We start from the raw sequence: 122,428 nt of genomic DNA, 5'->3' as shown, positions 1-122,428 counted from the left end.
TGTTTTCCCCAAAGACCGTTCCCAGTTGTTAAGATAAGAGGCACCAGATGTTAATGTAACTTGCTTTGTTCACCTTCTCAGTAAACCCAGGAGTAGGCATTGTTACCTCACCTTACGTAGGAGAAAACTGAGACTAAGAGAAGGAAAGAAATTGCTTAATTAAACAGCTAGCAAGTAATAGAGTGGACTTGGCCAATAGACTTGGCTCTGGGATGCCAGGCTGTGGGCTGTGTGTGGCTGAAGAAGGCCAATGACGTTTCTTAGGTGGTCTGCATGGTTCTAGGGCTTGACAGTTCTTATTTAAGCCAGAAGTTCTCCTCATTTTACAGATATAGAAAATGAGCATCTCAGTGATTAAAAAAGGACAAAATTACACCATTTTCAACAACACAAACTCACCTTGAGAGTAGGTATTATGCTAAGCGAAATAAGTCAGATGGAGAATGAATGACAATTACCAAGACAATTACCGTATTTCACTCAAATGGTGGAAGATAAACAAACAAACAAATACGTACATATGGAGAACAGATTGGGGGTTAGCAGAGGGGAAGGGGGCAGGGGGAGGGTGAAGGGAGTAAGGGGACACATCTGTGCAGTGACAGATGGAAACTAGACTTTGGGGGTGTTGATGCAAATAATCCATAACCAATCTATAAATCAAAATTGGAGTGAGTTTATTATGAGCCAGATTTGAGGACCATATAGCCTGGGCCTTCCTTCCCCAAGGAAGGAAGGGCACCAAAGAAGTGGGGTGTACAGAGTGGTCATACACCATCTTGGAACAAAGAGCATACTTCACGTATGATAGGAATATCCCTTTTACAAGTGTCACGAGATGTTTAGCTGGTACAGGATTTCACACAGCAATTGATGAACACAGCAGGTAGCAGGTCTGTGGCCTCGAGCTGGGTGGTCACAGCAGGTCAGCAATCAATCCCTAGGCTAGAGAGAGATGCTTATCCTTAAGGAAATGCCGATGTGGGGGAAGTCACATCCTTCTTTCTCTTAAAGGGCTTTGTTCTTGTCTTTGGGACATAGTAAATACTTAAAGCAGACGTACAATGCATGCTCAATGGCCACATCAGGCTCTTTTGGAAAAACAAGGTCAGGCTGAATTAGTTTTACACCAAATGGCTTCCTCATATGCTCCAATATATCCTATTGCTTGCCATTTATTTATCAGGGGTGAACACAATGCAGTCTCTACAGAAGTCAAAATATAATGATGTACACCTGAAATTTATATAATGTTATAAATCAACATGACCTCAATAACATAATTAATTGATTGATGGATTTAAAAAAGAAAATGAGCATCAGAGACAGAGAAGCAGCTTGCCTGCAGTTAGCGGTGTGCCAGGCCACTCTCCCCCGCCCGGGGAGTCTCTCCACTTGTGGGCAGAAGCCTGGAAACCTGGGTCTCAGCTCCTGCCCTGCTGCTGGTCACTGTGGCCTTGGATCCGTCCCTTCCCAGGGCTGAACAGAAGGGGTTGGATGGAGCAGTTCCTCCCAATGCAGACGTTTAGGAGGCTGGAATTCTACTTCCATCTGCCCTGCCGATGCTTCTATAGCTATCTCATTGGGGCAGGACCCAGAGAGGCTCCTCCGGCCCCTGCAGGCTCTGTGAGTCTGTTTTGAGCCCAGTCTGCAGGCTCCTGTGGGACTTTGTAGGACAGGAGACTGTATGCCCTGTCACGCTTCGCCACGTCTCCTCCCACCACAGCCTCACCTGCAGCCAGCCGCCGTAGAACTATGGTGCCCTGAAATTGCTTCACAAATAACCAAGAGGGCTGAGTTCCTGAGGAAAGAAAAAATCGGATAATGAAGCCAATCGAAAACTCCTTTCTTCTTCTGGTCTTGGAGAGTAGCACGAATTCAAAGCTTCAGGACGGCCCCTGCCGGGCTTCCCAGCACCTCTCCCACCTTTCAACAGCCAGAGAGCACTTTGTCCCAGGGTGACCAGCTCGTCCCAGTTTTCCTGGGACTGTCTCGGTTTTAAAATTGTAAATCCAGCATTCCAAGACCCTTCTCAGTCCTAAGCAAACTGGGACAGTTGGTTGCCCCACTCTCACTGCACTTTTAATTGTTTCTGCCTTTGAAATTGCTTGGTGATTAAGAATTCAGGCAGTGGAGTCAGGTAGACCAGGGTTAAGTCCTGCTTCTGCCCCTTACCAGCTGAGCAGCATCGGGAAAGTAATTTTTCCTCCCACAGTCTTAGTTTCCTTGGCTGTACCATGGAGACAATAAAATCATTTTGCTTCAAAGGTTGTTGTGAAGATTGAGATAATGTTAGTACTGTCTAGTCCCTCAGGTCACAGAGATGGCACGGATCCAGCCTCACGAGTGGGGATGGAAATAGATTTTAGCTCTCTGAAACATGACGTGTGAAGATTCTGATGGAGGCTGGTACTGAGTGTCCCCGGGGGCATAGGGAAGGGCTGATTAAGTCTGCCCAGGCTAACAGGAGACACTTGAGGGATGAAAAGCCATTCGCATGGGGCCTTGATGGATGAGTAGGAGTTATTCAAGGGGAGAATGGGGAAGAACATTCTTGGCAAAGGAAACAGGCTGGGGAAGTGTGTGTCTGGTCAAATTTAGCTGAGCTGGAATTACTTTTTCTGGAATTTCCTCTGGGTTAGACTTGGGCCTCAGAGAAATCTGCATGAGGTCTGGAAAGTGGAAGTGAACCCAGCAGGTGGTTATACTCAGTCAGTAGAGACACTGTTGCAGCTCACGCTTGTGGGCATATATCTACTGGCTCTTTTTTTTCTTTTTCTTTTTTGTTTCTTTTGGTGTGATGTAGCAGCCGGGCCCACACCTGCTCCAGTTCCCGCTCCTTTCTCCTTCAGTTTCTTCATCACTTAGGTCAATTTCTTTAACAAAGCCTCCAGCTTCTCCTGCAGGTCAACTGCGTGATGGAAGCTAGAGGCTCGGACACAACGGGAGACTGGTGTGGGTTCTAGTTTGTTCTTGGGGGGGAGTCCAGCTTGCCCTTGCTCTCCACAACTCCTGACCATTGTCCTTCTCAATTGCCTGCCCTGCTGGCCTCAGACCCGGCACTAGATGCAGAGGCCACAGCGGTGCATTAACCGTTTATGCAGCTGTTATGCTCCTATAATTGCATAAAGTCAACTCCCTATAATTTATCCCGATTCTCTATCACTCCTACTGGTTCTGCTTTGCCAAAGGAACCCTGACTGATACACCAAGTCCTGTGTGACTGGAGGCTGGAGAGCTGAGAACGTGGGGGTGTGTGATGGGAGTGAAGATAAAGAGGTGGGCTGGGGCCCTGTGACCTGAAAGTCACCAGGGTCTGGCCACGGTGCTTGCAATTTATCCTGCTGTTAATGAGGAGCCATTGACGGTATGTGAGCAGGGAAGTGACGTGGCCAGATCCCACATGTTCTTTCCCTCCTTAACATTCTCGATTCCTATAATTTTGTGTTTTTTATGAGCCAAGCCCCAGGCTGGGTCCTGGGAGGGATACAGAGAGGGTCAGACATGGATCCCACCCCTCATAGGCTCACAGGCACGTAGGAGTTAAGCCTCTTACGTGAAGAAGGAACTCTGAGGCAGAGAGTGGTCAGAACCACAGGAGAAGAGCTGGCAAAATCATGTATTTCCTCAGCTAGAATATGACTTTCTTAAACCGCATTTCTGCTGCATTTCCCCTTCCCAAGGCTGAGCATAGAGCAGTTGCTTCTTGGATTGACTTGAAAATGCTAATCCCTCTTTATCAGAAGGAGACGAAAAACTTTAGGGACTTATACTAAACAAACAGAAGTTTCAAAAATGGTTTTTTCCCTCTTATCTTCATTTACCTAAAACTGTGAGTGGCTCTGGTTATCAGCAGGGAATAAGACAGGGAGACTGTCATCCCCGTGTCCTGGGGGTCCTGGCTGGTCAGAGTTGGGATTCAGACACCCTTGTACACGTGCCCAGTTAGGCGACATCCTCCACCTAGCCTCAGACTATTTGTACCCACTGATTTACACGGGGCTGAGGTGCTACCTGGGAGGGAAACCTGGGTCCACGATCAAGGTTCAGACATATACAGGTATGTGTGGCAGAGTGGGGTGGAGGAGGAGAGAGGGACCTACTGGCAAGTCACTCAAGGGTTTCTTCCAGAGGGCAAGGGATCAGGTGTGGCCCAGCAGACTCAGCCACAAGGCCAGGGAGGGGGACCCAGGGGAGTAGTGCTGCTGTTGGAACCTGCCCTCATCCTGGTGGTCCTCATGGGAACTGCAGGAGCTGCCTCACTAAACTGTCTAACACATAAGGACCCAAGCCGCCTTGATGTGGGGCTCCGAGACAGTATGTAGCCCAGAGAGGTGGGAGCCTTCTCTTTCGTAGCCGCATGACAAGCCATGGCAGCGCTGCAAGTTCTACGAGTGTAGGGGGCAGTGCTCCAGGCTGAATCTTGACGGCAGAACCTTGGAGAGGCAGAGGGACGGCTGTATCAGATGATATCTCCTGCTCAGCTAGCAGCAAGGCTGCCATTGGCATCAGTCACTTTCTGTCTCTGAGAGCCTTGGCCGTGGCTGTGACATGGAGTGGCAGCCAGGACTGACTCGTGAGTGATGGTGTCACACCCCTTGGGACTGGAGTTCCTGTGTCAACAGTGGAAGGTTTCCAACTTGTAGAACTGGAGGTTAACTATTAGTGGGGCAGTATCCATATCCACCATTGACAAGACCTGGGAACACTGGGTATCAGTAAAATAAGGATGGAGCTGGTAAAAGGATACCAATCGGGTGGGTAGAGAACTGGAAGTCTTGTCTTGTGTGGAGGGAGGATGTAGAATTTGGTGGATATAGGTGGGGTGGGGGTGGGATGCGATGCTGGGGGTGGGAGAGAACTGTTACTCTCTTCTGTAAGGCTATCATGGTGCAGAAGATGCAGACACAGCACCCGGGCAGTGGGGAGGAATCGAGACCCATAGGAGAAAGCCATGGAACTTCAACCCAAGAAAGAACTTTCTAGAACTGAGCCCTTCAGGAAATAGTGAGCACCTGGCCCCACGGGATTCTAGTGGAGGTGGGATACTAAATGGTGGGGATGCTGAGGACCAGCGGACTCCAGGCTCTGGGTCTCATGAACCAGTACAATTAAATTAAAAAAAAATTATTCTGGGTATCAACATAAGCTTAACACCAAACGAAGGAGGAAGAACATACTCGTAGCCTTTCCCCAGAGAGGATTTATCAATCACATTCCAAGGAGAAAAAAAAAAACAACTCGAAGATTATATCGCAATTTATGTATCCAGTTTCTGTTCACATGATGGACTATTACAAAACCAGGAACAGGAAGGTAGTAGGACTGGAAACAACAGCGTGGATGAACCTTAGACACATCACATCAAGAGGAAAAGACAAATCACAGAAGGCATACAACTCGATACCATGTATATACGGGTCTCAAAATTAAGCAAAACCGAAGAATATATTGTTTAGGGTGGACACATCTGTGCTAAAACTAGTTTTGAAAACCAAGAGAATCAGAAACACCGTTTGGTGGTGGTTAGAGCTGGGGGGAGACAAGGGGGTGGGATGGGGGGCACACAGGTGGCTTTGACTGCACTGGTGACTTCTAGGGTCTAATGCACGTGGTTGAAGCGCAGATGTTGGCTTTGTTATAAGGCTTCATGACTTCATAGTGTGACATATATTTTTGTCCGTATATCATATGTAATACAAATTCAGAAAAGCAAAGGATATATGCAGAATATACCAAAAGGTATACGTATTTTTTGTCGTTGTTGTTGATGATAAATTGTATTTTTGTTGAAACTATTTGGAGTCATGAGGACATACCGTTTGGTTGATCCATCCACACCCTGTTAACTGGCAAGATCAAGAGCCTGTCAGATCACTGAACAGAGTTGGGGCACGTGAGTGCAGCTGTTTAACCACAACTTTCTCCGTATAAGCTAACCAATTTGTTTAGAGCTAGACCTTGTAGCCTTGATCTCATTAGCATCACACTTTAGATACCATTGAACTACTAAAAATTGACAAAAATGTATACATATTTTTAAATCTATTTCTTTTTGTAATTTCATGGTTATGTAATTGTTTTCTACGCAGAATTCTTTCCAGTTGGGCGTCTACATTGACGGTGACCAGGAGTGAAGGCTGTATGTCCAACTTGTTCCAGAACTTCCACTTTCGTCAGTTGTTTTCATCAATCCAGTGTCACATGGGGGTGTTGGTGACATTTTGCTCACTTGTGAAAACCCAGGAAGTTGAGGAACAGTAGCTCCGGCTGGCAGGGCTGGAGGAAGTGGGCAGCAGGACTGGCTGAGAACGCTGTGGAAAGTGAAAATGTGGACGCAATTTAGAATTTGGAAACTATGGCGGTAGGAGGGAAGAGAGCAGTGTGAAGAGTGGCGAGGGGAGGGATTGCTGTAAATGGCCTTTGAGGAAGTGAGTCCCTTCGGTCTTGCTTAAGTGTACAGTTCAGTGGCTTTAGTACATTCACATTGTTCTGCAACCATCATCACCATCCACCTCCAGAACTTTCTCATCATCCCAAACCAAACCTCTGTACCCATTAAATAATGACTCCCCATTCTCCCCACCTATCATCCCTGATTACCACCATTCTCCTTTCTGTCTCTATGAACTTGACCAATCTAGGTACCTCATATAAGTGGAATCCTACAATATTTGTCCTCTGTGTCTAGCTTCTTTCACTTAACTGCTTTAGGGTGTTGGAGGAATAATTGAAAACGTGTGTCTGTGACAACTCCAGCCGGAGGTCAGCCCGTAGTACATGGGGTCGGGTGGGGTGGGGTTGGGGGTGATCCACCATCCAAGCCCCAGGAAGGGAAGCAGCTTGCCCGGGTCACATAGCTGCCCAGGGATGAGGTCAGGACTCCAGATCGTCCTGTCTCAAAGCAGGCCATGTGGCTTATAACAAAACCAGGAAGGTCTCATGCATTCAGTACCATTGCCTGATAATCTGCCATTAGGACTTCATTATTCTAGGTCTCAATGGGTTTTTGATTCCCAACCTGTTCACACGTCTGTCTCTCCTCCTGCCCATAAGCTCCTCAAATGCTAGGGCCCTCACTTATTGATCACTGTACCCCTCGAATCTTCAGGGCAACGCCGTGATCAACACCCAGCAGCACTCGCCAGGTGGACGGTGCCCTAACAGAATGCACATACTCCTGCGATGTGCCTATGTCCATCCGGGGCCCCGGGAGCAATGTCTCTTCAAGACCAGAGGCCTCGTTCCCCAATCCTGCCTCTGCCTGGGCTAGAGACGCACATGCCTACAGCCGAGGCTGGCCTGGACTGGCGAATCCAGCACTTTTGTGACCACTGCACCAGAATTGTCGGGGCCCTTGTGTGTCAGTTGCCTACTGCTGTTAAAACAATTACTAGACACTTAGTAGCTTAAGACACACACATTTATTATCTTCTCGTTCTGAGATCTGAACCCTGACACGGTTCTCACTGGGCTAAAATCAAGGTGTCAGCAGGGCTGTGTTGCTCTCCGGAGGTGCTGATTCCAGTTCTAGAGGCTGCCGGCATCCCTTGGCTTGTGGTCTCTTTTCATCCTCAAAGCCAGTGATGAGGAGTCGAGTCCTTGCATTGCATCACCCCAACCTCTGCTTCCTTTTTCATCTCCTCTTCTGCCTCCCTCCATTTTCTGCTTTTAAAGACTCTTGTCTTGGGCTCGCTCGGATAATCTAGACTTTAAAATTTTATTTTTAAGGTCAGCTGATTAGCAACCATAATTCCATCTACCACTTCACCTCCCTTTGCCACGTAACGTAACGTATTCACAGGCTCTGGGGATTAGGACCTGGATGTCTTTGACCCTATTTGCCATGCAAATTCCTGGGCTCCACTGCAGACATTGGAGGAATCACTATCTGTGGCTTAGGAGGCTGCATTTTACACCTGGCCAGTGGGAAGGCAGGAGGTGGGGACTGGGAGAAAGCAGGGCTAGGGGAGCTGATGTGGTTTTTCTGGTCAGCGCTCCACAGACCTATTTGCTTCCAAAGGCCCTCCTTCCCCTGCAGCCTCAGCAGCTGTGTCCTCTTCCTCCTGCTCAGAGAAACCAGAAACCCCAGAGCAGGGGTGGGCCACACGGCTGGTGAATTTAAAACCCAGGTCTGAAGTGTGTATGTACGTTTTTTATTTGGGAGGTAGGGAGTGGGGAGACAGACAGGATGCCCAAGAGGAGAACCCCAGGCTTCTCTGGGGGCCTCTCCTGACTCTCAGAAACGTGTCTGTCTGTTCCATGGCACGTGCCACCTTGGTCACCTTCAGGCTGTTGATGAGACTCAGGTCATCGATGCAGCTTATGGTGGCAACAGTCATTTCTAGGTGTGTCTCTTTGAGATCCTAAAATGCCTGCATTCTGAGTCACTTAGGGATGGTGAGGAGAGCATGTAGGGAACTTGCTGGAGCACACAGAGGAGTCCCAGTGGGAAAGGGAATGTTGCAACCAGGTAGACATTCTCTTGGCATGAGAAGAATTGGAAGATGAGACTCTGATAATCTAAATGAGGAGGTCCCTGCCCCAAACCCTTGGGCCTCCACTGCTCTCAGCATAGCAGTAAGTTTGGGTCCCCCCCCACCTCCTGGCCATGTCCCACCCTGCTCTCCCCCTGCTTGTCTTCTAACCCATCTCATCGGCTTCCTTTGAGTGCCACATCCATCTTTCCTACCCACCGCAGGCCTTCACACTTGCTGTACCTTCATTTCTTAACACTTTTCCCTCTCTCATCCCCTTGTGACTTTCTACTCATCCTTCAGAAGCCAGCTCTGTCATCGTGTCCTCAGGAAAGGCTTCTCTGTCCTCCCTACACATCTAGATCTCCCCCATCCACAGCCCTCAGGGGCACTCTGCACCCTCCCTCATGCCCTGTCCATTCCTGCTGCAGGTGCAGAGGCTCACCTGGCTGGGGAAGGGCCTTGCCCTGATGCTTAGCAGGGGATCTGGAATCAGTATGGGAGGGGAGCAGAACAGGTGCTCCCTCCTTGGGGCCAGAGCCGTGGAGTTTTCCTCCAGACGCTCAGCGTCAGGGCGTGCAGACCAGCTTTAACTGAGCTCCTATGAACTCACCCCTTCAGTTTCCCACAAAGGAAGCAGAAATAAGTGGGTGGGTTAGAACTGTTGAGAGGCTGCCGGGGGCCCTAGTGGCCCCCGTCGAGGTGAAAGGGGAACAGACCAATCTTACAAATCACAGGCATTTCTTGCCTTGGGGAAGGGAAACAAACCCAGGGCTGCCAGGCTCCCTGCACATGCAGGTGCCCAGGTGCATACATCCTCACAGCACACACCAAGAGGAGAGCTCGTGTGCCACCCTTGCAGACAAGCTCACAAACGCACACATGCACCTACTTACTCATGCTCAACCACGAAGCCACACACACTGAAAAAGGCACTCACGTTTCAAAAGCACCCACACCTATCGGTGTGAACACACATTTACAACACACATCCAGACACCAGTATGCACCCAGGCGTCACTCTAACCACAAGGCACAGTCAAACAGGTACATTCAGCTGAACATAGAGGAATGCACACAACCACATATGTGCATAACCATACAGATTCACTAAGGCATATGGACATACACTCTCATACATAGTCATTCAATTATCAGATACTGATGGAACACCTAATATGTGCCAGGCGCTATCTAAGTGTGCAGATACATAGATACACAGACACACATTCGAAGATATCTGCACACACATGGATGCACACTCAAGCATATACACAGTCACAAAGACAGACACATATGCACAAACTCACACACGTGGAGACAACAAATACACAAAACCGCCCTCCAGGCACACACCCAGTTTGGATTTTTTTCCCCCAGCTTTATTGAGATCTAATTGACCACACACAGTTTGATTTCTCAGTGAGTGAAAATGACAGGGGGATGTTGTTTCTAGAGAGGACTTGCCTTGGTGGTCTCTTCCTGCAGCCCCCTCCCACATCCTTTCTCTCTTTCCTGCTCTCCCCTCCCTTTTATCCTCTCCTCTTCCCTCGTCTTCTGTCTGTCTCCTATCTTTCTCAGGGGATGGGTGGCTACATTTGATAAACGAAAAGCAGTAGGATATATCAGAGTATATGAGGAAGCCATTTAGTGTAAAACTAATTTGGCCTGACTCAGTTTTTCCAGAAGGGACTGAAGTGGCCTGTCGAGCATGCATTGTACATCTGCTTTAAACATTTACTATGTCCCAAAGACAAGAATGATGCCCTTAAAGATAGGGATGTAACTTCCCCCCATATCTGCATTTCTTTAAGGATAAGCATTTCTTCCTGGGAATTAAGGATTAATTACCAACGTGCTGTGCTCACCTGTGACCACTGACCTGCTGTGCCAGCTAAGCATCTCGTGACAGTAGTAAAAGAGATATTCTTGTTGTATGTGATGTATGCCCTTTGTTCCAAGATGGTGTATAACCACTCTGTACACCCCACTTCTGTGGTGCCTGTCCTGCCTTGGAGAAGGCAGGCCCTGAGCTGTAGTTCTCAGACCTGGCTTCTAATAAACTCACCCCAATTTTGATTTATAGATTGATTATGGATTATTTGCTCTGACACATTTATAAGAAATTCAACTTGAAAATCTTATGGGCCTGGACTTCTTTCTTTCCTCGCATTTTTCCAACCTTTTTTCTTTTGTTCAGATTAATCTGACTGCCTTTAGCTGAGGGTGGGGCCAGACACTAAGGCCCTCCTGGAAAAAAGAGTGAAATCTGTCCTGGAACCCTAAGTTTGAAGAATTTGATTGGAAAGTTAGAGGGACAAGGAACGGGTCTGGTCTTTGGTCACAAAGCACGCCCCTTACCCCAACTATCAGGGCCAATCCTTTCACCTTAGGAAGAAAGGATTGAAGCAGAGGGAAGAGGCAGAAACTTGCTTGAGTAAGGCTTGTACCCAGGTGTCTATCTATCCTGTTCTGGGCAATCTTCCCCACACCAGCCACATGGGGCTGGATGATGAAGATGATGGTGGTGATGGTGATAGTGGTGATGATGATGACTGTGTATGATGAAGATGGCAATGATGTTGGTGATGATGATGATGGCAATGATGATGGCGGTGATGATGATGATAGTGATGGTGATGATAATGATGATTATGGTAGTGGTAGTGGTGGTGGTGATGATGGTGATGGTGATGATGACGATGGTGATGATGATAACAGCAATGGCAATGATGATGATGGTGGTGCTGGTGATGATACTGATGATGATGGTATTGGTGGTAGTGATGAGGGTCTCAGCTCACATATAGTGCCTACTTCATGCCAAGTTCTGTTCTAAACTCTTTCATTAATTATTACTCTCATTTTTCAGATGAGGCAGCTGAGGCACAGAGAGGTGACATCACTTGCTCAAGATCACATAACTGGTAATAACACCTGGGAAACTCAGAGAAGACATTGCCCTGACTCATAGATGCCCCATAAGCAGGAGGCCAGAGCAGAGAGGGCCTGGGGAGACCCTTCCATTCTGCTGGGTCACTATATAGATAGGGCATCTGGATCCCAGGGGAAGGGACTTGCTCAGGTCACACAGCAAGATGGGGCAGAGTCTACCAGGGAGAGCTCCAATGCCAACACTCAATCAAGCCAGGGCTCTCCAAGCCAGAAGGGGATGTCGATAAGTTTGGCTTGGCTGGGCTGAGGAGGTGGAGTCAGTCAGAGAATTAACATGAAATGTTACTTGCCAAGCTTATAGCATAAAGTTGGGCACTCAGTAGGGACACAAGTAGTGCTGGTTCTCCTGTCCTAGAGGAGAGACTGGGACCACGGGCTGCAGAAAGAGGTCAATATGCTGTTAACTTGCAAACTGCCCATCCACTGCACACGAGGCATGTGAACTGGTATCCCTGGCATAGAGTCTTGCATATAGTGGGCGCTCGATGAATTGTGCCCACTTTACAGAGGGTAAAACGCATAGTTATAGTCAACAATAGGATGAACAAAAGCATTGCTGTCCTCTAGAAATGATCCATGGTCAAGGAAGCAGTTCAGTTTTGTCCAGGACCCCAGCACATGCAAGGTACAGTGTGCCATAGTGAGTATTCAAAATGGAGATTGTCCGCCCCCCTTCCATGCAAAGAGAGGCGCAGGACTGGATTCTTGGGTACCAGAAGTTGGTTGTTGCCCTCAATTATGATTTGGGATAACCCAAGAATGCCCATCCCTCCCTTATATCTTCCCAATTGCGTTTTTCAACTCCTGCCATGCCACCATTTGAGATTCATTCCTCAGTGTCCTGATAATAATCTTAGCAAACATGTGCTCCCAGGTGCCTCATACACCTCATCTCACTGGCTTCTGTGAGGTAGGAGTCCTCTTTACACTAACAAAGAGACTGAGGTTCTCAGAATCTTGCCCAAAGACCCCAACTAGTAATGGTCAAGCCAAAATGAGGACCCACCTTTGTTAGAAATCAGGACCTTCTCTCTTTTCTAGGACTGCCACTGATAACTCAGGGTCCTCCAGGCTGTGACTTCTGCCTCCAGAAATGGGGTGGTATGTGACCTTCATGTGGAACACCTCCAGGAAGTCAGGTGTGTGAGCCTAGGGCTACGAGGGGCGGGAAGATAGAAGGTGAAGCCCCAGAGTGTGGGGGGGACTATGAGGCTGCGCTATGGGAGACATAGAGACCCAGGCACACAGCCCCAGAGCACCGACCTCTCGAAAGGGTTTTGAAGCAGAAAAACAAACCAGGCTCTCAGCTCATGTATTTTTGACAGCTCCATAGATGGTAAGTCAGGACTAATGGAAATATATTTTAATAGACTTTCTTCATTTTGCGTGTGTGTGTGTGTGTGTGTGTGTGTGTGAGAAAGATCAGCCCTGAGCTATCATCCATGCCAATTCTCCTCTTTTTTGCTGAGGAAGACTGGCCCTGGGCTAACATCTGTGCCCATCTTCCTCCACTTTATATGGGATGCTGCCACAGCATGGCCTGACAAGTGGTGCCTCCCGTGCGTGCCCAGGATCCGAACCCGGGCCGCCAGCAGCAAAGTGCGCGCACTCTACCACTACGCCATGGGGCCAGCCCCTAGACTTTCTTAGTTAAAGAAGGTGTTTTGTTTTGTTTTGTTTTTAATAAAAATTATCTGAGAAGTGCCTGCTTACAAAAAGTAGAGAAGTGACTAGGTGGGGGAAGCATCTCAGGCACAGGGAACAGCAGGTGCAAAGGCCCTGGTTTGGACTGTGCTTGACCTGGGTGAGGAACAGCACCACGGGGCCCAGGGAGCAGGGAAGAGTGGGAGGGGGTGAGGGACCAGGAAGCCAGGTTCTGCCTGGGCTGAGATCTGCAGGGTGAGGAGGGGTTAACTAGGTGCAGAGGGAATAGCATGATTGGGGGGACCCCATTCCTGCTGAGTTTAGTGACTGAAGAATTCAGAGAATCTCTTTATATAACTGATGCTGGGAGCTGACATTTATTTGGTGCCTTATTGTATTTTAGAGTCCCTTTTGCAAGAACACAGGTTACCACATGTTTGATCTTTACAAATCCCTGGGAGGAAAAACAGTTATCCCCATTTTATAGATAAGATAATGGAGGCTCAGAGAGGTCAAGTGATTTTTTTCCCTCAAGGTCATAAAGCTTGCGGAATTGTAGGGACAGAACTTGGACCCAGGCTAATCCCAGGCTTGTTCTATGACAAATTTTACTTCTAATGCCCAGAAGATAGCATTTGAACTTTTGAGAAGACCCAGTACATTGGCCTTTTTTGGTTGTGTTTTTATTTACGTACTTAATTTTAAAAATAGATAAGATAGGCGCCAACTCGTGGGGTAGTGGGTGAGTTCGGGCACTCTGCTTCAGTGGCCCAGGGTTCTCAGGCTCGAGTTCCGGGCGTGGACCTACGCACCGCTCAACACACCATGCTGTGGCAGCATCCCACGTACAAAATAGAGGAAGATGGGTACAGATGTTAGCTCAGAGCCCATCTTCCTCAGCAAAAAGAGGATGATTGGCAACAGATGTTAGCTCAGGGCCAATCTTCCTCACTGAAAAAAAATAGATAAGATATGCTTATAGAACAATAATCCAAAAGTATAAAAGGGTTTACAGGGAAAGTTTCCTGCCCACCCTTCTCCTCCATTCAAGTGGATTATCTCTATGACCTTTTGTTAAGGCTGGAAGGAGTACACTTTTAAAACTGGTAGAATATAACTTTCTAAGTTTTGATTGCGTAGGTAAAATTTTATTTCAGCTGCTAGAATTCTTTGGCCCAGGGAGCACTGACAGTTTTAAAAAATGAACCCAAGAGCATTAAAATACTTGGCTTTCTCCATTTCTGCCTTTCAAAATTAGATATATGTAAATGCCAGAGATGGAATTTAATATCATTAGAAAACAAATGACTTCCAAGTACAAAACTGAGTAAAAAGATAGGATATTTCCTTCCCTGGAAATGATGATTTTTAACAGCATTTCCTTGGTTCAGGAAAGGACAGAGAAGTTGATGAGCCTCTAAGGAGCCAAGTCAGGTTCCTGTCTCCTGGGCTTGTCAATTCCTCCCATCTTATTTATTGTCAAGCTGGAAGGAAAGCAATTATTTGATGCCAGTCCCAAGTCAGAAAGCCTTTCCTTCCTTCCTCCCTCCCTCCCTTCCATCCTTTCTCTCACTCTCTCCCTCCATTATTTCCTTCCCTCGTGACTTCCTGTTTCAGTGGGGACTGTGATAGCAGGGGTGGGAGTAATCCCTTCAGATACAACCTCTATAATGCCACCCCCCTTCCCGGGGATCCTCCAGAGGCTCCCTTCTATGGAAAGGATAAACTGTGAATCCCTGGTCTTTCCCTTCAGAACCTCTCTGCTATGACTCCTCAAGCTTGGCCCCTTGAGCCCTGGGACTGATGGCCCCGTGCCCTCCTGCGTGGACCTTGCTTGTCGGCTCCTCTGTGCCTTTGCACATGTGGCTCTCCCTGCCTGCTGCCTCCTCCCAGGTGCTCTCTCCTCCTCCCCACTTCCCCAAAGACTCAGCTCGTACTTTCACCTTCTGCTTTTCCTAACCCTACCACTTGCGGTAGCTGGACCCCTATGGACCTGGGAGTTTCCCTACCTGTCTGGGGCTGACGAGCACTTGAGAGAGTTGGGAATGAAACCCAGCTCTGAAAATTCCTAGTTTGTCATTTTGAAGAAGTCACTCCCCCACCTGAATCTCATTTCCTCATCTGTACACTGACGGTTCCATTGGCCGTCTCACGGAGCTCCAGGGCTGTGCGTTTTCTGGTTCTGGGGAGGTGTCACATTTCCGTCATCTGGTATTTCTGTGGGAAAGGCTCATCAAACTCCGGGATCCTTGCCGCCCCCCTATCAAGCCTACCTTTGTTGACATTTCTCTTCCCCACCAAGGCCTCAAGGAGGCCAGTTTCCCGGCCAAGAATCTTCTGGATTCGCATTCCAAACCCTGCCTGTCAGAGGGCACCTCACCTCAGTGTTTCTGACAGGGAGGATCTGAGGAGGTAAGGGTAAGAGAGGAGAATGGGGTCAGAGGATGCAGGCTGGCTCATCGTCTAGATGAGGCAGGCACATAAAGAATCTCATTACGTGTTCTTCATCCATCTATGTACCCATTTCTCCATGTCACTTATGTGCCAGGGATGTGCTGGGAATGCAATGTGACAGGACAGACGTGGCCATTGACTTACAGGGCATGCTGCTAACCAAAAGTTATGTCCATATGGTTATGATAAGTGCCATGAAAGGGACATACAGAGACCTTGCCCCAGTGACATTTCATCAAGGACTTTAGTCAGGTGTGAAAATGAAAGAATAATGCTTGTCTTTTCCTGTTTATTTGCAGGAGTTCCTTGTACATTCTGGACACCAACCCTTTGTTAGTTATCTAAGTTGCAAATATCTTCTCCACTTGCTGGTTTGTCATTAATTTGTTGTGATATCTTCTCTGTATGTTTTACATTTTAATGTAGTCAAATTTATCCATGTTTTTCTTTATGCTCAGTGCCGTGTGTTGTGTGTTTAAATAAACCCTTACGTCTTTTGAGGTAATAATGATATTTTCCTCTAAAAGTTTTAAAGTTTCTCTTTTCCTTTAGGTCATTTACCCATCTATTATGTGGTGGGTCTGTGTGGAATCTAATTTTATTTTACTTTTTGTGTGGATAGCCAATTGCCCAGAAACACTTTTTAAAATCATGGTAAAATTCACATAACATAAAATTCACATTTAAAATGGTTAAGCCATTTTTAAGTGCACAGTTCAGTGGCATTTGGTACCTTCACAGTGTCATGCAACCGTCACCACTGTCTAGTTTCAGAGCATTATTCATTACCCCAAAAGGAAACCATGTACCCATTAGTCAATCCCATTCCTCCCTCCCAGCCCCTGGCAACCACTTTTCTGTTTTGTCTTTATGAGTTTGCTTATTTTGGATATTTCATATAAATTGAATCATACAATGTAAGGCCTTTTGTTTCTGGTTTCTTTCACTTAGCATAAAGTTTTGAAGGTTCACCCACGTTCTAGCATGAATCGGTATTTCTTTCCTTTTTATGCCAAATAATATTCCATTGTATGGATATACCACATTTTGTTTATCCATTCATCAGTTGATGGACATTTGGGTTGTTTCCACTTTTTTGCTATTGTAAATAGTGATGCTAGGAACATTCCTATACACGTTTTTGTTTGCACACCTGTTTTCAATTCTTTCAGGTCCAGCAATACTCTCTGAACAGTCTGTTCTCTCCCCCACTGATCTGCAGTTCTACCCCTGCCTGACGCTGAGTTTCCACACATGTGTGGGTCTCTTTCTAGGCTCATTATTCTGTTCCATTGGCCTAGCAATCCACGCCTGCACCAACACTACACTGCGTTCATTGTTAGAGCTTCATGGTACGTCTTGATACCTGGTTGAGCAACTAAAACTCGCCCCTCGCTGCTTTGTCAATACTGTCTTGATTAAATTTGGCCCTTTGCTCTTCCGTATGAATTTTAGGAGCAGCTCATCAAGTGCCACAAAAACTCTGTTGGGCTTTATTTTGAACTTATTGGTTGATTTGAGGAGAAGCGCTCTCTTTATAATATTGAAGCTTTCCAGCACGAACTGGGTTTTTTTCCTCCCACCTCGAGACTTCTGCATATGACTGCGTGGGTCACTCTCTCTCAACTCTTCACCTAGGAACTCCTCCTTCTCCCAGTCTCAGGGTCCTCTGCACCCTGTATTTCTCCCGCAGAGCCCTGATCACACGGTCCTGAAATAACTAATTGGCTGGTTCATGGTTTAATGTCTGGGCTGCAGACTCCTCCAGGGCTATGATGCTGTCTTGCCTGTTTGCCTTGGTGTCCTCAGCTGAAAGAACAGGGGCTGACAAATAGTAGGCTCCCAATAAACATTTGTTAAAAGAATGAAGGACATACAGGGAGGAAGGTCTTGCAGCCCGGAAGCACTTTGGCCAGACCTAGGGAGATGGGGGACAAAGTAACTTTTTGTGTGTGTGAGAAAGATCAGCCCTGAGATAACTTCCGACGCCAATCCTCCTCTTTTTGCTGAGGAAGACTGGCCCTGGGCTAACATCCGTGCCCATCTTCCTTACTTTATATGGGACGCCGCCACAGCATGGCTTGACAAGCGGTGCGTCCGTGTGTGTGCCCGCGATCCGAACCTGTGAACCCCGGGCCACCGCAGCGGAGCGCGCGAACTTAACCACTTCGCCACCAGGCCAGCCCCCGAGCGAAGTAACTTAACTTGCCTGTGCCCCAGCTTTCTGCCCTGGAAAATGGGGAGGTGCTGAGGATTAAATGAGCTTGGGTACGTGTGAAGCACCTGAAGCAAAGCCTGCCAAGTGATCCGAGTTATCTATGTTTACCTGTCCCGCTCTTCCTCTCCATGAATATTCAGCCTCACGCTCCTGCAGGCTCCAAAGCTCTTTCACTAACAGTTATCTTAGTTTTGATTCGACCTCTTCCATGAACTAGTCATCTTATCCCCATTTTGAATATGAGGCAAATGAGTCTCAAAGGTGAAGAATGACTCATCTAAGGCCTTAAACCTAGAACTTCTGACCCAGAACCTTACATATATAATCTTTAAGGTGTTTTCCAGCTGAGACATTCATTCAGTATAATTCCTAGTTAGATTTTGAGAACTATATAGCTCCTCTCAAAACAAAACAAAATCAAAAAACTTCCAGACCCACAGTGTTGACTTAAATTATTTTTATTTTATTGTTACTAAAATAGGTATAAATTGGGCCGGCCCGGTGGCGCTAGCGGTTAAGCTGGCGTGCTCCACTGCGGCGGCCCGGGGTTCGCAGGTTCAGATCCCAGGCGTGCACCGACGCACCGATTGTAAAGCCATGCCCATATAAAGTAGAGGAAGATGGGCACGGATGTTAGCCCAGGGCCAGTCTTCCTCAGCAAAAAGAGGAGGATTGGCAGATGTTAGCTCAGGGCTGATCTTCCTCATAAAAAATAAAATAAAATAAAATAGGTATAAATCTAAAAGTAAGCATGAACTCCTCATGCTCATAGCTCTATAAACCAACTATAAAACTAAAACAAATCTTCTAAGTAAATACAAACGCAACCACAAACCCAATAAAATTCAAATGAACAACATTAAATTAATGTGACTGATGATGTGTTGCTGAAATCAAACCTCTGACCTGGGGTTTAACGGTAGCAGAGTAATGTTTTTACACGTCTTATGTTTCCTGTGTCATCATCTTCTGATTTTGATCATGATGAGCCATCACTTGAGCCACTGTCAGAGTTACTGTCATTGTTTTCTTTAAAAAAAACGCAGGGGCCGGCCGGGTGGCTTAGCGGTTAAGTGTGCGTGCTCTACTACTGGTGGCCCGGGGTTCGGATCCCGGGCGCGCACCGAGGCACCGCTTCTCCGGCCATGCTGAGGCAGCGTCCCACATACAGCAACTAGAAGGATGTGCAACTATGACGTACAACTATCTAATGGGGCTTTGGGGAGAAAAAAGGAGGAGGATTGGCGATAGATGTTAGCTCAGAGCCGGTCTTCCTCAGCAAAAAGAGGAGAATTAGCATGGATGTTAGCTCAGGGCTGATCTTCCTCACAAAATAAAATAAAGTGAAATACTTAAAAAAAAATTTTAAAAACCCAGAAAACAACCAAAACTCCTTATAATCTAGTTTGATGGGCTGAACAATTTAAACAATGCATTGTCCAATGCCATAATGAAAAATGGGAAATAACGCACTTAGTATAACATTGCTCATTGTGTATTTACTGTAATACTTACTACTAATGAACTATTACAAGTGTGTTCACCAAAGACAATAATGGCACAATTTATGTTCTAGCAAAGGGCCCATTGTGCTCATTGCCATGGACCTCCTTGTTCTAGTGGCTTGTTGGCTGATGATTCAATTCTCCCACCATTTTACTCCACTAGACTCATTTGGAAACTTCCTTCTCCCGAGCTTCAAACACCACCTGGCCCGGCCTGCAGCCTCTGGGCATCCTTCAATTATTCAATCAGGCCTCACAATTAAAATTATACCTCAGGCCCACATTCTGTGCCATTTTCATGGTGTCAAATTACAGTTCCAAGGGCCAGCCCCAGTGGCCTAGTGGTTAAGTTCAGTGCACTCCGCCTCGGTGGCCCAGGGTTTGGTCCCGGGGCGCGGACCTACACCACTCTATTAGCAGTTCTGCTGTACTGGTGGTCCGCATACTAAAAAACAGAGGAAGATTGGCACGGATCTTAGCTCAGGGCGAATCTTCCTCAGCAAAAAAAAAAATTACAGTTCCAATGCTTTAAAGTATTTAAGAAGCTAATCTCTAAGTCCCTGAAATTGACGTTCAAGGGCAAATGATCCTGGCAAAAGGAAATTTTATTTCCACTGGCGAAATAGATGGTCCTGTGCCCAAGGGTGGCAGTGCAATGACTGTTGTCATTACCAGTGTGGGACAAGCTACGTGAGGGCAGCCGGATGTGCCTACACCAACTCACCAGAAGTGAACTCCTGGGCGCAGGAGCACAAACTCTGAAACGGAATTTTTTTTTGGTTCCCTTCTAAATAATTCTAGTAGGGAACTCCAGGGGGTGTGTAGAGCCCCATTTGAGAAACTCCGGGCTCAAAGATCACGAAGTCTGTGAACAAGCACGGGCAGGACCTACGCTAGGTGCCCAGTGACTAGCTCCTCACTTCCGGAGCTCAGGACTTGGGGGGCTCGGGCAAAAGAGGCAGGAACCCGCTGGCCTGTCGCTGTCTACATCTGCGTCTTCATTCCCCAGGAAACAAATGGTGGATCAAGACCTCCCAGGCTCTCCACTTCCCGCGTGTCTGGCGGTGCGCCAGGGCACCGAGGCTCCTCCCTGCAGTACAGGGTGACAGACCCTACCCTCCAACCCTCCGGGTCCCCCATCCCCACCCCCACCACGTGCAGGCCCGAGAAGGCAAAGAGGCCCAGTTACCCTCACCAGGGATTTTCTTTTCTTTTTTGCAGCTTTCAGGCTTTTTTCTGCCTCAGTGAAAATGAAACAAACATCCCCTCCTCCTCCCCGCCACCAGACATACACACGCGCACCGGCACTCACGCACTCGCGCCGCCGGCCCCCAGCTGTCTGTGTCCGGGGCGGGACCGCCTTTGCACAAACAGCCGCCGGCCGCGCAGAGCTGGGAGCGCGCCGCCCGCTGTCGAGCGCTCGCTGGCTCCCTCGCGCCCTGCCCGCTGCGCGCTGCCCGCTGCGCGCTGCCCGCTGCCCGCTGCTCGCTGCTCGCTGCCCGGGAGGAGCGCCCGGCGGCCGGCCGGCTGGAGCGCAGGCGGCACACCCGCCCCGGCACGCCCCGCCGGGCTCGGGCGGAGGCGGCGCGGCCACTGTGCGGGCAGCGGAGGGCGCCGCCGGGGCCGGGAGCCGAGGCGCGGTCCAGCCCCGGGCGCGCCCCTGTTCTGCGAATCAGGTGGGTCCCGCGGGGCGCCGCCCGAGTCCCCGGAGGCCGCGAGGAGCCGGGCCCGGCCCCGGGGCTGCGGGCCAGGGGTGGGGGCGGCGAGCGGAGAGGAGCGGTCGATCGCTCCGGCCCTGCCCTGTTTCTGCCCTGCCTGTGTCCCTGCTTTTGTTCTTGTTGCTATGTCTGTGCCCAAAGCCGACCCAGCCCCGGTCCCCATCCTGTCCCTGTCGCTGCCTCTGCCCAGCCTTCCAGACTCGGGCCTGCGGCTGCGGGCCGAGGTCTCCTTCGGGGTCCGCAGGGTAGGGGCGGGAGACCGAAGGCTCAGGGGACACAGGGTAGGACCCACCAGGGAAGTCTCGAAAGGAGTGAGGGGTCTGTCCCCGTCTGTGGGGCAGGACGGAGGAACGGCTCCGGCCCGGGACAAGATGGGAAGAAGATGCCTCTGGGAAGGAGGAGCCCGGGAGGGTGAAGTGAGGGGCGCATGAACCCCTGAGAGCAGGGGCACAGAGAGGGAGCGGTCAGGGAGCTCGGAGAGCGGAGGACCAAGCCAAAAACCCGGCATGGGGAAAGTTGCAGACACTGTAACTTTCGCAGCAAAAAGGCCTGCTGGGTTGGGGTGTTGGGAGGCAAAAGTGTCTCTTCAACTTTTCACTCCACCACGTTCCCACTCGAAAGGGACACCACCGTGTTTGAAAAGGGCAGAGAAACAGCTAAACAGAATGATTGCACAAACTCTTGAAAGGCGTCCAAGAAACAGTCAAGTGGGAAAAAATGTCAGCGCGCGAGGAGAGAAAGCAGAGCGACCTGAGATTCCCTAATCTTCCGGCTGGCCGGCGGGAGGGAGGGGGAAGGCGCAGAGGGTGTCAGCGCCCCTCCGCGCCCCAGGAAGGAACCGAGACCCAGGCGGCTGCCTTCGTGGCTTTGGCTTTGCTTGTCCTTGCGGTCCTCCTGGCTCCTGAGCAGGCCTATCTGCCTCCTTCATCTACCTGGAAATAGGTGTGTCAGGAGGCAGGGGCTGCAGGGGGAGCCCTGGCCTTGCCACCTCCTAGGAGGGAGGCACTTTCCCAGGCGGAGCCTCAGTTTCCACAACTGGGAAATGGGGACCCTGCTCAGTAAGGAGATGCCAAGTGTGGAGGGGCTTGTGTGGGGCGGGGTGTGGCGGGTGGAGGATATGGTTATTCTGTTGCACTTTTGTGCCTTTTCGGTTACACTAAGCACTTTGTCCCTTGTTTGGAGTTATTTCTGAGGGTACCTCTACCAGATGGGGGGCAGGTGCAGATCCCAGATAGTGTTACAAGTAACAGGTGCTCAATGACTAGATAAGGCAGAGCTGAAAGAATCCCTAGGGTCTATCTTGTCCAGGAGATTTCAAACCGTGCCCCTGAGAGGCCTAAGATCCTGCCTCGGGGCTGCCATGGTGGAGGAGGGGAGCCTAGGGGGCAGGACTCTGACCCCTCCCTTCCTTCTTTCAGACCAAACCAGTTCAGATCTGCCTTATCCCTTCTATATATTGGGAAACCCCAGAGCCTGTTTCTGATATCCAGGCTGATCTGGTCATTTTTGGTGGAGAAACTGAGTCAGGTGCGCAAGTTATTTGGGCAAGATCCTCCAGTGGCCAAACCTTACCGGGAAACCTGTCTCCTGAGTCATAGGCCGGGATCCCGGTTCCCTGGCTGTGGTGGCTCTGAGCAGCCATTTCTCTGGCTCTTAGCCCCAGCTCGCTTAGACCTAACTCCAGGGCCCCAGGGCCACCTCCTTACCCTTCCCAGAGAGGAAGCTGGTGAATCTCATCGTGCTCTGAGCTTTTCCAGGCCTTCACTGGGCCCTTCACATGTGAGTTGGTTTCACAGGCTGAGGTCAAAAATAATTAAGTTCCCCAGAAGTAGTCAGCACACTGCCCCTTTCTTAGCCCAGCCCAACAGGGTAGGGTAGGTATCACAAAGCCATTTTATAGTTGAGGAAATGAAGGTTCAGAGAGGCCAGGTAACTCACTCATGGGCTCTCAGCTCTTAAATTACAGCTGGGATTTGAATGCAGCTCTGTCTGGCTCTAAGGTTTGTGCTGTTTCAATTACATCATCTCTCATGATGGCTAGAAAATGGCTAATGGGCAGATGTCATCAAGCTAGGGGCAAGGGTCAGAGGAGAACGGCTGAAAGGGGGCAGCATTAAGCGGGGGACTGGGCATTCATATCAGTGCATCCATGGTATAAATATAATTTTATTTGAAATGAATGTGTTTTCTGCCCTGTATTTTCTTTTTATTTTAGTGTTTATTTTATAGATACTTAAAAATATTTTTTTCTAATTTTTAATTAATGTATAATTTACATACAATAAAATCCACAAATCTTAAGTGTTCAGTTCAACAAGTTTTGACAGTTGTTTACACCTGTATAACCACCACCCAAAATGAGATATAAAATATTTGCATCATCTAGAAGTTCTCATTTCCAATTAATTTTCCTTCCACTCTTCTAAGCAACTATTTTCTGATTTTATCACCATTGATGAATTTTGCCTGCTCTTGGGTTTCACATAAAAGGAATAATACTGTATGTCTCTTTCCTGTATCTTTCATACTGTATGTATCTTTCATGACTGCTTATTTCACTTGACATAGTGTTTTTTAAATTCATCTGTGTTGTTGTGTATATGAGTAGTTTGTTCTTTTTTATTGCTGAGTTGTATTCCATTGTATGGATGGATCACAATTTGTTTATTTTTTCTCCTGTTGATGAACTTTTGGGTTATTTCCAGTTTGGGCTATTATGTCTTATAGAATTCTTTTGTGGACATTTGTTTTTACCTAGGAGTGAAATTGTTGGGTCATGGGGTATACCATTTTACATTCCCAAAGCATTATACGAGACTTAGGATTATTCCACATCTTTGACAATATTTGGTGCTGTCAGTCTTTTTGATTTTAGACATTTTAGTGACCGGGTAGTGGTATCTTATACCTTCTGTTTTTATGATGCAATTTTAAGAGTCATTGGAGAAGACAACATGAGCAGGGGCAGAATGTGGAATAAGATGGTGGTGTGGAGGCCGCTATGAGCCAGGCCTCAAGAGGGAAGGAAGCAAATGTGGTTGGAATTGTGACCTAATTGTGACTATTACCTTCGGGATAGAAATTTCTGAGCTCAGGAGAGCTCTCCATGTACCACCTGAGATTTAAAGACCGAGTACTTGTACTCTGTAAACTAAGCAAGTTCATTCATGCTCATGGCTTTAACTGCTACCTCTGTAACAATCATCTTTATCTCCAGTTCAGATCTCTGTTTTGGGCCCCCATGTTTAACTGCCCGTTCGGCATCTCTTCTTGGATGTCTCAAAGGCACTGTAAACATGACAGGTCCAGAACAAAATTCATGATCTCATCTTGGCTTTCTGTCATGGGTCATTGGATGAATGATGGTGCCACTAGCTGAGAGAATATGTAAAGAGGAATGTTTGAGGTGGAGGGGGAGATAACGAATTTAGTTCCGTGCTAAATGACGTGGAGCGGTCTAGGGAGATAAAGACTGGAAAATGCACTGGGCAATTTGAAGGTTACTGAAATACACTGAGAGCAGTTTTGGGTGGAGTGGAGGGCAGGCAAGCCAGGCTGCTGATAAGTGATAGGGAGAAAAGTGGAGATGGTGAGTACAGTCAACTCTTTCAAGAAGTTTGTTTGAGAAGGTCAGGAGAGAGATTGAGCTATCATTGTAGGAAGACAGGGTGAAGGAAGGGATTTTAGGATGGAAAAGACAAGCGAAATATAGGCTCAGGAGAAGGAGTCAGTCCTGGAGGGGGAAGGGATGGCCAATAGAGCAAGGTGCTAGAGAGGCAGGAGGGAATGAGAAGGGTTGGCTTTGGATGGATGGATGTCCCCACCTCTGGTGGCTGGAGGGGCACAGAGCAGCACACAGGAGGGAGCAAGCCTGGGACAAAGGGCCGGCTGCCCGGAGGGGTGACATTGCAATTGGCAGCGTCTGTGTGCAGAAGAGCAGGTGCCCTCCTCTCTCCTCTCCTCCACCATGAGTCCTCAAGTGGCCGTCCAGCTGTCCCCGAGAGGGACTTGCCTGGCATCTGTTGGAAAGCCAAGACTCTTCTCAAAATCAGGGGCAGGGTTTCCTTTAAGGAATATATGGCTCCTGAAGCAAGGACTGGGTCTGAGTTAGCTCTCAGCTGATGAAATCTATGGTTGTCTCTAAATTGGTATTTTGTATAGTCAATCCTATTTTCATATGTTAGCCAGAGCTGTGCAAAGGAAGAGAGAATTAATCTTCCTATGTGCAAATTTAATTGAGTACTTAGGAATTCATTCCCTGGCATGAAAATACTCAGTAAACGTCTGGGCCTGATGTATTGAATGGCACATGAAAGCTGTACCAGTCAGAAATCATGGTTGCAAGCAACAGCTGGAGTTTCTAGCTCACTGAGGCAAAAAAGGCGTGCATTGGAAGGGATTTTTTGTTGCTCACAGTATCCCTGGGGAGGCTGGAAAACTTAGCTGGCTAGAACCAGTAGAGGTCGGGCAATAGACAACACAGATAGGGTCTCGCACGGGAGCTAATTCTAGCTCTTGTCACCACTAGAGCTGCTCTAACTTTTCACTGACATCTGAACCTTAGTGCCGCTTCTTTCCGATGCAAAGCTACTAACTGGCCAGGCCTGGGTCACGCTTCTGCATTCCAGGTGCATCTGGTTTGTTCTACTCTGGTGACGGGAGGGGGTTCCTGCTGCTAAGATGAGTCCACCAAAGCCACCAGGGATGGGACCTTGTAGTGTCACAGAATCCTGCAGGAGGATTCTCTAAGGAGGGTCACACGGCCACAGCTCAGGAGGGAAAAATCTTCTGGGGAACTCTCAGAGGGGCAGCATGGCCTTGGTCGAGTTATTGAACCTCTGAACTCAGCATTCTCATGTATAAAATGGGTTGGTATGGATTTTAGAGATAATATAAGTGTCTAGTGCCTGGTGTGTGGGACTATTAAATGGCAGCTACTGTTATCGTTATTAGTAGTAGAAGTAATCATCACTTCACTCAGCTGTTACCAGAACAGTTATGTCCTCGAAGGAAGGAAAGTCAATATATGAAAGTCTAAAAGAATTCAGAAGTGACCATACACATTTATAAAGAGAGTCTCTGCAGGATTCCTTTACATTTTTACCTCCTTTAGGATTTAATTTATCAAAAATAAATAAACAAACAAATAAATGAATGAATCACCATCTTAGAGACCCTTGTTGAAGAGAGTAGTACTTTTACAGGAACAGACAGATCTGTTTAAAAATCCCAGACTTGCTTCCTCCTGGTGGAAGCCTTAAAAAAGGAAAAGGAAAGTTCACGCCCACGTGACTGGAGGTGCCACCCCTTCCCTCCCCTCCCCAGGAGAGTTGGACTGCAACAGCACCAACCCTCTGGCCGGAAGAACACGGACTCCCACACAGAGGCCTGGATTAGAGCTGGAGGCCGTGGTGTGCTGGTAATTGTTTCATGATCCACTCTTCAGAGAATGAAAGCCGTGATATACGGTATTTGCCAATTTCTATAGTATAAATATTTCCACTATGATCAGTTTCAAGCTACCACTTGTGGAATTGGGAGCATACTGTTATATAGTATTTTCCACTATGTCTAGGACAATAGATGTAAACAACCTCAAGAGTAGACCAGGAGGTAACACAGTTAGCAAGTGATGGGTTTTGACAATTACCTTTGTTCTGAATATAATTCATTGAGTTGTAAGTTTATATAATTTAATGTAATTATATATATAATGTAATGTAAATTTATATAATTTAATAGTGGCTGTGTTTAACAACTTGCTTGCCAAATTCCTGAAAATTTAACAGTTAGCTCTTGCAAGCCAGCATGAGCCAACTCCAGCCTGCTGCTGGCTAGGGAGGTCCTTGGGGACCCCAGCGAGGGGTCAGTGCAAAGAGGCCACGCCCAAACAGCACCTTCCCCTGACTCCCAGTCACTCTCTAACATGTCAATGTCTTTATTTGCTTAAAACTCTTTTTGTGGGGCCGGCCTAGTGGCGTAGCAGTTAAGTGCGCACGCTCCACTTTGGCGGCCCAGGGTTCCCAGGTTTGGATCCCGGGTGCGCACTGACACGCTGCTTATCAAGCCATGCTGTGGTGGTGTCCCATATAAAGTAGAGGAAGATGGGCACGGATGTTAGACCAGGGCCAATCTTCCTTGGCAAAAAGAGAAGGATTGGCATTGGATGTTAGCTCAGGGCTGATCTTCCTCACACACACACAAAAATTTTGCCACCTGAAATTATGTCCTTAATTAATTATTTGTTAATTATAATTATAACGATTAATTTTATTTGTTTACCAACTAGAACGAAGCTCTGTGAGAACAGAGTACTTATCTATTTGGTTCACCACAGAATCCCCAGTGCTTAGAACACTGCGTGCACATGGTGGGCCCTCAATAACCGTGGATTGATTGGATGAATGGAGGTAGGGCAAGGAGACTTTGAGGGTTCAAATCCTGCCTCTGCTACGAAGTGCATGTTCCTTGAGCCTCTTTCTTCATCTGTAAAAGAAAAAGGTTTGAGCAGACACCCCTAAGGTTCCCTTCAGCGATAAAAGTCTCTATTCCTGATAAAGATATCCGTTGCACACGGCGCAGCCAGAGGTTCTCGACTGAGCGTCTTCTGGGGTAGAAGCTAGTGCACTGCTTCTCAGGATTGTCTGTTTTATTCTTTGCCTCCATGGACAGCCTTGGAACGCTGAGTGTAAAATGGCTTCCCTGAGTGTCCATGACTGGTCCCAGCCCAGGCTTCTGGGCTGTGCTGAGAGAGCGCCAGGCCCACCTTGTTCATTGGCAGCAGATATTTTGAGGCCTGTTGCATTGGCCGCTGGATAAAACGCTCTCAGGTCGGGGAGGGAGGTCTGCCTGGGTGAGTCATTCCAGCAAGATAGGGGCCCGTGACTCCGCCTTGAAAAAAGAGGCCACTGGAGCCAAATGGGGCGACCCCAGGAGGCAGAACAGTGGCCCTACCTCTCTCTTGCGTCATGCTTTACATCTTAGGACAGGGTGGTAGGAGACTAGTGTTTTTTCCTTTCCTCCTTTATGTTTAATCTTCTATGGACTGATACTTTGGTAAGATACCGTAAAAATGAATTACTCTTAATTTCTGGGCCTCCTCATGGAGGAGCAAACAGCATCCATCTGCAGGCCACACTTTGAGAGCCACTGCCCTGGGGGACATTGTCACAGCTTCTTTCATTCTCACAGATGCTGGTGGAAGCAGATCCTTGAGTTTCCTCCCTTGGCAGGTGAGAGCACTGAGGCCGGGGCGGCGTTCTGGACCGTTCCCGTGAGGAGCAGAGGGAGGTGGTGCCACCCACACCTCCATGACCCTGGAGGTGAGAGACCAACAGTCCTGTGAGACGGAGTCGTCCATTCTCCGTTCCTCTCAGGGTGAGATGACTGAGTCCAGCCTCCTCTCTACCCACGAGGGTCAGGGCAGAGGGAGGAACAGACATAAACCCAGGCCTGGCATCTTCTGCTGCATCTCACTGCTCTCTTCTCCAAAGGTCATCCTCTCTAGAGCAAGCTGGGGACAGGCCGGGGACCCTCCCTCTGCTACTGAGTCTGGGGCAGCCAGAGCTCTTCTCTGGTGCCTGGCAACCTGGGGCAGCAGCCAACGCCCAAATCCATCTGCTTTGGGGCAGCATCAGAGGATGTTCTGCCTTTCCCCCTGGAGTTCCCTTTTCCTGCAGTACTTGGCTCAAACTGAGATTCAGATTTGCTTCCTTTGAGGAGTCGGGCTTGGACATGGTCTGCAGAGCCAGCAGAGCTCTCTGGGCTCTGCTTGCCCCTTCTACAGCTGGGCAAATTGGGAAAGGGGCAGATGCAGAAACCAGAGTCGTAATAAAACAACCACGGCTCACATCTACTGGGCATTTACTCACTCCAGACACTGTGCTAGGCGCTTTCCAGAAGGCCTGCCTTTTCATCATCCAGAAACTCCAGTTTTACAAATGAGGAAGCTGAGGCACAGAAAAATTAAGAACTTTCCCAGGGCCACATGGCAAGGGAGAAATTTGGGACTCAGACACAGGCAAGGAGATGGTGCCCTTCATTGGGCACCATACTGCTTTCAGAAAGAAAACATCAGAGCGAGCAGGGAGCTGGCACAGCCTCAAATGCAGCCCCTTCATTCAACAGATGGGGAAACCCAGGCCCAGAGAGGGGTGGGGGCTTCCCTAAGGTGACACAGAGCCTAGCTGGAGCCCAGGAGTCCTGCACTGTCTTGAGGTTTTACCACCTTCAGTCAAGCATCAGAGTAACAGTCACAACTTAATATCCCCCAGACAGCTGATCTGCTAATTCTGTGCTGTAGGGCTCCCTGTGAATACACCATGGTGGGGGTGGCATGGGAGGCCCAGCCAGAGACCAACAGTGTCCTCCACCCACACTGTTTGAGAAAGGTCTTGGGCATGGAGTCCTAGCATTAGCTGGAAAGTTCAAAAACTCTTTGTTTCCCCATCAGCTCACGCTTGTTGCAGAGAAATGAGCTGCTCATCCGCTCCTGGATGCCCCATTTCCTGTTTGTGTGGCTGGGCTGGGGAACGGCTCCTGGTGAAGGGCAAGGGGAGGGTGGAGCCTTCCTTAAGGGAACTGCAATGGTTGGGGTGAAAAGAGCCTAGAAGCTTGTGCCTGCATGCTTCGTTTTGCTGATGGGGAAATTGAGGCCACCAGAATGTAAGAACCTGTCCTAATTCATAGAGCGCACTGGAGTGACAATGGTTTTTGGTTTTGGGTTTCTTTTGAGATGATAAAATCATAGAATACATGAGTTGGCAGAAATCAAATAGGTGCCCCAGCCCACCTCCCTGTGTTGCTTTGATGAGAACCAGAGAACTGGGCAGAGGTGAGGGGATGGGAGGGGACTTGCTTAAGATCATAAAACTGGCTGCTGCTGGCAGAGCCCTGAGAGAACTCACTTTTTTGAATCAACACACAACAAACACTGTTGAATGCGAGCTCTCTGCCAGATGCTGGTTAACACGGAGTTTTCTGTCTGGTGGGGAAGCTCATGTTAATGAGATAATAGCATATGTGTCTAAATAGCGGTCAGCGCCCTAAAGGGAAAGAACAGGATGCTACAAAGGAGAATAAGAGTAACATGGGGAGACGTCCCTTAGGAAGTGACATTGTAGCTGAAACCTAAGGAACAAGGCAGAGGGTGGACGACATGAGGGGTGGAGAAAGGCGTCCCAGGCAGAGGGAAGGGCATGTGCCAAGGTCTTGAGGCAGGAAGTGCCTCACTTTATAGATGAGAAAACTGAAGCCCAGAGATTGGAAATCTATCCCGTTTAGTGCCTCAAAGCATCTTTCTTCTCCGCCGCCTCCCTTTTTTAAAGGAAAGAGGCAGGAGGTAAACAAGTAACTTTAAGGAGTTGGTGACAGGGCTGGGATTACTGGGACGCCCTCCCCCCTGCGTCCCGCCCCCCTCATGCCGAGGGAGTTTTAGAAAACCCTAAAATTGGCTATTAACTGTGTGACCTTGAATAAGATAGCAGCCTTGAGCTCTGTTTCTTCATCTGTAAAATGGAGCCCACCTTCCTGCTCTGTGGATCTCACCCAGATGTCCTGCAAAAGGGCTTTGTGCTCACCAGTCAGTGTGGGAGCTAGAGCCAGGGCAATGCTGGGCTCCCCTCCCAAGCCTTCTCCAGGGCCACCCCTGAGCCCCAGGTCTGAGGGGTCCTGTCTTCACCCAATGGTTTTATTTTAACCCTATAATCCACCAGTCGGCGTTAACTACATTTAGTACCACTGCCCTCCACCGTCCCACCAAGACACACATGAATTGTGAACAGTGAACTTCTACGAAATAAAGCTTGTGGGCACCTACTATGCATCTGACACATTACACAGGCTGCACCATTCACTGTCACCACAGTCCTGCAAGGTGGATGCCCTTCTTCCTTTTGGTTAGATAAGGACACTGAAGGTTAGCTGAGGTCACATAGCCAGCGAGGGGCCACTCTGGGGGTAGCCCCAGCTTCCTCATCCTGGAGGCTACCTTCCTATCCGTCTGCCCTTGATCCAACCTCGAGCAGAGGGACCAGGAGCCAGGAAAGGTGGACTCAGGTGGCCTGGGATGGAGGGCACCCCGGCAGGCAGACACATTGGCTGCCCTTCAAACCAATATTCTTTAAATATTTGGTCAACAGTCACCTGGGGTGGGGGTGCTAGGGGAAATAGATTTGCAGTGAATACAAATGATGGGCCTCTTCTGGATTCTGAATTTGTTCCACACAGACGTTTTCCAGAAGTAGAAGGGATAGAAATTCACTGATAAAGTCACTTTCCCAGCTGCAGGGAGTTAATGTCCTGAAGGAACATTGGCTGTTCCCCACTTTTCTCTAGTGTTCTGAGCCAGACAGCTTCTTGGGAGGCTCATTAGAGGATTTATTTTGGTTCCATTTTTATTTGAAATTTGTTTAAATATAGATGGGAACAACCAGTCTTAAAAAGAGGACCACTCTGCCTGTCATTTGTTTCATCTGAGCAGCTTGGTGTACACTTTAGTTGGCATCCTTGAACTTGGCTCCTTTTATTAATTAAGTAGAGAAAGTATTGCTTACATTTACATAAAAGACAACAATGCATTTCCGGAAAGGGTCACAGAACCACCAGACCTATTTAATTAAATAGCACAGAATTCACCACTATTACCACATGAAACTAGTTCAGGACAGTTTTTCTTTGTAGTTATATATATAGAGAACATAAAATTTACTATTTTAACACTTTTTAAGTATACAATTCAGTAGCATTAAGTACATTCACATTGTCGTGCAACCGTCACCACTGTTCATCTCCACAAGTCTTCCATCATCTCGAATAGAAACTCTGTACCAGTTAAGCAATAACTTTCCATTCCTCTCTCCGCCTAGCCACTGGGGACCTCTATTCCACTTTCTGTCTATGAATTTGACTCCTCTAGGTACCTCATCGAAGTAGAAACGTACAGTATTTGTCCTTTTGTGTCTAGCTTATTTCATTTAGAATAATGTCTTCAAGGTTCCTCCATGTTGAAGCATGTGTCAGAATTGCATTCCTTGTTAAGGCTGAATAACATTCCATTGTATGTATATGCCACATTTTGTTTATCTATTCATCCATCGGTGGACATTTGAGTTGTTTCCACCTTTTTGGTGTTTGTGAATAATGAACTGCTTAGACATTGGTGTACCAATATCTCTTTGAGTCCTTGCTTTCAACTCTTGTGGGTATATACTCAGAAGTAGGATTGCTGGATCATATCGTATTTCTATGTTTAATTTTTTGAGGAATGGCCATATTTGTCCGGTAATTTTGATTTATAAGATCCATAGTTGACAGCAACTAGAAGGATGTGCAACTATGACATACAACTATCTACTGGGGCTTTGGGGAAGAAAAAAAAGGAGGAGGATTGGCAATAGATGTTAGCTCAGAGCCGGTCTTCCTCAGCAAAAAGAGGAGGATTAGCACGGATGTTAGCTCAGGGCTGATCTCCCTCACCAAAAAAAAAAAAAAAAAGATCCATAGTTGAGACCATAGTCTAGGTACAGTTTTGTGTCTGACTTTCTCAATTAATTTTCCATTTTATTAACTATTCTTCAAAAATGTTGTTTTTTAAAGGTTGCATAATATTCCATTGCATTGCTATACCACATTTTTTCCCTTTCACTCCTTGATTTTTGGACCACAGCAAAAGATTTTAAATTATAATGATAAAATAAATAACTTGGTCTGGTAAAAAGCCTCATGCTCTATCCATACTTGTTTGAGAAATAACCAATAAAGATAGCTTGCTGCCTTCAAGGAATTTTTAAATCTCCTCAGGGATGCTTGCGGATCATCCAAATCAGTAGTTTTAAAAGTTCTTTGTAGCCAAGGAAACTTTACTAGAAACAAAATAGCAGATGGAGACACAGTAATATACTAGCAAACAGATAAAAGGAGAGATGATCTGAAGAAGTGTGGCTAGGGGTTCAGAGTCCTGCTCTCTCTGCCTCCCCATCTCCTCTCTGTGGTGTCTGAGGGACTTCAGGGAGATTCTGAGCTTCTCTGGAACACAATTTGAAAACCACCAGGCTGATCCAGCACCTTTATTTTACAAAAGGGTAGACATCTTGAGAGAGGAAGGGACTTGCCTGAGGTCAAGTTCATTTTTGTATTCATTCATTCATTCCTTTTTCTCAACACATGGCAGCTACTGTCTGCATGTCAGAATCACTTAGAGAACTTGGTTAAAATACAGGTCCCAGGACTCTTCCTTCAGGACTCCAAAGCAGTAGGCGTGGGGAGAGACCAGGACCAAAACCCTCAGCTTCACAGTCTACACTGAGCTCTGTGGGATGCTTGCCGTTCCAGCCCCCTGCATTTGCAGATGTTTGTCCTTTGACCCTGGAATGCCCTTCCCCACCCATGGGAGTGCTACTCACCCTCTGAGGCCCAGTTCAAATGTACCCCCTTCCTCTTTGAAGCCTGCCTGCACAGCCCCGTGCAAGATGGCTTTCTCCTTTCTCTGTGGCCCTGGAATACAACATGGGACCTCTATCTCCACCCACACTTACTTCTTTCTGTAGTGTGTAATAGTTGATTGCTTCCAGACCTGGCTCCCCAACTAGAATGTCACATCCTTAGGGAGTTTGTATAATCTCTGCATTTCCCACAGTGCCAGGCATACAGTGGGTGCTTTGCGATTGCTTATTGACTGGACTTGAATCTAGTACAGCCGCTGTATTTGGTGGATAAGAAAACTGAGGCCCAGATAGAGTCAGCAACTTATGGAAGGTCATACAGCCCACTGGGGCAGTGCCAGGACTGGCACCCAGGTGTCCTGAGGCTCAGCCATCGGCACCTGCCAGCTGGCAAGAGGGCAGCTGTCTGGTCTGGGCAGGGAGCATTGGCCCTGGCTGCCTTGTCCCCGAGTCCTACAATAACCCAGGTTTTCTGAAATCCAGAGAGCTCTGTCTGGTTTGTGATTCAGTGGACCTGTTTGGACACCTGGAATTTACCTTATAAAACTTCAGCATATACAGTATAGGGTATTATGTGAGTGCTGCATAGACTGAGCCAGGGCGCAGATGCTAAGAAAGCAAGTCTAGTGGGGGTGGTCAGCCAGTCTGCTCTCTAGGATGCGTAATCTGGGGTGGGGATGGGGGCGTTAGCCAGCAGTATATCCACAGGCAGCTTCTGCAAGCCCTCCTCTTATCCTGATTTGTGATCAACAACTGATGCTTTTCTAATTAGCACACTGGATGCTAAAAGTTGTTTTTTAATTAGGGAAACAAGTGACTTGTTATTATAAGGAATGTTGCACATGGGCTCACACTGCTGAAATCAAAGTATTTATGATATTTATGTATTTATGATGTGTGGATGGGCTAAAGTATTCACTCCCCATTCTTGCATGAAGGTGGTATAGGGTCCCTCACTCTGTACCAGCCAGGAACTCTGGGTTCTGTGGGATAGATGGGGACACAATCCTGCCCCTGGAGTCCTGGCACCTGCTGCCTTCACAGGGGTCCTTAACTTTTCCTGTGCCATGGACTCCTTTTGCATCTGAGGAGGCCTGTAGACTCCTTCTGAGAATGTTGTAAAATGTAAAAAATAAAATGAATAGGATTATAGAGGAAATGAGTCCGATTGAACTATCGTTATTAAAATATTAATATTAGAAGTTGAATTTCAGCTCAAACTGAGCTGTTTCCTCAACTGTAAAATGGGGATGGTTCCAGCACCTACCTCACAGAGTTTAGTGAGAATTGAATAGTGAGGGTAAAGTGCTTAGAACACGGCCTGGCGTGTTGTAAGCATTCAATTAACATTAGCATTTGCTCTGATGATGATGATTATTATTACATAAGGTACAGATTCTTGCTCTTCAGGAGTTCACAATCTGGAATAGGAGATGATATAGATATAGACACAGACATAGACATAGACATAGACATATATGGCAATAATTAAACGTGGAAGTAAAGGTGCAGCAGAGAAGCCTGATAAAGGGCCAAGGGGAGTTCAAAGAGAGTGAAATGGCTCAGGCTGAAAGGGTACCATGTAAAGGCTATGCTTTTGTGCCACCCAGACTTGGATTAGTTCTGGCTCTGACTCTTAGCTGTCTGAGCTTGGGCAAGAGGTATCACCTCTCTGAGCCTCAATTTCCTTCTCTGTAAAATGGGGATAATAGAATCTCCACCTCTTTCCATCCTATCAGCCAGTTAAATCACACGTCCATCACTGCATTTAACCACATCCCCCTCCTTGTCTTTCTGGCCCACCATCCTGACCAGTCAGTCCCTAGCTGCAGATGAATCCAGTGAGTTGCCATCTCTGCCACTGGCCCTGGGCTGGTAAATGGGACTGTGTGGCCGGCTCGGGTACAACCCCAGCAGGGTTGCAGTGCTGCTGTGCATCCTGTGTCCTCATCCCTGGTTAGTGTCTCCCAGTGCTCACGACATCTGCCCCTCACCTGGGTGGCTCTCGAGCTGCTAGCCTCGCTTGCTTTATCAGGTGACCTACCATCCTATTTCATTGGGAAGGGAGGCCATCCAGAACAACAATCTGAACTTCCTTCTCACTCCTTTCAATTTTGGCTGAATGTTCACCCATCTTTGGGACTTAAAGAGAAAAAAATTTCTCCAGGATGTTGGAGAAATGTTCTTGCCTTCGCTTCATTTTCCTTTATTCATGAGGGTTCTCATGGATGAGGAGGGTAAGGGTTTTATAGGGAAGAGGTAGGCTAATACCTAGGGAATATCCTGCTTTGTGTGAGATGCACAGTGTATCAGTCAGGATGGAGTAGGTTATGCTACAGTAACAAAGAACCCCTAAATCTTAGGGGCCAAACACATAAAGATTTTTTTCTTACTTTAATTAATATGAGCATCTTGGGTCAGCTAGGGGCTGTGCTCCTCATTCAAGGAACCAGGCTGGTGGAGCAGTCACCTTCTTGAATGTACTCCATGGCACAGAGAAAGAGACCCCTAGAGGGTCTTGCACTGGCAATTAAACGCTTGGGCTCACTTGTATCTTATGGGTCAGATGGCCCTACCTAACCACAAGGGGAGCAGGAAAAGAAATCCAACCATGAAGGTAGAGAGCCGGAAATATTTGATAGCACAGCATTAATGAGTACCCCAGGTGGGAGATTCCCTTCTATACCTAGCATGCTAGCATCTACTCAGCAAGCTTGTGGGGCACAGGCAGAGCAGCCTGTGGGCTTTCCAGTGTGAGCGTTTAGAAACCACACCTGGAGAGAAAAAACCCCATCTGAGAAAGCCACTTCAGCCCCAAGTGCTAAGCAGAGAGAGGAAAATGTCCCTCTGGGGGAGTGAGAAATGGAAGCTCACTGAAGAATGCAGTAGCTGTGAAGAGGGCAGGTGATGTCTGCAAAGAACTCTGGGTAGTAAACACACGGGAAGGCAGAGGCAATGGGATCCAATCCGAGTTTCCAAACCACATTCTTCATAACAGGCCCGTGTAATGTTTCCTAAGTGGAGCACACGTTTAGGTGTTTTTACCCCAATTCTGAGCTACTTTATGTTTATGCCCCAGAGAGGGATGTGCTTTCTGAATTGGATGTCTCACTTCTCTTCAGTCCACACACGATGCTCACCTTTCCACTGCGGCATTTCTATGCCCACATCAGGAAGCCCGCCATGGCATCCCCAGATCATTCAAGAGCAGTGGGGGTGGGGGAAGGAAGGCACAGTGATGTGGCCATCCCTGGCAGAGGCTTCTGGGGTTTTCTTGGGCACTGATAAGGAAACTCAGGAAGAAGACTGTTGACTGCAGCCCCCAGCTCCTTCCCTAAGCTGATCGATTTCCTGTGCTGTGGTTAAGAGGCGTCTCGTCCTGGAGAGATGCCAGACACTTGGGTACCAGCCCTGGCCTCCTCACTTCATTGCCGAGTGGCCCTGGATAAGTGATTTCTCTTCCTCCGTGCCTTAGTTTTCTCCTCTGTAAAATGAAGCAGCTCGGAAGACTGGGAACATGCTTGAGAGGAGAGGGATCTGGGTAGTGAGGGCATTCCTGTAGCCACACAGGCAAGGTGGCATTGAGATTGCTCTCTGAGTTCTCCAGAAATCCATGGGGCTCAGAGTAAGGGAGTGACTGAATGTTGGGGGCATCTATGTCATTGCTGTCACAGGACATTCACCTCAGTTGCAGAATGCATTTGGTGGCATGATAGTTGGATTCTGGGCTCAGCTTACCACTAGACAGTGAGCTCTGTGAGAGAGAAGCCATATTGGCTAATCCTTCTGGACCTGGTAGCCTGAACAGTGCCTGGCAGATGGTAGGGGCCAATATTGGCACTAAAAAAATATTTACCGTATGAATGAATGAACAAATGAACAGGTAACTCCCTTCGACTTTGAATCAGTGACTTGCAGACTTCCTATGGGGCAGGAGAACATTGGAGAAATTCTTGACTCCACTCAAACCCAGCTTCTAGGACCAGCTGAGTCACCTTGGCCACATCACCAGACTCCTCCTCTGCATGTGGAGAGAGCAGCACCCATCCTGCCTCAGGGGCTGTGGTGGAGGCTCCAGCAGCCAGGAGGATTCGAAAACATCCCCTGCCAAGGAAGGGCTGGTTGTTTTTAGGACACAGGAACATGGTAGACTGTTTGGGGACACAGAGCAGGTGGTGCCAGATCCTGTGAGGTGGAGAGTTCTGGAATAGTCATTATTAGGAATTGAGGAACTGCCACTTATTGAGCACTTGCTCCAATACCAGGATTGATGGTCTAACAGAGATGCATTGTTATGCTCAATTTATGGAGGAGAGAAGCCAAGTCCCAGAAGGCTCAAGTGACTTGCCCAAGGTCACACATTTAGTCAACACCCAGGCCTGCCTCACTCAAATGCAGGCTCTGACCGCTGTGCTATACTGCCTCCTGCCCCTGTGATGGCCCCCGTGATGAGGTGTAAACAGTGCTTGTCTCTTAGGGACCAGTGACAATAAAAGTTGCCTTTTCTTAAGTACCTACTGGGTACCAGGAACCCTACAGATGTTATTGTTCATCCTTCCGACAACCCAAGGAGTAAGGAATTATTATCCCTATTTTACAGATGAATAAACTGAGGCTCAGAGAGTATGAAACGACTTATCCAGGGTCACACAGCATGAAAGTAGGGGGGCTGGGATTTGAACCCAGGCCTGTCTCATTCCAAGAACAGAAGAGAAAGCCATCTCCATGGTGGACTCAATTAAGAGTTTTTTTTTTTTTTTTTTTTAGCTTACGTCTAGGGTTCTTGGAACCTCATCTTTAGAGATGAATTCTTGGAAGGCCTTTCATCCTCTAGTCAACTTATTACAAGAGATCCAGGAAAACCTGGCAGAGGAAAAAAACAAACAAACAAGACAAACTCAGGATTTTCCAGTAAGTTCTTAGACTGAATATCTTCTGGCCTGCACAAAGGAAGCAGGGAGAACTGAGCTGCTCCCAGCACTAAGGAGGACAGGGTGGGCGTGGGGTGGGGGCAGAAATACATCCAGAGGGACTGGGCTTGTACCACCTCTGAGCAGCTGCAGGGAAGACTCTGGATGCCGGAGGGGAGTTTCCTGCAGTGGTAAACACTAGCCCTGAGTCCTAGAGGGTCCAAGCCGGAAGGAATCTTGAAAACAACCTCAGTGAACCCTCTTAATTTCATTGAACCATTTTTACACAGAGTGACCTTAAGATTTATCCTCCAGACCGGCAGACTTTTGTGAGTGAAAGGGGACACTAAGATGTTGACCTGTTAACTGATCCACAACAGGTGTAAATCAGAACTGTCCTAGGGAAAGCAGTGTGTTTGGTCATCCTGATTTTACAGGGCCTTCCCAGAGGGGAGGATGCTGTGAAGAGGCAAAGCACAAATAGCGAAAATAGGAAGATGGTAAAACAAGACAAAAGAACAGGAGATGGGACCCTGAGGTGGAGAAGCAGTGACTTCCGCCAGTGGACACCTATGCAGCCTGGGCTCTGTGCCGGGCCCAGCCCGGGCAGCATGACAGCAGGAGCTGAGGTCTGCAGATAGCATCTGGTATTTGTGGGCACACGTGTCCCTCTCACCAAACTTGGACTTGAAAAGTGCAGAGAGCGAGTGTGATTCATTCTGTGCCTGTCCCAGGCTCAACACCATCCTGGGTCCTGAGTAAATGCCCTCCAAATGTTTCTTGGTGGAATTCATGCCTGTGGGCACGGCTTTCCTGAAGGGTGCCAGGGAAGATGGTGTTTCCCCTGGAGCAGAGAGTCAAGGCCCTGTCTCTGAGGAGCTGTTAGGTTCAATAGGGAAGGCAAGGCTATGTGTACAGGTAGAGCTTATTGGCTGTCATCTTGTCCGTGTTACTTAACCTCTGAGTCTCGGTTTCCATGTCTGGGAAATGGGGAGGATCGTTACTGATGGTAGGAAGGGCTAAATGAGATGGTGTATGTAGGTGAATGGTAGCCTTTATTATTATTCATAACATTCTGGGAAGCAGAGCTCGGTTTCCTACTGAAAAGATGTATGTTAACAATCAGAATAGTCCAGAAAGGAAACAGACTACCCAGGGAGGTGGTGAGTTTTCCATCACTAGAAGGCTTCACGCAGGGGCTGTCTGGCGTGGATGCTGTAAATGAGATGACTACCTTTGGGAGGGAGGCTAGGCTAGTGGGACACTGGGAGAGTTGACAGATAACCACTGGCGTAAAAGCCGGCGAGACTTGAAATCCTGCGCATGAGAGTGACGTATTTATTCTTCTCATGGCCCCGGGAAGACTGTGCCCTCGGCCAGCCAGGGGAGCGCACAGCGGCAACAAGGCTGGGATTGGGAGCTGGCGCCTTGAGAGACGGTATCTGCCTCCGAGAGGGAGAACAGGAAACAGGCGGAGGCCAGCCTGAAAACTTCCACGTTTTCCCACGTGCAACACCTCCTTGCTGGTTCCAGGGCCTCCCATTTTGGCTCAGGAAGGAGAAGGCTTGTTTAGGACTCGACTCTCCGCAGTTCTGATGGCAGCCAGATAAAGCCTGGATTAGGCACACCTGTTGGCTCCTGGCTCCCTCCCCGGAGCACCCTTCCTCCACTTGAAGGCTGTGATCTCCCCTCTGACTCTGGTCTCCGGAGCCTCATCACGTGCCTATGGCTCTGAGAGCACCAACTGCTTCTATGCATGGGGTCTTCACCCAGACTGGCTGGGCATGAGGGGTACTGGGAACCCCCAGAGCTAGGATGCAATGCAGAGTAAGAGCCCAACCTTTCCATCTGACAGAGGGGGGCAGGGGTGGCCTGGAGTTGGAGGCAGAACTAGAAAGAGACCTGTTGGTTGCCACACCTTGCCCAGGCACATGTCCATGACCTTCTCTCTTCTGAAGGCAAGTAGGGCTAGAGGTGGTCATATGAGAGCACTGTGGACGGAGGTGAGCTGAGAGTCTGGACTGGACTTCAAGTGTAGCTTCCCCACTCTGTCTCCAGCCATCATGCTGATGTCTTGGCAGCATTGTGGTCTTCTCCCTGCATTCATGATGTTAAGGACACCCCACTGTGCCCTCAATGCTTCCCCTCCCTCAGCAAACATCAAACCTGACTGCTCTTGCCTGCACGCTGGCAACTCCCAAATCGGGCTCCACCTGGGTTCTCTCTCTAGGACGCCATTGCTGAGCTGGCTCCAGCAGGTTCGTCAAACTCAATGCCTCTAGAACAGAATTCACCAACTCCCCCCACTCCCAACCCCTTACACTTCATTTTTCAGTCAACAGCAACACCATTCACTTCCCTACTTCAACCAGAAACCTGGGGACCAGTCCAGAGCAGAGCTCGGCAAACTTTAGCAGGCATACGATCACCTGGAGACCTCGTGCAGACACGCAGCCTGAGCCCCACGCTGGACATCCCAATTTGTTAGGGCCAATGCTCTGCATTTCCAGCAAGCTCCCAGGTGATGCTGATGCTGCTAGTCATTCATGGTCCACACTTTGTGTAGCACTAGTCTAGACTCATCTCTGTCTCACTCCCTTTATCCCATTGTTTACTATTATTATTGATAGTATTATTGCCATCCATTTTTAAAATAGTTAACATTCATTGGTTAACTATTATATATAGGTGCCAAGAACTGTACTAGGCACGCATTTTAGCCTACAAAGATGTACCGAGTGCCAGGTGCTGTAATAGGTACCTGCACGTTGATGCAAAACATACAAAAGCATCTTCCCACAGAGTTGACATTCTGATAGAGGAAGAAACAACTTTAAAAGATAAATAAGTAAACTACAAAAAGAGAGTAACTTTAAATCCAGGAAGATCTCACCAAGAAGGTGACATTTAAGCAAAGTTTGAAAGAGAATTTATTTCATGTAGCCCAATGTCTCAAGATGCCCCTTACTTCATTTCTCTCAAACTGCTGCTGCTCTCATCTTCCAGCCCACTCCATTGGTTTAGGTCTCCACTCTCACTGGATGTCTGCCAGCAGCCTCCTGGCTGGTCTCCCTGGCTGGAGATTTTCCTTCTCCCACCCACCCTCCCCCTGCAGCTAAATAATTCTTCTACAAAGCAAATCATGTAACTCCCTTTGCCTAATGTCATTCAAGGATTCCCCCAATAACTTCAGGATGAAATGCAGACTCCTCAGCATAGTGGAGATTCCAGGCTCCTGGTGAGAAGATTCTGCACGGCTCTCCAGCTTCTCCGCTTCCCACACGCCCCCACCCACTTCGCCTTCCACACTCCAGCTGCTCTGGATTGGAATTTGTCAACTTCCCTCTTTGTCCCCCAAACTTATCACCAACCCACCCATCCTTATCTCCTTCTCTTTTGCACAAGGGGAAGCACCACCTGCCTGTCTTAGGGGCATCCCCCCATCCTCCCCTGCAGAGGGAAGGACCACCCACCCTCCCCCACAGAGATGCTCTTCAGCACCTGTCCTCTCCCTCCTCTGAATCTTCAAACTCTTTTTCTCCTTGGCTCTGTCTCATCAAGAGTTTCCCACGGTCAGCAGTGTACTCAGGAGTATTTCCCATTTTCTCCCTGGCCTCTTCGGCTGGCCAAAGAGGTCTCTTCAACCCTTCCCAAGGCAAGCTGCTAGAAAGAGGTCCATACACATACTGATGTCACTTCCTCACCTGAGGTTCGCTCCTCGACCCACTGGCACCTCACTCTGTGCTTCCATATGGGTTCTTGATGCCAACTGTCCCGGGGGGCCCCTCATCTCTTCACACCCTGCCCCTCCTGGGGTGATCTCATCCACTGGCATCTCTGTGATGCCCAGAGCTGAGTATTGACAGACCTACAGCATCGCTACTGGACATCCCACAGGCTCCTGAGACGCACATGCACCTAGCACAGAACCTGTCCCAGGGAGGCATTTTTCCTCTTGCTATGTACCTCTTCGCCTCTTCAGTCCCTCTCAGAAAATCCTGGTCAAATAGAGATGCCCTAGGGATTCCATTCACTTCCCTCTTGCTCAGGAACTTCTCTCTCCTCACTTTTGCTTTCAACTCCGCAACCATATCCAGCATTTTGGCCCTCACATGTGGTTCCACTAGAGTTTACAGGTCCCCAACCAAGAGCTATTTGGGTAATTGTCTCTAGTGGGTAGATCTGTGTCTTCCAAAAAAGATGTGTTCAAGTCCTAACCCCCAGTGCCTGTGAATCTGAGCTTTTTTTGGAAATAGATTCTTTGCAGACATAATCAAGTGACAATGAGCTCATACTGTATTTGGGTGCACTCCAGTCCAATGACTGGTGTCTTTATAAGAAGAGGGAAATTTGGACACACACACACATGGAGTAGGGCACTATGATGGTGCAGGCAGAGTTGGGTTATGCTGCCACAAGGAATGCCAAGGGTTGCTGGCAACCACCAGAAGCTAGGAGAGAGGCATGGAATGGCTCCTCCCTCAAAACTGTAAGAAGGAACCAACTCTGCTGACATCTTGACTTCTGACTTCTGGCCTCCAGAACCGTGAGAGAATAAATTTCTGTTGTGTTAAGCCACCCAGTTTGTGGTACTCTGTTACAGTGGCCCTAGCAAGCCAGTACACCCTCTATTTGTCCTTCTGTCCACCTGTGCAGCATTCCTCAGGACCTCCTCTGTACCAGGCCCTGTGGAAGGACCACCAGGGACCTCGAGTTAAATCAGACCTGGCTACTGCCCTTGAGAACTTCACTTGGAGGGCAAGATGGACATGTGCCCAGCTCCCTGTGCTCCAGGCACCATGAAACAAGCCACCACACAGGGACTGTGGGAATCTGGGGAGAGAATCTGTTCTGGCCAGGAAGTGGGTCTCTGAGGAGGTGGCGTTGAGCTCTAGAGGCTGCACATTCATCAGCCAGGTTTGCAGAGCAAGTGAGAACAGGCTCTTTACAGCCACTGAGCCCGCGAGGACCCCTGCCAAGTCCAGGAGCTGTGAGGGATCCTGGGAATGTTCTGCTTCAACATCATCAGTGCCTGCATGGGCGCTGAGGGGCTCAGACAGGGAAAAGGACTTGCCTGAGGCCATGTGGCCTGTGGAACCGTGTCACTGGATTTATAAAGCACTTTGTTGGACTTTCTTTCATCTAGTTGTATTATTAGTGTTGACAATTTTTTTTTTTAACTGCAAACCACCCCTGTTGGCAGGCTCTTTGGATGAGGGAAGAGATGCTTCCTCGGCTGAGCTGGGTGGGAGGGAGGCCCAGGCAGGGCTGCATGTCTCGTTATCTCGAAGTGGCTTAGGTCCTCACCCTGGCCCCTGCAGTGACCCAGGATAGGAGAAAGTTCTCTGTGGCCCTCCCACAGCCCAGTCTCCTCTCTCAGGAAGCTGGTTTCCCCTCTCTTTGTTCAGCTGGGTGTGTCTGTTTCCTTTTTTCTCTCACTGGTAGGCTGGGGGCCTTCTTTGGGAGGGCTCCATGGGGCTCCTGAGTGGGCTGGCGCATCTGTCCATCCTGTCCCCAACTGAAGGCCAGAGCTGGTTGGTTCATCTGATGACCCCACAGGACCTCCTGGGAGCTGGGCCTGAGCAGAAGAGGATTTATAAATCCTGAAGGGTGGAGCTGCCTCACCCTCCCCAGCAGGTTAGTTTTCCAGGGAGAAGCCTGTGAAGGGAGAGAAGGGTGAGGCCTGTACAGACAGGTCCCTGGGAGGCAGGAAAAGCATTGAAAGACCGTTTGTAAAGGTCTAGTCATGTCACCTCCTCCATGAAGCCTTCTGAGAGTTCCCCAGTCAGATTTCTATAGGAGCCCAATTCATGGCTGTATCCACAGGCTCAGGCCTAGGCAGTGGAGCCAGGAAGTACCTCCCACTCCTCAGATGAGAAAACAGAGGCACAGAGAAGGGGACTGGACATGCCTATATCACACAGGCCGGTGATAGCAGAGCAGGAGTTCAAACACAGTACTTTTAGCTTCCAGTACAAAACGATTTCCCCTAAAAGACGATTCATCTACGGCCAACATACGACTCTGTAATCAGACAAATGCTGTTTGGGCACAGCTGTTTTCTTCCTTTTCTTTTGAAAATCTGATTTTGGCAGAAGTTCCCCAGTTTACTGCCCCACCACTCCCTATTACAGTATACCCGGTCAGATTCACACTCTTCCGCTGCCTGATTGGCCCCTGTAGGCTTTCACTCAACATTCATTCAACAAATATCTATTGAGCATCTAACAGGTGCCAGGTACTGGGAAAACCCATGGGCAACCAAGATGGAAGACAAGCCCCCGCTCTGATAGTGTGTGCCTTCTAGTGGCACTTGTTTTCAGCTCCTTGTTCTACAGCTGTTAGCATTTCCAGTTTGGTCCCACTTGTCTACCACCCGTAGTAGAAGAGATTAAGGTGGGATAGAGTCATGGAAAGACCCCAGACTTGTTTTGCATTCCAGGGTTGATGACTCAGACCATACAACTTTGCAAGGGTCTTATCTTCAGTTCCCTTTCTTATTACAGCAGTCTATAATCTTTACCCTACTTCCCCCCTAGGGTTGTGTGAAAGTCAAATGGGGCTTTGTAGATGGCAGTGGGCTCTAAACACGGCATGATTATGACCTCGAGGGATGCTGAGCTTCTCACCTGTTCAGGAAATAGTACTGCTCTGAGGCAGGGGGCTGGCCTACATGGCTTCCCAAGACTCTCTCAGCCCAGGGGAGGGGTGAGAACTTCCAAGGCTCCCCCTGATACCCACTGCCAGACTGTGATAAGAACAACCAGGTGTCTCTTACCTCCATCTAGGGTCATCAGCCTGAGGAAGTGGTGAGAGGCACCCCAGAGGTCAGGAGGAGAGCCAAGACTCCTTGGTTGGGGAAATCTCTCACCCACCTGTGTCAGGGGCTCAAGCCCAGGCTGTCACCTATGGCCAGACCTCACCTCTCGATGGGAGCTCCTCATATCTTCCAAGCTATCAACAAGGCCAGCTTCTTCCTTCTCTAGAAAGAGTCTGACCTACAGCACAAAGAACCGGGGTTAGCCCCAGGGAGGGACTTACTGGTGCGAGGAAGGGTGGCTGAGGCTCAGGATGGAAGCTTGGGGCTAGAGAGGGAGCTGTGTAGCATGGCTTGGGTGGGGTCTGTCCTGGAGTTGGGTGGGACAGAGGCAGATCTCAAGATGGTTTGCTATGTATTGCTTGGAGAGAGTCATCATGATTTCATTTTTCTAGCTCTTCTCAGGGAAATAGACTTACAGCTGCAAACTCTTCTGACTGCAATCATTTATTGGATGGGCTTTCACCAAGATCATTTCAGCTCTGATACTCGCAGGTCTGTGGCAATTCTTATTGGTTATGGAAATGTCATGCCAGAAATCTCCTTTTCCCATCCCTTCCCATACCTGCAGGACTACATGGTTAAAATGTATATGTAGGGGAGGAAGAGATTTCCTCTATCCACTCTAGGTCCTTCTGGCTGGGACGAATTAAGTTGACATGAAACAGAAAAACAGGAAAAAAATCAAACAGAGCTTTATAGCATGTATACCTGGGAGAGACCCAGGGAAAACTGGGTAACTTGCCTAAATGGTGGAGGCTCTCATCTTAAATACCATCTTCAGCTAAAGACAAAAGAGGATGTTGCAGGTAGGGGGAGTCAGTTATGGGAGATTACCAGAAAAGCACACTAAACAAGAGTAAGGTTATTATGCAGATTTAAGTCCTCACCTTCCACATTGATAAGAGTTTCTAGAGATAAGGTCATCCCCCCTTTTTCCTGGTACAGAGAGGGAGATAACTTTACAGATGGAGATTTCCCTTACAAATGTAAATGTCTCTTACAAAGGGTAAATTCCACTTTTCAGAGCTTCTCCCATGTCTGCAGTTTTTAAAAGTAACCAGCCCAAAATAATCCTCATGCTAAAGAGATAAATTTTGGGGTGGCCAACTCTGATCTCCCAAGTCTCGCCTTTGAAACTAAGAAGTTTCACAGTCCTTTGAAACTTTAAGAAGTTTCATAGTCTAGAAGTTGAGTAGTAGATTGTTCCATATCACTGAATACATTTTTTAGTCCTGATAGTAGATCAGTCCAGTTAAATTCATTTCAGGAGGCGGTGATGCAGGTGGGCTCTCAAAGTTAGGCCTATATTGTGGAAGCAAGCAATCACATATTTAATAAGAAGTATTTCTATGGAAACAAAAAGAAAAACAAGGTTAATGGTCAGAGCAATTGCTAAACTGGTTTAAATTATAAACCAGTTTCTGAGTTCAAAGGACAGCCAGTTAAGAAGATTTCTAGATGTCAGTGTCAAAGCATCTTTTGCAGCTTAAAATGTCTCTGATGATGTCATTAAGTGTTCAGGTATCCTTTTGAGTGTTACACAGCAACAGGCATGCTAGCGTGGTGATCTCTCTTAAGTTTATATCAAGTTATTCAGCTTCAGTTTGCAGGGCTTCAGGAACAAGGGTGCTTTCAGTTCCCAATGATTTCGAATAAAAATGATGGAAAAAATTGAAAATGTTAGTTTGGAAATTTGTAGCCAGATATTTCAGGAGACTAGAAGAATTCAGGATCCAGTCCAGTTTACAGGTAGAAAACAAAAACTTCAAAGACAATTAACACAACTAGGATGTAATATCCACAAATGTGTATTATAGTTTTTACTGAAATATAATTTTTCCCTCTAAAATCACCCTCATTTTTACCAAAGATAGCCAAATTAAGACTAACTAGTTTGTAAAAGAAGTCTAGTTTCAATAAATTTGGCCCAATTATTTACATAAGTACAGCAAGAATAGCAACTGATCAAATAGGCTTTTTAAAATCTGCTTTGTTGGATCTTTTTATAAGGAATCTCAGATTGAACTTTAAAGGCCTCTCGAGGCCAGGAAAGCCAAACCAAGGACTTTGTCATCAGACTTGCCTGTAATACCTACAGATTTGGGTAAATTCCTCTCTTCTTTTGAGCTTCCCCAAAATATTAAGGTTCCTTGCACCTGCCAGATAAGTGACCTTCCTTACTTACACAGTAAGGTTGCTGTTTGGAACACTGTAAACAAGGTACCAGGCCAATATTTCCAAGTGGCTTTATTCCATAAAGTCCAATCTTTGTCTCTCAAAAGCTGTCTGATCATGTCTGAGTCCATACATGTTTCTGTCAAATAAGGCATTCCAGTCAAAGCTTTGGTAATATAACCAATGTTTCCAATTGTGTCCTGTTATAAGGAGAACAGATTCTTATCAAACTTATGCAAATAACTATATTGCCATGAAATAAGAATATTCACTTATTAAGAGTTTCCAAATTCTGGAGGGATTGGGTAGAGAGAAAAAGAAAAATGTTTCAATTCTGTTTACAAAAGTATAATTTACCAAACTGCTATAAGTTGTAGTTAGCTTAAGAAAAGAGAGAAAAAGTCTTCTTTAAATCTGAAAAAATTTTTTTTAAATCAGCAATATTTCAAATGAGAAGTCATAAAAATTAAAATCATCCTCATTGGTTCATTCAGTCCTGTGTAATCAATTCTTGATCTAAATCTTCTTTTAACAATTTTAGGGGGCCATCAGTTTCTCTGTTAGAGTTCTGTAATGTCTTACCCAGTTCAGTTTTATAATATGAAAGAAACCTGTATTCCATAGTAAATGTCAGAGTCCTTTCTATGAATCTCTCTGAAGATGAAAACATTTGCAAAGTCATCAGAGTAAAACAATAACTGTCCGTAACTGCCAAAAGACTTAAAAAGGACAATTGACAAAGAAACTTGGTTATTTCTGTGACATACAACACTTTAAGATAATAACTAGAATTATGACTGATAACTAGGACAGATCAGAATTCCAGGAATATTATATAATTTTTAGAATGCTTAGATCAATAACATTTACCCACACAATATCATAGGTCCATATGAAACAATGCTTAGCTATCCATTTAACCATGGTGACAGTTAAAGATTTTCAGGCAAATTCAGAAAATTAAATGGCTGTATGAAAAACCTTAGAACCTGTGATTAAAGACCTGATAAAAACAATATAGGAAATTTACTTTGATAAAACACAAAATCCCTACCCTTCTGGTAGATTACTCAAAGAAGAAAACTTTCATAATCTCTTTACCAAGAGCAGACTAAAAGTTTAAGAAAATTATCCTTTTAAGAGAGAGGGAGAAAAAAAACAAATTCTAATTTTGCACTAGCTTACTTTTGATATTAAAACTTATTTACTTAATTAAGTTCATTTTAATCAAAATGGCCAACTTGACCATGCACAAAACTCTTTTCAGAATTTCTCTTTCATAAACCTTTTAACTTTCTTTTTACATTCAGAATTTGTCCCATGCCTCATTTTTTCTTTCCTCCTAGTACTTTAGGACACATTTCTTTCTTAACAAAACAAACAAAAATATTTCCGTTATTATACCTTCTTTACTAAAAGCATATCTCACTTTCCTTGAATACAAACATATTTTCCTTATTAATTTCTAGTAGCTTTAATCCTATTAGAATTTTTAACCCTTAGAAACCTTAATTTTTAAGTAAAAACTAAGTAAGCAATTATAAACTTTCTTTTACATTAGCATTCTGTGGCTTGACAAATTTATAAACGTTCTTCATAATTTCTGGAATCATTTTTCTTATAATACCATGGTATTTTTCTTATAGTACCATCTTTTAATAAAACACAAAACATGTTTACCAATAGATCCAAAACACCTTTTAGTTTTTCTGTAATAAGAAGCCAAAAGTAGATAAACTTATTTAGTAATGTCTAATATTTTATTTGAAAATGATCTATAAATACTCAATGAATTTTTATCATTTAATTTAACCTATCAAAACTTTAAAGTTTCAAGGAACCAAAGAGATTTTTGAAGCTATTTTAAATACATGTCATAAAATATAATTATTGCTAAAAGTTTATCTATAAACTCTAAATCATTTGTTCCCAACAATTATGTTTATATTACCCAAGAAAACTTCATGAGACATTAGACAAAATCAGCAATTATTTTGTTATTATTTTTGTTAACCAGTTTTGTAATAAAGATAACATCAGATTATTTGACCAATAAATGTAGAATAAAGGCCGCATGTCTGCATCATATCCACTGCTGATAACTCTGAGGACATGCCTATTTTAATCAAACCAACAAACTTAAACAAGCTTTCATTTACCAAAGATTATTTTATATCATGTTAACTTGAAAGACATGTAAGCGCTTACTTTAAGTCAATTAAACAGAGTTCTTAATTTTAGATATACCCTCTGGAGGTAAAATATCACACATGTATAACACACATATAGACACACATAAACACACAGGTAGACACAGACAGAGACATTAAATTTTTGTCATGAATCAGGTGCAATACAAAACACTACTTTCTGAGAAACATTTGCATTTCAAAGAATGGCTCTTACGTGCTAGAGAAGATGGGAGAAGAAAATCTACATCATAAAGACACAGAGAAAGTAGTCAATTTTTCTTCAAGATGGAATTTCTGGGGCATATTTGCTTTATTAGTTTCTAATGCCTCAATCTTTTGTCTCAATCAATAGCTAGAAGCATTTTGAGGAATAGCAGAGGCTTTGGGATTGGCAAAAAACAGGTGACCTTTGAACTGCTTTCTAGAGACATACTCCTGGCCTTGAAGAGATTTGTAATACAAAGATGGTTGCTTCTAGTTCCCCGAAGAACTGGATTACATTTTGAATGACAAAAAGAGGCTGATCCACCCTTCTAGCTACAGTTTTTTTCCAATTGCTTTTTTTTTTTCGTGAGGAAGGCTGGCTCTGAGCTAACATCCATTGCCAATCCTCCTCTTTTTGCTGATGAATATTAGCTCTGGGCTAACATCTGTGCCCATCTTCCTCTATTTTGTCTATGGGATGCCGCCACAGCATGGCTTGATGAGTGGTGTGTTGGTCCATGCCCGGTATCCGAATCCACGAACTCCAGGCTACTGAAGCAGAGCACATGAACTTAACCACTGCGCCACTGAGCCGGCCCCCTCAATTGATTTTTTTTTAATATCAGGGAAAATTTTAAGAGGTGAATCAAAAGATTTTTATGTTCTAAACTTTCAGGACAATGTATCACACCTTTAAAATTCTGCAGAAAGCACTAACAAAGGCCCTTTTTTCTAAGTGTACAATTTAACCCTAGACCAATTTACCTTGGGGGGTTGGAGGAAGCTTTTATTATCTTCTTAGTAGTACCTGATATAAGCCTCTAGTTTTTATCTCATGCAGTGTGGGCTCAGGCAACCATATTGACTCCCCCCCCTTTTTTGAGGAAGATTGGCCCTGTGCTAACGTCTGTTGCCAGTCTTCCCCTTCTTTCTTTTTTCTCCCCAAGGCCCTAGTACATAGTTGTGTATCGTACTTGTAGAGTCCTAGCTCTTCTATATGCGACACCACCTCAGCATGGCTGGACCTGCGGTGAGTAGATCCATGCCCAGGATCCAAACCAGCAAACCCTGGGCCACCGAAGCAGAATGCGTGAACTTAACTGCTATGCCACCAGGCCGGCCTCTGACTTCCCTTTTGTAAGTTTAATTACCATTGTCTTAAGGGCAGATTTATATGTTGTCTTACAATCAGGCAAGGGAAACGTTCCCCAGTGAGACACAATCTCTATCCCTACAATACAATCTATAATAGAATCAGATAGAGATGCAATCACTTCACATACAGCCCATAAATGTATCAGTTTTTCTACAAAATTGCATCTGAATTCCATCAAGTCTCATACCTTTAATCATTGTTTTCATTAGGACTTTATTAATAGGTCTTGGTCTTATAATTTTGGATAGGGGAAGTATTCCCAGTCAGACATTTTAAAACATACTCAGACCAAGCTGATATAACCTTTTTCTATAAAATTAGTGCAGACATTTCAACCTTTATAATGTTATCAACACTTACACTTTTACTTTTTCTCAATTTAATTGTAACCTGAGTTAGAGTCTTAAGCCTAGTTATTATTATTTTTTTGTATTTCCTTTTTTTAATTTGGCCTTTTTATAGGTACCAATACAACAATTATGATGAGAGCTCTCAAAAAATTTTTTTTTCCAATTTAGAAGTTTTTCCAGTTTAAATGATCCATCATCTGGCCACATTGACAAGTAGGATCTTAACAGTGACTCATACCAATAAGCTTAACCATGGATGCAAGAGGCAAAAGAGATCCAGAAGTTCACTCCCAAAAAGTCTAAGAAAGCAAAGGCCATCATTGCACAGCAAGCAACGAAGGTTGAGATGACAAAGGCCCCTTATGAAAGCAATTGGGACCCCTTATGACAAACTCCCCTGAGAGCTGGCACAGCCAGACAAAGAGAGTCCCTTGGAACCCCAGTCTACTTGACTGGCTGCCAAGATGTGTGCCAGTACATGCATCCTCTGGATGGTGGAGACCAGAAAGGTCACAAAGCCAAGCTCTCAAGACAGAACAAGACAAAAGAAAAAAAAATAAAACCTCATTAACAGCTTTAGCTAAACCTTGGGTCTCTTAGAGCCAGAATAATACCTAGGAGGGAGGTGCCACAGGGTTGGGGATCGTGTGTGCTTTTACAGAGTACCTCACCATTGGACGGACATTTCCTTGAAGTTAGTGGGGGACCTGTGTCATCTACCCTGTTCTGTGACCAAGTGATCATTTCACAGGAGACTTCTTGAGGTGGCGAGTGCCCTGATGGCTCTTAACTGCTCGAGCTGCACCCACCAAATTGTAGGCTTTTTGGCTTCCAAGATGCCCTTAGCAACAGCTGTCACCTCATATGCATATTCCCAGACAACAGGCTTATAGAGATGCCTGTGTCTTATGACAAATGACAACAAAGACAGAGACAAGGAAAAATAGTGACTATTTCTGGGAGGATAAGGATCAATTAACCAATGAGTACTCAACCAAATCCTAGAGTCGCTGAGTCCAAAAAGCTAGCTTCACCAATATTTTCTCTTGCTAATCTAAATTTAGAAAAAGAAAATATTCACCACTCTTACTTTCATTGGACCCTACAAGCAGAGATCCGGGAGACTCAAGTGGTAAGAACTCTCACCTCCTGCTGGTTCTTGTCAGGGGTCCAGGATCTCTTGGCTGCTGTAGTCCAGGAGCAAGTGGTGTCTGGCCAGTGAAATTTTATCCCACCCAGGTCACCAAACTGTAGGGGAGGAAGAGATTTCCTCTACCCACTCTAGGTCCTTTTTTGTGTGTGTGTGAGGAAGATCAGCCCTGAGCTAACATCCATGCCAATCCTCCTCTTTTTGCTGAGGAAGACTGGCTCTGAGCTAACATCTATTGCCAATCCTCCTTTTTTTTTTTCCCCCTTTTTCTCCCCAAAGCCCCAGTAGATAGTTGTATGTCATAGTTGCACATCCTTCTAGTTGCTGTATGTGGGATGCCGCCTCAGCATGGCCGGAGAAGCAGTGCATCGGTGCGTGCCCAGGATCCGAACCTGGGCCACCAGCAGTGGAACGTGCGCACTTAACCACTAAGCCATGGGGCCGGCCCTAGGTCCTTCTGGCTGGGCTGAATTAAGTTGACACGAGACAGAATAACAGGAGAAAATCAAACAAAGCTTTATAACATGTATACATGGGAGAAACCCAGGAAAACTGGGTAACTCGCCAAAATGGCAGAGGCTCTCATCTTAAATACCATCTTCAGCTAAAGACAAAGGAGGATGTTGGGGGTAGGGGGAGTCAGTTATGGGAGATTACCAGAAAAGCACACTAAACAAGAGTAAGGTTATTATGCAGATTTAAATCCTCACCTTCCACACTGATAAGAGTTTCTACAGAGAGGGAGATACATTTACAGATGGAGATTTCCCTTACAAATGTAAATGTATCTTACAAAGGGTAAATTCTACTTTTCAGAGCTTCTCCCATGTCTGCAGTTTTTAAACTAAGCAGCCCAAAATAATCCTCATGCCAAAGAGACATATTTTGGGGTGGGCAATTCTGATCCCCCTCATACACTTGATACACAAATGTAAAATTGAGGGAACAGCAACACTGGGTTAATGGAACACCAGAGACTGACAATGATTGAGTACCTCAAGCACTGTGCTGAGTCCTTTTCAAGAAGCATCTCCTTAATTCTTGCAGTAATGGGTAATATATAATGTGCCAGCTACCACCCAACTGCTATTATTCCCATTTTACAGATGTAGAAACAAAGGCACAGAGAAGTTACATAAACTTCCCAGGATTGTACAGCATACGGAGCAGAGCCGGGACTCAAACCCAGGCAGCTCAGCCCCAGAGTGTGTGCTCATAGCCATCGTGCTCTAAGCCCCTCATCCACCCTGAGATGCGGGGATTATGATCATCTCCGGCACACAGAAAACCTAACCAAATTGCTCTATCACGCACAAGCATGAGGAAGAAAGTCTTTTGTGACTGCCCTAAACATATTTAGAATTGAACAGTGACAACCTGCACTCTTTGTGTCTCCAGCGTTCTTTGCCAAGAACACTTAATCCTCACTCCCCACAAAGATAAGCAGAGTGGGCATGTGGACCTTCATGTTTCCCAGCAGACAGTGGTGTGAAGCCAGGGCACCCCATACCTGGGCTGCAGCTGCCTTGGCTGCACCTTCTCTGACTTGGGTGTGGCAGATGGACAGGTACTGAATGATGACTGCTCTCTGATGGGTTGTTAGGGCTGGAAGGGGCTTTAGTGACCATGGAATGATGAGATTAGTCGGCCAGGCTGGGCACCGTGCCAAGCACTTACCTGGGCAACTTCTGGCCTCCTTTGATCAGTGGAGCTCCCTAGCCTGAGGCTCATTTCCTAGGGTTCTCTGCATCTTAATTAGAGAATGACCACAAGTGTGCTCCTTTGTTTTGAGTCTGAGCATGAGAGTGTGTTAAGGAAGGAGGAAGATCATGTTGGATCCTCTGGAAGGTGAATTTTCGGCCTTCCTGGTTTGCATGCTCTCTCAAGCTGCGGTTAACAAGCCTGGGGCCTCTAATGCTGCTGACCTGTAGCATGTCCCCTGGAGGCAGCTAGAGGGGAAGAGTAGCACCAGACTGATGAGCTGGAGACCTTGAGTAAGTCGCTGAGGCTCGCAGAGCCTCCCTCTGTTCCCTGACCACTTTGTGGGTGAGCCCTAGGATCACTGAGATAAAGGAGAGAGGCTGCTTTGTAAACTGTAAAGTGAGAGACCCATGTGACCCGTGATCGGTGCTTGGTTGTCAGAAGGACCAGTTTATCTTAGTCCGGCTCCTTAGCCTCCAGGAGGCTCCAAGCTTCTGTTATCTTTCCCTTCTGCATTGCTCAAAGTCCAGATTCCTCGGTCACTGAGTGTAACAGATCTTCCCTGAGCTCCTTGGGAGGTGCTCCGTGGTGCTTGGTATTGGGGCAGGGACACAAGAGAAGGAAAAAGCAGAGCCTGTCCATGGTCCTGTGGCCCTCAAGCCCGTGTCAGGGGAAGAAAGAATGCCCAAGAGAAGGCAGCTTCCAGCAGGAAGATTTCCGTTCATTTTTGTTCTTAACATACACATGGAAAAGGCACATTTGTGATGGATTTTCACCAAGTGGACACACCTGTGTAACCACTAGCTCAGGAAACAGCAGGACCAGCTCAGGAAACAGTAGGACCAGCCCCCCAGGAGCTCCCCTGGGCCCCTTCCTAGTCTCTCCCACCCCCATCCTGACTTCTAGCACCCCAGATTGGTTTTGCCTGTTTTTGAACTTTAAATAGATGGAAGCATCCAGGGCTTCTTTTGCTCAATATTGTGTGTGTGAGATTCATCCTGTTGATGTTGGTGGCTGTGGTTGGTTCATTCGCCTTGCTTATTTAGCATCCCCTGCTAGAGCCCAACTAATCTGTTCTGACGACGGGCCTTGGGGTCGTTTCCAGGTTTGGGTGCACTATGAACGTTCCAATCCCTGTCTCTTGGTGAGCTTATGTACATGTTCCTTTGACTATAGACCGGGAGTGGAATGACTGGGTCATAAAGTATGCCTTTGTGCAGCTTTAGTACATAGCAGCAGGAAAGACTTAAGCAAGTTGTTAGGCAGGACTTCCAGACTCTAATGATTGTGGTCAACTAGCACGTGCCCCCAGAGGAGGGGGCTGTGAAATTTCCTTTGGAGAACAGGAGGAAGAGGCTGGATTGGGCGTCATTTGCGGGGTGGGGGGCAGTCCTTGGCTCCTTTCTGTCGAGTTTTGGTCCCTCTCCTTAGTCTGGGGTTTCCAGACTGTACTTCTGGAAGGTGTCTGGGGCCACTTGGGGGGGATGGGGTAGGGTCCTTGAGCTTCATTTCCCTGCTTTGGCCAAAGTGCTCTGTGCCTCTCTTCTACACAATGTGGTTCTGAGAATGACCTCATGTGCTTTCTGAAAAAGATTTCGCTGTTTCAACCTTTGAAAATCCACTGCTCGAAGGCCCCTTCCAGCAGGAAAATTCTATTTTGGGAGCAGGAGGCGAGTGTGGGAAGGGTTAAGCATTATTCAGCCAAAGAGCTGGGTTGGCCCTCAATGACCTTTTCAAGATCTCATAGCTTGGTTTGCAATGCGGGAGATCTCATAACATTCTATAAAAATCGCATTCAAACAAAACAACTTCCGAAGCCTAAAGGATATAGAGGAAAGGCTTCACTTTGAGGAACATGTAGGTAGCATTTCAACAAGAGTTGAGGACTCTCTCTACTCTCTCCATTTTTTTTTTACTTCTCTGTTGGCTGTTCCTGGTAGTCGTCACTTGGGATTGTTTGGCTTCAGAACAGTTCCCATTTTTGCCAAGGAGTGGGTGATGTGAGAGGCCTCTGTGTCCCTCTCAAGAGTGGTGGCCTTCCCTCCTCCAACACCAGGCCTAGTTTGGACCTGTAGTTTCGCTTGGCGAGGGAGGCCAGGCCACTCAGGGGCCCAGAGAGAAACGTGTCTGCCTTTGCCTGTAGCTCTGAGTCAACAGGCCTGATAACCAGCTCATATCCTGAGGCCATCAAGGAACAAAGCCCTTGGCTGCTGCGGGATCTGTCTACCCCCCTCTTCCTGAAACAGCTGTTTACTCTTTTGACAGGAGGACTTGGAACGCAGCACCTTCCCTTCCTCCCAGCCCTGCCTGCTTCTGCGGATTGGAGCTCAATAGGACTTTGCTGTTTTGTCTTTTACTCTGAGGGGAGAGAAGCAGACGATGAGGTATGTGAAACGTTGAAATGATTTACTTCTGCATTGTCGGGGTCACGGGGGGAATCGCGAACAGGCTGCGGCGTGCATCCACCCGGGGCAGGCACCTCGCTCTCCCCCTAACCCTGTGCTGGTCCCCTCAGTAGTTCTGGAAGAAGACAAAGTCATTTTCTCCCTGGCATCGGATCTAGAAGTGGGAGCTGGCGGGATCCTGGCTCAGGGACTTCACTGAAAGTTCTGCTTTATTTTGCTCCCCCTGGCAGGACCTCACAGGGCTGTGGCCAGCATAGCTGTGGCCTGGGGTTTTCTTTGCAGGATTCAAAGTGATAACACAGGGCAGCAGGGTAAGTCTTGGGCCTGGGGCCAGCATTGTGGGTGGATGCAGAGCGCTCTCAGGGCAGTGCAGCCCCCTCATTTACCTTACCTTATTTCTCTCGGGAAAAGCCTTGCACAGTGATTTCTGGGCCAGGCAGCAAGGAAAAGCTGGCTGGATCCAGGCTTCAGATTCCTGAAGGGGAGTCAAGAAAAGGCACGACAAGATGTACCTCAGAGAACAGGTTGTTCCGATGGCGGTGGCTGGAGAGACAGTCGTGAATTTAGTCTGAAACTGTCTCTCAGTCTCCTCGTCTGTGTTTACTCTGACCCTCCTAATGAAAAACATAACTGGAAACAGCCTTCCATGCGCTCTTTTTTTCAGGATTTGTACCATGTTTCTTTCAATGGGGAGCATTTCTCTGCAATGCCCACCAATACAGAGAAGTTTTAAGGTAAAACAGCACTCTCCCCCAGCACCATCCCCATACCAAGAGCTGAGCCTGGGAGGCAGAGGGTCTGCTTCAAACTCGGCTCCCCTTCTGGGGGAGCCCAGTGACCTCAGCCTTTGCTGAAGCTCAGTTTCCTCAGCTGAAAAGCCGCTGCTCTGACCATGGTGAGGGATGAACAAGACGGGGTGCGTGAGGAGAGTCCACCCCAGGCACACAGGAGGTGCCTGGACATGGCAGAGGAGTTGAGCCAATGCTCACCAGCTGGTCCAAGGAGAAGCTAGTCCCTCAGGGAGTCTAGCCTGCGATTGGCTAGCTTTGGGTCAGTCGCTGTATGATAATCATGAAAGGGAAAGTGAGAAGATGTGCCAAAGAGACCCAGGTGATTAGTCCATGGATGAGCCTTCATGTTTACTGAGGACAGAGTGGTTAAAAGTGGGCAGTGGGGGCTGACTCCCTGGACCTGAATCCCACCTCCACCACTTTATGCTGTGTGACATCGGACAAGTTACTTAACCTTTCTGAGCCTCTGTTTTCATATCTGTAAATGGGGATAATAGAGTGACTTCACAGCGTCGTTGTGAGACTTAACAGAGAGACTGCTGGTAAAGTGTTTAGCCCAGGGCCTGGCCTAAGTTCAGTTGGGGAGCATTCAAGTGTTGCAGGGCCTGAAACTTATTCAATTTCAGGGCCCTCTTTCAGAAAAAGAATGCAAAGTTGCAAATACAGTATTACGCATGGAAGTGAATATTTAGAACATGAGAAGACATATCACAACAAATAACAAAAACTGACAAATACTCCAAATAGGACAAAATCCAGAAAACAACATAATAAAATGACATGAAAATAATATAAAATGCTTAGTATTACTTAGCTATCTAATGCACCTGCCATACTTTGGCTGCATACTCTTGGATTGCCTCTTTATTGAAACGATTATAGAGACAAAAGAAAGACAAATCAGTTTTGCCTCTAGCTGGTTAATCAGCTGTTACTTTTTGTTACCGAGAGTTTAGAAAAGTTTCCTTCTGCTTCACAACTTGTTATTGGCGATGCCACATCCGTAAATCTTTCGGCAGTTTCTCGCTCGGGTGGCTCGGGCCAGAGCGCTGCAGAACTCAGCTCTTTGGTCCTGGGTGGGGTGGGGGAGGTGGGCATGAGGTGGCTGTGAGGCCTGGATCATCATGACCCCTGAGCAGGCAGCAGAGCAGCATCTAGTTTAGCTCCTTCTCCTTGGGATCAAAGTGGGAGACTCCTGGGTGCTCAGCAAGGTCCACCTGGGGCAGGTTGTTACTGGGACTGAGGTGGGTGTGCAGGTAGTGGAGTCAGTCCCTCGGCCCCGCCTGCAGCCGCAGGACAGGCACCAAGGCTGGAGTGATTTCCCCAGGTATTCCTTGTCTCTGGGAAGCATTTGGGCCTTACCCACCCCAAGGAGAGATAAGGCCCAGTCTTGCAAGGGGGCCTGACCCTAGGCTTCACTAGCTTCTCGATCAGTTAGCCTCTGGGTTCAACTTAACTTGTGTTGGTTGCCAACCCTGTCATTTGATCATCAATTCAAGGAATCCATGCGGGCCCTTGCAGCAAGATGAGCCCTACCTGGCTACCCTCATCAAATGAGAATTCCAGCCCAGGGGTTGAATTTTCCTCCCTATCTTGGGTCAAACAGGGATGCCTGTCGTGGAAAATTAAGTCCAAGGACTTGTTTCATGGATGGGGAGACTGAGGCCAGAGAAACCTGTGACCCCAGGTTACAAAGCTGGCTGTGTGTGGGAGCTGAGGCCGACCTGCGGGTCTGCTACAAGTATGAGCCTCACCTTCCTTCCCTGCCCATCTTGAGCACCAGGCAATGGGGGCAAAGGTGACGAGCAGCTGCGCTCTGAGCTGGGGGCAGTGGGGAGGGGAGCTGATTGTGACAATTGTCACAGTGAAGGGATGGGCTCACCCTTGACTCTTCTGTGCGGTACTGCCCTGGAGGTCCGAAACTCCTCTCTCAGAAGAAGCCACAGCTCTGCTTTCAGAGCCTGAATTTCTGAATCTCTCCCACTAAAAAGCATCGTCATCATATGGCTGCCCTGTGTGGAGCATTGAGTGACACCAGGCAATGAAACACCGGGTCCTTTTGTCGCTTCAAGAACCCTATGAGGAGGGTGTTTGAAGCGCCATTTTCCATGTGTAATTGGGGCTCAGACGGTCAGAGAACATACCCAAGGCATACATCTAAGACTGCGGGTTTAAGAGTCTTAGGGCTGGCCTAATTTCTACCTGGAATACTGGATCTAAACATTACAGTGGAGGACTAAAGATAGGAGTTTTGTCCAAGGTCATTAGCACCTAGTTAGTTCCTGCTCCCTCCCCCGCCCTCTTACCTGCTCTTCTCCTTGACAGCTCCTATGTGTCCTTGACTCACCACAGTGGTCCAGAAGTGACTAAGGCTCGCAGGGTCAGCATTGCGGGGAGGAGGGGTTGGCTCCAGGGGCAGGGGGAGGAATCACAGGCTAGCAGGAGGATTCTTTATCCTGCTGGAAAGTTTGGTTGCCTCTGCCACTGCATCCCCCCTGCCCTATTCCTGCTCTCCTGTGATAATGGCTTTTCCAGGGGTCCTGAGCGCTCTGTTATTCAGCTGAGACGTTCACCTTTTCCCCTGACATGAGATGGAGAAAACAAGGTCCATTAGAATTCCTTTCAGCGAGCATTCTGTTTGGAAGGAACACCTTGACTTAGTCCAGTTGGGGTGGAACTATGAGATTCTCTGAAGGGGTGTGTGTGTGTGAACTGTTCTGTGTGGGACAAGTTGGGGGTGGGTAAGGAAGAATTAATTTCTGGGCCACATGGAAAGTTTGTCTGAAGGTCCAGAAAAGCAGAAGCAGAAAAGGAGGAGGGGGAGGGTGGAGCAAGGAAGGTAGAGAAACGACAGGCTTTACAACGTGACCCTGCCTTGCGAAATGCCCCCAGGTTTTTAGCACAGTTGCACCTGTTCCCGGAGGGGTGTGCGAGTGGTTTCATTTGGGAACTGTTGCAGGGGCTGAGGTCTGGGAGTGACCAAGGAGCAGCCCCTGGGGGTGGTAGGGTGGATGCAGAGAGAAACCACAAGTCCCATGACAAGAGGGCCTGAGAGATGGTGGGAGGGCTCCAGTGGAACCGGGCCTGGCTGAGTTCACCAGGTCCTCTGAGGAGTGGGGCCCAGGTGATCTGGAGTTACACTTTCCCATATTAGGCAGGTCCCAATTCTGTGCTCTACCCCCTAAATGGGGAATTTAGAAGCAAAGTCACATTTCCTGCTTGGTGGGTAAGATAGTCAACCACCAATCTTCAGAATTATACAGTTTTGAAAAGAGACAAACAGATAAGAGAAGGACTTTTAGACCACGTTGGCTGCCAAATGCCTCATTTTTGTCCAGAGAGAAAGATTAAAATGTTTTAAAAGATCTGTTGGCCACCCGCCAACGCTTCCTTCCCCGGAGACCTGGATTCCATGTTCCAGGAAGCATGTGCACACCCATTTCTAGTGCTTTGCTAAAGGACGCAATATTGGCTCATTTGGGCAGCTTCCAATTATAAGTCTCCAACAAGAGTGATGACTGGTCACAGCAGAAAGTCAGCAGATTCAAGCGATCTATGAAGTCCAGAAAGAAATGGGCTTCAAGAGTTGCCTCTGATGCTAATTTCCGAAATTAAGAAATGATATTTGGAGAGGGGATTAGGAGGTGTGTCTGATTTGGGCTCTCCCTGAGGTAAGCCTCAATGTCCTCTACCATGAGAGTTGGCCTGTTTCTCCGTTTGACATGTCTTAGACTGGGAAACAATTTGCATTTGATCCTCAGCAGGTGGGGTTAGTAAAGCTTGGGACACATATCCGGCAGTGCTGGCACCTCCTCAGCACACACGGTGTTGTAGCAGGGCCGGGCTTGATCAAAGACTCATCCCACTTCTGAAGCTCCTAGTCAGGCTGCAGCACGGAACAGATGGATAAACCTTTAGAGTCCCAAATGTGCATCTATTTGCACTTCATTGTATAACATGTTCTTATTCCAAAACCCTCCTTCGTTCCTTTCCCTCCAGTATGTTTTGAACACTTTCTAAGTATCAGGCCCCGTGCTATCTCATTGGATACCAACATCCCATTTTATGGATACCAGTAATGAGAACCAGTATTTTTTGAGCGGTTATAAAGTGCCAGGCACGATGCTAAGTATTTTATGGACATTATCTCTTGCAACTATCACCATTTTTATCTCCATTTTAAAAACAAGGAAATCAATTAAAATCACTTATTACGGATCCACAATCCCTTTTCTGAAAGCCTAGGGCCAGATATGTTGGAATTTAGAACTTTTTGGATGCAGATTATAGATCATATATTATGTAACACCCCCAGTGCAGCAGCACCACATAATAAAATACCTCAATATTTATGCAAAGAAACGTTTAAACAGTCTCACGAAGAGGGATAAAGATTACAAATAGTCTCATGTCAGTTAGGGCCTCGATGTTAACTGAATCACAAAAAGCCTTTTGGGTTTCAGAGCTTTCTGGAGTCGCAGATGAGGACCTGAGGAACTGCCACACATTCAGGGTTACCCAGTTTTGCGTATGTCAGAGTTGGGACTAAAATTCCCACCTCATTCCAAAGGCCATGTGTTTTATCACCATCCACACTTCTCTGGGAGTAAGGACATCAGCACGGAGAGGGGGCCACAGTCTCCATACAGATCTGTTTGCTCCCAAACCCAGGGCTTTTCTAGCACTCAATGCTAGTGCATTGACATAGACTGCAAGTGGCTTTTTCCAGCAGTGGGCCTGAGCTGCATGCAGCCATCTACATATTTTAACTTTGTCATGGGCCCTGGACCATATGTGCCAGCTCAGGAAACACAGAGAGAAAGCTCGAGACTGAGGTTTACATGGGGCCCAGCAGGCCCATCTTCTCGGGGTCTCTGGACTCTCCCATCATAGTTGTGTCTGAAAGCTGGAGGTTGAGTTACAACATTGAGTTCAGCCCTGGCTTTTCCATTTCCAAAGAGAGCTCACTTTCTAGGTAAGGAGGAAGAGTGTCATGGCTGATAATCCTGTCCTTTCTCTTCTTTAACTGGATTTAATAATAAAGGTGATGTAGCACATGAGATCCAAGACTGGACTCATCTAAGGACCCTCTTTGAAAAGAATTGGAAAATAACCTGTCCCCTGAAGGGACAGATTTCAGTGTCATTCTCATCTTATTTCATTCACTCAGCAAACATTTATAGAGAGGCTCATCTGCTCCTTGTGGGGCACTAGGGATCCGGGTTGGATAGGCCATCCCTCCTGCCCTCAGGAAGCTCAGACTAACCAGTAGAGGAGACAGAGGCATATGTGGATGTTCCATGTGAACTGCCTTCCAAAGCAATGTGTATAGCAGTGTGAATAGAGTGATGGGGGAGCCCAAGGAGAGAAAGGGCACTGTGCTGGTGGTCGGGGGGTGGGGGTGGGGGAGTGGCTGCACAAAGGCAACGACACTTAATGAATGGCACAGCTGGCCACTCTCTCCTCGTGGCTTCCAGGCGTCCATGTTCTTGGTTTTCCTCTCACCTCCTGGGCCTCTCCTTCTCATCTCCTCCTCTATCCTATCTCTGCATGTCAGCTTCAGCCCAGGGCCCTCTTCCTTCCTTTTCTCTCTCTGCATTCTTTCCCTAAGCAATAGAACTCATTCCTTTCAAGTTAAATACCGTCCATGGTCCATGGACAATACCTCCAATTGCATGTCCCGCCCACATCCCTCCAATGAACTTCAGACTTGAATGTCCACTTGCCTACTGATCTTCTCAATTTAGGGGTTCACACGCTGCTTGAGATTAACATGTCCCAAAGGGAATTCATGATTCTTATGCCCCAAACCTGCTCCTCCTCCAGCCCATCTGAGGAAATGCTACAGCCTACCTGCTCAAGCAGAAACCTTGCTTCTTCCTCTCCCTCATTCCTGATGTCTAAATTACCAGCCAAATCCTCTCTCCAAAGCATAATTTGAATTAAGCCACCTTTTTAGCACAGGCCATCCCCTCTTTTTGGCCATTAGAATAGTCTGCCATTTCCTGTCCCACGTCTGCCCTTGTTCCTTCTCAACACCCTAGCACCCAGGCAGGGCTCTCTGAATGAAGCTAGATCAGGTGATTCTCCAGCTTCAGATGCTTTTGTGGCTCCCCACCCCTCTTCCCACGCGTTTCCAGACCCTGTCTGCCCCTGTCCACCCTCTGACTGCCGACCACCACCGCTCCCTTGTTCCAGCCACTCTGAGGTGAGAGAACTGCAGTATTATTTTCTTGTTCAGGTTTTTTGCTTTTTTTTTTTTTTTCAAACATAAGAAGCTTTCTCTCCTGTCAGCCTGTAACAGTGCTGTTCCCAAATATTCTCGTCCCTTCTCACGGTGCTTTTCATCCTTTTCCATCCTGTCTTCATCCCTAGGAAAGCTTTAAAGTCACCTCCCCAGAAAGGCCTTCCCCGACCACCTGAATTAAAGTACTTCCCAACCTGTTATTCTCCACCCAGCATCCCTCTCCCTTCAACCACAATTTCATGCAGCAATCAAGAAATATTCATATACCTACTCTGTGCCAATTGTATGCTTGCTTGTGGGTGTGGTGGGGAAAAGCTGGATGGAGCTGGGAAGTGGGTAAGCCTAGATTGTAAAGGACCAGGGTCGTTTTCCCCTCTGAACATGGGGCATGTAGTCAGTATATCAAGGTCTGCAGAGCTAGGGAATGGATGCTTCCCCTCCGTCGTATGCCGACAGGTGGGGCGATATGAGTCAGAGGCAGCTGGAGTCCATGGGAACCATTTACAGTTATTCCCTCCCGCTCCCACATCCATGGTGGCCCTCATGATTAGTCAGGATACTTTCCATCTGAGCCCCAAAGTGGCCTTAACATCCTTGTCAACACAAGCCACCCTATCTACGCGTTGAATTAGCCTAATTTGCCATTGCAGACCTATGCAATTTAAAGTAGAAGACACTCAGTAGCTCTAGTTAAATATTCGTATAAAACGGATCCTTTTAGAGAAGATATGGGTAGAAGCATTTCTTAAAAACCATTATCTTGCTCTGGATTTATTTAATCTATTTTTCCCCTCTTCTTTTTTCCCAGGTGAAAATAATGAGTGTCAAAGGAAAAGTGATTCTGTCAATGCTGGTTGCCTCAACTGTAATTGTTGTGTTTTGGGAATATATCCACAGGTAATTATGAAACATGATGAAATGATGTTGATGAAAGTATGGCTTTGACTCTAATCTCCTGGTATTAACCAAGTCACCAGGTTGAATTAAAATTAGGATTAGCTGGAACCATAAAGAAGAGAGATTCCACCCTTCCTGTATCCCTGAGCCCTGGACTGTCTTTAAAATTATTAGATCTCCAAGTACCTCCTGGCTAATTAATTATCTTCCTTCCTGCCATGTTCCTAATGTCTTAATTTTTATACCTTTGCAGTTCTGGGTAGGCTAGGTCCAGAAACAGTAAGATTGTATTAAGTCCAAAATGTAATTTTAAATTATTTATACGACCATACAGAAATTACCTTAAGAAATTTCAGATAGGAGTACCATGAGAAATCCAACCTGATTTTTGCAATCCTAAGATATTTGCAGAGTTTCAAAGAGCAACTCAAGTTGTTGACTTTTGCTGCAAAATACACTGAGTCGTTGGTGATTCATTTGTGCCTGGCTAAAACTTTGGGGTGTTTTGTTTTGTTTTTTTTAACTCTGGAAAGCAAAATGAATTAAACATTTCTGAGTTTTCAGATTCATCCATGGATTCACCCCAAATGTAAGAGCTGCTTCTGTGTTTTTGGAAACTACAATGCCTCAGAGATTCCAGTTGGAGAGGCTTCTGACAGGAAGAAATCTTTGCAAGCAGCTACAAAAAGTGCATGATGCCTTTGACTTAAGAGGTGCTGGTACAGCTCAGCCTTTCATTCAAAAAGTCCACTGTATGACTCTGGGCAGGCAGAGCCATCTCAGCGCTGTGGGGGAGGGGAAAATGCCCCCCTTCCCCTCACGGTTCTCATGGCTGCTCGAATAATTAAAATGATGTGAGGCAGGTTAACAGCAGAAAATCAAAGTTCAATAGGTGCACATGGAGAATTCACATAAGCACGAAAAGTTCCGAAGACAGGCAAAAGGAGATATACGTGTCATTCTGGACTAAGGAGAAGGGGCAGGGATCTGGGCCTTCAAAGGGAAAGGAGGCAATTTACAGGAATTTGTAAAGAATTAATACTTGGTAAACAAATGTTTGTTGGGCTATCTAGGGACAGAGGGACACAGAGAGGACTTCAATCAAATGGCCTTGCTAGGTTCCTCCCTGTCTACCATATCTAGTTCACATCATATTATAGGTTGTCTATGGTGATAGCTCCTTCCTGGAACAGGCCTTCCCTCTTAAATTCTTCTAGGCAGATAAGGGGAAGATCAAAGTTTCTTCCTGAGCCTTTTGTTCTTAAAAATAATCAGCCTCAAATAATCCTCAAGCCAAAGAGACGCCTTTTGGGGTGGCAAATTCTGCTCCCCTACAGCACCATTAATATTTTCATGGTGAAGTGTTTAAGTAGCCCCCAAGTTCAAGATGATGGCCTGGTTTAACATGTCAATATCTCTTTCAATTTTTAAATTCTAAGGTTTGATGAGCCAGCAGGACCATCTTGGCTACTAAAAAAGGAACTGTACCTTTAGGTCCATCAATAGAAGGAGGACTCTCCAGAATACGGGAGCTTTTATTACCTGGGGTGCTGCATAGATCTAACCACTTCTGGAGTGTTACTCTGTTTCATTCTGAACAACTCATTTTAAGAAAACTTGGCCAGCTAGAGTGCGGCCAAGTTAAAGGGGTCTACAAACCAGGTCTTTCAAATTCAGGAAACTGAGGGTATTTAGTCCAAAGGAAAGATGACTCAGAGTTACGTGCAAGGACCCTGGGGCTCCCTTTGGTACTTGATGGCTGAGGAAATACCCTTGCTGGAGTCTAGAGCTAGGCTGTCTGGGGCTGGTCCTATACTACCACTTACCTCCTCTGTGACCTTGGGCAAGTTACTCAACCACTCTGTTCCTCAGTTTCCCTACCTTTAAAAATGGGAATAATAATAGTCCCTGCTTCCTAGGGTTGTTGGGAGTATTAAATAAGTTATGGTGTATGAAGCATTTAGGGCAAAGCCTGGAACTCAATAAGCATTCAGTACACGCTAGCTGCCATCATCATCTCATCCTCTGCCCCAGGGGGCCAAACAGGACCGCGGATCTTGACAAATAGAAGGAAGAGCTCTAGCAGTTGGAAGAATCCAAGAGAAGGACAAACGTCCTTTGGGTTTCCTGCCCTGAGTTGAAATGCTCGTGTGGATGACCTTCAAGCTCTGAAGGCTCGATTGCATAACCTCGGTGTTTTGAATCTCAGCCAGAGTTGTACTTCCATATTCCGGGCGGTCACAAAATTAAAATTTGGGAGCCAAAGGCCCAAATGTGCATTTTGGCACTGACCTCCCATAACGAGGGTTATTTTGCAGTGCCGGGCACACTGTCTCTGCACAGTGGCCAGAGCAGGTTCTGGCTGCTCTTCAGGGCCGTCGTCTGGCACTCAAGACTGTGACCACATCATTCTGCAATATGAGGAATCTACTTGAACGTCTGCAAGAGGCTTAAAAGGCAGCAGATCCTTTGCCACCTTGTGAATTGGCCATGTGATGGTTTGCGGTGAACTGAGGGCACTGACATTAGACAGGTGGGCAGCATTGAGCTAGTAAGGATTTCAAAATAACCCAATCAAACACATCAACCGATTAGTACATAGAACTGTTGTCAGTAGAGCATCCTGAAAGAATGTCATCCAGGACACTGTTTGATTTGAGGCTAGATTAAAAAAAGATCTCAGAATTTTAGAGCTGGAGGAAACTTTAAAAGTCATAATAAAATAATAAAGAAGGTGATAGTGATTACGAGGATAGCGGCTACTAGATATTGAGTGTTGGCATGTGCCAGGAACTGCACTACACATTCCCTCGAGCTCTTCTGATTGCCCTGCAATATAAATATTAGTCTAAGTTTCTAGATGAGAAACACTGAGTCTCCACAATGTCAATGTTAATGTTCAAGGTCACATTTTCAGGAGGATTTTGGTCCAGGGTGTCTGACTGTAGCCTATTTACTTACCCACTGCACACCCTTTCCTTTAGTGGAGGGATTCCCATTTTTCAAGTGACAAAGTGAAGACTAAATAGGTGAACTGACTTAACCATGAATTAATGTCCACGTGCTAACTAGAACGCAGAACTTCTGATCCATAGTTCAGGACTCCTCGAGCTACTTGTCTATGCCGAGTGCTGTGAGGGATACAATGTGAACCAAGTAGAACTCCTCCCCTCAAGGGGTTGTGATCTAGATGGAGCAAGAAGACATGTGTGTAAATAATCAATGATACGAAGTAGAGGAAGGATATCAGGGGTAGAGAAAAGGAACTGTGAGAGTTCCAGGAGGTAAAACTCATGTTTGGCTTAGAGGGGATCTATTTTTTGCATTCATTTATAAATATTTGTTGAGCACCTACTATCTGCCAGGCAATGGGCTAGGATTGGATCAAGCAAGGCACAGCAGAGGTGACATTTGAGCTGTGCCTTGAAGGATGAGTACATGTTAAATGCTGTACACTGCAGAGTGGATATTTCTGTGACCGCTGAGATGCTGAAGGATTCTGGGAGAGGAGGGTGAGGAGGGGAAGAAGGAGGGATTATTAAAGAGATGTGACAAGGTGGTGAGTCTGAACCTACAAATTGATGCCCTGAGTTCCAGGGGGGTGTCTGAGTGCTGGATTCATGTGGGTTCTCCCCCTCTTTCCCCTCTCCCTTCCCCCACTTGTAGGATCTGGAGTCAGATTCCTCAGGTTCAAATACTGGTTCTGCTCCTCACTTAGCAGTGTGACCTTGACCAAATCACCTAATGCCTCTGAGCCTCTGTAGGATGAGGAAGAATAGAACCTACTTCATTGATTGTTGTGAGGATTCAATGAGCTGATATATGTACATTGCTTAGAACAGCGCCTGGCCAAGTATTAGCTATTATGAATATTGTCAGAATCGATATAGAAACAAGGAACTTCAGAGGTTGGTCCATGTGTACTGAGCTCCAAAGGAAAACCATAGGCGGTGAGAGGGCTTACATTTTATTCCTCCAATGAGATGTGGACTCCCAGCAGCAGGAGGAGGCAGGAGGAGGGATAAGAGGTTAAGGAGCCTTGGCAGGAGTCTGAAGCAACTATTAGTCATTTATTTTTTTCGGAGATGAGAGAGCTGGGGCCAAGCAGGGGCTGAGCCAGGGCAAGTGCCTTAGCCCAAGTCCAGACCTCTTTTTTCCAGGCTACATCTCTTTTATTCACAGGCTGGAGAAGTGAGCACGTAAGGCTTAGCATTCGGGCACAGCTTCCCTGCACAGAGAATGGAGTAATCCACTATGACGAATCCTGTCGCTGTACCCCCAAAATGTCTCTCAAGTCAGGGCAGTTCTCTCCCTCCATCTCCACAGCTGCTTGGATCTGTGCCTGGACCACTGCCATCACCTCCTAAATGGTCACCCACATTTACGCTTACAATCTCTACCATCTATTGTCCAGTGACCATTTTCAGATGCAAATAAGACCCTGTCTCTCCCTTGCTTAAAACACTTCAAAGGCAAAATCCCCAGTAGGTCCCAGCAAGATCTGGGCTCTGGCTACTTCTCTTTTATTTCCTTGCCTATTTAAATGCCTCCTTCCTTCCTCAGGGCCTTTGCATATTTTTCCACTCTATCTGGTAAATTTTTCCTCCTTCTTCTTCACCTGAACTCCTATTTACCCTTCAGAACTCAGCTAAAACATTATCACCTCCTCTGGGAAGATTTCCAGGTCTTCCTGTTAAGTGCTCATAGTTACGATTTTTTTTTTTTGTAGCCCTTCATGGAGTTTGAAGTCCTGTATCTGTGTGATTTTCTGAATAGGGTCTGCCTTCTCTACTAAATTGTCTGTGCCACAAGCACACACAGTGTCACTGCACAAAAATGGGATTCTCCTACCCGATGTGCATTAAAAAACCCCAATTATTATGGCGTCAGCTTTTGGGAAAAGAAATCAGCTTTATTGCTAGATCGATCTGCAAGGAGGCAAGAAGCATCAGCTCTCAGATCTGTCTCCCTGATCCAGGGCTTGGGGCAAAATTTATGGGATGAAGGGAAGGGCAGTCTGAAATGTGGTGATAGATGATTGGAGGTGAGGAGAAGTGAGGTAATTGATGATCTGCACAAGCATGGTCAAGCTTCATGGCTCTTCATAGGACACACGTTTAGAAAATGGTGGTGCTAGCATGATCTGAGGGTGGAGTTTTCAGCCCTTTGACATCAAAAGTGTCACTTATTGGGCATTTGCACAGGCCCAGTTGATGGGCTGGTGGTCTCAACTGGCCTAAACTGGACAGGGGGTCTCAGTTCCTGAAAAACTACTCTAAACTACTCTGTTGATAAGATGGGGTCAGTTGAAATGGTCCTAGAGGGCCCGTGGTTACAATACAGACTATGTCTGTCTTAGCCAACACTGGATCCCGAGCACTTGACATATCATGCTCAGCAAGTCTTTGTTGAATGAATGGAGATGGTCCACTAGAGGGGTCATACATTCATTGGCCCAGTCCCGTAGGTGCCTTAAGATGGTCTCACTGCCTTTCTTAGCTCAAGAAGTGCCTTTTGAGACTGCTCTGTAGAAGGCTCTGAGCTGGACGTGGCATTAGACTCTGCAGTCGCTGTTTTGTTTTCTGGGGGGGAAGATAAAGCCTGAGGGATGGCTGGGCCATGGTGTTCCTGAGTAGGTGAGCCATCTCTGGAGCCTCTCTCCCTCATTGAAGTCACCCCGGACAATGGAGGGCTGTCATGTTTTTTTTTATCTGAGATTTGAGAGTCTCAAAGACCTCCTTCCCACCCCTTGTTCTGGGTAATCCTGAAGTGAAGGCAAGTGGAAATTCCCAGTCTCTTGATATCAAAGGAAGGTGGAAACTTAGCTAAAACCCAGGCTCTCAACTCAGCTCAGGGCTTCAATGATAGTGGTTGCAAATAGCTTTTCTCAGAATTAAAAGTAACATGATACGTTTTTATTTCTTGTTTCCTTTTAGCCCAGAAGGCTCTTTCTTGTGGATATATCACTCAAAGTAAGTGCTTTGAATTCTAGATATCTATGGGATGGTCCCACATTCACTCTTGCCCCCCACTACAGTCCATTCTTGACACAACAGCTGGTGATGGAGCTCTGGTCAAAGGTGGAGGGGAGGGTGGGTTCCCAGAGATCTGGACTGCATTCCCCTGGCTCCCTACACCTGTCTTTATAGAACCACCACTTGTGTTTTGCCCTTGCATCTCATCAAGGGTCTCTTTAAGTGGTGTCATTTGGAGAACATTCCTGCCTTCCTGATAAAAAGAATGAGGGTAGATATTGTCCCTTATGCTGCCCAGTATATGTTGTATAAAGACCCTTGCAAGAAATTTTTTTGAGACAAAGGCTCAGGAAAAAAGTTTGGGTCTCCTGATGAACTAGTGTGTGTATTATTATTACTATTATTATTATTATTATTAAAGGCAGTGAGAACTATGTAAGCCTTCCTTTTTTTATCTTTGGCTTGGTTTCCAGCAAGCTCAGAGCAAAGTGTTGTGCTTAACTGCTTGTACTTTCCTCAGCCTTCATTTCTGATATTATTTACCCGCTGGTGTTAAATCCAGGCTTTTATGCTGACAAAATGCCATGGGATCTTGGCAATTTGTCCAAACCCACCCAGCCAAGATCTCAGCTATAAATGAAAATAACGGTAAAACCTTTATTCTCACGAGTGGCTGCCATGAAGGAGGTCATATGAAAATACTTACCCGAGGGAATAAATATTTCTCTTTCTGCACCCCCCACCCTTTTTTTTTGTGAGGAAGCTTGGCCCTGAGCTAACATCTGCCAATCCTCCTCTTTTTGCTGAGGAAGACTGACCCTGGGCTAATATCCATGCCCATCTTCCTCCTCTTTACATGGGACGCCGCCACAGCATGGCCTGACAAGCGGTGCATCGGCGCGCGCCCTGGATCCAAACCTGCGAACCCCGGGCCACCGCAGCGGAGCACGCGCTCTTAACCACTACGCCACTGGCCGGCCCCTCTTTCTGTTCACTTTTGTTTATTCATATATTGTTTCCCTGTTTATTCAAACGACACCTTAATAGTAAACCATCCATCTTCCTAAAAGTAGATGGGCTTTAAAACAGGTTTCTTAATACTATTACTTCTGTTCATGCATCATCACCTTATTTGTCTAACAGAAGGGCGTTGCCTCTCCTGCTTCCTCCTCTTTTCCCTCCTCCAGAAGGCCCCCATCTTGACCCTGGAGAGATTCTCACAATGAGAGAGTGTGGGAGCTTCCGCATGTGGGTGGGAACGTGGCTTCTCATTACAGTTTCTTGAGTTGCTGGTTCAGAGACCTTCAGATTCCCGGCGGCTGTCACTGCTGACCTTTGTAGCACCCTGAGTTCTCCGAGTTTAGCAAAAGAGATCATTCTTGGAAATGTGCACTGGCTTTTTTTTTTTTTTTAATTAAGATTACAACTCGTTACTGTAATTTTCAACATATAAAGCTCTTTAATGTATCCTAATTCATTTAGTCTACCTTCATGGTAGGTTTATTATTATATTATTATTATTTTCTCACTTTTTGGAGAAGAAAATCGAGAGTCAGAGAGGAAAATGTCCTATCACAGTCACACGACTAGTAAGTGGCAGCCCAGGTCTCCAGTTTATGTATCAATGCCTCCAACTTGTCATTCTCTCTCTCTCCTTGTCTCTCTGCCAGGGCTCCTTGGATCATGAGCTGAGTTCTGGGGGCTGCCCAAGGGTGGGGAGGTCCAGGTAGTGTCAGGTCCATCTTCTGTCCTTCAGCTACAGCAGCTTCACTTCTGTTTTATGAACTGGTGGTTTTAAAATAAAATTTTTTTAAGTTACTTTCTGTCATAAAAAGAGGTTGGAAACCCCCCAGTTTGGGACTGCCTCATTTTCTAAAAATACTTGTCATCTTTTTCACTCTTTAGAAGCCCAGAAGTTGGTGGCAGCAGCACTCAGAAGGGCTGGTGGTTTTCGAGCTGGTTTAACAATGGGTAAGGCGGTGGGACGACCATCTATGTTTGTCCACCCAACGCTTATAGAGAGTCCAAATAAGACTGTATCAGTCATGACCTTCTCAGACACCCGTCTTTCTTGCTTATTGAAATCATACAGGGACTCTGTTTCGTGGTTGGGACTAGGACATTAAGTTTGTTTTTTTGTTGTTTTTGTTTTTTCCTTTTAACTTGGGGATGAGTGAGGCTTGGGCTGAAGGTTAGATTGCAGGGAAGACTATCTTAAGCTACAATGTTCTTGTGAGGACTCTTTTATCAAGTTCCCCCTGCCCCCTGAAATAACCTGAGGGATGCTGGATCATTAAATTGCTAACCATACTGATTTAGAAGGATAATAAGGAAGTGAGTACTGCACCTTTTCATCAATGTCTTTATGAGGAAACATTTAGGATCAGAACCTTTCTCCAGACATTCACTTGGCGCACGTGTTCTCCACCTCAGAACGCGTTTTCACGAGATATTCACCGACTGTCCCGACACCATTGATCGCCCTCCCTGCCTTACTCAGCTTGCTTTCCCTTTGTATGTAGGATCCATAATTACCAAGAAGAAGAAGACATAGACAAAGAAAAGGAGAACAACGAAGAAGAGCTTCAGCTCTCCGACTGGTTTAATCCACAGTAAGAAAAGAAGCGTTGCCCTCTGTGCAGTAAATCACAGTTCAGCAGGAGGTGGTGGGGCGGTGTAGGCAACAGCACCATTGAGAACATTCCAGATTGGGGAGAAAGAGTCTTAGCATCTATTAGACCTTTAACAACAGATTAGATGAGAAACGGGGAGTCTGGATGTTTTGACTCAAATGCTTGAGCAATAACACAGTAATTCTGACAGTAATTGACCAATGGTAGCAGATGAATCACAAAATGCTAGGGCTGGATGGGGTCTTACAGGCCATCTAGTGTTGTGGAAAGCTGCAGAGTTTAAAGTCAAAGCAAGAAAATTCTCTCTGAGATTCAGGTAACTCATCTGTAAAATGGCAGTGATGATAAAATATCTCATTGGGCCATGCATGCATTCATTAAGCAAACATCCGACAAATGTCTATCAAATGCCTATGATATGCTAGCTGGTGTTTTTCAAACTACCGGTCACTATCCATTAATATGTTTAGAAACTAGCTTAATGGGTCAAAACGAGCTTTTTAAAAAAATTGAAATCAAATAGAAAATCAGAGGGCATCCCATGAGGTAAAGATAAATATTGTTTAGTGGAATTTTGGAAGGCAGCTGTGCTCATTACCATACCACCAACGCTGCACTTGAGGAATTTTGGTTTCTGTGTATATATGTCTGTGCATGTGTTTGGTGGGACATAAAATGTATTTCTCACTGTGAATCGTGGTTAAAAATTCTGTACTAGCCATTGTGTTAGGCATGGGAGACAAGAGAAGTCAATCAACATGGTTATATTCAAGAAGTTCACAGTCTTCTAGGGGCTCGAGATGTGAAACTAGTATTTGCCAAGATTGGTAAGGAGGTGTGATCCACCTGACTGAGAAGGATGTGGTTTGAGAAATAAGGAGGTGGGAGCTGTCCAGGATGACCGTGAGGCCTGAGCGATTGGTGGATGTTGGTGCCATTGACCAGGAAAGGGACTGGAGGAGGGGACGCAGATCTGGGAGTGGGAGGAGGTGATGAGCTCAATTAGGGATGTATGTGGATTCAAGTACTTGTGGGGCATCTGGATGGAGAGTCACAGGGTGCCTGTCTTAGTCCGTTCAGGCTGCTATAACAAGATACCATAGACTGGGTGTCTTATAAATAACTGAAACTTACTTCTTACAGTTCTGGAGGCTGGGAAGTCCAAGATCAAGGCACCAGCAGATTTGATGTCAGTGAGAACACACTTCCTGGTTCATAGACAGCCATCTTCTCACTGTGGCCTCACATGGCAAAAGGGGCAAGGGAGCTCTCTGGGGTCTCTTTCATAAGGGCACTAATCCCATTCATGAGGGCTCTACCCTCATGACCTAATCACCTCCCAAAGGCCCCACCTCCAAATACCATCACACTGGGGATTAGGTTTCAACATATGAAGTTGGGGAGGACACAGACAGTTTGTCTATGGCAGTGCCCGTGAGCTCAGCAGATACGTGGTAGAGATGTAGGATGAGGAGCCATCAGGGTACAGGTGGCAGTGGGATCTATAAGCCTGCATGAGGCCACCCAGGCAGAGGAGTACAACCAAATCCTCTCTGGTATCAGCATTTAAAGGGCTGGTGGAGGAAGTGAAGTGTGGAAAGGAGGAGGAACAGCTGTAGAGGTAGGAGGAGGATCGGGAGTGAGTAGCATCTATTCCACTGTGAGGGATCTTGGGCTCTGGAAAGACTGAATATGTTCTGGCAACTTCTCTTATTGTTTTGGGATAGGGGGTCCACACCAGCGTGGAAGGATGGGCATTTTGGACACATTATCCTCATGTGTCATTTGATGAGCTGGACAACACGGCAGCCATCTATAAGATGCTAAACTGTTACTGGAAATGTAAGAATATGAAAGATTGTAGCTTTGATAAACCCCTTAGATGTGTATGTTGTGGGGGGAGATCCCCAAGGGGTGGGATGGATGAGCCAGAGACGGTCACCAAGCTCCCTTCTAAGGAGGGTGGCCCACTTTTGCTGCGGCACTTGTGCTTTGCTGAGAGGGACTTGGGAGGTGGGGCCAGGACTGAATTACTGGACACAGAGAAGACAGAAAGATCGCAGCCACCAGCTTTCACTTTCTCCACTCTCCCCCACGCATGGCTCAGCTTTACCTCTAAACGAATGGCCAGCAGATATCTAAAAAATATGGGTTTGCTGCGGCACCAAATCTCAAGGTTCTCAGGGCACCAAAGTCCATTTCCTGCGTAAATCAATGATTAGTTAAATGATTGAATGAAAAAATAAATATATTTATATAAATATATCCTTTCCTATAAACTACCTAAAACATATTACAGTATATTTTGTACACATTTCCATGTCAAGATCTCTTAGCTTCTATGACACCATATCCTCTTAATTTTCCTTCTCCTTTTCCATTCTCCCTTCTCATTCTCCTTGATAGGGGCCTCTGCCCCCCTTCTCAGCTATCAAATATTAGAGTTTGTGGAGGTTAAGTCCAGTATTCCCATCTCTTTTCTCTACACACCATCTACCAATGTGCCCTCATCCATTTCCATCGTATTAGATACCAAGCGCATGAGAATGACTCCCACATTTGTATCTTTAGCCCAAAGGTTTCCTCTGAGCCCTGACTTATGTCCAACTGACTGCTTGACATCTCTGCATGTCTCACATGACCCAAATGGATTTCTCGATTCCACCCCATCCTTGTTCTTCTCATTTCCCATCTCAAGCCAGAGTCTAGGAGAGCTCTCCAATTTATCCTTTTCCTCCATCCACCCCACAGTCTAATTCATTAATTCGTCCTCTAAAATTCTTCCCACATCATCTCCTTCTCTCCATTCCACAGCCACCAGTCTTGTTCATGTCGTCATCAGTTCTTTGCTGGATCACTGTCTCGCGTGCTGCTGCTTCAAAGGAGTTCAGTAAATAACACATTATATGCATTCCACATCTTTTTTGACCTGCTGCATGATTCATAGACTTTTAACACTTCCTCTACTCAAACCTTGGGGACCATGATGTACCCATAAATAAGTACATAAAATTAAAAAGCTACCCATCACTTAGGTAGGTGTGTGTTTTGGTTCTGGAGGCCCTTTTATTCTGTGGGAAGCCTTTGGCCTCTGCTGGTGGAGCCCCTTAAGCCACCGTAACACAGTGGGTGTCTTGCTTGGAAGGAAGGCATTTGGGCAGCTCCAAGTCTTTCCTGGCACTTTTTCCTCCTTTCAGAGCCCCATCTTGGTGACCTTGGACATCTCTGGCAGTTGACACTGGCAATGCTAGCTCTCACACGTGTGCAGCCTACTTTCTGTCACTTTGTTTGTGGGTCTTGAGCAGAGGTTCATTCAGGAAGCAGGTCTCCATCTCATCCTCCCACCCCATTCCCCTCCTCCCCACAGCCTGACTTTTTCAGACTGTCGCCTGGCTTCTTAGGGTCCCTGACATGTTGGAATTGCCAGTGGAATTTAATAATTAACAGCTGGGAAATAGAACACTTTAATTTTTAATTAAATATTAATTTTTGATATTGCTATTTTTTTTTCCTTGCTTGAAGGAATCTTCCCAGCCAAGTAACCAAACTGGACACTGGTTTTCTGACTCAGACTTTCTAGAAGATGTGGATTGAGTGGTCATGCAGTTGAGGAGTGTGTAGCAGGCTGATCACCTGTCGGGACTGTGGGATTCTCCAGGGTAGGACGGGGTCTCATTTCTCCGATCTCCGTGCTCAGCACTGGACCTGGCAGGGAGCAGGGACTTAGCAAATGTGCATCGAGGGATTGAGTGCCCTGGTCTGGCCCTTCCTATCAATTAAATGGCTAAAGACGCAGTTCCCTTTTCCTTCCCTCTACCCCCACTTTCTTCATGTGTAAAATGGGGGTGATGATAGCACCCACTTTATAAGGTGGTTGTGAGGATTAAATGAGAGGATGAAAGTCAAGTACTTAGCCCTGTGCACTGTAAGTATTGATAAGTATACCTGCTCCCTTCCTTTCCTCCTCCTCTTTCTCTTCCTATTTTTTCAAATATTGTTCCCTTCTTACCAAATGTCCAGCTTAGACCCAGCTGCATGACTGGGCTAGCGGGCTGGGTCAGAACTACTAAGAGATCCTTGACAGGCTAAAATGTGACAATACGTGGGAGAGTTCAAGTTCAGAAATGGTTATAGAAGAATAGCACGGTGTGTGTGTGTGGTTTTTTGGTTTGAAGTCCTGTCATTCAACAAAGCTGGGGGGTTTATGTGCAACAAAAGCATCACATAAGCTTCCAAAAACAAACAAAAAAGATCATCATTTCTCATTCTGCCCTGATAAAAATGCCGAAGTAGCTAAGTTGAGTGGAAATAATGACAAACCTTGTTTTTAATCCCAGCTTCATCAGCACAGCAAGTAAATTTCCATATAAGAAGCAATAAAGGATGGCAGCTCAGAGCACGGACTCCAGAATCAGACTATCTGGGTTCAAATCCCAGCTTTGCCCCTTACTAGCTGTGTGACCTCTGACAAGTTATTTAACCTCTCTGTGCTACAGTTTCCTCATTGATAAAATGGGAATCAAAATAGCCCACACCTCTGAAGGGTGAAACCCTTAGCACAGTGCCTGGTCCCACAGGAAGTGCTCAGTGTGGCTTAGTTACCATAGTCATCGGCCAGCTCTGTGGCCTTGGACAAATTAACAAGGCTTTCTGGGCCTTGGTTTTCTTACCTGTACAGTGGACATAATACATGGCAGGGCTGTTGCAAGGACTAAATTAAAGCGTGTATGTGAAAGTGGCTCGTACAGGTTGGTGCAGAGTCCAAAGTAGCTTCTTTCGTGATTGAAGGAAACCAAGAGCCACTGTCCTCGGTGCAGCTGGCACATCCGTGGGGTGAGGACAGAGCTGAGTCTCAGTTTGAGACTCCAGACAAGATGGGGAGGGCCAGGAGAGCAGCCTGTGTGTCCCCCTTCCCCATCTCTGGAGGTGAGTCCAGCTGTGTGGGGCAGGAAGCAGGCAGGAAACTGGGCACAGGACTGGGGTGGGAGGGCAGAGTCGGCTCCAGAATTGGAGTGAAGAGCTTGTTGACAGAGGGACAGGAGGCATGAGGGCAAGTCCACTGAGGCTCTTTTGCACTCTGGTGCTGGGGCTCAGGTGAGGCGGGGGTTGACTCAGCCTTGCCCAGCCTCACTGTGGAAAAACCCTGCTTTGCTGCTGGGTAGGGGCAGTTTTCTGAAAACCCGCCATCCCACTCTATTTGCTGACATCTCCCGGACAGCCTCACCAGGGCCACATGTGGGCAGCCAGCAGGGTCCCGACGGGGAAACCCAGGGCTTTGCCCCAGTCACTGGCTTTCTCCCTGCAGTAGATGAAGGACAAGCAAACGCCTAGCAGGGGCCAGACCCCTGTGTGCTGGGGTTTAAATCTAAATGACAGTGTTTCAGTCGCTGCTTCCCGCAGAGGAAATGCTGCCACTTCCTGAGCAAATGAGGGTCAGAGCTGAGTCTCCGCCACCCGCTCCTGCCTCGAGCTCCACCCTCTCGCTGGGCCCCGCTGCTCCTCCTTTTGGCGTTTGCCCTGTGTAGTTTGTCGCTTATTGTTGCTCTTACGTGGCTTCCTGTGTTTGTGCTGGCTTTGCCAAGTCCCTTTCAAGTGCTCTGAGTGCAGAGGACACGCCTCCCCCTCCCTGCTTTGTGCTCCTAGTAAAGAAGCCAGGAGGTCTGAGAAGAGGGTTTGAGCCCTGTTCCAGCCTTGGCCTTGGTGGGCCGCTGTCAAGTCCCTTCCTCTCTGAGTGACCCTGTCTCCTTATTTGTAAAATGAACAGTAACACCCGAACCCCCTTAGTCAGGAGCCCCTTTGGCCTAAAACTAGGTTCCTGCCCAGACATCATCCCTTTCTGGCAAAAGACAAATTGAAATAGCTTTTCCCCTTTTGGTTCTAATGTCACTCTGTCATCCCCCTGTGTCCAGGATTAGGCTTTTTAGGCTCAGATGGCACCCACCGGGATAAATACCATCCAAAGATGCCACTGGCAGCTTAGGAAGGGGCTGAGGAGATAGGGGAAGGGGTTTGTAAGGCAGAAGAGATCAGGAAAAGCAGGAAAAGGGGACAGAAGAATGAGATGTACAGGCGAGGTCCCCATAAAGGCCCCAAGGCAGCCCTCAGAGGCACCTGGGCCACAGCCTCCTGTCCCTCATCCAGAAGATGCTGCCCTTGCAAATGTCACACCGCCCAGTCGATGCTTGGGGTTCAGCTACAGTCAGGATGCAAGGACAGCCACCACAAATCATAGCTGACCCCAGGTGTTCCACAGACACTTACTGCCCAACCTCAGCAAACCTGTCCCAACTCACGGGGCTCCACGTTTTGTCACCAGGAAACGCCCAGAGGTTGTGACGGTGACCGAATGGAAGGCGCCGGTCGTGTGGGAAGGCACTTACAACAGAGCCATCTTAGAAAATTATTATGCCAAACAGAAAATTACCGTTGGTCTGACAGTTTTTGCTACCGGAAGGTAGGTGTCACTGATAAAACTGACCTCAACATTTTCTTGTTTCACTGTCACGTTTGTGAGGGGCCCCCTGGGCTTAGGAGGCTGTTCATGACTTGTCTGAATTATTAGATAGGAGAATGTTATAATGCTCTCTCATTTCTGCTGAGACCCCAAAAGGCTGAGAACAAAACAACAGTAGGTGGGTCGACTCCTTCCCACCTCAAAGTGAGGGTCCCATGTTACAGGTAAAAATGTCTGCTATACCCACTGAGCCCAGAGTCTACAGCACAGCCACAACCACCTCCTCCTCCCTGAGCTCCATGCCTTTCTCTGGAAATTCCAAAAATGCCAGCTGTTAGGCAGCATAAATGTGCATCGTTCTTTCTCCTATGCTCTCAAGACCCAGGCCCAAGGACAGAAGGATTTACAGCAAGTTCTCTGCACAGAGTGACCTAAGTGCAGTGGTTTTCCACATTGGAGCATGGCTGACCACTCTTCCACGGGTTCCTCAGGCCCTTCCACCCTATTTCTCCTGAGGATTTGGCCCCTGGAAATTTGGCTGGCCAGAACCTCCTCTTCCAGAGGTTGGATAGGTCCCTGTTTTGGCTTCCAGTTCTTAGTTTAGAATGTTTCTCCCAAAACTGCAATCACTCTTACTTGAAATTAGTAGCTGTAATATTAGTTTCAAAATAGAACCTTTTTGCTCTTTTGGAGAATTTTTAATTTTTTTTTTCCAAAATGAAAGCAGAAGTTCAATTTTTCCATTCCCCACCCCTCACTCCCCCATGGGCCTTTCCATGTGTACCTTTTCTGAAAGCGACATAGAGAGTTGATCCCTTTACTGGTACAAAGAGAGTTGAAGGCCCAGGTTGATCTGAGCTTGAGCTCCACCCACTGTAGGGCCTAAAGGAGAGCTCTGTGAAAATCTGGCCGTTCTCCCTAGATCTTCTCCAAGCCAGAGACCAGAAGCCATTGCTGTCACCGTACTAATCAGGTCCTAATGTCACGGACTGTGCTGATCCCAGGGGTCTAGATGGCATCTCTAATAGAGAAGGGTCACTCTGGACTTTTGACATTTTTACTAGAAGAAGCTGTACTGTTATGAGTCAGGAGCTGATGCTCGGCTCACCTAATCCTTTGGCATGAGAGGGTACAAGCCAGCCACGTTGCAGATTGATTTGATCCTGGTGTTTCCAAAAAGAACAGAATGTTGCCTACTGCTCCACAATGGCTTCAACCATCCAGTTGCAGCTCGGCAGAAACTGTAAATCGCACATCCTGGTGAAAGCCCTGTGTTCTCAGCTCTGAGGCATGAGAAGACTGTGTACTCAGCAGCAGTAAATTCTCACAAGAGTGGATTTGGACTTTTAGGAGGTGTGATGTTTGGTCTGTTTTCAAATAACAATGCATGGAGCCAACAGCAGTGCTTTAATGTCTAAACAATGTTAAACCTCCCATGGGCTCCCTCCCTCCTCCCAGGATTGTCTCCCAAGCTTCAGGGCACGATAGATTTTTCTTAAAGTTCCAGAGTACCCAGGAATTTCCTGGCCACGAGCCACAGAGCCATGCCAAAGTCCCTCTTTGTATTGCTCAGATATATTCTCTCCATTTAAAGAATCGATACTGTAAATGCTTGGGTTTCCAGAGGCGAACATTAAAAGCACGTTTATTTTTGTAGTGAAGAAAGGGAATCCAAACAGCAGCCAGAAAGCAAAAAGAAGTGCCTGTTATTATTAGTCACAAAACATTGTGATTGGCCAGTAGTGTGATCAGCAAATTAAATTCAGTCCACATTCCCAAGCACGAGTCTGGGGTTTGTATGAGTTGTGTTAAGCCATCTGACTACTACTTCCTCTTCTCTCTGATCTCCATGGCTCACAAGATAGCGTGTAGCTTAGGTTAGAGAAGACAGCCACGTGATGTTTTTTGAATGAATAGATAAATAGCTAAAATACCACTACACACCTCTTAGAATGGCCAAAATCCAAAACACTGACAACACCAAATGCTGGCGAAAATGTGGAGCAACAGAAACTCTCTTTCATTACTAGTGGGAATGCAAAATGCTACGTCACTTTGGAAGACAGTTTGGCAGATTCTTACAAAAGTAAACATACTCTTACCATACAATCCAGCAACTGTATTCCTTGATATCTACCCAAAGGAGTTGAAAACTGATGTCCACACGAAAACCTGCACACAAATGTTTATAGCAGCTTGATTCATAATTAAATTCATAATTCAAAACTTGGAGGCAACCAAGATGTCCTTCAGTAGGTGAATGGATAAATAAACCGTGGTACATCCAGACAGTGGAATATTATCAGTCCTAAAAATAAATGAGCTATCAAGCCATGAAAAGATGTGGAGGAACCATAAATGCATATTACTAAGTGAAAGAAATCAATCTGAAAAGGCTACATACTGTATGAGTCCAACTATATGACATTCTGGAAAAGGCAAAACTATCGAGACAATAAAAAGATCAACAGTTGCCAGGGGTTAGGAGTGGGAGAATGGATGAATAGGTAGAACACAGGATTTTTAGGGCAGTGAAAATACTCTGTATAACACCATACATAATGATAGATACATGTCACTATACATTTGTCCAAACCCATAGAATATACAACACCAAGAGTGAACCTTAATGTAAACTATGGACTTGGGGTGATAATGATGTGTCTATGTAGGTTCATCGATTACAGCACATGTACAACCCTGGTGCTGGGTGTTGATAGTGGGGGAAGCTGTGGGAGGGAGGAAGGAGCAAGGGAGTATATGGGAACTCTGTGTTTTCAGCTCAGTTTTGCTGTGAACCTAAAAATGCTCTAAAAAATAAAATCTAATTTTTAAAAAAGGAAAAATAGTTAAAATAATGTTAAATCAGAGGTTGTTTGCTCTGGTATTTGGATGGATCTTATAATGGTGGTGTCTGGACAATGGATTGGTGTTTTGGGTGACCAGCAGGAGATTTTCACTGGGTGAATATGTAATATGCAAAGATATCCATGTCCCAAAATCCATTCTCTGGGTCCCAGGGGAGGATGAGAGAGTGGCAAGGGTTAGGCTTAATACACCCACAAAGGACCCAAGGGTCACATCACCCATGCATCTGATAGGGCAGTAGCAACTGGGGAATAGGTTGGGGTTTTTGAGAGAGACTCAAGAACTAGTGTCCCCTGATGCTGGTCAAGGGGTACCAACTTCCACTTGCAAGATGAATAAGTTCTGGGTATCTAATATGCAGCATAGTGATTATGGTTAATAATAATGTATTATATACTTGAAAGTTGTTAAGAAAGTAGATCTTAAATGTTCTCATCACAAAAACGAAATGGCAATTATGTGACGTGAAGGAGGTGTTAGCTAATGCTATGGTGGTAATCATTTTGTAATATATAAGTGTATCAAATCAACACTTGAAAATCCTTAAAATTACACAATGTTACATGTCAATTATAACTCAATAAAGCTGGAAAAAAACAGCACCCCCCTTTCCCTGCCCAAAGTCTGAACCAACTGATACATAAGACAAAAGGTTAAGTAAGGCAAATGATAGTACATATCACCTTCATTACATTTAAAGCTGGTATTGGAGAATGTGGCTTATATCTGCAGGCCCTGGGCCTCCTAATATTGAACCACAGAATTAGAAAGACTTAGGTGCCCAGGCACCTACAGCACTAGAAACTGCAGGCCTCTGGACATGGGAGTAGGGCCTGTACCACTAAGCCTACTGCAAGGCCCAGAGCAGTTGAGAACACACACTCTCTCCAACTGGCTGGCTTCCAAGAGCAAGAGAGAATTGGGCAGGGTTGTGCATGCCCAGTTGTCCTTCTAAATCAGCACTCAGATAAGTCACTCCAGATCCCCAAAGTTGAGTGACTGAATGGTGGAGAGCAGCCAGGAATGTTACAGTAACAGATGTCCCTCCACATGAAAACATACATCAGAGAAGGGGAAAAATTCCTCTGCTAAACTGCAAAATGCAGGCAGGATGATTAGAATAGCGCGTAGTCTCCTACAGAAATCCAAGAGGTTACATTTGTCCCATTCTGCTTTGTTTCAGATACATTGAGCATTACTTGGAGGAATTCTTAACATCTGCTAATAGGTACTTCATGGTTGGCCACAAAGTCATATTTTACATCATGGTGGACGATGTCTCCAGGATGCCCTTGATAGAGCTGGGTCCCCTGCGTTCCTTTAAAGTGTTTGAGATCAAGTCTCAGAAGAGGTGGCAGGACATCAGCATGATGCGCATGAAGACCATCGGGGACCACATTGTGGCCCACATCCAGCATGAAGTTGACTTCCTCTTCTGCATGGACGTGGACCAGGTCTTCCAAGACAGCTTTGGGGTGGAAACACTGGGCCAGTCGGTGGCTCAGCTACAGGCCTGGTGGTACAAGGCAGATCATGATGAGTTTACCTACGAGAGGCGGAAGGAGTCCGCAGCATACATTCCGTTCGGCCAGGGGGATTTTTATTACCACGCGGCCATTTTTGGAGGAACACCCATTCAGGTCCTAAACATCACCCGGGAGTGCTTTAAGGGAATCCTCCAGGACAAGGGAAATGACATAGAAGCTGAGTGGCATGATGAAAGCCACCTAAACAAGTATTTCCTTCTCAACAAACCCACTAAAATCTTATCCCCAGAATATTGCTGGGATTATCATATAGGCCTGCCTTCAGAAATTAAAATTGTCAAGATATCTTGGCAGACAAAAGAGTATAATTTGGTTAGAAATAATGTCTGACTTTAAATCGTGCCAGTAGGTGTCTGAATTTGAGAGAGTATCATTCTGGCTACTTCCTCAGAAAAGTAACATTTAATACTAGCTTAAAAAAAAATACTAACAAAACCAACACAGCAAGTATGTACTATTCCTCCTTGTAACTTTGAGCTTATAATATGGAAGAATGAACCTATGGTGATCAGATGTAAACTCCCAGTGATTTCTTATCTATTCTGGGTTTGGGGGAAATACTATCAGCTGAACCAAAAAGAATTTGTCACAGGCAAAGAAAAAGCCAGAAATACTCTACATGTGCCAGATGATGTACTGGAGAAAAGGGTGCCCAGGGCAGTGTTTGGCAAGAAGATACACTTGTGGGGGGTTGTTCCCTTGATTTCAATACCTTCCTGTCTTTGCTGAGTCTGAAACAACATAGAGTTGCTTTGCAGCAGAACTCTGAGTGAGGACAGAGTCCACCTTGGCAATCCTCGAATGGTTTCAGTAGCACACTGCTGCAGGCCATTTGTAGTCCAGGTCCTTTTCTCATCAGGATGTTGATTGGTTTCTGTGGGAAAGACTGGTGGAGATTCCCAATGGATACATGGTGGTGTATGTTTCGAGTCACCGGGAATCTGAAGGAGCCAGTGGGTGCTCAGTGTAAAGTGAAAACAAAGCCTCAAAGTGAGTTTGCCATGAAATATCAAATAAAGAGTGGAAAGAGAGGGGCTGATCACAGTGGGGCAATCGGGCACAGGGCGTGGGGTTGGTGCTTAAATACAGCATGGATCCAGGAGCTGAATGGGAGGCAGTGTAGGTGGTCTCCAGCCTCCTCGACCCCACCACAACCAGAGCAGTGGGGACATGAATGGATGATGCTTCTTGTTTTGCCCAAGTCACATTCAGTCTGCCAAACTCTGTAACCTGTTTCTTCAGATCCTTGGCCAGAGGAAGTGGACGGCATCAGAGAAGGCAAAGGCCTACAGTGCACTGAAGAGGCTTGCAAGGAGTGACATTTCCCTGACCTGGGCTTCATGACAGTCATCAGCAAGTCCCGACCCCAACTGCTCTAACCCTCAGGATCCCTCAGCCCTAAGTTGGAGGGCTGACATCATGGAATGGACTGGAGGAAAAGCCCTCCCATCAAGTGACCTCTCGTTTTCCTCTGCCCCATCTGCACTACTGAAGTGTAGCAACCAGATGCATTTAATAAAATGGTTAATTGACTTTATATCAAAAGCAGAGGGGATGGCAATCAGAGACCCAGTCCTCATGACTGAACAGCTTAACATTCAATTCCCTTCTCTAAGAGAAGCTATGAAACCCTACATGTTATTTAAAGTTAAGCAATTCAATGTAAAGGAAGTTAGGAAACGATATTTACATATGCAGGTATATTAAATTTTGTTTGTGTTCCAGTTTAGAACATTTGTTTCCATTTTCAAGAGAGTTATTTGAAGAGCCATTACACTGGCCTGATGTTCAGCACAATGGGCTTCTTTGATAAAATGAAAACTACATTTTCTCTATGGCTTCACTGTGCCTCCTACTTTTCAGTTCTTGCCCCAGAATCTCTCAACCCAGCAAAACAAATCCAAACCAACAAAAATCCTGAAGAAGTGGACTTTGTAAAAGTTGCTTTCCATAACTCAAGTTTTCTGGGATCCATTCTGGAGTAGGGAGAGTTAATGAACCAAAGAAATGATCAATCTTGAAAGATTAGAGAAAAGGGCTGGTGCTTTGTGGAGAATCTTGATTTTTTTTTTAATTCATTTCAAATTAAATCCCAAATGGACAAACTCATAATCTCATTAATAGTTATTCTTAAACCTTTTAAAAAATCAAATTCCTGATTTACAATTGAATAAATTATTTTATCAGTATATTCTGGTCTGGTCAAGGATTGTGCATTTTCTCCCAAAGATGTTCAGAACTGTCAATTATAGAATCTTAAATTCTTAGACTCCAAAAAGTCCTCATGTCCTTCTAAAAACGTGTCCACTATTTCAAAGACAGAAAGAACATGGTTGAGATTCCCAAACTTTTAAAACAACAAAGGCTTACACAGAGCTCTCCAAAGTGATGCATGAAAGTAATTAAGTGCCAGAGGAAGAACCAGTGGGGAGAGGCCCAGGGTGAGGTACCAGGGCACAAGAGAAAACAATGCCACAGCCATATCTGGGGGTTATTAGTCCTGACCTTTGGTGACTATATCTGGCCAAGGGAGCCCTGGGAAAAGGCTGGATTTCCAGCAAGTCTGGGCAGGTGTATTTGTAATAAATTAAAGATTAAAGGTGACCAGGCTGATGTAGTGAGGTGCACTGGATATACAACAGAGCATGATTCCCTCAAAGTAGAGAATTATTCCCATTTTATAGATGAGCAAAGTGAGGCTCACAAAGGTTAAGTCACCCAGCTGGGAAGTGGCTGAGCTGAAGCTCAAACCAGAGAAGCTGACCAGCATAAATGTGTTGATGGACATACGGAGGGCCATGTTTCATATCAAGGAAGATGCAACTGTATAGAAGAATCTTATAAAGGCACATTTTTGCCATAAAAAACTAGATATGTTCCCAGGCCTGTATCATTTCCCAGTTTCTATGCACTTAACCTACTCCAAATTAAATTACGTATAATGGATCATGTAAAAAAAATAAAAGACGATGTGATCATTCTTATCTTTACATGGTGCGTGTGGGGCTTATATAAGCCCTATGGGCACGTACTGAGCTGTTATGCCAAGGCAGTGCCTTGGAGGGCGTGACTAGGCAGAGGCAATGGGTGGACGGGGCAGCCACGCCTTCTTTCACCCCACCTCTAATCTAGGGGTCACATACAGCTGGAAGGGGAGAAGTTTCTTTAAGGCTAGAAGGGCCTGATTTCTCTGGTCCTTGGAATGACTCATCTTTAATCTCTCCCAAAGTCACCATGTGATTTACTAATGAGGGTACCATAGCCATGGCAATACTTATAGTTACAAGCATATATTAAATGTACTATTTATTAAATGTACCTTATGGGAGTGAGTAACACAGGAGTGAGAGCATACAAGTGTGAAATGTCATAGAAAGTATGAATGCTTAACATACCATGCATTCTTTTTAAGGAGAGAAAACAGGGTTAAGGGGAAGCCACTGGTCAAAGCCTCAGATCCATAAGGTACAGAGTTAGGATTCAAACCCAGGACTGTCTGACTCTAAATCCTTTGCTCTTTCCACAGCTCCAGTCTGCTTCCGTCACTCTCTTTCCTATGTGTACACTCACACACACACAGACTTTAACCATCTTGTTTCTGAAATTTGAGGATACCAAAGGAATCTCCCCTAAAAGCTCTCAATTCCTTTATTAGGCATTAAAGAGAGAGAACTTAGTAGACCAAAAACTCTTCAGAGGCAGAATGTGGGTCTAAACTCATCATAGAGCCAAGCTGGAGAAGCAGACGAACGACCTGAGCAATACAGCGAAGTTCCAGGGCTAAGGGAGCATGGAGGAGGGAAGGATGTCTGAGGAGGTAGAAATAGCCTCGGAGGGGCTGAGTCTGAACCGAGCTTTGAAAGAAGAGAAGGAAATCCCTGTGAGGAGTGGAGATGGCATGAGCTTGCAGAAGGAGGAGCAGGAGATGTAAAGCACAGAGGACTTCCATAAGACTTTCACAGAGACCCACACGAATGGTACCGAGGCCATGGGACTGGATGAACTCACCTGGCAGAGGCTGTGTGAAAAGCAGCAAAGAGCATGTGAGCACTTTGGCTGGTTGAGGACTCCATGTTCGCCTGGAATTTGTGGCTCTCTTTCTCCTCTCCCAGCAATGCCTGGTCTCCTTTATGGAGTCCATGTGACTTCTATGGAAACTGGTGCCATGGTTGGAGCAAGTGATCCAGGCTTAGCCAATCAGCACTTTCCATCCTCGGTGGCAATGGTGATTCAGGGGTGGGCAGATGACCTAAACTAGTCCAATCAAGGTGAATCTCAGGTGCTCTCAGGAAATGAGGAACCATGTAACATTGGGAGCTGCTAACACCTCTGGAGACCACAAGGGAGGTCAGCCTTAGGATGAAACTGACAACAGGACAGGAAGAGCAGGGACACTGAAGGAAACCCAGTCCTTGATGACAACCCTGAGACACTGGCCTTACCAAAGGCCTGTACTGCCTGTGGCCTTTTCAAATGTGTGAGACAATAAAGTCCCTTTATTGTTTAAGCCATTTGGAATTGGGCTTTCTCTTATAACTGCAAATATCCCCATTGAACCCTTTTAGAACTGTTAGTTCCTTAAAGCAGGACCATAGTCTGCTTTTGCATCAGCTCCAGCACCTATTACATCACCTATCTCAGAGGCACTGCTTAATGAATATCTACTAGATGAAGGAATGAATGAATGAATGTATGAATCATCACACCCACTCTCATCATGCCTCATAAGAAGTGCTTTTTTTAATTAGAAAAAAATTTTCAATTTTGATTGTGGACTCTGCATCCTATCACAAAGCAGATGCTTCAATATGCGGCACCTGGAACTCTTCCTCCCATAGTGCACGGTATGGGAACTCAGGAGTCACAGCCTGAGCTTCAGGCTCTAACCTGGTGCCATAACCTACCGGCTTCAGTGCTGCTTAAGGTCAGCGATGCACGGGACAAAGTGGCTTCATCAGTGTAGAGCAGTGGTTCTCAACCAGGATGATTTTGCACCCCCCCCCCCACTGCCCCAACCCCAGGTACGTTTGGCAATGTCTGAAGATGTTGTTGGTTGTCACAACTTGTGGAGGGAGTGCTACTCACATCTAGTGGGTAGAGGCCAGGGAAGCTGCTAAACATCCTACAATGCACAGGACGACCCCCACAACAAAGAATTATCTGCCTCAAAATGCCAAGTGATGAGGTTGAGAAACCCTGGTGTAAAATTCTCTTGGACTTCATTAAGAAAGAAAGGTGGGGGAGCCAATATGCATAATACCCACTGTCTATCCCCTGGGAATAATCCCTGATGGAGATCAAGAGCCTCCAACTCACCTCTTAGTCGTATAACATTCACAGCTAAAACAAAAGTAGTTCCCTATGGTGGTCACTAGAGGGCAGGAACTTCCAAAGATAACACTTATCCTAAGTAACTACAATGATTAAAAAGAATCTTTTCTGGACCTGGTGATGACTGCACATTTGTAGAAATATATATGAATTTTGCATATAAATGAAAATAGCTATAAATAAAGTATGTGGCTGTGAAAAATCAGCCAAAGTTAGAACACACTTAGTGAATTGACTGTAACTCTTCAGAATAAAAGGTGGTTATGCTAGCTAGGTGTTTTAATTAAAGATATTTTGGTCGCAAGGGACAGACATCCCCCTTGAGCTGTCTAAACCCAAAAGGGAGATTATCAGGAGGCTACTAGAGAGATCCACTGAATACAAGGGGGAGCTGACAACCAGACCGTGGTGTCCTGAAGCTGGTTCATACCTGCTTGTGAGAGCCTGTTATATGCAATACTTCCTGACTCCCTGTTCAGTGACTTCACTGTGATAACTTGATGTCAGCCATGGTGGGAGTTTTTACACCATGGGAATCAGCAAACATTAGAAATCAGGGCTCTTTTTCCTTTCCCTTCCTTTCATCTTTCCTTTTTAGGAGTTAGTTGTATAAAAATTTATCAGCACATCACTACAACATCACTACAACCAAGCCATGATCAACAGCTGGGGAAGTTCAAGGGCTTCAACAGCTGAACATTGTGAACTTCCCCTAGACTAGGTCCACCAATATGACCCAGCTCCAACTATTTCCAGATTCAGGGTTTCTTCCTTCAAAACTCTAAATTCCTGGAAAAGAAAACCCAAATGGCACAGCATCCACTCATGCTCCTAGCAGCAGTGCCATGGGGTAGGTTTACTGGAGGGTGGATTACACTATGGGGCAGTTCTCAGAGAAGGACATATTGTTTTGAGCTAAAAGTGTCTACCACATTCTACAGCTGTCTGGCTGTCAATCATTTCTTTCCACATATCTAAAATAGTCCCTGCTACCATGATCCAAAAACACAATGCACAGCCCCCTCTCCTAATAGCAGACCAAAGAATCCACAGAATGTCAGAGGCCAGGCTTCTCAGAGTCTACTATCTCCAGACAATAACTACTTCTCCTTTGGTTCCTTACAGAGCTTCTGTAGTATAGTTGCCGAATAGTCCTTCTGACTATTCGGCAATCTGTGAAATAAATGGTAAATTTAGCTCACACCCAAACACACTAGAGTCAGTAGTGAAAAAAAGGAAGGAAGAGGGGGAAAAATTATAGTACCTCCTTTTTAAAAGGAGGAAATGATGGTTACCTGCTTGAGGGGCACTTCCTTGCTCTGCAATCCAGTGGACTTCTGCTGTCAATTTTCTATCAAGGCTAGCCGCAGTCTTCATCCACCATCCCAGTCTACTTCAGACCCTTTGAACTATGTAAGACATGATTGGTCATCAGAGTCCAGTGGCAGAGCAACTTGCCTGCACCCTGGAACAGCTGGAGAGCTTTCTCTTGTCCAGGGTCCCACTGGAAACTCAGTGCTTTTACACTTATCAGGAAAATGGGAGGCAGCTGGATACCCTCATGTGTGAGACACTGCCTCTAAAAACCAAAGTAGCCCATAGGAGTTATGCCTGTCTCTTAATCATAGGACACATAAAGCACTGGTTCTCAAACTTGCTGCATCCTGGAATTACCTGGAGAGCTAATACTGACGCCTGGTTCTGAACCCAGAGATTCTGATTCAATTGGTATGGAATGGGCATTGGGACTTTTAAAAGCTTCCCAAGTGAAGAGGATGCTGGGAATATGGTGGAGTAGGAAGCACCAGGAATCTCTCTCCCCACCTAGACAATAATTGCACTGGCAAAAGGACCCTGTCCTCCAAATATCAGGGATCTGTGCTCTGATTGCTGATTATTGCATCTGATCACAGAGGTGCAGACAAAAAGGCAGGGAGCCATTGTTGGGCACTTCCTTCCATTGTTGCAAGCCGCTCCCCTTCCAGTTGAAGTGACTTACCTGGGCTTTAAAAAGACAGTTGCCCTTTTTCTCTCCCTTTATTTTTCTCTTTTCCCCACTTTGTGACTAGATATTAAAGACTAGGTGATTCAAAATCAGCTACATATATAGGGAAAATTAGTAAGTGACCATGCATGCCCAACGAAAGGCTCAGAAAAGACCTCAGATGACCTTAAGTTCACACCTTAGGCTATCTTCAGTAAACAGACAGGCTACTACAATCAAAAAAGCAAAAATAACAACAAAAAACAGCTAACCCTGGGGAAGAGAGATAATCTAATTTCCAGAGTTATCACAGTATTAGATTCAAACATCCAGTTATCAACAAAAAATCACAAGGCATACAAAGAAACAGAAAACTATGCCACATTCAAAGGAAAAAAAAAAATAAACAGAAACTGTTCCTGAAATAGATCTGATGGCGGATATACTAGACAAAGACTTTAAAATAACTGTCAAAGATGCTTAAAGAACTAAACAAAGATGTGGAAAAAGTCAGGAAAATGATGTATGAACATAATGGAAATATCAATAATGACAGAGAAAACCTAAAAAATAAAAAAAAGAAATTCTGGATCTGAAAATTACAATAATTGAAATGAAAAATTCACTAGAGGGATTCAAAGGCAGATTTCAGCAGGCAGAAGAAAAAATCACTGAATGTGGGAGCTGGCCCAGTGGCATAGCGGTTAAGTGCACCTCTTCAGCAGCCTGGGGTTCACAGTTCGGATCCTGGGCGCAGAGCAATGCACCGCTTGTCAAGCCATGCTGTGGCAGCGTCCTATATAAAGTAGAGGAAGATGGGCACGGATGTTAGCCCAGGGCCAATCTTCCTCAGAAAAAAGAAGAGGATTGGCAATGGATGTTAGCTCAGGGTTAATCTTCCTCACACACAAAAAAATAAAAGAATCACTGAATGTGAAGATAGGATAATGGAAACTATCAAGTCTGAGGAACAGACAGAAAAAAGATTGAAGAAAAGTGAACAGAGCCTAAGAGACCTATGGGACACCATCAAGATGAGCAACATACACATTGAGGGAGTCCCAGAAGAAGAAGAAAGAGAGAATATTTGAAGAAATAATGTCTGAAAACTTCCCAAGTTTGATGAAAGACATGACTATAAACATCCAAGAAGCTCAGTGAACTCTAAGTAAGATGAACTCAAAAAGACCCACACTGAGGGTCTTTATATTATAGTTTATTATATCATTATAATCAAACTTTTGGAAGACAAAGACAAAAAGAGAATCTTGAAATCAGCAAGAGAGAAGTGACTCATCATATACAAGTGATCCTCAATAAGATTATGGGCAAATTTCTCATCAGAAACTTTGGAGGCCAGAAGGGAGTCTTGCAGGGTGAAATGAAAGGACATTAGACAGTAACTCAAAGCCATATGGCGAAATAAAGATCTCAATAAAAATAAACACATGAGCAATTGTTAAAACTAGTATTGTAACAACAGTTTGTAACTCCACTTTTTGTTTTCTACATTATTTAAGAGACTAATACATTTAAAAAAATTACTAGTCTAAAAGCTAGTATCATTATAACTTTGGTTTGTAACTCCAAATTTTGTTTTCCACATAATTTAAAAAACTAATGCATTTAAAAGAATTATTAGTTTATGTTTTGGGGCACATGATGTATACATATGTGATTTTGTCACATCAACAACCAAAAGGAGTGGGGACACAGCTGTGAAGAAACAGTTCTTCTATGTTATCGAAGTTAAGCTGGTATAAATTCTAATTTGAGTGTTATATCTTCCGGATGTTAAATGTAATCCCCATGACAACCACAAAGAAAACAGCTATAGAATGTACACAAAAGAAAATGAGAAATGAATTTAAATATTTCACTATAAGAAAAATCAACTAAACACAGAAGACAGTAATGCAGGAAATAAGGGATGTAAAAAGCTACAAGGCATATAGAAAACAAATAGCAAAATGACAGAAGTCAGTCCTTCTTTATCAGTAATTACACTAAATGTAAATAAAAATAAAGGTAAAACCTTTGTTCTCATGGATTGGGGGGGATGACCAAGATCACGTAAAAATACACACCTGAGTGACTAAATAAATGTTTCTCTTTCTGTTCCCTTTTGTTTTTTCATTCTTGTGTTGTTTCTCTGTTTATTGTAACCCCACCATCTTAAGCATAAGCCATCTCAAACACTTCCTGAAAGTAGATGGGCTTTAAAATGGGTTTTTAACTATTATTATGCCTGTTCATGCCTCACTGCCTTATTTGTCTAACCGAAGGGTGTTGCATCCTCTGGCTTCCCCCTCTTTCCCCCTCCTCCAGAAGGCCCCCAACTTGGAGAGACTCTCACAATGAGAGAGTGTGGAAAATTCCACATGTGAGTGGCTGAGGTGGCTTCTGTTTACAGTTTAAATTTAAATGGATTTTTATTTCCTCTCTTTTTCACATAGGATGATTAACGTTGATCTATCTTTCATTTCACTGACCTTTTCTTCTATAGTATGCAATCCATTTGTAAGCCCATCCACTAACATTTTCATTTCAAATATAGTACTTTTAAAGTAAAGAATGTCCATTTTTTAATAGTGTCTATTTCTTTGCTGAGAATTCCTACCTGTTCATTCATTTTGACCAAGTTCTACATTAAATCCTCAAATATTTTTATAATACCTGCTTTAAAGTCCTTGTTTACCGCTTCCAACATCTGAATTATATTGGGGTCCATTTCTCTTCACTGTGGGTCACATATTCCTGTTTCTTTGCATGTCTAGTAACTTTTCAAAATGTATACCTGACGTTATGGATGACATGTTGTAGAAACTCTGGTTCTGTTATTTTCCTCTGAAAAGTGCTGAAAAAGTGAAAATGTTTGTATGAACAGATAATTGACTGGACGGGACTCAAATTTCAAACCCCGTTTCTCCTGTAGGAGGTATGAGCTGAAATTGCTCAATTTTTATAGCCTGACGTTGCTATTTCCTGGGGAAACATCAGTCTTTCTTATGCATGGACAGTTCAGTTGTCATCCAAGGTTTTGGTCAGTTTCTATGCAGATTTTGGAGTACCCCATTCTGTGTCTCCTTCTTTCTGGGATTTTCCCTATTACTTTTTAGCCTCCTTTAAATCTACCAACTCCATCCTCTGACTCCTCAAGTCCTTCCATGTGAGTTCTAGCCACCGAGCTCTGTGTGAATTGGGGATAACCTCAAATGAAAAGCTGTATAAATGTGAATTTTACCCAATATACTTCCCTCCTTCAAAGATAGCCTGTTTTTGGTCCCACTCCTTTGCCTTCAAATAGTTTTATTTAACTTTTTTTTTTTCATCCAGAGCTCATGACTGTCATCTATGGGAGCATTACTCTGCTATAATCTACTCTACTGTGACCTAAAACAGACTCTAATTCTGTATTATTTTATTACCCTCCTTCATTACCTCCTTTTTTTCCTTGTAGGAAGAATGGAAATCAATAGGAAATTTCTAACATGGATATGGATTTTATTTCCTGTATAGATCATGTATGGTATGTATTATTTCAGGTAACTGTAAAACATTGGTGAATAGTAATGGCTTACTTATTTATTTTCTTAATGGTGTCTTTTGATGGGCAGAAGTTTTCTAATTTTGATGAAGTATAATTTATCATTTTTTAGTTGCTGTTTTCTGTCAGCTAAGAGACCTATATCTATCCCCAAGTTACAAAGATATTCTCCTATGTTTTTCTCTAAAAGCATGTGGCTTTAGCTTTTATGCTTAGATCTATAATTCATTTTGAATTAATTTCTTGTATGATGTGAGATACACACAACAACATGGGTGAATTGAAAAACCTTGGAGTGAAAAAAGCCAAACGGAAAGACTGCATGCCGTACAATTCTATCTATATGAAGTTTTATAGCAGAAATAACTCGGCTATGGTGATAGAAATCAGAACACTGGTTTCCTGGATGGGGGAGGGTAGTGACTCAAAGGGGCACAAGAAAAGTTACTGGGCTCATGGAGATGTTCTATATCTTAATTAAAGTGGGTTTTATACACACATGTACATGTGTAACTAATCCAATAAACCGTACTTAAATTGCATGTTTTATTTTATGTAAATTATACTTCAATTAAAAATGTATTATAGGGCCGGCCCTGTAGCTTAGCGGTTAAGTGTGTGCGCTCCACTGCTGGTGGCCTGGGTTCGGATCCCAGGCGCGCACCGAGGTACCGCTTCTCCGGCCATGCTGAGGCCGCATCCCACATACATCAACTAGAAGGATGTGCAGCTATGACATACAACTATCTACTGGGGCTTTGGGGGGAAAATAAATAAATAAAAAAAATCTTTAAAAAAAATGTATTATAAAGCTTTAAAAAAAATCCCCAAGAAAAGAAAGGAACTTAAATCATCCTATGTTTTTTCAAATGGGACAAAATCTAGTCCCCTGGTAATGACAAAGAGAAGCTACTGGCACATGAATTGTTATGATTACAAGTATCTAGTTATTTCATCATCAAAAGAGAATCTGATGACATCATCCTTCACAGAAGCCTGAAATAATAAACACACAAACCAGAGAGTGCTATAGAACCAATAGTAGGTGATCTGATTCATGATTTTTGAAAGGCCTCAAAATGTCCTGCTTGAAAACTGTCTGCCCTCTTAAGATTCTCCACATATCTTCCCAAACCACTACACCATAAATGTTAAATCTCCAAGGAAGAAGCTGTATAAAATTCCTGTGATCTTAGAAAAACAAAAGGTAAGAGTTTGTCCTTAATTTCATCAAAATTGAGCCACATCCAATTCCTTTTCTGCACACAGACAATTTCATATTGCATAGATTAAATATCACAAAGGAGTTTTGTAAACTTGATGGCGAAAATTCCAAGGTCAAAGCACAAATAATCTAAAAATTATACTTTAGCCTCCAGTCAGTGCTCTGAATCACTTTTATATTAAAATACTTTTGAGAAGGGGCATATATTTAATGCTGTTATCAGTCTTATCATCTTTCTTGGAATGATCAACTTCATAATATTATTTAATTAAAAATAATAATTCTTATACAACTCTTTAAGTATTTTCATAACTATCTCTTTTCTCTGACACCTCACCCTGTGAGTTAGGCTGGGACATGGTATTTGTATTTTTCCTTTCTGTAAAAAAAGCTCTTTGTACTTGAGAAAAGGCAAATGAAGGTTATAAGACCTCCTGTATCAAGGTCAGCTTAGACCAGCTGACGTCCTAATATTTTGGGCAGGTAGCTCAAATAAACCGTGTCTCCACTGACTCAATTCTATTTTCATTTAGAGAGACATCCAAGGACCGATGGTGCCTTAAATCCTAGCCAACAGCTATTAAATCATCTAGTTTAAGTCATGGATTGGCAGGATTCAACACAGCTTACTCTGTATACATTGTAGTTTATTTAATCTACCTTTACCCTGTTTCTTTTTCCTCCCAGGAAAGGATGAGATACAAAAGAAAAACAATTCAATTGTTATTGCTTTTATTGTTTCTATGGGCCTTACATAGAAAGTATCATATCAGGTAACTTTAAAAAGTTAATGAATATTTTATTCTGGTGTTTGGTAAGGATCTGGCATGTCAGAAGGGTGACAGGCTTATGTCAGAAAGGTGGATGCTGAATAAATCAGCATCAAATGTATCAATCCAAATATACCCAAATGATATGCAAATATATCAGCATAAACATGGCCTCAGCATAAAAATTGTTTGTTTCTAATGGGAACAAAGCTAAATGTAATTTTTGTAGGCCCATATGTGTGAGGAGAAGCAATGTTAAGCTACCAAGACAGTTACCTTGTAATTATGGCAGTGTAATGTTAGTAAATGTAAATGTTATAGAGAAACTGCCTTTTTTAAATAGGTGGCATCTTCTTTAAAAAAATCCCTAACATTTGTGACTCCAGGAACTATGTATGGTATTTGCCCTCTGCATATTTGAGACTAATAGAAAGATTTCATTGGCAATTAGCAAATTTCATTGTTTTAATGATATTAAGCAAGCTTCTCTTTCATTTATACCTCACAGAATTCATTGTTATTGTTGTTTTTTAAGAAATAGCATATGAGGTCCTTAACTGCAGTGATTTTTATCATGTTCAGTACTATATCTCTATAACCAGCAATGTACTTGGCACATAGCATGTGTCTTAGTCTCTTCAAGATGCTGTAACAAAATACCATAGACTGTATGGCTTATGAACAACAGAAATTTATTTCTCACAGTTCTTGAGGCTGGGAAGTCCAAGATCAAACCACTAGCAGATTTGGTATCTGATGAAGGCCTCCCCCTGGTTTATAGATGGCCATCTTCTTGCTGTGTCCTCACGTGGTGGAAGGGATGAGGGAGCTCTCCGGGGTCTCTTTTATAAGGGCACTAATCTCATTCATGAGGGCTCCAACTTCATGACCTGATCACCTCTCAAAGGCCCCATCTCCTAATACCATCAGGTTGGGGGTTAGGATTTCAACATATGAATTTGAGGGGGAGGCAAACATTCCCTCCATGATATTATGTGTTCATTAAATATTTGGTAATATTAGGTAATAAAATGGATTGATGGAATATAACTCTAGTCATCTTAAATGTGGAAACTCCTTATATAAGTTTAAAATTAATATAATGCCTTTCATTTATCCTAAGCCCAAAGAAACTACAGAGGATGTATCGGTGCTGGTAAGTCTTTATTTATGAATATGCTATGACCTCTTCTTGAGGACAAAACTGGTTGGAGGGCAATGGAGTACATGCAGGTCCTTGGTTCCTGCGGGCAGAGTAAACCAATGCAATTTTACAGACGCTTCTTGGAGAGAAATTCATTTAAGGTCAGCGTACTAGGAGTCAAAGAAAGAGCAGACTGGCAGAGTGCCATCTCTGATAGAGGAGTGGGACCTGGTTACGGGAATGTGTTACAGGAGCCAGAACCCAGCCACCAGGAACCTTGGGTCTTTTAAAGCTCTGGGCAAACACCCAGGAGTAAAATCTTGGCTAAAAGACTCTCAGCAGATTGTATTAACCACACGCCACCTACAAAATCATGCCATCAGAATGTGCGCAGAGAAGAAACTTCCCCCCAAATTGTGCAAGATCCAAAATCATAATATGTTCTTTAGTTTCTCCCTACAGTCATGGGAACCCACATAGTGCAGTGAATGTAACTATCTTTTCTGACGCTTGCTGTGTTTAGGGGCCCTGTCTCTCTGACGGTTCTATGATTTACAACACCCCCACTAAAACCATGGCTCCATACTTGGGTGAGCTGCGCTATGCTCAAAAATAACAGAGTAAGAAGGTTTTCATGTACCGAGCAAAGTATGTTTCCTCTCTATATAGCCATCTCTAACAGGAGGCAGTAACTTTCAACCACCTGAAAACAGCAGGAAAACCCCTAAGCAAAGGTGGGAACATTCAAGGAAAGTCTGCTCCAGCAGAGGCTGGGAGAGGAATGCTTTAAAATGTTTTCTGGTGAAAATGTATTCAATGCAATACAATCTATTAACATTAGTTCTCCTTAGCATCCAGATTCTATAGCCTTAACATCCTAATACTCATCATCCAAAAGCATCGCTGTCAATGGAAGTGGGGACCTGGGTAGAATGCTACGTCTCAGTCACAACCCTGACATTGCAGTTACTCCTGTCTGTGTACACAGGCACAAAGACAGTCTCATGACATAGGACTCAGCTCCAGAGCTGCCAATCCCCTCATTAACTCAGCCCGGGATCAGCTCTCCAGGCCGCCATTAGAGTATATCGTGAGGAGGAGGAGTAAGGACTCAGGCACAATGGCTTGTCTTTCCACCCACTGTGTGATTATGGACAAGATAATAAAAGCTCTTTGTGCCTCAGTTTCCTTATCTAGTAAAATGGGAATATTAATAACACTACCTATCTCATAGAGGTGCTCTATGGATTAAATTAGATGATTATTAAGAAAGCATTCAATATGTATTAGCTATTAATGAAGGGAATCTAACCTCACCTAACAGATTAGGGAATACTTCCCTCAGGAAGGAATATTTAAAATGAGACCTGAAGGCTATGTGGGAATTCGCTGGTTGAAGTTGTGGCATGTTTAAGGAAATAAAAAATGGCCAGTGAAGCTGGAAAATTATAAGTGTGGGGCTAGGTAGGAGATGTGGCTGGAACAGTGTGAAGGGACAGATCATGCAGAACACTGTGGCCATATAAGGAATGTGGACATGATCCTTAGGACAAGGGGAAGCCACTGTACACTGTTAAGCAGAATTACGACATGGTAACATTGGAGCTTCAGAAACATGACACCGGAAGCAGAGGGGAAATGTGGATAATGGGTTGAAAAGGGGCAATGCAAAGACAGGCAGAGAGGGCAGAATGTTGTTAATTCTGGGGAGATGGGAATATGGAGGTTCATTATATTAATTTCTTTACATTTGTGTACGTTGGAAATTTTTCATACCACTAAGTCTTTTTTTTAAGTGAACAAACAGTGAGACCAATTAGGAGGCTATTGCAGTAGCCCAGACAAGAGATGATAGTGACTTGAAGTCGTGTGGCGGCAAGGAAGGGAGATAGGGGATGGATTTGAGAGATGTTCTGGAGGTAAAACCAGCAGGGTTTAGAGATGGATTTGATGTTGGGATTTGGGGAGTGCTCTGAGTGTAGAATGTCGCTCATATTTCTGCCTTGTCAATCCAAGTGGATCCAGTGAGATAAGGCAACCTATGAAGAGGACCTACTTCGGGGAAGAGATGATGACTTTAACACCTCAACATCTTCATTTTGTGGTGTCTGTGCAAACTTCAAGTAGAAGACTTCAGAACACAGTTGGATATACGAGTCTTAAATTCCTGGGAGAAGCCTAGTTGCACATAAAAATTTGAAGCCACGGGAAATGCCCAGAAGAGTGTCAGATGATCAAATAGAGGGCCTAGGAGAAATCCTTCTGGGAACAATGATCAAATCAAGGCTCCTGCCCAGATAGGGTATTGAAGCCTAACTTTAGACAAAAGGAGGGATATATTTCCATTGTGATAGAAGGAAAAAAATTCAGTGCTATAGGTAAATTTGGAGGTGAGGTGGTAGAAAGTTGAGAGAGATTTCATCTGATGGCTGCTATTTTCTCTGTAAATTAGAAGAAGGTGAACGAGAACTGTGGAAACACATAACGATTTCTGGGCAGCACACAGTTAGGTTGAGGTTGGGAATCATGATTTTTCCATGCCACTACCATCAAAGTTCATCATTGTTTTTCTTACTGCTTCATGCTTATTTTGTATTTTACATCTTATTATAAAATAGCCCATGATTTGATAGACACTGGATTATCTCACACTCTAGTAGATATAGTTTGACTCTTTGCATTATTTTTCCTATAGGTCTGTGGATACTCCACCAGAAGAATTAATGCTATCAGACTGGTTTTTTCCCAAGTAAGAATTCCAAATTTAACACATGTGAGATTAATCTGTAGAATGCTCAATAGAAGTTAATATATGGCAACAACACCACGACTGGCATTCCAAATGTTGGCGAGCAGATGTATCTTGGATTGCATTTTTAAAAATGGGTGCCCACTGTCAAAGAAGAAATGTGGTTTGCAGATTCCAGCTCAGCATAATAAAGCAGAGTATAGTGTGGTGGGTTTCTTTGTGAAAGACAATAGCTTATTAACTGGCACAGAATCCCACCAACAAGACAAGGCAGGTCTTCGTAATTCAAGGTGATGATTCACCATAACAACTGAACACAGAAGAAAACTGTATCATCATTTAAATAGATTTCAAATAGCCTACTGATAAAAATTCAATTCCCATTACTTTTTTTTGGCTTAAACAACAGAAATTTATTTTCTCCCACTTCTGAAGCCTGGAAGTCGAAGATGGAGGCGTCGGCAAGTTTGGTTTCTCCCGAGGCCTCTCTCCTTGGCTTGCAGATGGCTGTCTTCTTGCTGTGTCCTCACATGGCCTTTTCTCTGTGCACATGCATCCCTGATGTCTCCTCCTCTTCTTATAAGGACACCAGTCCTATTGGATTAGGACCCCACCGTTATGAAATCATTTAACCTTAATTACCTCTCTAAAGGCCCTCTCTCCAAATAGTCACTCTGAGGATTAGGGCTTCAACATGAATTTGGGGGAGACACAATTCAGTCCATAACAGGTTCTGAAATAGTTAATATAATCTTTTTCTTCCAACTGCACTTCAGTTCCCATCACATTTTTCATCTTTTCTCCTTGATGACCATTAAGGTTGAACACCTTTTCATACGAATATTAGCCAATTGGATATTCACTTTTGTCAAATGCCAGTTCATATCCCCCCTACCAGTTGGATTATTTTTCTTTTTCTTATAGATTTGAAGAGGTTCTCTTCATATTCTAGATACAGTCTCATCATCAGTTATATATTATGGACTATTTTCTCTCTGTAGTTCACTATTTTTTTTATTGTGGTAAAAGTCACATCGTGTAAAATTCACCATTTTAACCACTGTAAAATGTACAGGTCAGTGGCTTTTAGAATCTTCACAATGTTGTGCAACTATCACCACTACCCAATTCCACAATATCTTTATCACACCAAAAGGAAATCCTGTACCCAGTAAGCAATAACTCCTCATTGCCCTCTCCCCAGTGCCCGACAAACGCTAATCTGCTTCCTGTCTCTCTGGATTTGCCTATTCTGGACATTTCATATGAATGGAGTATAATATGTGGCCTTTTGTGTTTGGCTTCTTTCACTTAGCATGTTTTCAAGGTTCATCTATCAGTACTTCATATCAGTACCTCATTCCTTTTTATAGCTGAATAACATTCCATTGCATGGACATACTGTATTGATCAGTTAATGGACAGGGGGTTGTTTCCACTTTTTGTCTATTATGAATAATGGTGCTATGAACATTCATGTACAAGCTTTAATTTGAATTCGTGTTTTTACTTCTCTTGGCTATAAGTGGAATTACTGGGTCACCTGGTAATTCTATGTTGAAGATTTTGAGGAACCATCAAACTGTTTTCCATGGCAGCTGCATGATTTTACATTCCCACTAACAATGTATAAGGGTTTGAATTTCTCCACATCTTTTCCAACACTTGTTATTTTATGTTTTGTGGGGGTTTTGTTTTTCTTATGGTCATCCTAGTGTGTGTGAAATGGTATCTCATTATAGTTTTGATTTGCATTTCTCTAATGACTAATGATGTTAAGCATCTTTTCATGTGCTTATTGCCCATTTGTATATAGACGGAAATGTCTATTCAAATTCTTTGCTCATTTTTAAATAGGGTTGTTTGTCTTTTTATTGCTGTGTTATAAATGTTCTTTATATATTCTGGATACTTGACTATAAGATATATGATTTAAAAATATTTTCTCCCTTTCTGTGGGTTGTATTTCACTTTCTTGTTAGTGTCCTTTGATGCACAAAATTTTGTTTTTTGGTGAGCTCCAATTTATCTATTTTTTTCCTTTTGATGCCTGTGCTTTTGGTGTCATATCTAAGAAATCATTGTCAAATCCAAGATCATGAAAATTTACTGTAGTTTTCCTCTAAGAGTTTTATTATTTTTGCTCTTATATTTAGGCCTTTGATCCATTTTGAGTTAATTTTTGTATATGGTGTGAGATAAGGATCTAACTTCATTTTTTTATGTGGATATTCAGTTGTCCCAGCACAATTTGTTGAAAAGACTATTTTTTCCCTATTGAATTGTCTTAATAACTTTATTTAAAATTAATTGATCATAGTTGTATGAGTTTATTTACAGACTCACTTCTGTTCCATTGATCTATATGTCTATCCTTATGCCAATGCCACACTGTTTTGATTACTGTATCTTTGTGGTAAGTTTTTAAATCAGGAAGTGAAGTGAGTCTTCCTCCAATTTTGTTCTTTTTCAAGATTATTTTGGCTATTTGGGTTCCCTGCAATTCCTTATGAATTTTAGGCTCAACTTCCAGAAGAAGAAGGCAGTTGGAAAATTGATAATGTATTAGTTTCCTAGGGCTGCTATAGCAAATTACCACAAACTGAATGGCTTAAAACAACAGAAATTTATTTTCTCCCAGTACTAGAGTCCAGAAATCCAAAATCAAAATGTTAGCAGCGCCATGCCCCTTCTGAAAGTTCTAGGGAAGAATCCTTCCTGTCTCTTCCAGCTTCTGGTGGCCCCAAGCATTCCTTGGCTCATGGTAGCATAACTCTGCCTCTGTCTTCACATGGCTTTCCTGTCTGTGTCTCTCCTCTGTGTGTTCTTTTGTCTACTTCGAAGGACACCTGTCATTGGATTTAGGGCCCTACCTAATTCAGAATTAGCTCACCATAATTAATTACATCTGCAAAGACCTTATTTTCAAATAAGGTAACATTCTGAAATTCCAAGTGGATTTGAATTTCGGGGGGACACTATTCAACCCACTACAGGGATTACAGTGAATCCGCAGATCACTTTGTGGTGTATTGCCAGCTTAACAATATTAAGCCTTCCAATCCATAAACATGGGATGTCTTCCCATTTAGTTATGCCTTCTTTAATATCTTTCAACAATGTTTTATAGCTTTCATTGTACAAGTTTTGTACCTCCTTGGTTACATCTTTCCTAAATATTTTATTCTTTTTGATCCTATTGTAAATGAAGTTGTTTTCTTAATTTCACTTTTGGATTGTTCATTTCTAGTGTATGGAAACAAAAATGATTTTTGCATGTTGATCTTGTATCCTGCAACATTTATTAGTTCTAATAGATTTTTTGTAGATTTCTTAGAATTCTCTCTGCTAGTAGAGACAGTTTTACTTCGTCCGTTCCAATTTTCTTTTTCTTGCCTAATTTCTCTGGCTAAACTTCCCATACAATGTTGAATGGAAGTGGATAAAACAGACATCCTTGTCTTGTTCCTGATTTTAGGGGGAAAGCTTTAAGTCTCTCAACAATAAGTATGATGTCAGCTGTGGGTTTTGCATAGATGCCCTTTATCGTGTTGAGGAAGTTCCCTTCTATTCCTAGTTTATTGGGTATTTTTATGGTGAAAGAGTGTGGGATTTTGTCAAATGCCTTTTCTGTATCAGTTAAGATGATCATGTTTTTTTTTCTTTCATTTTGTTAATATGCCGTTTTACATTGATTGATATATGTATTTTGAACCAGCCTTGCATCCCTGGAATGAATTCCACTTGGTCATGGTGGGGTTCTAATATGCTGCTGGATTCAGTTTGCTAATATTTTGCTGAGGATTTTGGCATCTATATTCATAATGAATCCTGGTCTATAGTTTTCTTTTCTTGAGATATCTTTGTCTGGCTTTGGTATCAGAGTAATACTGGCCTCATAGAATGAGTTAGAAAGTTTCTCTCCTTTTCTATTTCTTTGGAAGACTTTGAGAATGATTGGCATTAATTCTTTAAATGTTTGGTAGAATACACCAGTGAAGCCATCTGGTCCTGGGCTTTTCTTTGTTGGGAGATTTTTTATTACCAATTCAATCTCTTTACTTGTTATAGGTCTATTAAGATTTTCTATTTCTTCTTGATCCAGTTTTGGTAGTTTGTGTGTTATTAGGAATTTGTTCATTTCATCCAGGTTATCTAATATGTTGGTGTATAGTTGTTCATCGTATTCTCTTATAAACCTTTTCATATCTGTTAGGTCTGTAGTAATGTTCTCAATTCCATTCTTGATTTTAATAATTTGAGTCATTTCTGTTTTTTTCTTGGTCAGTCTAGTTAAAGGTTTATCAATTTTGTTGGTCTTTTCAAACAACCAACTTTTGGTTTCATTGATTCTCTCTATTGTTTTTCTTTTTATCTATGTCAGTTGTCTCTGCTCTGATCTTTATTATTTCTTCCTTCCACTTGCTTTGGGTTTAGTTGGCTCCTTTTTTCCCCTAGTTCCTTAAGGTGGAAGATTAGACTACTAATACGAGATCTTTCTTCTTTTTTAATATAGATATTTACAGCTATACATTTCCTTCTGAGTACTGCTTTTCACTGCTTCCCATAAATTTTTGTATGTTGTATTTTCACTTTTATTCATCTCAATGTATTTTCTAATTTCCTTTGTGATTTTTTCTTTGACCCATTGGTTAAGAGTGTGTTGTTTAATTTCCACATATTTGTGAATTTTCCAGATTTACTTCTGTTATTGATTTCTAATTTCCTTCCATTGTCAATGAAAAAGATAGTTTGTATGTTTCCAACCATTTTAAGTTTATTGAGATTTGTTTTATGGCCTAACATATGATCTATCCTGGAGACTGTTCCATGTATATTTGAGTATATATATTCTTTTGTTGGTTAAAGTGTTCTGTGTATGTTTGATTCTTTCTTTTGCCTGATCAAATCTGCTGTTGAGAGCCTATAGTGAATTTTTTCATTTCGGCTATTACACTTCTCAGCTCCAGAATTTCTGTATGGTTCCTCTTTATAATTTCTCTCTCTTTGTTGATATTCTCTATTTGCTGAGACATTGTTCTCCTGATTTCCTTTAGTTCTTTGTCCATGGTTTCCTTTGGCTCCTTCAGCATATTTAATATACTTTATTTAAAGTCATTGTCTAGGGCCAGCCCCGTGGCTTAGCAGTTAAGGGTGCGCGCTCTGCTACTGGTGGCCCGGGTTCAGATCCCGGGCGCACACTGACGCACCGCTTCTTCAGCCATGCTGAGGCGGCGTCCCACATACAGCAACTAGAAGGCTGTGCAACTATGACATACAATTATCTACTGGGGCTTTGGGGGAAAAAAAGGAGGAGGATTGGCAATAGATGTTAGCTCAGAGCCAGTTTTCCTCAGCAAAAAAAGAGGAGGATTAGCATGGATGTTAGCTCAGGGCTGATCTTCCTCACACACATACATAAATAAATAAATAAATAAATAAATAAATAAATAAATAAATAAAGTCATTGTCTAGAAAGCCAAATGTCTGGGCTTCCCCAGGGACAGTTTTTGTTATTTTTTTTCCTGTGAATGGGCTACATGTTCTTGTTTCTTTCCATGCCTCATAATTTTTGGTTGAAAACTAGACATTTTGAATATTATTATGTGGTCATTCTGGAAATCCGATTCTTTTGCCTCCTCAGAGTTGTTCTTGCTTGCTGTGGGTTGTAGTTGTTTGTCTGTTTAGTGATTTTTCTAAAAGTCTGTATTCTTTGTCTTGTTTGTTCTCAGAAGTCTCTGTTCCTTTAGCTTGGGGTCAGCTAGTGGTTTGACACAGATCTCCTTAAATGCCTAGAGCCAGAGGTGGGGGTGGGGGTTGGAGGACAGAAGAAGAAGAAGAAGAAGATGATGATGATGAAGAGGAGAAGGAAAAGAAGATAAGAAGAAAAAAACCCTCTCATAGTCTTTAAAGATTGGCTCTGTGTTTGGGCCTTCCTTCAACACAGCCCAGCTGTTTACAACTCTGCCTGAGCCTTCACTTTCTGCTTGCACTGAGCCTAAATATCAGCCAGAGGTGAAAGCCTAGGGTCTTCACAGATCTTTTCTGAGCATGCATCCTACCCTGAACATGCACATGGATTTCTCAGTTCCTTGTTATACACAGGATCTTGTCAAAGGCCATACTTCCCAAAGAACTCTCTTGCAAACTTTTCCTCCCAGGCTTTCAGGATATCTAATGTTTATTCCACCTGTAATCTTTTGCCTCAGGTGGCAAGGACGTGTTCTTTTTTAAAATGTTTTCAAGGAACGCCCACCCTTTGGCCACTTTTCCATTCTGAGAGTCTTTTTTTTTTTTTTTTTTCTGGGAAAGATTCTCTCTGAGCTAACATCTGTTGCCAATCTTCCTCTCCGTTTTCTCCCCCCTCTCCAAAGCCCCAGTACACAGCTGTATATTCCAGTTGTAAGTCCTTCTAGTTCTTCTATGTAAGCTGCCACCATAGCATGGCTACTGACAGAGGGATGCTGTGGTCTGCACCTGGGAACCAAACCCGGGCCGTCAAGTGAAGTGCACCAAACTGTAACCACTAGGCCATCAGGTTGGCTCCACTCTGAGAGAGTTCTGAGTAAGTGAAACAAAGGAAAGCACTATGAGTCAGGCCTTCTGGGAACTCGCAGGCAGGTCAAAACAAACACACACAATTCCTTGGGAATTAGATCCACTCTTCTCCCTCTAGAATCAGACACCCACACTGAGAACATGGTTTGCTGTTTTCAATACAACCGCTATACTGGAGAGGGAGTTGGTGCAAGGCTAAGTTGAAATACCAAAAAGCTTTCCTACTCCTACCATGTTGAGTCATCTTTTTCATTTAACTTTTGCTCGGTTCCTCTAAACCTCTTCCAGAGTTCTGACAAAGTTGATTCTGACAGTATGCAGTAATATTAGCACTGGCAGCACTTCAGATTATGAAAACTGGGATGTTCATTTTCAAAATATGGCCTCTGAAAATAATCAATGTCAAAAAGCCTAAGACCAAGAGATCTTGTCCAAATATAAGAGAAATTGTTACTTTAGACTTTGGGCAACATTTCAACTATGTATCTTCAAATATCTTGGAATCGTAGTATAACTAATCTGTATGTGTACTTTTATAATGACTGGCCATTTCTGATAAGTTTTTTCTCCAGTGTATCATAACCATCAAGGCCTTGGTTTAGGACTGAGGAAATGCCGCAGTCAGACACAGGCTTTAAACACTAGTAACATCTACTGCAGTTTTATTAAAGGGCATTTTGTTCATAATTCTTACCTCTTTCTTACAGTGCATCCATGAACTTGACTACTACCAAGTGGTCAGCTCCGGTTGTGTGGCATGGCACTTACGATGAGGGAATATTGGAAAATTATTATGCAAAGCATAAAATTACAGTGGGGTTGACTGTGTTTGCTGTGGGAAGGTAGGTAATGCCAAACGTCCTTTACATTCAGGCTTTTTATTCTAGAAAATAGGAGATTATCAATAATCCCATCTCAAGAATCTAGAAAAAGTAGAGCAAAATAAAGCCAAAGCAAGAAGAAGAAAGGAAATAATAAAGAGAGCAGAAATCCATGAAATTGAAAACAGAAAAGCAACAGAGAAAAATCAATGAAACAAAATGCTGGTTCTTTGAAAAAGATCATAAAATTCACAACTATCCAGGAAGTCTGACACAGAAAAAAAATGACACAAATTACTGATATCAGGAAAGAAACAGGGTATATCACCTCAGACCTTGCAGACATCAAAAGAACAATCGGAGTACTACAAAACACTCTACACACATAATTTGACAACTTAGATGAAATGGACCTTGACAAGCACAAACTACCACAACTCACTCAACATGAAATAGATCGTTTGAATAGACCTATAGCTACTGAGGAAATAGAATTCATAATTTTAAAAATTCCCAAAGTCTCCAGGCCCAGATGGTTTCATTGGAGAACTCTACCAAATATTTAAACAGGAATTAACATCAATTGTATACAATCTCTTTCAGCAAATAAAAGAAGAGGGAATACTTCTCAACTCATTTTATGAAGCAAACACTGCCCTAATACCAAAATCATAAAAAGAAAGTACAAAAAAGTATTAAGTAAAGTGGAACAATGTACATATTACCCATTAAAATTATAAAGTTTATCAACTTTATAGCAACTTATTATTAAATATTGATAGTAATTTGTTCTTAAAAAAGAAAAAACATGTAAAGAAAGAGGAAGTAAGGAAGGGAGAAAGAGAGAGAGGGAGGGAGGGAGGGAAGGAAGAAGAAGGAAGAGAGGAAGGAAGGGAGGATGAGAGGGAGGGAGGGCGGGAGGAAGGAAGGAAGGAAGGCAGGCAGGCACGCAAGCAAGCAAGGAAGGAATCCTTACAGAAGAAGCTTCCTGTGTACCTCTTCCCCAGAAGGGGAAGGGCGTAGAGAGTGACCCCATGCTGGGGCAGGGCTTGTTACCTTCAAGACACAGATGGAGCTTCTGATTCTTTCCCACCTCCTCTCAATAGAACACACTGAGTCTTGGAAGGGTCCTATGTAAGTGAAGGGGCACTGAAGCCAAAGCCTCATTAACTTCACCATAAAACCTCCTCTGTGTGTTAAAGAACCCCTGAAAGTCTCAGGAATTAGTGTCTTCAAGTTGTTCTGAAATTAGGAGTATACGTGGGTTGAAAACAGGAGGACTGATAAAAGTGACTGTATTAAAATTAACTTTACCTAAGAACACTTCAGAAAAACCCAAATTGACAGCCATTCTGCAGAATACTGATCAGGGCTCTTTTCAAAATGGTCAGGGTCATGAACAACAAGGAGAGAAACTGACACAGATTGGCAGAGACTAAGGAGACATCATGACTAATGCAATGTGTGTCCTGGACTGGATCCTGGAAACTAAAAAGGCCATTAGGGGAAAAATTGGTGAAATCCAAATAAAATCTGTGGTTTAGATAAGAGTAATTTACCACTGATAATTTTCTAGTTTTGACAAATGTACCATGGTTATATAAGACAGTAACATTAGGGGAAGGTGGGTAGATTGTATATGGGAACTCTCTATAATATATTCTCAACTCTTCTGTAAATCTAATATCATTCCAAAATAGAAAGTTTTTAAAAATTGAAAAAAATTAAGTTTGCCATTGTAGTGTAAGTGCCTGACAATAAGCTTTTTTGATTGTAAATGCCTGACATGAAGCTTCTGATTGCCAAGGCGTCTATTTCAAAGACATCCATCTCAAATAAACATGTTGCCAGCTGTGGGACATGGTTACTAGCTAAACCACTAGATAAAGAGCCAGGTCACCCCACCCATGGAGTCCCCTTTTAGAAAGCCCTGGGTAACCTAGATAACTGACCGCTTTTTCCTTGCCATGCTTTAATTCTCACCCTTCCGTCTTAAATTCGCCAATAGTGAACTGGTGAAACCCTAGGCACCCCACCCTCCACCCCAATAAAAGCAGAACCCCCAGTCCATGCTCTCTCTCTCTCTCTACCTGCGACCTTGTTGTGTGGCCCCAGCATGCCGTACCCTCCTGGACTTGTGAGTAATAAACCTCAGTTTTTCAAAGTTCCCTGATGGTTGTTGCCGAGGTGCATCTTGCAATCATAATAAGAACCACAAGGGCTGGTCCAACCACAACATTGGCTCTGGTAGGGGAAAGGTCTGTGGGGGTCCCACCACAAGTAGTAGGAGCCCAGGTGAGTGCCCCCAGGCATTCCTAGCCAACAGCATCAATGTCAACAATCTGAGACCAATGCAAAACAGCCCTATAACACACCATACACAAATATAATTCAAATGAATAATAGACTTAACTGTGAAAGATAAAACAATAAAGCTACTAGAAGAAAATGTAGAAGAATATTTTCACTATGTTGAAGAGGCAAAGATTTCTGAAACATGATACAAGAGCATTAGCCAGAAAAGAAATGTGGATAAATTGGATTTCTTGGGAGTTGCTAGCTTCCAGCTCAGTAGAATACTTTGTGATATTTTTCATAATTTACCTGATAATTTTAGTTTTCTTGTGACCCCATCTGCTGTATTTCTTAAAACTTAGATTAACATCCAGAACTTATTTTTTTATTTTTATTTTTTTGTGAGGAAGATTAGCCCCGAGCTAACATCTGTCGCCAATCCTCCTCTTTTTGCTGAGGAAGATCGGCCCTGGGCTAACATCCATGCCCATCTTCCTCCACTTTATACGGGCAGCCACCACAGCATGGCTTGACAAGCGGCGCATCAGTGCCCACCCGGGATCTGAACCCCAGGTCGCCGCAGCGGAGCACGCGCACTTAACTGCTATGCCACCGGGCCGGCCCCAGAACTTATTTTTAATGATTATATAAACATTATTTGAAGCTGAGCCACCTATGATTACCCTTCCTTTCTGAATTTACCCGAGCCCATTTATCACTCTGAGCATCCTTTACTGGCTTGAGAGACTGGAAATGAGAAAGTTTTGCTTTCTAATCCAGCAGTTCTAGCACCATATTAAAGGCTGACCATACAACCTCTGATCTTTTATGCATAATTGACTACTCATAAGGCAAGGCACAGACATCAATAACTGCTCTTGCAATGACTCAAGACCTTTCTTGCCTACACCTTCAAAGCAAGTTCCCATTGCTCTGATAACCCTGAAAAGTCTGGCTCTCATTTTGCTCTGGACTCTGTGCAGTTTCCTGATCTCACTCAAGTTTCATTCCCTCTTGTGAGGAACTCCTCTTCTCTCCTATGATCCACGGAACCCCATCAGGGAGAGGAAAGGCAGATAATTTCACTTTATTTTATACTACTTAAATACAACTCAAGAAGCATATCAAATATTTGGTTGCTTAGTGGCATTTCTGGATAAACTACACTTGGTGTAATTTAAATAGTATGTGTTCCTCTAAAACATAAGAAGATGAACTTAATTATTTCTTACTTACTTCACAGATACCTTCACTACTATTTGAGAAGATTTCTATTATCTGCTGATCAGTATTTTATGGTTGGCCAGAAAGTCATAATTTATGTCCTGACAGATGATTTCTCCAACATGCCATGGATACCACTGAGCCCCCTCCACACAATCAAAGTTTTTGAAATTAAGCAAGAGAAGAGATGGCAAGATGTCAGTATGATGCGCATGAAGACCATCAGCGAACATGTTGTAGATCACATCCAATATGAAGTTGACTTCCTCTTCTGCATGGACGTGGATCAAATCTTCTTAAGGAAATATGGATTGGAGACTCTGGGGGAGTCAGTAGCTCAGATACATGCTTATTGGTATAATGCAAATCCTATAGATGTACCTTACGAGAGAAGTCCATTCTCAGAAGCATATATACCTGTTGGTCGGGGAGATTTTTATTACCACGCTGCTGTATTTGGTGGCACTCCGATTCAGGTTCTCAGTATTGCTAGGGAGTGCTTAAAAGGAATCATGACTGACAAGAGAAATAACATTGAAGCAGTGTGGCATGATGAAAGTCACTTAAACAAGTATTTCTTTCTCCATAAACCCACTAAACTCTTATCACCAGAGTACTGCTGGGATTTTCGTAGAAAACATAATGCTGATATTAAGTCTGTCAAACTCTATTGGGCTGTTAAGAATTATAAAAATCTTAGAGCAACAGTATAATTTTATAGCCCTTCGTTCATGTTTCTGAAGTTAAGAGCATCTTTTTGTCTCATTCCTTAGAAAGTGAGCACTTGACAAATTTTAGCACTAACAAAATGGCAAGCCCACCAACACAGCATACTCATACTTTTCCTCACATTCATTTTGAATCATATAACATAGGATGTAGCAATTGCAGAATGAATATATTGACATCAGATGGAAATATAGTGATTTCATATCCTGTGTGAACGTTGAGGAACTATTATTTGTTGGATCACATTGAACAAAATAGAATCTGTCACAAGAAAATGAAACCTGAAATATTTTTGTTGATCCAAGTAGACATACATTTCTCATATTGTTTAAGGAAAGCGATTATCTAGAGGTGTGGATAAGAGGAAGTCACTGCAACTATATTAGTCTACTTTCTATATAAAACTGTGAGGACATTAGAGCTGCCAGCAGATGAGCAGACAGTTACTTAGGAAACTTTGAGTCATTCAAAAAGAACTATGTATTTTAAAACTACAAAGCTGTTTGTTACAAAAACTAATGAAAATAAAAGGAAAAAATAGAGAAAATTGAAAACCCCCCTTTACTCTGCCTTGGAAAACTTATCCCTCAATATTCCTTTTATATGCATTTATGTACTCACCCCTGAATACACACACACACGTGTGCTTATACAATATTTTATATGCATTGACTTATACCACACACATGTACACATACATGCACACATACACATTTTATCAGTAGTCAGGGTCCAATTAGGAAAACAGAAACTACTATTCTAGGGATTTCAAACAGTGGGAATTTAACACAGGCAACTGGACATACAGGTGATAAAAGAGCTGAGGAGCATACAGGGAGAGGCAACCCATAAGTTTTTTTTTTTTAACGAAGGCAATAGCACTTGTAGGGCTGGAGGAAAAATTACAGGATGTCCAGAAAGAGCTAGAACCTAGCATGAGTTGCCTGGCATGAGCTGGGACAACAGAGAGAGGAGTTCTAGTCACTGCTAGAGATGCCACCCAAAGGAGACTGAGAGAGAGAGAAATATACAGGCTTTTCTCCTTCTATCCTGTTCTCTTCTGCCAGTGTTTTCCATTGTCTGGTGCTATACCATAGTCAGATGCAAGGGAGTCTGGGAAATGTAGGTCCCTGACACATTAAGCAGAGCATGGGAAAAATGAGAGAGAGATCCAAGAGTAAACACACAAATGGCTACCACAGTCCACCCATTTTGCCACGAAGCATCCATTCTCACTCTTCTACCCCTACCTAACTCTCATAAAATGGCTTCATGTTTCCACCCCGCAGAATTCAACTAACTTTTATACAAATAAAGAATCACTTTCGGGGCCGGCCCCGTGGCTTAGTGGTTAAGTGCGCACGCTCCACTACTGGTGGCCCAGGTTCGGATCCCAGGCGCGCACCGAGGCACCGCTTCTCCGGCCATGCTGAGGCCGCGTCCCACATACAGCAACTAGAAGGCTGTGCAACTATGACATACAACTATCTACTGGGGCTTTGGGGGAAAAAAAAAAAAGGAGGAGGATTGGCAATAGATGTTAGCTCAGAGCCAGTCTTCCTCAGCAAAAAGAGAAGGATTAGCACGGATGTTAGCTCAGTGCTGATCCTCCTCATAAAATAAAATAAAAAATAAAATATAACATAAAATAAAAAGAATAGAATAAAATAAAATAAAGATCACTTTCTTTCCAAAAAGGTGAAACACAGAGTACCATCTGACATAGTTTCCCTCACCATGTCCAGGAATCCCTGATGATATGAGGTCCTCTCTCTCAGGACTGTACGTGGCTCTTGACAGTTTGATCTAAATTGTGAAGCTCAGCTGGATAAGGTTCTTTACCTAGTGGGGTGACATGAACCTTTTCCCTGTGGGATCTGAGTCATTAGCGGGTCTTCATTTATTGGATTACCACAGTTTTCCCTTAACAAGGACTGTTGGATAAGGTGGTATTAAGAGGCTTCCAGGGAACACATTGAGTTCTAAATACAGCCCTCATTCCACCGTTGTGTAGTAGCAACCTACTTTCATCTCGATAATTGTGATTAATCCCCCCATCCAGTACAGAGAGACCCCTTCTCTGGCTGTTGATTCAGCATGATGAGAATACAAAATGGCCAGGGGAAGCCTCATATTCCAATTCAACAGGAATCTCATGGTGTTTCCTGGTGGAAACATTACTTTCTTGTGCACTAGGACCTCTAAACTCACTGAGCCCAAGTTTGCAGAGATGAAAGCAAAAATTATTCCAGTGGATTATTTCATGTAATTATAAAAGAGGGCCTCACATCCCTACCTCTTAGTTCCAGGACCTATGCATTGTGGCTGTGAGGAAACCAGTATGATATAGTGGCCACTATGTTAAGGCATGTCCCACACCGTTAGGACAGCACTCCAACCTCACAGAGTGTTGTCGTACAGCCGATACTCTGAGTCTTCAACAGCCCATTTCATACAGTTAGCTGCTTCTGGGTCATGAGTTACATAGTAATACAGGGAACTCCATGGGCATGAGCCTATTGTTGCACTTACTTGACAGTAAAATCTGTCTCCCTGTCAGAGACAATATAATAAAGCATTCTATAAGTCCACAAGTGGTGGTGCTGGCAGAAGAACTGTGGGAAAGGAAGGTAAATCTATATCCAGAATCTATTTGTTTGGGGACAGATTTCTTCCTCTTCCCTGATGGAAAAGATCCAAGGTAACCAATATGCCACCAGTGGCCAGATAGTCCCTCAGAAGAAAGGTGCCATATGAGGTCTTCAGGGTGGCCCCTGCTGTTGAGTGCTTGGGCATGTAACAGCAGAGAAAGCCAGATCACCGCTGATGAGAGGAAGTTGTCTTACTGAGCCCACGGATAGCCTCCATCCCTGCCACTAAGGCCACGTTGTATATGGCCCATCGAGCAAGCACTGCAGTGGCTACAGAAAGAGGCTGACTGATATCACAGATCAGATGATCTTCTCTATGTGATTATTGAGAGCCTCCTCTACTGAGATCACTCTTTGGTGAGCATTTTTGTGGGATACACATAATCCTTACGCTGTTTGCCTATTCCAGAAGCCCATAAAAGACCGCAGATTTTCTTGTCACCAGTTTCCAATCTGCCCAAGTCCAATCTCATGGAAATGACTTTCATTTGATAACGGATTGCAGCTGCATATAGCCAAGCTTTTAGTTTGTTGGATCAGAGAGCATTAAGTTCATGGTGGGTAGGAAAGGTCTTAGCTCAAGTAAATTTAGAATCCCATGTGTTCAGCATTCATTCTCTACCTGAGCTATGCAAAATGTCCCGTGTAGTACCTTTATTTGCCACCTGAATCTGCTAAGGGGCACAGAACCTTGCTCTGCAGACTGTACCTTATATAGACTCTTCTCTTGCCCTAGGCCTCACTCAAAATTGGCAGGGTTACCAGTTTCTTAGTAAATAGGTCAGAGTGGCACACTCAAATACAATATATGCTGCCTCCAGTAACCAAAGAGTCTCACTGAGCTTTATGCTTCTGATTTGATGGTAAGTGGTGCAAGGTGCAGGAACTTGTCCAGAGCAGACAACCCTACACGTTCCTCAGAAATGTCACTCATGTGTCAGGCCCCTGAATTTTTATGGGATTTTTCTTCCACCTCCTGGTATACATTTGTATTAGCATGACATCTGGGATTCTTGCTCTTTTCTGCTCAAAATGCTCAGCATGATGCTAACAATGATATCCTGTGAGATGTCCAGATGATCAAAGACCTTGCAGATTATATTATGACAATGCAGAAGAGTTCACATAGCTCTGAGGTTTACAGATGTCTCTGCCAGGTGAAAGCAAATGGCTTTTGATAAAACATACTAACTGATATAAGCAAAAACACCTGTCAGCTGCAGACCAAACACCAGGGACTGTGTTCCTTCGCTCCAGCAAAGACACAACACCTGGAAAATTAGCTGTAATTGGAGTCACCACTTAATTAACTTTACAACAATTCACAGGCATTCTCCAAATTCATCTGGCTTTTATACTGGCCAGTTAAAGAAAGTTAAACAAGGATGTGGGGCCGGCCCTGTGGCTTAGCGGTTAAGTGCGTGCGCTCCGCTACTGGTGGCCTGGGTTTGGATCCCGGGCGCACACCGACGCACCACTTGTCCAGTCATGCTGAGGCGGCGTCCCACATACAGCAACTAGAAGGATGTGCAACTATGACATACAACTATCTACTGGGGCTTTGGGGAGAAAAACGGAAAAAAAGGAGGAGGATTGGCAATAGATGTTAGCTCAGGGCCGGTCTTCCTCAGCAAAAAGAGGAGGATTGGCATGCATGTTAGCTCAGGGCTGATCTTCCTCACAAAAAAAAAAAAACAAGGATGTGATAGGAATCAACAGCCTGCTATGTTCAAGTCCTTAATGGTAGCACTAATCTTTGTAATCTCCACAGGGAGGTGTTATTACTTTTGATTTACTATTTTAGTAGGAGAGCCTTTTCCATTGGCTTCCATTTGATCCTTCTCACTACATTAACCCTTAAGCCACGGGTCAGAGACTGATGTAAATATTCTAACAGTTGCTAAATATAAATATTTCAATCATGAATTCAGGAATTCAGAAACTGTCGAATGGCTCTTTTAGGTGCTTGGACCACTGTGGGATAAACTCAGGGTAGAATTTAATTTATCCCCTATTATCTGTAAGCCCTCACTCTGTTCAGTAGACCACAATGCCATTTCTAGCCCCTAGAAATTATTGTCGACTCAGAGCTAGTGTCCATTTTGCATTTTCCCCCAAGGACACAGACATCCTAGTAAATGACCACAGGCCCTCCCTCAAGGTAACAGAGACTCCCCTTCAATCAAGGGACTCCAGATCTGTAAACTGGCTTAGGTGTGGGAGCATGGGGAGACACCATAACTTGTTATTGTGACAACTCAGCAGGTTTCTGCTGATGTTTTCAGGTTTCTGCTCAACAGGCCTAGAGTTTTTCCAGTAATGTAAATCTCATAATTCTCATTGAAATCAGAGAGTCCCTTTCAATGTCAGTATATCCCCACACTGATTGATTTCTCAATGACTTAGTGAAGGAAAGTGTCCTCCAAGGCCTTCCCCATCCTCCCTGGAACATAGTCAGGGGGAAAGAGAATGGTTTGAACATGATCAATTCACTCCAACATTCCTGTCTCCCTAAACCTTTGGATTTCATCTTCTACATCATGCCAGGGAAGTTATGACATCTTAACCTCACTGACTATAGGCTACCACTGAATTCAAAGTTTAGTTTAACAACCAGGAAAACTCTTAGAACCACTTAACAGCTGCCTAAGACAACATATGAAGTCCAGAATCTCAGGTAAGTGTACCTGTTTCAATAACTTCAGCTCAGTCCAATATTACATTCTAATCATCTTGATCTAACATCATTAGAATCCATTCTTACATGTGTTTCCCTACTAATATAAATTAGCAAGAGCTTGAAATTCTTTTAATGTAGCTGTCTCCTACTGGAGCAGACCTTGAATTCTCTCCCTGGGGCATGCTGTATCTGACTCTAGGTATTAGGGCTTCAGGCAATGAAAAGAGGTATCACGTTCTACATCAACTCTCTAGGTGGATCATTATAGCATCTTTAAGCAGGAAAAGACTTGTCTCCTAAGAGAGATGAGGAGGAGTTGTTTCCACTGGCAGGGGAAGCTCAGAAGGATTAGAATTACAAGTTCTCAGATTCATCTGAATCCACCCAAATGTTCTTATTCCACATATAAGGGTCCCAGTCTTTCCCGATTCTCTAATTTTAACACAAGAGACTTTTAGAAGTTGTATATTCGACTTACATTCAAATTATGTATACCACACAATTCGCTATTAGGCCTTATCCTCAGCCATCTATGCCTTATGAACACACACACACACACACACATGCACACAATGGCACCATGAGAGGCATCTTCTTCTGTGTCCATGCCTTGAGCTGAAAGTTTAAATTTCTAGACTTATTATTTTATTTGTGTAAGCTCTCTGGAACAGTCAGAAGCAACAATCCCATCCCACAGACCTTGTACTCATTTAAACCACGATGGCGAGTATGGCAGCTATTTAATGGCCCAAAGTCTTCCCTTTAATTGATACTTCCTACCAAGCAATAACAGGTGATAAGATAACCTAAATAATTGTGATGCTACTACATGCCACAGATTTCTAGTAACCCACAAGTAGAATACGGTTCTGCTTGTAAGCAGGTTTTATAATAGTCAGCCTTAAACAGGTGAGCAACTCAATACCAGAATTCCATTTTGAGAGACAATTTCTTAGGGCCTTTGGTAGAGAGTTTGTAAAATGGACATTATTATCCCTTCTCTGTATCCATGCCCTTTTTGCATTGCACTAGCTGACATTACCGAGCAACCAGATATGTGAATATAGACCAGCAAGTCCCCACCAACCAGAAACCCAGACTGCTGTAGATACACGAGCACTCCCCCTGCTGAGGTCAGCTGAGCCTGCCTGAGATCAGCAGCAAAGGACCCATAGACTCATGAGCAAAAATTAAGCATTGTTGCTTTAAGCCATTAAAGTTCTGGTGTGTTGTTATACAGCAAAAGCTAACTGATACCAGAGCACTCCTAGTACTAGGAACTATACCAAGTCAAGTCTGGAAAATCTGGGCGTTTCTAATGAGGGATTTTAATTCAAGAATTGGTTACACAGGTGTTGGAATTGCTAAAGAGCTAGATGGGAGAGTGAGGCACTGAGAAGCTGTGACCATTCTGAGAGCCAGAGGGGCACAAGAAGGAGGTGCTCTTACCAAAGGCCAAAAGCCAGGGCCATCGGTGGGAGCTGGAACCCCCTGTAACCATGAAAGGTGCAGCCTGATCTGATAGAAGCTGGAATCACAAAGGAGACTCGAGCACAAACTCGAGCTTTGTGCTTCTTCTTGAAGCTCTCTAGTGTCATTAGATATACCATTTAACCTGCCAGTGGGTCCTTGATTTCTTTATGTCCTTCATTTCATTAAAAAAGCTAATATATGTGCGAAGTACAGTGCCTGGCATGTAAGTCAGTGTTATATCATTGTCGTCGTCATCATCATATATTTTTATGGCAGGAACTATTATTTCCCAAAGCCTTTGCCTTCGATGAGGACCTCATTCATGGGACCTCAGGGATAATTTAATTAGCTGTTTTCTACTATATTCCACAGGCTTCCAGCTACCTAACTCTGAATACTAATGTGATTTCTCGATTGCCAGTAGCCCCAAACAAGGCCTAATAACCAATTCTAGATTCCCCCCTATTTCCCTGAGTGTATGTTGCCTATAACCTCTCTCTCTGGTACCAATACCTTAAATTGGTATCAGGGCACTGAAAATGATCCTGATTCCTCTAAACAGAGAAAGAATTTATGGAATGGCATGTTGGGTAGGAAAATTGAACCCTCAAATCTTAGTGGCCTAACACACAAAAAAGTTTCTCACTCGCCCTACATATCCAGTGAGGGTTGGAGCCAGGCAATCTGCTCCATACTGTCACTCGGGGACCCAGAACAGATGGAGGGCTCACTGTCTGTGATATTGCTAATCACAACATCAGGGGAAGAGAGATACTAGAGAATCACACAGGGGCTTTTCAGTGCCTCAGCCTTGACTTATTGCATGCCCCTGCCAAAGGCAAAAGGGCTAGGAAGTAGAGTCTGCCATCTGCCTGGGGAGGAAGAGAGAACTAGATAGTGGTGAGTAATAGTAATGTTCACTACAGAGGGGTAGGAAGCAGTTCACGGTACTTAGCAAATAGCTGCCGAAAAAGAAATATAAAGGAACCAAGGGAGGAAATGCATAGATAAGATTCTGCCATAGGTAGAATCTATTGGAATACCAACCCTGACCACATCACTCTATCTCCCTGCTGACCTCCATACCCTTGGAAACATCTGCCATAATGTTAGTCCTTGACTCTCTTACAAATAATCTCAAGCTGCCTCCCTTAAGGCTCCAAGTCCCAGGTAGGAGAATCTGATTAGCACGCCAGGTAGTTTACCTCATGTGCCCAGGTTTTACCTGCAAGAGGTAGGGAGAGGAATTTTATGCCTATTTCAGCTTTCAAACTGGCAGAAGGATGCTGTTGCTTCTTGAATTTAGGATTCCCTCTAAATGAAGGGTGTTTAGGCTCCGGGCAGCCAAAAGATAAAAATGTGCACTATATAGTTGGAATGTTTTGCATATTTAAGAATTTTATATAAATAGAATTATACAGTATGAGCTTTTTGCCTGGCTTCTTTCACAGTGTAATTTTTTTGAGGTCCATTTATGTTGTTGCATGTATCAATACTTTGTTCTTTTTTTTTTTTCTTTTTTTTTCTTGTGAGGAGGACCTACCCTGAGCTAACATCCAATGCCAATCCTCCTCTTTTTTGCTGAGGAAGACTGGCCCTGGGCTAACATCCGTGCCCATCTTCCTCTACTTTATATGGGGCGCCACCACAGCATGGCTTAACAAGTGATGCGTCGCTGCACGCCCGGGATCCGAACCAGCGAACCCCAGGCCACAGCAGTGGAGTGCACGCACTTAACCACTTGTGCCACCGGGCCGGCCCCACTTTGTTCTTTTTTATGGCTGAGTACTAATCCATTGTATGGACACGTCAGAGTTTGTTTATCCATTCACCTGTTGATGAACATTTGGGTTGTTTTCACCTTTTGCCTCCTCATGAAGAGTCATGAACAGGTCTCTTTATGGACATATGCTTCCATTTCTCTAGGGTAAATATCTAGGAGTGGAATTGCCGGGTTGTAGGGTAAGTGTGTGCTTAAATTGTTAAGAAATAGGCAAACTTTTTTCCAAAGTAGTTGTGCCATCTTACATTCCCACCAACAGTGTGTGACAGTTCCAGTTTTTCTTGCACCCTCACCAACACTTGGTATGGTCAGTTTTCTTAATTTTAGCTATTCTAATAGGTGTGTGGTAGTATATTACTGTGGTTTTAATTTTGCATTTGCCTGAAGACTAACATGATTCTTTCATTTACTTATTTGCCTTCTGTGTGTATGTGTTTTGTTTGGTTTGGTTTGGTAAAACGTCTGTGCAAATACTTTGCCCATTTTTTACTGTATTTCTCCAAATCTGCAGTTTCCTTTTCATTATCTTAACTATTATTTCTCCTGTCTTTTTCTATACATTTTATTGTTTTAGATTTTACATTTAGGTCAGTGATCCATTTTGAGTTAATTTTTCCATATGGTGCAAAGTACTAATCAAAGTTCTTTTTGGTTTGTTTAAGGATATCCAACTGTCCTAGAGCCATTTTTTTTTTAAAGACTATTCTTTCTCCAATGAATTATCTTTTCTTATTTGTCAAAAATCAGTTGTCCATATAGGTATAGGTCTATTTCGGGATCCTTGATTCTGTCCCAGTGATCTATTTGTCTATCTTAAAACCATATGGTATTAATTACCCTACCTTTAAATCTAAAATTGTGTCAAAATAAAAAGTTTATTAAAATTTTAAAAAGACAGAGACCTAAAAGAAAATGAACAAAAGCTGGGGACAGTTTACAGAAAAGGAATTACAATGGCTCTTAAACATGCAAAAAGATGCTCAACATCAGCTATAATAAAATAAATGTAAATTATACTACATTAAGATAAAATTCACACCTTTCAGATTGTCAAATACCAAGAATTTTAACAACACACTATATTGACAAGAGTGTAAGGAAATAGGTGCTTTTATCCATTGATAGTATGAGTGAATTGTAATAATCTCTATGGAAAACAATTCGGCAACATTTACTTAAATTTTAAATGAGTATAACCTCTGACCCAGCAATTCCATTCCTAGGAATTTATCCTGCAATACAGTTCAATATGTGCTCATGGGGCGTGTTCAAGTAGTTCCACTGTGGCATTTCTTATAATAACAAAGACAATAAACAACCAAAATGTCTAGCAATAGAAAACTAGCTAAATAAATTATGATATAGTCATATAGTGAAATATAGCTCACTAGAAAAAGAATGAGTTAGATGTATGAGATGTAACGGAATGATCTTCAAAATATACTGATGAGTGAAATAGTCAAAGTACTCAAGAGTATTTTTAGCATGCTGCCATTTTTGTGTAAAGGAGAACTATACACTTAAATATATATGGATGCCTTCATAGGCATAGAATAGTGACAGAATAAGTCCCAAGAA

At 44.5% G+C, this 122,428-nt stretch overlaps 2 protein-coding genes across 6 annotated transcripts; both read left to right on the top strand.

The window, feature by feature from the left end:
• Positions 1–20,874: 20,874 nt before the first annotated feature.
• GGTA1 (glycoprotein alpha-galactosyltransferase 1 (inactive)) lies at positions 20,875–88,415 on the top strand. 4 transcript variants are annotated; one of them, XM_058523923.1, is made up of 8 exons: positions 20,875–20,929; positions 56,335–56,453; positions 64,321–64,409; positions 70,346–70,381; positions 72,290–72,355; positions 72,907–72,996; positions 79,334–79,471; positions 83,523–85,216. In XM_058523923.1, the coding sequence occupies exons 3-8, from the start codon at positions 64,330–64,332 to the stop codon at positions 84,214–84,216; spliced, it is 1,104 nt and encodes a 367-aa protein (XP_058379906.1). In that variant the 5' UTR covers positions 20,875–20,929; positions 56,335–56,453; positions 64,321–64,329; the 3' UTR covers positions 84,217–85,216. The 4 variants fall into 4 exon arrangements, with proteins under 4 accessions (XP_058379906.1, XP_058379907.1, XP_058379905.1 ...); XM_058523924.1 differs by lacking the exons at positions 20,875–20,929; positions 56,335–56,453 and adding an exon at positions 57,143–57,208 and having other exon boundaries at positions 83,523–83,979; positions 85,129–88,415; XM_058523922.1 differs by lacking the exons at positions 20,875–20,929; positions 56,335–56,453 and adding an exon at positions 57,143–57,208.
• A 7,234-nt stretch (positions 88,416–95,649) lies between these two features.
• On the top strand, positions 95,650–112,781 carry LOC131393285 (N-acetyllactosaminide alpha-1,3-galactosyltransferase-like). 2 transcript variants are annotated; one of them, XM_058523921.1, is made up of 5 exons: positions 95,650–95,789; positions 97,867–97,899; positions 100,583–100,636; positions 107,902–108,036; positions 111,554–112,781. In XM_058523921.1, the coding sequence occupies exons 2-5, from the start codon at positions 97,886–97,888 to the stop codon at positions 112,245–112,247; spliced, it is 897 nt and encodes a 298-aa protein (XP_058379904.1). In that variant the 5' UTR covers positions 95,650–95,789; positions 97,867–97,885; the 3' UTR covers positions 112,248–112,781. The 2 variants fall into 2 exon arrangements, with proteins under 2 accessions (XP_058379904.1, XP_058379903.1); XM_058523920.1 differs by lacking the exon at positions 95,650–95,789 and adding an exon at positions 96,646–96,746.
• The last annotated feature ends 9,647 nt before the right edge of the window (positions 112,782–122,428 follow it).

The sequence above is a fragment of the Diceros bicornis genome, chromosome 28, assembly GCF_020826845.1.
Source record: "Diceros bicornis minor isolate mBicDic1 chromosome 28, mDicBic1.mat.cur, whole genome shotgun sequence".
NCBI classification, from domain to species: domain Eukaryota; kingdom Metazoa; phylum Chordata; class Mammalia; order Perissodactyla; family Rhinocerotidae; genus Diceros; species Diceros bicornis.
The sequence above is the reverse complement of the archived record's forward strand: the minus strand, read 5'-3'. Positions and strand labels throughout refer to the sequence as shown.

What these genes read in the sequence shown, in the direction of transcription:
- GGTA1 (XM_058523922.1), top strand. Translation starts at nt 57,149, where the DNA reads ATGTTTCTTTCAATGGGGAGCATTTCTCTGCAATGCCCACCAATACAG. An exon ending in TTGTGGATATATCACTCAAA is followed by an intron (nt 70,382 to 72,289) that starts GTAAGTGCTTTG and finishes TTCACTCTTTAG; the next exon opens with AAGCCCAGAAGTTGGTGGCA. An exon ending in ACAGTTTTTGCTACCGGAAG is followed by an intron (nt 79,472 to 83,522) that starts GTAGGTGTCACT and finishes GCTTTGTTTCAG; the next exon opens with ATACATTGAGCATTACTTGG.
- LOC131393285 (XM_058523920.1), top strand. Translation starts at nt 96,667, where the DNA reads ATGAGATACAAAAGAAAAACAATTCAATTGTTATTGCTTTTATTGTTT. An exon ending in CAGAGGATGTATCGGTGCTG is followed by an intron (nt 97,900 to 100,582) that starts GTAAGTCTTTAT and finishes TTTTTCCTATAG; the next exon opens with GTCTGTGGATACTCCACCAG. An exon ending in TCAGACTGGTTTTTTCCCAA is followed by an intron (nt 100,637 to 107,901) that starts GTAAGAATTCCA and finishes TCTTTCTTACAG; the next exon opens with TGCATCCATGAACTTGACTA.